The sequence below is a fragment of the Callithrix jacchus genome, chromosome 9 (genome assembly GCF_049354715.1).
Source record: "Callithrix jacchus isolate 240 chromosome 9, calJac240_pri, whole genome shotgun sequence".
NCBI classification, from domain to species: domain Eukaryota; kingdom Metazoa; phylum Chordata; class Mammalia; order Primates; family Cebidae; genus Callithrix; species Callithrix jacchus.
The window spans coordinates 65,175,555-65,316,686 of NC_133510.1; the positions used below are offsets into that span (position 1 = coordinate 65,175,555).

Sequence of the window (141,132 nt, forward strand, 5' to 3'; positions counted from 1 at the left end):
TGGGCATGGGGCTTAATTAGGTCATTGGCTCCCCCATAGAGTCTCTGTCCTCTTTGGCCTCTGCTAAACTCCTCCCCTGGCCCACCCACTTCCCTCTAACCTTCTGCCTTCCTTCTCTCTCCGCCCCATTTCCACTCTCCTCCCTCCAAATCACACACAAGGCCTGGCCCCTACTCTTATCCCATGAGACCTTCCCAAGGGGAGAAGCTACCCCAAACCCAGAACCCAGATGTCCAGCCTCCCAGATTTCCTCCCTCTGAGGCTCCACTGGGACTCTGTGAACTGTGTGTGGGTCTAGAGGGGACTTTGTGGGGTGCAGGCTCTGAGAGCTTTTGGAGAAAAACAGCAGAGCCTCATTCTGCTGAGTAGGGGAAAATAAAAGCATGTTCTGTTTCTCTACCCAGTACACAGAGACACATGCGCACACACACTCTCCATGCTACTGGGCTCTGCACGCCACTACCCTGCCTCTGGGCTGTCAATCTTGTTTTCCTGCCTGTCCACACCTTTTATTTCTGCCCTTGTCTGGGTGACCCTGTGCCTCCAGGATTGTACATTCTTAGCGGGGGTATACATGGGAGTGAAGCAGGGTGGAGAGGAGAAGCCAGGACTAACCCAGCATTAGGCCTCCCCTTCTGCTTGGACCTCAGGCAACCTGCCTATCAGCCCTGGCTCTGCTCACTGGTGGATGGTGGAAGACTGGAAGGGCAGGGAGCCAATAGCGGATAGCCCTTCCCTCTTTTTGCCCTACCCTCCCCTCCCCCATCAAGTGGCTCTGTTTTGACAGCTGTCTCCACTGCTGTCTCTGTCCCCAGAGCTGGGCTTGGGGCCAGGGTCCTCCAGGGTGTCCACAGAGACTTCAGGGAAAATGAGACTCAGGGGCAGTAGTCAGGACAGAGCCCAGACATCAGAGATCCTGGGACGTCCAGCCTCAGGGTGAAAGCAGCCAAGGCTGGATCCTAGGGGCAGAGGACTCGGGCACATAAGCCTTGGGGTCTAACAGGATGCTGGCGGACTGGATTGCTAGGCCTCTCCCAACTAAGAACTCTTCCGAAGGTTTATGGCCCCCTCTCACCACACCAGGACTAGGTGGGAGTCTGAGTCAGCAGCCAGGCCCTGGGCGTGGTGGCAGGGAGGAGTCTGGGCTAGGTGGGGACCTAGGTTCCCAGGGACTCAAGCTTGAGAAGCTAGTCTGAGCCCCAGGAATAACCAGGACTTATTAGCATGGGGCTTTACATCTCACTAGTATACGGAAAAATTCACTGCAGCCTGCTGAGATCACCCCGGGACTTGAGGGAGCTCTGTGGGGAGATGGTCAGATGAAAGGTGATCTCAGATTCCATTTTCTTCCTTCATCCCTAAAGAGCCAGGCTGAGGCGCACTACAAGGGTAATCGCCATGCCCGACGAGTCAAAGGCATTGAGGCTGCAAAGACCAGAGGCAGGGAGCCTGGCGTCCGGGAACCTGGAGACCCAGCTCCCCCAGGCAGCACCCCGACAAATGGAGATGGTGTAGCACCCCGTCCAGGTGTGTCTGAATCCCCCATGTTCTTCAGCTCATCTCTGTCTTCTCTGTTCTCTCCCCATTTCCCAGAACTCTCCTCTGCTTCCATCTCTCTCTTCTTCGGTCCCTATACCTCCACCCCCACCCAAGGTGAGTCCTGGAGCCAAGCACAGTGATGTCAAATTTCCAACCTGTCATCCTCACCCCCACCACAGCTCCTCTCAACAGAGTCCCCACTGTCTGTCCTCCCCACAGCACTGTGACTCAGAAGGGGCTAGGGTGAGGCCATCTGGCAAACATCCCCAAGAAAAAGAGAACTGTCAAATCCAGAGAGAGGCCTTTTCATCTTGGGGAGAGGGACAGGGGAGGAAATCAGAATATCTGAGTTCCTGCTCTACTGGGACTCCCCTCAGGGAAGACAGCGAGTGCAAGAAACCAGGAAATTCCCTGGATGATCTTGGGTAGTAGAACTTTTGACCTCCCTAGTAGTATTTTTTTCTGGGAAATAGGGGATTGAGACTAAGATCTTTGAGGTCTTTTCCAAGTTTGCCAGATTTTTTTTTCCACATGGCTAGTGACCATCCTCAGCCATACTTCCAGCCAAGAAACTGGAAAGCAGGAATATTGAGACAGGAAGATAGGAGCCACCCAAATCCTGGGATTACCACATCAGATGTCAATCATGGCCAATTCCAGAGAGACCTAACATCTCCATCCTTATCCTTGTCTGTCCTTCCTGCCCCACCCTAAGAAGAATGAGAAATAAACATCTGTACTACCAGCTTGGAAACTAGGCCCCCATTCTCTACACACACACACCCCTCAGGGATTCACAGACAGAGTGAGTGGGCAGGTGGGGGAACTGAGTTCTGTTTTTTGGTTTTTGAGATGGAGTCTTACTCTGTTGCCCAGGCTGGAGTGCAGTGGCGTGATCTCAGCTCACTGCAACCTCCGCCTCCTGGGTTCAAGTGATTCTCCTGCCTCAGCCTCCTGAGTAGCTGGGATTACAGGCACTTGCCACCATGCCTGGGTAATTTTTTTTGTATTTTTAGTATAGAAAGGGTTTCACCATGTTTCCCAGGCTGCTCTCAAATTCCTGACCTCAAGTGATCCACCCACTTCGGCCTCCAAAAGTGCTAGGACCACAGGTGTGAGCCACTGCACCCAACCACAGGAAGCTGAGTTCTCTGGCTGCTTCTTAGCCCGATCATCTGGGGTTAGTTTGTTAACATCTCTGTAAAATGGAGATGATGATAATGATGGTGATCGCTAACATTTCTTGAATAGCACTGTTTTTTTGTTTTTTTGAGACAGAGTCTCACTCTGTCACCTAGGCTGGAGTGCCATGACACAACCTTGGCTCACTGCAACCTCTGCCTCCCACGTTCAAGCAATTCTCCTGCCTCAGCCTCCTGAGTAGCTGGCACTACAGTCGCACACCACCACACCCGGCTAATTTTTGTATTTTTAGTAGAGACAGGATTTCACCATATTGGCCAGGCTGGTCTTGAACTCCTGACCTCATGATCTGCCTGACTCAGCCTCCCAAACTGCTGGGATTACAAGTGTGAGCCACTGCACCGGGCTTGAATAGCACGATTCTAAGTGCTTTTCACATATTACCTAATTAAGTTCCTACAGTATCTCTGGGGATATAGGCAGAATAGGGGATATAGGCAGAATAACTATACCTGCCCTGCTTTACAAACCATGAAGTCCTGTCCAGACTGAGATGCGGATGTGCTATCTGGATTGGGATGGAGGAGAATGTCAGAAATGAGTAAGAGAAATAAGGGGAAGGACATAGCGTTCACAAGCAAATGGGTACCTGCAGGGGTGAGGAGTTCCCCTCCCACAAGTTCCCCACCCCCACTGCCAGCCTCGCCATGACCCGGAAACTGGATCGGCTGCTGGAGCAAGAATGGGAGCGCTAGAGTTTCCCCTGTACAGAGGCCAGAACCCAGTACTGAGGCCTAGGGCCTGTGCATCTTTAATCGAGCCATGAATTATAGAGCAGCCTGCATCCCTATTTCTTCCCTCTCTGGTTCTGCTGTTTTTATTTCCCTCTTGCCATGCCTGTGTTTATCTCTCCAGACCTTTCCTCACCCTGCCTCTGCCCCTTCCTAGGGCTCTTTCATGTACTTCCTTGGGGCTGGGCAGGACTGTGGGAAGGGGCTGTGCTGGCAGGAAGCCCAAACTGACTGGCAGGCCACTGAGGGGCATATCCTTGTTCCATGCCTCTCCCCCTGACTGGGCTGGTTGTCAGCTTCACCCTGAAGGTAGACTGGTGTGGCTGGACCCTTTGGCCATTCCCAGCTAATGGAGAATGAGCCAAGCATTGGAGTTTCACACCCAGCCTGCGGCAGCTGGACCACATCTGGCTCTGGACCAGGGCATGAGAGCATGCATGTTGTAACAGGGTGGGGACTCCTGGTCCCTTGCCTTCCAGGAAATGGGGGAGTCTCTTCCACGTGAAGAGTCTTCTCCAAGAGCCATCTAGGTTGATCCCCATGTTTCTTCCCCAACAACAGTTTCCATGGAGAATGGACTGGGGCCAGCCCCAGGATCCCCAGAGAAACAGCCTGGCTCCCCATCCCCTCCCAGCATTCCGGAGACTGGTCAGGGTGTAACCAAGGGTGAAGGGGGGACTCCAGCCCCAGCTGCCTTGCCTGGGGGTAGCAAGGAAGAGGAGGAGAAAGCCAAGCGGCTGCTCTACTGTGCTCTGTGCAAGGTGGCTGTGAACTCCCTGTCCCAGCTGGAGGCACATAACAAAGGTATGGACTCCCCTGCCTCCGCCAGACTCTCCTGTCCTCAGGCCACCCCTGCCTCTACATCCTAATGCTCCTGGCTCCCAACATCCCTAGACCATCTAAGACCTTTTGGCTTATCTGCCTGTGTCCTTCTCCAGGCATCTCTCCTGTGCCTCAGCCCTGTACTTCCTCAGCTCCCCCTCCACCTTACTCCTTTATCTGTGAGGCTCTCCTGATCCACCTAGTGGGAGGGTCTCAAGGAGCTTGGAAAAAACCCAGACTGTGCCCACCCCCTTCCCCTTTATTTTGTAACTGGGAATGTGCATATTTGAGGCCTAGTAAGCCTGGAGAATTTTTCTTCCACCCTTCACCTCCTTCCCTCTGTGGGCTCCAGGTACTAAGCACAAGACAATTCTGGAGGCCCGAAGTGGGCTGGGGCCCATCAAAGCTTACCCTCGTCTGGGGCCTCCCACCCCCGGGGAACCAGAGGCTCCTGCCCAGGACCGAACTTTCCACTGTGAGATCTGCAATGTCAAGGTCAACTCGGAGGTCCAACTGAAACAGGTGGGTCTAAGGCCCCTCCCAGGAATTCTGGGACGCTCCACCAGTGGGGAAGGAGAGCAAGGAGCTTGAGTTAAGGCCGTTCTTCAGGGCTTTCCCCAGGGGGCCAGATGGGGAGGGGTCCGGTGCTTGGAGCTTGATTATACCCCCTCGCTGTTGCTTCTTTCGGGGAGCTCACAGCTCCCTACCCACTGGCCCTCGCAGCACATCTCCAGCCGGCGGCACCGAGACGGCGTGGCCGGGAAGCCCAACCCACTACTGAGCCGTCACAAGAAGTCTAGGGGCGCCGGGGAGCTGGCGGTGAGGCCTGGATGCCGGGGAATTTGGCAGCGGGAGGGTGCGGGCGGCGAGGAGAGAGGGACGCGGGCTTAGCCCTGGAGAGGTGGGGTTTGCAAGACCGAGGGGTGAATTCTTTCTTCCTCCGTCTTTCGCTTCGCTTCAGGGCACGCTGACTTTCTCCAAGGAGCTGCCCAAGTCCCTGGCAGGCGGCCTGCTCCCCAGCCCCCTGGCGGTGGCTGCAGTGATGGCAGCGGCTGCAGGCTCGCCGCTGTCCCTGCGCCCGGCTCCAGCCGCACCTCTTCTCCAGGGACCGCCGATCACGCACCCTCTGCTTCACCCGGCCCCTGGACCCATCCGAACTGCGCACGGACCCATCCTCTTCTCCCCCTACTGACCTCAACCCCGAACCCCTCCTATTCAACTCCCCACCTCCAGCCGGGACCCAGGCCTCCGGGCTCCCAGCCCACCCCTCCTCCCGGCACTCCCTAAATGATCTCTCCTTCCCCCCACCCCGAGGTACGGGGTTCCAGGAAAGGGGAGGGGTAGCGGGGGAGGGGGGCTTCAGAAGGGGGGGAACACCCCAGATCTCAGGGAACCCCGCCCCCTGCCTTTCCCTCTCCCCTAGAAAAGGGGGGGCCGTCTCACCCCCAGCCCCCTTGGAGACACGCCCCCTCCCAAAAGCCATGTCCATCCAGCCCTTCCCCCCCAAACCTAGCACAAAACGGGGTTCACAAGCCATGGTGGGGGTCCGGGGGGGCAGAAATGGATTTTCTTGGCAATAAGCGGACTCTGGGACTCCGGCTCCCTACCCCAAACTGAAGCGCTTCCGTGAACACCCCCGTCCTCCGTAGGGGGAGGGGAGCAGGCGGGATCCTGGGTCCCTCATAAGCACTTTGGTTTTACCGCCTGCAACCTCACTGTGCCCGCCCCGCGCCATGCCCCAGCCCCAGGTCTAGCCGGGCCCATCGCAGGGGGCAGCACTTGGGGGCATCTCCAGCACTTGGGTGGGACCAAGGAGATGCCACCATAGACCTTTCCCTCGCCTTCTTCCTCCCTAGTCCGGGTTCCATTCTTTTCACCAGCACCCATCGCCCAAGGGGTACCGAGGGGGGCAAGGGGTGTCCAGTCCAAGCCCACCCCCGCCTCGCCTTCCGCAAAACTGTGAGCAAAAAGCAATAGAAGCCTCGCCCCCGCCCCTCCCCTTTCCGCAGGATTCGCCGAGTCTGTAGCCTCCCCATCCCAGTTCCTAGACCTCATGGCTGTCCCCTCCCACCAGTCACCTTCACTGCACAAATCGGGCGGGGGCGTGACCCCCCCCCCTCCGTGGTTTCCGTATCGTCAGCCCTTCAGCCGCCGACCCGGGAGGGGTCCGGCCAACACTGGTCTTCCCCTTTCCATCAACTCTTTCTGCTTGACAATGTAGCAACCCCGGCCCCCCACCCACGGTCCTCCCCTTTTTTCTCTCCCTGACAATAAAGTCTGAATTCGTTCTGCCCTCCGCAGATTCTGTCTTTGCCCGCTGTTTTGGGAGCAATTCCATCGGGAAATGTATCTGTATGGGACCGGCAAAGAGAGGAAAGGGAGCGAAGGAGGAGGGAAAGGGAAATGGGGGTTGGGGAAGGCAAGATATGAGGCTTGTGCAAAGTAAGCAGAGACTCCCCATCCCACCCACCCCCATTCTCGTCAAGCTCGGGTAAACTTGGCCTGGGGGATCATTTCGAGTCCAGATCTGGGACTGCAACGGCAGCTGTTGAGAATTTGCCGCAACTCCACAAGGCGGCGCTAACGACCCGGAAAAGGAGTCTCCCCGAGGCTAAGCCGCTCCCGTGATGTGTCTCGAGATTCCACGCAGATGGGTCTAAGGCACAGTCTCAGACAAAGGAAAGAATCCAGGCTTTTGCGCGTCTGGTGGGAAACCCACGCCAGCGAGACTCAAGGCCTAGGAAGAAATGGGGGCAGAGACTGGGGATCTGAGCTCTAGGCTCTGGCTCCACATAAATAGTGGCCTTGAATTAGTTCTTTCCCTCTCTGGACCTCAGTGTCGCAGGCTTCAAAATGAGGAGACTTGAGTCATTGAGATCTCAGGTATCCAAGACTGAAGACCTGGGACTGTGCCATTTACATATATACTAGAATACCTTCTCAGTGGACCCCCTAAATGGTCTGTGGGACAGGGGAATACTGCTCAGCTGTCTCTCAAATGGTGTGTGGGGAAAATGGTCTCTCCGTTATCCCCAAAATCTGGTTCAACCATACACTACCAAGAGCAGCCAATACTCCTGACCCCATCTCTCTAGCCCTACTGAATTGCAGGAAATTCAAACAAAAGAGATCAAACCAAAACCTAGAATCTATGTGAGGTCCTCCTGACTTTCATCTTTGCTCACTTCCCCCTCTCTACCCACTTCCCAGTCTTGCAGAGAAAGGAGGAGGGAAGTTGGGATGATGACTGATAAACAGGAAGGAGAGGGGAATGGGGGCCTCTTGGGTTTGTCAATGTGTAGTTGAAACGTGGGTGTTGACTGTGGGTTCAGAATTGGAACCCAACAAGCAGTGCTTTGGTGTTTGTTTGCTTGTTCGCTTTCAGGTAAATCTAGCTTTAAAGAGGGTGGGAGGATCCAGAAGAATGAGGGACAAGAAAAGCGCTATAGAAGAGTGGGTAGAGAAAAGCAGGGGCTGGGTCACATGTGAAGAGGGAGATAAGGACTGGAAGAAATTGGGGTTAGACAGTCTGGGATACTAGCACACCCCACAAGTGCCTCAAGTCTGCTGGTTTAAAGCTGAATTCATCATTCAGTTTTAACCAGTCTCCTCCTCCTACATTCCCTATCTTATTAAGAGCACCACCATCCCTCTGGAAAACAAAGTCATCCTAGTTCCTCCTTCTTCCTCTTTATCCAGTGAATCATTAAATAAGTCTATATGACATCCTAACAACCTATGGATCCTTATCATTCCTCCATTCCCACACCACTGCCATAACCAGGACTGGCTCCATAATTTGTGGGGCCCAGTGCAAAACAAAAAACCAGGATCCCTTATTCAAAAAGTATTAAGAATTTAAAGACAGTGGGCTGGGTGCAATGGCTCATGCCTGTAATCCCAGCACTTTGGGAGGCCAAGTAGGACGGATCACCTGAGGTCAGGAGTTCAAGCCTAGCCTGGCTAACATGGTGGAACCCCATTTCTACTAAAAATACAAAAAATTAGCTAGGTGTGGTCGTACATGCCTGTAATCCCAGCTACTCGGGAGGCTAAGGCAGGATAATTGCTTGAACCCGGGAGGCAGAGGTTATGTAGTGAGCCAAGATTGCACCATTGCACTTCAGCTTGAACAAGAGTGAAACTTCGTCTCAAAAGAAAAAAAAAAGATAGTGATTGAAGAGCATTGACACCAGGGCCCTACACAGGTGGTCTGGCCCTAACTTAGGCCCTTTCTATCTCTTGTTTGAACTAGTGCCACTTTTTTTTTTTTTTTTGGAGATGGAATCTGGCTTTGTCACCCAGGCTGGAGTGCAATGGCACGGTCTCAGCTCACTGCAACCTCCGCCTCCCAGGTTCACGTGATTCTCAGCCTCCCGAGTAGCTGGGATTACAGGCACCAGCCACCACATCAGGCTAATTTTTATATTTCTAGTAGAGACGGGGTTTCAACATGTTGGCCAGGCTAGTCTCAATCTCCTGACCTCATGATCCTCCTGCCTTGGCCTCCCAAAGTGCTAGGATTAATGACGTGAGCCACCGCGCCTGGCCACTAGTGCCTCTTTACAGACCTCACTCACTCCCAGCCTGCATACCTTCATCCCTTACTCACAGCAGTCTGAGTGCAAATCTTACCAGCTCCTTAGCACAATACACTAGGTCCCTCTTGACCCTGCCGGATCATTTTTCCAGGCTCTTCTCTGTTACTGTCTACCCCATCCCCCTTGTTGGCGTCTACCTAAACTTCTGCACCTCTACACATACTGTCCTCTGTCTAGAATGTCCTTCTACTCATATCCCACAAAACTTTCCTGTTCATGATTCAAAATGCAGCTCAGGTACCTCTCTGTGAACCCTTTCCTCACCTCCTCAGTAGTATGCTCCTTTTCTCTAAGCTCCTGATACACAGTTCTGGGTGTTTGTTTGTTTGTTTGTTTGTTTTTGTTGTTTGAGAGTTTTTGCTCTCTAGCCCAGGCTGGAGTGCAGTGGTACGATCTCAGCTCACTGCAACCTCCACCTCCTGCATTCAAGCAATTCTCCTGCCTCAGCCTCCCGAGTAGCTGGAATTAACAGGCATGAGCCACTGTGCCCGGCTAATGTTTGTATTTTTAGTAGAGGGGTTTGTCCATGTTGGCCAGGCTGGTCTCGAACTCCTGGTCCAAAGTGATCTGCCCACCTCAGCCTTCCAAAATTCTGGGATTACAGCTGTGAGCCTGTAAACTTTTTAGACACAACACCCTGCTGTGTCACCCAGGCTGGAGTGTAGTGGCACGATCTTAGCTCACTGCAGACTTGACTTCCCAGGCTCAAACGACCTTCCCGCCTCAGCCTCCCGAGTAGCTGGGACTACAGGTACACATCACACACCTAGCTGATTTTTTAAATTATTTCTATTGTAAAGACAGGATCTCACTATGTTGCCCAGGCTTGTCTTAAACTCCTGGCCTCAAGCCATCCTCCTATCTCAGCCTCCCAAAGTTGAGATTACAGACGTGAGCCTCTGAGCCAGGCCTTTATTGTACAGTTTTTGTTGTTGTTTTTTGAGATGGAGTCTCTCTCTGTAGCCCAGGCTGGAGTGCAGTGACGCTATCTTGGCTCACTACAATCTCCGCCTCCCGGGTTCAAGTGATTCTCCTGCCTCAGCCTCCCAAGTAACTGGGACTACAGGTGCATGCCACCACGCCCAGGTAATTTTTTGTATTTTTAGTAGAGATGGGGTTTCACCGTGTTAGCCAGGATGGTCTTGATCTCCTGACCTCATGATCTGCCCACCTGGGCCTCCCAAAGTGCTGGGATTGCAGTCATGAGCCACTGTGCCCGGCCCCTATATAGTACTCTAAAGCAAGCCTTAGCAAACTTTTTCTCAAAGGGCCTGATTACAAATATTTTAAACTGTGTTGATCAAGAGATAAAACTGAGGATATTACACAGGTACTTACACAAATATTTAAAATATAACCATTTGATTTTACTGATTTATTTATGTTTTGAGGCAGAGTGTTCCTCTGTTGTCCAGGCTGAAATTCCATGACTCAATCTGATCTCGGCTCACTGCAACCTCCGCCTCCTGGATTCAAGCAATTCTCTTTCCTCAGCCTCCCTAATAGCTAGGGTTACAGGCCTGCTCGCCATGCCTGGCTAATTTTTGTATTTTTAGTAAAGACAGGGTTTCATCATGTTTGCCAGGCTGGTCTCAAACTCTTGACCTCAAGTGATCTGCCTTCCTTGGCCTCCCAAAGTCCTGGGATTATGGGCATGAGCCACAGCACTCAACCTAAAATATAATCTTTTTTTTTTTGAGACGGAGTTTCGCTCTTGTTACCCAGGCTGGAGTGCAATGGCGCGATCTCGGCTCACCGCAACCTCTGCCTCCTGGGTTCAGGCAATTCTCCTGCCTCAGCCTCCTGAGTAGCTGGGATTACAGGCACGTGCCACCATGCCCAGCTAATTTTTTGTATTTTTAGTAGAGATGGGGTTTCACCATGTCGACCAGGATGGTCTCGATCTCTTGACCTCGTGATCCACCCGCCTCGGTCTCCCAAAGTGCTGGGATTACAGGCATGAGCCACCACGCCTGGCCTAATATAATCATTTTTAAATGAAAAAAAAAAACATTATTGGGTCACAGGCTATATGAAAACAGATAGCCAGCTGGATTTGGCCCATAGGGTGAAGTTTATTCACCCTTGCTCTGGGGAACTGATTAAGCGCTTGCATATTTTTGTATCTGTCTCCTCAGTAGACCATGCACAAGGCCATGTATCAGGCATTCCTGTATCCCCAGTGTCTAGGTCAGAGTCTGATGTACAGTAGGCACTCAATACAAAGTTGTTGAGTGAATGGATAAATGAATGATTGAACAGGTCCCTGATCTCTTCAGAGGAATGAAACCAGAATCCTGAATGCCTCATTTCCCACTTTTCTTCATCTAACTCTGTTTCTCAGATGTGCTACGGTGTCACATGGGTCCCTCTGACCTGAACCATGTCCAAGCCCTGCAGAGAAGAAAGGTAGTGCTCCTCTGAAACAAACTCAGGACTTCTGGGGGTACCTAAAGCTGCTACTGGGACTTGGTCTTATCTTTTGGCCCTTTGAGGAGTGGCCCAAATGTTCTGATGCTCTGACTCCATGCCCTAGCAATTCTCAGCAATGATCTCTTTCTTACAGGTGAGATCTGCCACGCAAAAGAGGGGAAGAAAACAGAGCTCAGGTTTCAGGAAGGAGAAAGGAAAGAGTGAAACGACTCTGAGGTAAGTAGCAGGGGAATTTCAAAAGAGAAGCATAGATTTCACTAGCCAAAGCAAAATGAGTAGGACCGGAGGTAGTGAAGGAAGTGGCTGGGATTGAGTAACTGGGGAGTTTCTTATTCTTTCGGCGGAGTATAATAGGACACATAAGAGCAGGATATCTCTTGTTTGAAGCGTGAAGCCTGACTGTCCACCAGAAAGGACGCTCTTTGGGTGAGTTGAACTTCTTCCATCGGAGAAAGAATTGAAAGCTGAGAAACTCAGGTAAGTACTTTGTGATGAGTATACTTTTACCTTCTTGGTCTCCTCATCTCCCAGGTGGTAACAAATAAAAAGACTAAAGCCTATATGTGTGTATAGTGGAGAGGAGCAGAGGGAACTAGATACAGAGAGGATCCTGAATACAGGATGCTGAATAGAGAGAGGGGACTTCTGGGGGTCTTTGGGGATGGAGAAGGAATTAGTAAAGTTGGAGGGTTTACTGAGAGCAACAGGATAGATATTGAAGAGGACTGAGGTTTGTAGCAGAATAAGACTAAGATATTTAGGCAAGATATATTTATATAAAAACTTGGGGAAATATTTGAGAATGGTAAGGACTAAGAACCTAGAGAGAGTTAGGGACCTTGAGATGAAGAGGCCTGGGAATGGCTTAGGAAGATAGTGAATTACGGTGAGGTCCAGGAGCAGTTCAGATGCCCAGGGTCCCAGAGCTGTTCAAGAGATCCAAGTTCAGGCCAGGCGTGGTGGCTTATGCCCGTAATCCCAGCACTTTGGGAGGCCAAGCCAGGGGGATGACGAGGTCAAGAGATCGAGACCATCCTGGCCAAGATGGTGAAACTCCATCTCTACTAAAAATACAAAAACTTAGCTGGATGTCGTGGCAAACGCCTGTAATCCCAGTTACTCAGGAGGCTGAGGCAGGAAAATCGCCTGATCCCGGGAGGTGGAGGTTGCAGTGAGCTGAGATTGTGCCACTGCACTCCAGAGCAAGACTCTGTCTCAAAGGAAAAAGAGATCCAAGTTGAATGCTAGGTTCTGATTCCTTATTCCTCTTCCACCTTCTGCCTCTTTTAGCCTCTATCATGTGGAACACCTCTGATGCCAACTTCTCCTGCTACCATGAGTCTGTGCTGGGCTATCGTTATGTTGCAGTTAGCTGGGGGGTGGTGGTGGCTGTGACAGGCACCGTCGGCAATGTGCTCACCTTACTGGCCTTGGCTATCCAGCCCAAACTCCGTACCCGATTCAACCTGCTCATAGCCAACCTCACACTGGCTGATCTCCTCTACTGCACACTCCTTCAGCCCTTCTCTGTGGACACCTACCTCCACCTGCACTGGCGCACTGGTGCCACCTTCTGCAGGGTGTTTGGGCTCCTTCTTTTTGCCTCCAATTCTGTCTCCATCCTGACCCTCTGCCTCATCGCACTGGGACGCTACCTCCTCATTGCCCACCCTAAGCTTTTTCCTCAAGTGTTCAGTGCCAAGGGGATAGTGCTGGCACTGGTGGGCACCTGGGTTATAGGCGTGGCCAGCTTTGCCCCACTCTGGCCTATTTACATCCTGGTACCCGTAGTCTGCACCTGCAGCTTTGACCGCATCCGAGGCCGGCCTTACACCACCATCCTCATGGGCATCTACTTTGTGCTTGGGCTCAGCAGTGTTGGCATCTTCTATTGCCTCATCCACCGCCAGGTGAAACGAGCAGCACAGGCACTGGACCAATACAAGCTGCGACAAGCAAGCATCCGCTCCAACCACGTGGCCGGGACTGATGAGGCCACGCCTGGTCGTTTCCAGGAGCTGGACAGCAGGTTAGCATCAGGAGGACCCAGTGAGGGGATTTCGTCTGAGCCAGTCAGTGCTGCCACCACTCAGACCCTGGAAGGAGACTCATCAGAAGTGGGGGACCAGATCAACAGCAAGATAGCTAAGCCAATGGCAGAGAAAAGCCCTCCAGAAGCATCTGTCAAAGCCCAGCCAACTAAAGGAGCCCGAAGGGCTCTGGATTCTTCATCAGAATTTGGGAAGGTGACTCGAATGTGTTTTGCTGTGTTCCTCTGCTTTGCCCTGAGCTACATCCCCTTCCTGCTGCTCAACATTCTGGATGCCAGAGTCCAGGCTCCCCGGGTGGTCCACATGCTTGCTGCCAACCTCACCTGGCTCAACGGTTGCATCAACCCGGTGCTCTATGCAGCCATGAACCGCCAATTTCGCCAAGCATATGGCTCCCTTTTAAAACGAGGGCCCGGGAGTTTCCATAGGCTCCATTAGAACTGTGACCCCAGTCGCCAGAATTCAGGACTGTCTCCTCCAGAAGCAAAGTGGCCAGCAGATAGGAGAAAGGGTGAAATAACACCTGTGGGCATTTTCACAACAACCTCTCCCCAGCCTCCCAAATCAAGTTTCTCCATTACTTGATCAATGTTTCAGCCCTAGACTGCTCAAGGAGTATTATTAACTATTAATAAATAAATTCTGTGCTTGTAATGCTCAGGTGTGGTCTCTGGGGAAGGAGGACATGGGTCACAGTTAGGCTAAGGGTCCAGGCTAAGAGGAGAACATCCCATCCCATCCCTCCTGCGTGACCAAATCCTGTCACCATGTGCATGCTCACCCATATCCCTAAAGCACCTGTGGCCACCAGGAGCTGGAACCTAATAGCTAAGGGATCAGGGGCACCTAGGTCAAAGCAGGAGCTGGAACCTAACAGCTAAGGAATCAGGGGCACCTAGGTCAAAGCAGGAGCTGGAACCTAACAGCTAAGGGATCAGGGGCACCTAGGTCAAAGCAGGAGCTGGAACCTAACAGCTAAGGGATCAGGGGCACCTAGGTCAAAGCAGGAGCTGGAACCTAACAGCTAAGGGATCAGGGGCACCTAGGTCAAAGCAGGAGCTGGAACCTAACAGCTAAGGGATCAGGGGTACCTAGGTCAAAGCAGGAGCTGGAACCTAATCGCTAAGGGATCAGGGGCACCTAGGTCAAAGCAGGAGCTGGAACCTCATCACTAAGGAATCAGGGGCACCTAGGTCAAAGCAGGAGCTGGAACCTAACAGCTAAGGGATCAGGGGTACCTAGGTCAAAGCAGGAGCTGGAACCTAAGAGCTAAGGGATCAGGGGTACCTAGGTCAAAGCAGGAGCTGGAAGCAGCTGGCCTGGGACACAGCCTTTAGAAGAGGAGTTTCTAGCTAATGAAACATGGGAGGTGATTTAAAAGGATTAGCCTTTTTGTTTGACTTCCCAGAAATGGCCTCTGCCCCAACCACTGCTGCCAGGATCCACCATCCCTCCAAACAAGTTTATTCAGCTCAAAAAAGTTTTATAATCCGTCTTTGATATCTATTCCAGTGGGTCCAGACCCCAGCCCTTGCTCTGTGCAAAGGTAATGGTCATGAAGGAAGACTCCTTGCTCTGTAGAAATGGAACTGAACTGGCTGGGCGCGGGTGGCTCGCACCTGTAATCCCAGCGCTCTGGGAGGCCGAAGCAGGTGGATTACCTGAGGTCAGGAGTTTGAGACCAGCCGGGCCAACATGGTGAAACCCTGTCTCTACTAAAAATAAAAAAAAAAAAAAGATAGCTGGACAAGGTGGCAGGCACCTGTAATCCCAGCTACTTGGGAGGCTAAGCCTGGAGAATCGCTTGAACCAGGAAGGAGGAGGTTGCAGTGAGCCAAGATTGGCCTCTGCACTCCAGCCTGGGGAACAAAGCGCAAAACTCTGTCAAAAAAAAAGAAAAAAAGAAAGGCCGGGCGCGGTGGCTCACGCCTGTAATCCCAGCACTTTGGGAGGCCGAGGCAGGTGGATCACGAGGTCAAGAAATCGAGACCATCCTGGTCAATATGGTGAAACCCCGTCTCTACTAAAAATACAAAAAATTAGCTGGGCATGGTGGCGCGTGCCTGTAATCCCAGCTACTCAGGAGGTTAAGGCAGGAGAATTGCCTGAACCTAGGAAGCGGATGTTGCTGTGGGCCGAGATCACGCCATTGCACTCCAGCCTGGGTAACAAGAGTGAAACTCCGTCTCAAAAAAAAAAAAAAAAGAAAAAGAAGATAGAAAAGAAAAAGAAAGAAAGAAGGAAAGGAAAGGAAAGAAGGAAGAAAGAAAGAAAGAAGGAAAGGAACTGAACTGAACTGAGGCAAAGGCAGGAAAAGGTTCCAGCTGCCCTGGCAGGGTCTTGCCCATGGGGCTAATTCACCTGAGTCCCAGGCCCTCATTTCCCTTGCACTTGTCATTCTGGCTTATAAAAGCAGAACAGGCTGGGTGCAGTGGCTCATGCCTGTAATCCTAGTACTTTGGGAGGCTGAGGCAGGAAGATCACCTGAGGTTGGGAGTTCAAGACCAGCCTGGTCAACATGGTGAAACCCTGTCTCTACTAAAATACAAAAATTATGGGCCAGGCATGGTGGCTCACACCTGTAATCCCAACACCTTGGGAGGCCAAGGTGGGTGAATCTCTTGAGGTCAGGAGTTCAAGACCAGCCTGACCAACATGGAGAAACCCTGTCTCTACTAAAAATGCAAAAATTAGTGTGGCATGGTGGCGCATGCCTGTAATCCCAGCTACCTGGGAGGCTGAGACAGGAGAATCACTTGAATCTGGGAGGCAGAGGTTGCAGTGAGCCGAGATCACGCCATCGCACTCCAGCCTGGTCAACGAGAGGGAAACTCCATCTCAAAATAAATAAATTAATTAAATTAAATACAAAAATTAGCCAGGCATGATGGCAGGTGCCTGTAATCCCAGCTACTCAGGAGGCTGAGATAGGAGAATCACTTCAACCCAGGAGACGATGGTTACAATGGGCCGAGATCACGCCACTGCACTCCAGGCTGGGCAGGTAAGCAAGAGTCCGAGGAAAGAAGAGGAAAGGAGAAGGAGAAGGAAAAAAGAGAGAACAAAGACTCTAGTTAAAAGGGCTCAGGGGCCAGGCTAGGAGGAAGCCATACCGTAATTCCTTCCCTTCAGCGCAACCAACTCCTGTCACAATGTGTATACTTACACACAGCCTTGAAGCACCTGTGGCCACCAGGTGACGCTGGTTGTCTGCGTTTCTTTTCTGGCTTCCCAGTTGAAGACAGAAGGCAGGACTGGGAATCCAGAGACTCCTGACCAGGGAATAGAGACCCGTGGATCTGCACCCTCACTTTTCCCCAAAGCTTAGGAAGAAAAGTGAAGAATGAGACAGTTACTATTCATGAAATACGATTGTCTACTTAGGGTGGGGCTGGGGGGAGTAGCTGTTGGCCCCTCCATACCTCAAGACCAAGGTTTGAGAGAACAAAGTAGTCTGAAGATATTAAGGGCAGAAAGAATTACAGTTGGGGTGGGAAGATGACACCGTCACATGCAACACACTTCTAGGGTCCAGGAATCCTGACTCCTAAACTGGAACACACATTTCTGGGTGTCCTCCTTCCACAAAAGTCACAGCAGCTAAACCAAATCAAGATGGGGGTACTAAGGCAGGGGTTCAGACAGGTAAACTGTGGGACGAATGAGGAACAATAGATTAGGGGTGCAGAGACAAAGGTTTCAGTCAAGGCTCTCTGATAATTAGCCATGGGAACTTGAGTAGATCTCTGGACCACTGTGGGGCTCAGATTTTATTATCTGTACAAAGCAGGGTGCAGAGTACACTCCTGACACGTGCCCAGTGGAGTTCCTTTTAAATACATTGTTTCATGTAATCCTCACAAAATTATCATAAGTTATCTATTATAATTTCTTACAAATGAGAAAACTGAAGCACAAATAGGTTAATTTGTCCAAGGCCGAAGGACTAGTAAGTTGTATGACCGTGATTTGAGGGCAGAATCTCAGATCTGCCTTTCTAAAACTAGGATGAGTGCCCAGATGATCCCTAACAGTCCTTCCTATTCAGAACTTCTAAGATTCGGAAAGTTGACAACTCTCTGAAGGGTTGTAAAAGGATTTACTTTACATGTTCCTAGAAGGCAATTCACAAAGGTGTCAAGTAGAAAGGTACAGCAATAGGGATTGAGGTTAGACTTCAGAAAGGACTTTCCAATTATCAGTCGTTGGGGGGAAAAAAGTAACTCAGGAGACACAGAAGGAAATCCTGGGGTCTAAGACCATAGAGGGCAGATCTTAGCAAGAAAGCAACCACCCTCCACGGCTCACACAGCCACCCCCACTCCTAACTTCAGTAAGGGCTGAATGTGGGGAAAGAAACGGAAGAAAAGCCAGGCTTTCTTGAGGCGTTCTCTCTCTTGCCGGCGTGCCTGGCGCGTGTGACCATGCACTGAGTCCCTAGTGGTGCGTTGCTCATGCGTGTCTCTGGAATTGTGTGTGTCTGGAGGCCCTGTATGCCCACGAGTGTAAGTCACCGTCTGTCTCCCATTGTCTCTTGATCTCTGTCAGTCTCCCACCCGAGTCCGAGCTCTATCGCTGACTTTCTGACGCTGTCTCTCACGGCCTCTCTCTGTCTCTTTCCATCTGTCCGTCTCTCCTGTAGGCTCTCTTCATCTCCCGTACCTCTGTTATCGCCTTTTTTTCTCCTAAGCTCGTCTCCCCACTCCCCGGCTCCCCCGCTCCCCTCGCCCCCTCCCCAGTCGCCCGCCCCGGCCGTTCTTGCTCATTCGCACGCTCTCTCTCTTTCGCTGTCTCTTACAGGCAGATTTATGGTCAGCCCAGGGCCTTTCATTGGTCAAGCGCTGACAGAACTTGATTTAACGCTGCCTCTGATTGGCTGAGGTTGACAGGCCGATTTACGAGTCACTCTACCATTGGCCAAACCGCCTGGGCCCTGATTTACGGCTCAGCGACCGCGGGGAAGGGGGTGCAGCTGCCGGGCAGTGAGGAGGCCCCTCCCCTCGCTACTGCGTCCCTCTTCCTCGCCCCTGCTCTTTCTCCTCTTTCCCTCCCCTCAAGGAATGGCGCTCCCTCTACCTGTCCCTCAGGCCCCCTCCTCCCTTCTCTTTTGAACACTGGGAGGGGGAACTGGGGTGTGGTGGTGGTGGGCACTGGAGGGATGATGGGGTCTGAGGGGTACACATGGGCGGAGCAGTAGTCTGCGGGGTGCGGCTGGGGGCCGACGGTAAGAGCAGAGGAGACTGAAGAGGGAGAGAGGATTCCGAGCTGAAGAGCGAAGGGGAAACTGAGGGGGCAAAAGGATGGCAGAGAGGACGGCTGAGGAGAGAAGGAAGGCAGGGGAGAGAGAAGGTTGAGGAGATAAATGGGGCGTTGGGTAATTTGTCCAAGATCCGAGGAGAAAGAACGCATTTGAGGGCCACACGGACTGAGGCAGGGAGATCCGCACCGACAGGGGGACTTTTCAAACGTCACTATCCAGACTGAGTAAGAGACGGACATTTCCTGTTCACACAATGGAAAAGGGAAAGCATTAGAGAAGCAAAGGCAGAAAGGGGCGCTATAGGGAGGTGAGAGAGAGGGTGAAGCGGGAAAGGACAGCTGAAAGGTAATAGCAAAGAAAAGAGGGAGGGAGAGCCACAGAGAACTAATGGGGAAGACCAGGAGAAAGGCAGAGTTTTTGTTTGTTTTTAGGGGAGGAAGGAAAGGTGCAGTGAGAGAAGACTACTCCCCAAAGGAAATATTGAGAGAAAGGCTCCTCCTCCTCCTCCCTAAGAAGACCCATTGGCGTCTGCAAAGGGACAGACAAGTCAGGCGCCTCCCCCAGGAGATAGTCTGCTTCCTCGAGACTGCAGTAAGCTCCCCATTCCATGCACCTCACTCCTCCCCTTGCCCACCTCCCCACTTAAATTTATGAGTCCAGGGTGGCCTTCAGGAATTAGGAATATTTATGCTTCTTTGAGGTGAGGTTTGGAAGGTGATAAATAAGGGTCCACTGGGGGGTGCAGCTGGGGGCTCCTATCTTTAACATGGCCATTTTCCCAAGGCCTCCACCCACACATTCCCACTCCTCCTGAGCCAGAGAAGGAAGCACAGAGGGAAGTGAGGAATGGGTTTCAGGTATCAGGAAGTGGGGCTGACTATCCTGGAGAGCCCCTCAGAGGACCGAAGAGCTTTGCAGCAGAAAGGATTGAAGGCAGATAGGGGAGGAACTTTCCAAGCATCCTGGTATTCTTACAGCCCCTAGGGTGCAGTTACTACATTTTTTGCAAAAGGTGGGGAGAAGCCCATTTCCCCCTGCCCCCTTAAGCTCAGTTGCTGAGGAATAGGAGAGAGAAGCCAGAAAATTCAGAGGCAGATTTCTCTGGCCTGTCACCATCCTCACAGGAAAGGAAGATTTGAAATCCCCCACCTCCACAGACCACAGCCTGGATCCCTGGGAAAGGAGGCTAGGAATGTGGGGCTCAGGGCATCTCCTAGGAGTCTTGGCCCCCAACCTGCCCACCCCCACTGCTGGCTGAGAATTAAAACAGCCAGTAGTTCTTGACATCCCTTGCCCTGGGCCTCCAGGAGATGGGGAAGGGGTGGTGGATCTACCTGTGGATCCACATGCCTTCTCCAGCCCTCTGCTTTAGGAGCCATGTGTCTGTGACCCCCAGCCCAGTGAAACGGCTTGTTTTGGGTTTGGGTAGATATCAAAGAAAGATGGAGGTCCATAATATAAGAGAGGCATAAGGAAAACAGAGCTAGGGAAGAGTCACTGCCCCCATCCCCCATGCCCTCCAACCACTATGGCCTTAGCAAGGATGGCCACAGTGCACATGCGCACATATACACCAGACTGCTGCCTGGAGTGGGAGGAGGGAGGAAAGGGTCTAGACTGGCCCTTTAAGAGCCACTTAGGGTCAGAAAGCCTGGGCTACAGAGAGGGGAAGGAGCTGATGTCAGAAGACGGATGGGCAGCAAGATGGGGATTGATGCTAATGGGGGAGTTAAAGCTAAGTACCCAGACACTCAGAGGGCAGAACTGCAGATCTGTCTTCCTTATGCTCAACCCCCTCTCCAAACCAAGGCTGTAAATCTGCCGCTTCAATTGGGGGAAGGGGAACTGGGGAAAAAAGACATGCTCTCTTCTCCGCTTTCCTATTTCTTCCTCACTTGGCGTGCCCACACCAACCCCCTCAGCCCAATTCTTTTGTCCTTTCCCTTTCTCTCGCAATCTACGACCCCTTCCCACTAACATATTTCCAATTTTTGGCTTTCCATCAGAAATTGACAGAATGGTTTCAGCTTGCAGAGGATTTTAAGAGAGGAGAGCACAAGTTTTCCCTCACCAGACCCGGGTAGGAATGGTTAGTGGGACTGTGGTGAGAAACAGAGATTGGTAAACTCCCAGTTCCCTCAGTTCCTCATCCTTCCAACCCTCTTCTTACTTGGAGGTAACTGTAACAGCTGTCTTCCAGGACAAGAGGGTCAAGGCAAGAAGCAGGAATTTGGGTGCCAGGGCCTGGAAGGGGCATGAAAGCTTCTGAGCTGGGTTTGTGGAGGCTTCTGACACACTGAGATTCTAGGGGGGCTGGTGGTGGGCTTCCAAGAGCCTAGGGAAGCTGCGGGAGCTGTCCACTGAAAGATATACAGTCTGGTTTCTCGGAAACTCCTGGAGCATACCGTTCCCTCTCCTCAAGCACACACCCTGTCTGCTGAGTAGAGACAATTTCAGGCCAATAGTCTATTTACTGTAAAGGACCAGCTGCTCCTTGTACCTCTCAGGAGGGAGTTGGGGATCTTAGGGAAGAACACTTTCTCAGAGAGACTAGAGTTAGAAATAACCCTTGATAAATTTCATTTCTTTCTTCACTTTCAGGTGAGACTGTGTCTCCCACCTTTCAGAACCCATAATCACTTTTATTTCCTTTCTTACTGGCAACCAGGGCCTGTTCTTGAGAAGTCCCTCTCTGTATTAGAGGACAGTCTCATCTGTTGCTGTCTATCTGTTGCAGTATTAGACCTGAACTCTTTCTTAGTCCTGGAAACAGTTGGTGCCTGATTGCCTCTAGTTTCCAAGCCTTCAATATCCTTAAGAGAATAACCTTAAGACATCAATCTCATCTCCTCCAGGTTTTCCTCCTCCCAGGTTTTCCTTCAGAGGCCTAAAATCCCCTCAGGGTCATATTCTTCTCTGTCTTCTAAGTCTTCAGAGACAAGGGAGAGAGGAAAGCTGGAGTGGGAAAAGTTGGGGATTGTAAGCAGCAACCACTGGAACCCAGGCTTCCAGCTTCCTGGCATCCGGCTTAGGGCTCCCTCCTATCCTAGGGAGGTGAGCCATTGCCCTCAGCCCTGATCTCTGGCTGCTTCTCAATTCTGGTGATAAATCCTGTCTTTGTTTACCCTCTGACCCAGGCCCCAGGCAGGCTGGGGGTCAGAGCTGGGGGAGGGGTCAGTGTGGAGGACAGGGAGATACAAGGAGAATGGGAGGAAAAGATGGACAGGAGCAGCTGGTGGGCAGGCATGGGGGGTGGACAGCGAGGGGATAGGGCCTCTTGATTCTATGGATCCTGGACATTCCAGCAGGCCTGCATTCCAAGTGAGAAAGCCAGGATTGCTGAGTGGTGGAAATACTTTCGGAATGGTCCCTTGAGCATCCGGAATACTGGGAGAAGGGGGGTTAGTATGGGGTGCCTCAAGGAAAGAGGCTGATGAAAGAAATGGAAAAATATTGTGGAAATCATCCTGTCCCTACCACAGACCCCTATGCAAATGTGCCATGCACACACACACACGCGCGCGCGCGCGCACACACACACACACTCTCTCACATGCACACAACTTATGGCTTGAGGGAGCCCAGGAGAGACAGGCTGCCCTTTGCCGGGCCCCTCCCTCATGGCCTTCTCTTGCTATGACTCTCCTGTTTCCAACTCTATTCTTTTTCTCTCCTCCCAGTCTTGCTCTTCTTCTTTGTAGCTCATTCTCCCAGTTTGTTATTCTCACCATCTCTCAGCCTCTGCCTCAGTCTCTCAATCACTTTTTCTCTCTCATTTTGTTTCTTTCCATCTTCTTGTCTCCCTCTTCCCCCTTCCCCTAATTCCTTGGACGCTGCTCCATCTGTCCTGCGTCTGCCACTTTTCAGCCCAGCCATCCCTCCTACCTCGGTCCCCTCTAGAACCCTGTTCTGGCGCAGAGGGGGCCTTTGGGAGTTAGATTCCAAGAATGGATGGGAAGGAGAAAAGAGGCTTTGAATGAGTCCCTGCTTTAGTGGGAGGTCTGGGAATCATTAGGTTATGATATGGCATGGAAGGGTGGGGTGGACAGGTGACCAGAAAGAAAAGCACAACTAAGGGAGGTGGGGTGAAATGAGAGGGATGAGATTGATAAAGAAAAGACACAGGCTGGGCACAGTGGCTCATACCTGTAATCCCAGCACTCTGGGAGGCAGAGGCGAGCGAATCACCTGAGATCAGAAGTTGGAGAACAGCCTTGCCAACATGGTGAAATCCTGTCTCTACTAAAAATACAAAAAAATAGCTGGGCATGGTGGCACATGCCTATGATCCCAGCTACTCAGGAGGCTGAGGCAGGAGAATCGCTTGAGCCTGGGAGGTGGAGTTTGCGTTGAACCAAGACTGTGCCACTGCACTCCAGCTTAGGCAACAGAGAAAGACTCTGTCTCAAAAAACAAACAAACAAACAAAAAAAACCAGGCCACGGCCAGGCGTGGTGGCCATGCCTGTAATCCAAGCACTTTGAAGGCCAAGGTGGGTGGATCACCTGAGGTCAGGAGTTCAAGACCAGCCTGACCAACATGGTGAAACCCGTCTTTAAAAAAAAAAAACAGGCCAGGTGCACTGGCTCATTCCTGTAATCCCACCACTTTGGGAGGCCAAGGCGAGTAGATCACTTGAGGCGAGGAGTTCAAGACCAGCCTGGGGAATATGGCAAAACCTCATCTCTACAAAAAAATACAAAAAGTTGGCCGGGTATGGTAGCATACGCCTGTAGTCTCAGCTACTCAGGAGGCTGAGGTGGGGGATCACCTGGGTCCAAGGAGGTCGAGGCTGCAGTGAGCTACAATCATGCCATTGCACTCCAGCCTGGGTGACAAAGTGAGACCTTGTCTCAAAAAAAACAAAAGAGATAAAGAAGACACAGAAGGACGAACACTAAAGAGAGAAGGGTAAAGACTTAAAGTTCTCTCTAAGTGTGTGTTTTGGGTCAATGTGAAGGGGAGGAGCTGAGGGACATCTCCTAAGTCATACTGAGATACAGATTTAGAGACAAAGTCTGGAGGCTCAGCCAGAAAGATGTGATGTCCACCAGGCAGCCACAATTCTGGACTCTCTGTCACCTACCTAGGAAGTTCCCAGAGACCTTTTTTTCCTCTCAAGACAGTCTTGGAGTGTTGGTTCCCTCCCCATTCACCTCCTCCACTCTGTCACCTCCCTTCCTCCCCCAGTGAGAATGACATCAGCTCTGGCTGCCCTGTCCTCAGCCTTGTTGCTGATGTACTCTCCCATGGGTGAAACAGAAGGCTAATCACCTTTGCCCCACGCATTCACTCTCTAGTCCAGGAGCTGGAGTTTATATAGCCTAGCAGTCTGGAGTAGGAGTGGGAGGAAGCTGTATCAAGAAGGTAGCTACAGAACATTGTGGGAAAAGAGGGGGAATGGGCACCATGGGGAGAGTGAGGGGGAGGGAGACGAGTGGATGGGGCACTTGAGGAAGAGAGGCAGCAGCAGTAAATCACCCTGTGGGGGGGCTCCCTCTGCCTGAGCTCAGTGGGGTAGGGAAAGAATAGACATAGGGTGGTGGGGGGAAGAATGGGGAATCGCCACATCTGGCAGGCAGGTGTCTGGCACTGTTCAGGCTGTAGTCACTTTCCCAGCCAAAGGGGAGGAAGACAGGAGAGGGGAGGAGGGGCCTCCCAGTGTCCCCTGGGAAAGAGGGAAAGGCTCACAAACAGAAAGACACAGGCTTACAGACAGAAAGAAACCAAGGAAGAGAAATAATCAGACCCTGCTCCCAGGCTCTGCTTCAGTCAGTGTGTGGGGATGTGTTTACTCATAGCCCTGAAGAAAAAGTGCTGGCCAAAAGACTGGGTAGCCCAGGGCACCAAAGTTCCGTTCATGTTGGAAAACAGAAGGCAGGAGTTCAACCCAGGCCAGGCTGGGGAAACTGAAGCTCAGAGAACTCCAAGTTTGACAACTGGATAGAACTCCATGCTCCACACCATGACAGATCACCACCACCCAACTCTGGCACTGACATTGCCCCTCCCCCAGGTCAGTGCTGGGTGGTGAGTAGGAAGATTAGAATGATAAGGCTGAGTATTGCTTTTCCCCAGCTCCAACGGGCAAAGACATAAGTACCTAGTCTTTCTCCAAACTCTTGCATTCCAATTTTCAGTGCAGGACTGTAGGCAGACGTGGTACCCCAGGTATTTTTCTTTTCTTTTCTACCTCCTAAGGGGTATCCAGGCACAGGTGCCCCATAGTTGTTGACCTGAATTGTCAGGTTTCCACAGAAGAGCAGGCAAGACTGGAAAACTCTGAGTTTCATGTTCTGATGCTGGAGAGACTCACCCCATTCCTGTTACCTTCCTTCCCTCATCCTTTCCCATCTGAGATACTAATTTGGTCTCCCTTGCTTAATCCTGGAATTGCAGACCCATTTTATGAGCAGCAGAGGTTACTGAGAAGGAGACCCTTCAAACTGCAGTGGAGAAGAGGCTCCCCACACTCCCCCCTCCTTAAAAATCCTGCAGAGGAAGGGGGAAAGAAAACCAAAGCATTCTGTCGCCGCGGCAACCATAAAACCCCCAGCTAAATCCATCTTGTGAGCTCACCGCCCCATTAAGATGCAGGGCCAGGCGCTGCGCCAGCCCAGCCACATTCATTTGTGCGAATAAAGGTGGAGGAGGGGGAGGGGAGCGGGCTCTGGAGGGACGGGGAAATGGCGAGAAGAGGTTATTTACACCACCGTCCTGACCTTCTGGAGCAGCGCTGGCTCCGATAAATAACCCGCTCAGCGCCGTTTCAGAGCAGGAGTGGGAGGTACAGGAAAGGAGCAAGGGCTGGAGGAGAGCCCCCACGCAGGTGCGCGTCTCTGGGTTACTAATGGCTGAGGCGGGAGCAGGCAGCTGGCTTTGGGGTGGTGGGGGAAGAACTCAGTTCCCTGGGACTCCCACTGAGAAAATACCATCCCCACCCCACCCCTGGCGCCAATTTCCAGGCGAGGGGACGGAGAGATGCCAAGGAAGCAAACAGCCCCGTAAATTAGAGATGGGGGGGGCACTGCTAGAGAGCCTCTGAGGTAGGACGGAAGAAATATTTTAAGATGGGGAGTGGGGGGTGGGTGGCTGGAGGAATAGGAGTAGCTGCCAAAAAGAGAGTAAGAGAAACAGAAACATCACACAAAGGCAGTTTGGAAAAAATGTTTTATTCCTCTTTGCACAGAGCAGTTTATAAAGGTGGCTATCTCCTGGCTCCATGCATCTTTTACACAAAAATGCCCCCTCAAATATGCCCAGCTATCTGCCCCACTTCAGTGTTGGAGAACTGGTGGGGCAGAATGCTTAACTCTCAGGAAGGTTTTTAAAGACATTTTTGTGGGGAGGAAGTTCGGGTCAAGGGGAAAGATTAGACCCAAGAGTGAGTATTCCATTCTCCATCTTCCTGGGGAAATCCAGATGCCAAAAGTTTTATGAGAGTACCTCTCTCAGCGACCTAGAGACAGGGAGAGCACAGACCTACTGCTTGGGTGTAAGGCTGAGACAGAGAGAGGATAGAGTTAAGCAGCGACTGCAAACCCAAGGCAGAGGAGTAAACACACATAGGGGAGCTGAGGGGACAGAGATAGCCTAGAGGACCAAGTCATAAGCTCCACTCCTTCCCCAGTTCTGAGCAGAAACTCTTCTTCCCAAGACTAGAATGGAGCTTTAGTGGCTTTGCTGCAGGACACAGAGAAGACAAACCAGGCAAAGATCCCGCAGGTAGTAAGGGTGGAGAGTTATGGTAGCTAAGAGATGGACACTCACCATAGCAGTTTTGAAGCTATATGCCAGGATCAGAGTAGAGAATACATTTTATATGACCTATTCAATACAATTAAATCACTGTTTCTTCCATGTTGTCCCTTCCCTATGAGCTATTCCTAATGCCATTTCCAAGGCAGAGGACAGGGCAGTAAGAAGGCACAAAAGAAAACACTGAGGTCAGTAAGTGGGGCTAGGGCTTGCATTGGATACATCCCTACCCATCCCCACCCCGACTCATTCTATAGAAAGGAATTCTTTCTCCCTCCCCTTTCTGGGCTGTCGGAATGAGGGCCAGGTAAAAAGGCAAAGGGAGGAAAACACTCAGCACATTCTTTCTCCTACTTTAATCTTAAGTGTAGCTACAGCAAAGGGCACAGAATTTACAAAAATGTCAGGGCAGGGGAGCATGTGAGCATAATCCAGTCTAGATAGAAAGAGGGTACCTCCCCTGCCCTGTATCTAAATATGCTGGGAACTTTACTCCCAGAACTGCAAAAAGAATGAGAAGGAACAGGAAGGGTGTAGGGGAGGCTGGGGGAGCAACCACAAACAGGATGGAGATTTAAGGATCCTATGATCCCCAAGATGACCCTGAAAGTATCAGTTGGGGAACTAGATGAAAATTCACAGTAGACATGCGAATTTTTCGAAGAGGATGAAGAACCAGGAACAGTGGGGTCTTCACCGAAGGAGCGACCACTTGATCTGTTCTTTGGCTGACTGCAGCACCTGCAGAGATAAGAGCAGCATTGAGGAAAGCTTGCTGACAGAGCAGGGTAAGGATGAGGGCTGGGGATCTCCTTCCCTGTCCTTAGGAGAATTGAGAATAGAAAATCTCCAAGGGTAAAGAGATGGGAAGAAGCTCTCTAAGGCCCTAGCAGATTGTTTAGAAAATTCCAAAAAAATTCATATCCATTGGGGGGATGAAGAGAGAAGAGGTATACCTGGTATAAAAGAAAAAAAAAAAACTGGGAGTTACCGGACATATGTTAAAACGGGTGGCGGGCATGGGGTGGGTAACAAATCCAGATGGACTTCTTGGTGAGAATTCCAAGTGGGTAGAAAACAGAATCCCTCCCTTCCCCCTACATCAGGTAGACAATCTATCTGCAGTCAAGGTAGCAAGATGGATCTGCAAAACCTGCATATTCTAGAATATGCATTTCCAGCTTAGCCCTCATTTGAATAATAAGAGAAAGAGAGAGAGTGTGTGCACAAATGCACACAGACCATCTGCTTAAGGCAAGCCTCTGCTGGGGAATAAATCACTGAATGAGGCATCAGGCAGAGAGGGTTTGAAGGGTACAGAGCAAGGCTGACAGCCACTGCTCACAGGAAACTGAGAAAGGAGTTGGAAGTAGGGGTAGGAAGTGGTTAGCTGCACAAATCCCAGTTCTCTGGAGTAAGAGGGAGCCAAGGAAGATGTGTCTTGAGTCTCTAGTCACACTCAGACTTGGGAGATATGGGTGGAATACTATTCTAGCTTCTTTAGTGACCCAGTCCATCTGGAAAGAAGAGGGAAAATGTCATACCTGAGACACGGTCTGCTCCGTAAGGGGGACATCTTCACCCTATGGCACAGAGATATAAGCATTTAGTGTGGGAGAAAGCTGGAGTAAGACCTGATTGGAGTCTGGAATTAGAGAAGAAAAAAGTGATCCTTTAAACTGAAACAAAGGGCAGATGCACTGAACTTCTCAGTCCCTTCTAGGGACTAGCACAGCTAAAATTTTACTTGGCCAGAGGGATTATGAACAAAAAAGGGTCATTTCATCCAGCTTCCATTTTAAGGCAGGACTTCTTTTTTTTTTTTTTTGAGACGGAGTTTCGCTGTTGTTACCCAGGCTGGAGTGCAATGGCGTGATCTCGGCTCACCGCAACCTCCGCCTCCTGGGTTCAGGCAATTCTCCAAGGCAGTAAAAGATTTACTCCATTCCGAGTAACCAGCAGGTTACCTGATCCTCAACTCCCTTAACTTGGACCTGATTCCCTAGTCAGAAAAGGCCTTCTCTGAATATCAATATTGCTAGGGAAAGGATGAGGGGGAGCCAGGAGTAGTTTAATGGATCCCGCAAAGCCTGATGGGTAACGACAGCATGTTAATTTGAAGAAATAAACTGCTGCAACAGCAGCCTGAGAAGAGAAAGGGGGGAGTTGGTGGGGGGACCCTCTCTCTTGCCACATAGAGACATATGTTAGAGGAGAAGATTAAGCTATGCAAATGGAGCCCACAGCAGTTAAGGGAGAAGATTTCCCATTACCAAGCACTGTCAGCCTTCACTCTGTGGAGGTCAGAGCCAGGACATTCTGTGAATGGGGAGATTTGCTTTGCTCAGACATCTTTGTACCCCTACAATTTGCTGGTGGGCTCTCTCTGAATCCACCATTATCTCCCCGGTTGACTTGGGGCCTTCTGTGGTTAAACTCAGAGGCCCCTTTCTGATATCACTAGCACCAAAGAGAACTGAGGTTCTGATAAATAAGTACTTCCTGATGGAGAGGTACCATCCTCAGTCATATAAGACTTTAAAAGACAGGAAAGACACTCCTCTACCTCAGATGATTGGATCCAGCTCCAAGAAGGGAATAACCCAACTTCAAGTTCCTTTATAATTTCAAAACCATAAATATTAAAGTTTCTTTTATTTCATCATTTATTAAATAAGTATGTATTAAATGTTCACTATGTGCAAAGACTGTATGAGATGTTAGGTACTGTATTAAGGGCAGAAATAAATTCTTTCTGCTTCCTTCTTTGGGATAATAAGAAGGGAAGGAAAGAGAAAGGCTCAATGTATTTGAAAGGAAAAGAGAAGGTTGTATGTTTCCTATGAGCCCCAACTATTGGACACATTCAGCAGGTCTGGCTCTGGAGGGTGTCTGTGAATAGACGTGGGGATGCAGAGAAACTCATTCCTGCTTACCCTTAATGCCACCCGGTGTACCACCTGCTGGGGATCACTCTCTAGGATCACCCTGCAAAAACAAAGAAGAGATCATCGTTCACTCTGTCCTGAAGGCCCAACTCACTGTGGGAGGACAGGACCTCTGGCTACTAAGCCTGCTTGATTTAGGAGAGGGGCATTTATCCCACCACCTCACCCAAGATCAAGGCAGATCACAGAACTTACCCTCCATCTACAATTTCATCCACAGCCAAGAACAGCCCCTCCATGTTCTCCAGTAGTGCTCGCTTTTCTACATTTTTCCTGAGTCCCCAAAAGAAGAGAAGAGAAAAACCAACCTGTGTGTGAAAGAAATCCTAGGACCTTGTCTGCATTGAGGAACCTAAACTAGACCAATAAACATTTCCACCAACCACACAGAGATGTAAATAAGGTGAAAAACTTTTTAGCTAGTTCACGCAAAACCCCTTTCTACTCTTAAGTGCTGAATAAGGAATGTCTGGAAAGAGATTCAAATAATACAATCAATTTCTGACTATTCACGGGTTGATTAGCCACAGCTATTATTTCTTTCCTACCTGCCATGATGCTGCTCATAACACTGCTCATAAACACTGACATCAGTGGGTGGGAAAAAAAACAACATAAACAGAGCTAAGACTCAATCCGGAGGTGGCGCGAGGTAGAAGGGGTTGAATGCAAATCCGATTTGCACTCAAGCTCTGACAAAACTCCTCAGACATTCTCTGTTCCCCCTTCTCTCCATCCCTTACCAGCTCTGCTCAGGCCCTGAAAGGCCCAAAGAGCGGGCAGAGTCTGCATGTACCAGCCTCAGATCCAGTGGTTGCTACATGTGGCCTGCCATATCCATCAGTTTGAGTCTTTCACTAGATTACCCGAAATGAAGTCTATTCATTCACCTGGCTAAGAAATAAATCATCCCCTTCCTGAGGAAACCTGAGCCATTCACCCTGCTGATTTTGCAGGGCTGAGAGCACCTGCTGTTCTAGTCTGGATGGTTGTCTATACTGGGTTCACTTGGGAGCTGCTGAGGGAATGAAGTTCAGAGCCCTGGATGTTTTCAGGAAAAGCAACTTATATCTCTTCTATTACCCATCTACATGGGTAATAGAGAACACAGGGCTAATGGGGAGGTGGAAAGGGAGGAGACGGTATATGGCATAAGCTTCCTGGTTTTTTTTTTGTTTTTTGAGACAGAGTTTTGCTATGTCGCCTAGGCTGGAATGCAGTGGTACGATCATAGATCACTGCAGCCTCAACCTCCTGGGCTCAGCTGAGTAGGAATCTTCCTACCTCAGCTTCCCAAGTAGCTGGGACTACAGGTATGTGCCACCACACCTGGCTACTTTTTTTATCTTTTGCAGGGACAGGGTCTCACTATGTTGCCCAGGCTTGTCTTGAACTCAACTCATGTAATCCTCCTGCCTGGGTGCTTCCTGATCTATAGAAGGGAAAAAACAAGAACTAGAAGTAAACTAGAAGTTAAAAAAAAAACTAAACTGGGGGCCAGGCTAGATGGCTTATGCCCATAATCCCAGCACTTTGGAAAGCCAAGGTGGGGAGATCACTTGAGGTCAGGAGTTCAGGGCCAGCTGGGCCAACATGGTAAAACCCCATCTTTACTAAAAATACAAAAATTAGCCAGGCATGGTGGTACACGCCTGTAGTCCCAGTTACTCTACGGAGAAGGCTGAGGCAGGAAAATCGCTTGAACCCGGGAGGCAGAGGTTGCAGTCAGCCGAGATCACGCCACTGCACTCCAGCCTGGGCAACAGAGCGAGACTCCATCTCAAAAAAAAAAAAAAAAAATTGGGACTGTTGCCTTCCATTCCCACAGTACTGACTGATGTTCCATCTGGAACACTTCCTTAGGCTTGGCCTTTCCCCACTTCTAATGTCAAGAATGAGGCCCATGAAAGCCCCTTGAGGATGCTCAGAACTCTGACAGGGCCACAGGGGATTACAAGAGTAAACACAGAGGTAAAGAATCTGCTCCCTCCTAGTCCCCTTCCTTAGTAAGAGAATTATTCCATGGGAAGGACATACTCTCCATCCAGTCCTCCACAGTAGCATGAATTACTATGAATTAATAAGGCCAACCTCTTAAACTAAATCAACTACTGGAGCCTTTGCCAATCCCCTATAATCCCTGGGCCTGATGAATAGTTTATCTCCCAAACAGAAATCAACAATGCCCTGCTCTTTCCATCATAACTTGGGGGGAAAAAAAAAAAAGAAGCCCTGCTCACCTCAGCATCTGGCTCAATGAGTCGAAGAGGCAGTTCAGAACAGCCATAAGCATCAGCTGTTGGGAGACACAGGGGGAAGACGGGTAAGGTTCAAGGCCCTGAAAGCTGCTACCTAAAAACAAAACCTCCTAATTCATTAAACATCAAGAGACACAGGCTTTCACAAAGGACCCAAAACAAGGTAGAAGTGAGAGCACAACAGGAAGAGGACCTGTGGTTTCTCACAGAAATAAATTCTCACAATTCAACATCTATTTTAGTCAAGTTTAAACAGAACTTTCCTGTCACAGTCCTCTACAATGTCTTTACTAACTGTATATGTGTTACCTGATGTGTAGAGAAATCATTAACCAAGCAATAGCTGAGGTCAGAGGAAGGCTGCAGAGTTAGTGTAAAAAGCATGGACTTATTTGGCTGGGCACAGTGGCTCATACCTGTAACAGCTAGACCCTGTCTAAACCCTGTCTCTATCCCAGCACTTTGGGAGGCCAAGAAAGGAAGACTGCTTGAGCTCAGCAGTTGAGACCAGCTTAGGCAACATGGAAAACCCCATCTCTACAAAAAATACAAAAAAAAATTAGCCAGGTATGGTGGTGGGCACCTGCAGTCTCAGCTACTTAGGAGGCTAAGGTGGGAGAATCACTTGAGCCTGGGAGGCAGAGGTTGCGGTAAGCCAAGATTGTACCACTGTCCTCCAGCTTGGAAGACAGAACAAGACTCAGTCTCAAAAACAGTTTTTTTTTTGAGAGTCTCACTCTGTCACCCAGGCTGGAGTGCATTGGCACAATATCAGCTCACTGCAACCTCCACCTCCTAGGTTCAAGCAATTCTGCTTCTGCCTCCCAAGTAGCTGGGATTATAGGCGCCCACCCCCAGCTAGGATTTCAACATGGTAAAATCCTATCTGTACTAAAAATGTTTGTATTCACCAACATGGTGAAATCCCATCTCTACAAAAAATACAAAAATTTTTAGTAGAGATGGGATTTCACCATGTTGGCCAGGCTGGTCTCGAACGCCTCACCTCAAGGAATCCGCCCACCTCAAGGAATCCGCCCACCTCAGCCTCCCAAAGTGCTGGGATTATAGGTGTGAGCCACCTCACTGGGCCTGTCTCAAAATTTTTTTAAAAAGCATGGACTTGGCCGGGCGTGGTGGCTCAGGCCTATAATCCCAGCACTTTAGGAGGCTGAGTCGGGTGGATCACGAGGTCAAGAAATCGAGACCATCCTGGTCAACAAGGTGAAACCCCGTCTCTACTAAAAATACAAAAACAAAATTAGCTGGGCATGGTGGTACGCGCCTGTAGTCCCAGCTACTCGGGAGGCTGAGGCAGAAGAATTGCTTGAAGCCAGAAGGCTGAGGTTGCAGTGAGCCGAGATCGTGCCATTGCAATCCAGTCTGGGTAACAGCAGCAAAACTCCCGTCTCAAAAAAGAAAAAAGCATGGACTTTAAGTTAGACAGATACAGGTTTGAATCCAAGCTGAGCCATTTTCTACATATGTGATCCTGAAACGGTTATTAGGTTGAACCACATCAAACTGCCACTTTTATAGTCTGACAATGGTCACATACAAGTCATTTCATATGGTTCTTCATGGTTTGGTTTCTTCATTTGTAAAACAAAGGCACTAATGCCTACAACTCACAGAAGTACTACAATTTTTAACTAACAACGTACTTTACAAAGAACTTATGCCAATAATAAGAGCTCAGTAAGAGTTGACTTCCTCAAACTTTTACTTTTGCCTCTAATTATCTGGAGGCTTATTTTTACTTATTTATTCTCCTACAAATTGCTACCTGAGGCAAAGAGCTTTTCCTGCATATAGGAAGCAGGTTAGAACTATACCCAAGGTCTTCTCAAGTGACCCATTCAGAATGTATAGGTTCAGCATGACCCAGGTTGTTAGCTAACTGGCTCAAGCTAATTGGTATGGACCCTTCATAGGAAGAGCAAGTATCCCCTGCAGTCTTGACCACACCTCAGAAATCCAACTTAAAAAACACTACTCAGGGAAGGATATTAAAACATATATGTTTCCTAATGGATATAAAAGATCTAGGAAAAATTCCTTCTAGGCAATTCATTCGCTGGGCCATGTTTGTGAGGTTGGTGAGATCTCTGACAACTTCATTTGCTTGGTCAGAAGCCAGAGGAACACGGCTCTACTAGGGTGCTATGTACTGCCTGTGGTTTAGGAAGTAGGATCAGAGATAGCAAAGAGGGGTGGGGATTCTCACCTCATTTTCATAGGAGCTGCCAATCACATAGAAATAGAGATCTATACTGCTTTTGTATACCACTGTCAGGCCTTCCAAGAGTGCAATTTCACCTGGTGGAAGAAAAAAGGTAGAGAGAGTAGGTGGCCTGAGATAAGCAAGTAGGAAAGAAGGAGTTACCAGCCAGGCGTGGTGGCACATGCCTGTAATCCCAACACTTTGGGAGGTTGAGGTGGGCAGATCACCTGAGGTCAGGAGTTCAAGACCAGCCTGGGCAATATGATGAAACCCCATCTCTATTAAAAACACAAAAATTAGCCAGCATGGTGACATGCACCTGTAATCCCTGCTACTTGAGAGGCTGACATGGGAGAATCGACTGAACTTGGGAGGCAGAGGTTGCAGTGAGCCACTGCACTCCAGTCTGGGTGAGAGAGAGAGAGACAGACTCCGTCTCAAAAAAAAAAAAGAGTTCCCATGAATGCCTAGTATCCAGCTGTTTTGGGCTAAGGTGAGGCTGACTGTAATCGACTATAATGACCTCCAAAGATAGATGATCTGCACTTTTTGGGTGATGGCAGGAGAAGAGAAGTATAAACTTGGGGGAGTCTAATGTATCTTCTCTAACCATCATCCTCTGCTCCTGCCCACTATACCTATTTCCCTCCTTGTTGTATGTGAGACAGGATACCAGTCGATCCTTCGGAGGTGAAAATGCAGAGCGGTCACCTTTACAGACTTCCATTTACCTGCCCTAATGGATGCGGTACAATAAGCAGAGCTGCAGTTAAATTTGTCAAGTGAGGCTCATAAATCCAGGAACTAGACAGGTAGCTAACAGCCAACCTTCCAGCACGGTATTCCCGCGTGAGGTACACTCACCTCCCCATTACATTTCTGAAGAGTTTATTATACAAGGGGAGGAAGAAAAAAAAGGAAAAGGAGGCAGAGTCATTTCATCCTTTCTCTGCAGCCCTGCTACCACCCGCTTCCCACCATGGTTCCCCCCAACATGAGGAGTAGTGAAAGGAAAATGACCTACTGTCAGTCCGATGGGTCTTGTTGAAAATGTTCTTCTCAAAGGCCTTTTGCTCCTTGACACTGGGGTAGGTGTCGTCATAGTACTGGTCAGAGGGAAAGGAGACAGGGTTGGGTCACTAGAGCTGGAAGCTCAGAATGATTAGTGACTATATTTTGCCCTGGGATCTTGGATTTCTCTCTTTCAAGGCATGGGGCAAGGGAGAAATACTGACATGGAAAAGGAAGGACTATAGAGGCAGAGAATGGGTAGTGAGTAATCTAAGAAAATACATAAAAGACCCTGCCATAAGCAACCCTCCTCACATGTTTAAGACTGTCTGAGGGCAGAAGCCTACCAGCCCTACGGTGAGGCTCTGTGCCTGTGTGCAGTCTAGAGCTCTCCTAAGGGTATTCTCATCAAGTGTTTCCCAGGAGCTACTGCATGGCAGGGAGCAGTGCCAGAGAACACAAAAAACACCAGAAGCACAGAACACTTCCTTAGACCCTCACTCACTGTATGAAGCTGAGGAATGGAGAAAGGCTACAAAAACCTCCTCCAAAGAAAGGCAAACCTTGCCCTATGGTCTATCTTAGCTTTCTTTTCTGCAAGCTGAAAGAACCATCCAGCATACAACAGAGCCCATTCCCAGGCTCTCCCTGGCAAGGGGGCTGAGATCCAGGCTGCTAAATTGCTAGCTCTTTAGGGGCTAATCCGTCGCAGTCAGCTGAAGACCTATGACAGGTCTGGCATTTAGGAACTGGATAACTGTTTCAAAAGGTGTCCTGCATAGTTACATCCAATTACAGGGAGGAACAGCTGGTGAATTCTAAACTAATCTCTACCTGCTGATTGATTTATGCTATGCTTGCCCAGAGTTAATACACCAGGGACAGAAAGAATGTCTACAGGAGGGGGAGAATATGGAGGGAGAGGAGAGGGGTGTCCTTTCTTCTTCCTTCCAACAGATCCAAAGTTGGAAACATCACTCTGGGAAAGTCAGGAGGTAACAAGCTTGATGGTGACTATAGACCTAGGACTGGAACCTTGGGACTGCAAGAGAATTCTCCGGAAAAACCCAGGCAGGGTGACAAGGTAGAAGGGAAGGGGACAGGAATGATGGACATGAGCAGGCTGCCTCTTAGCATCTACATACTGCTTTGTTAGGAACCAAAGTTTCAAAGCTTTTCCCTAATTTGATGCTGACAACAATGGAGGTCAAAGTCTGAGGACAGCAAGCAGGGGAGCAGTACAACTAAGGGACAAAAGAAAACTCGGGTTTTATCTGGAGTAGGCAAGAAAGGATGGAAGAATTCAGGCCAGGCCCAGTGGCTCAAGCCTGTAATGCCAGCACTTTGAGAGGCTGAGGTGGGCAGGATGGCCTGAGGTCAGGAGTTCGAAACTACCCTGGCCAACATGGTGAAACCCTGTCTCTACTAAAAATAGAAAAATTAGATGGGCATGGTGGCAGGCACCTGTAATCTCAGCTACTCAGGAGGCTGAGGCAGGAGAATCACTTGAACCCGGGAGGCAGAGGTTGCAGTGAGCTGAAATCATGCCATTGCACTCCAGCCTGGGCAATAAGAGCAAAACTCCGTCTCAAAAAAAAAAAAAGGCGGGCACCGTGGCTCTTGCCTGTAATCCCAGCACTTTGGGAGGCTGAGGGGGGCAGACCACAAGGTCAGGAGTTTAAGACCAGCCTGACCAACATGGTGAAACCCGTCTCTACTAAAAATACCAAAAAATTAGCCGGGCATGGTGGCACTCGCCTATAATCCCAGCTACTCAGGAGGCTGAGGTGGGAGAATCGCTTGAACCTGGGAAGCAGAGGTTACAGTAAGTCAAGATGGTAATACTGCACTCCAGTCTGGGTGACAGAGCAAGACTCTGTCTCAAAAAAAAAAGAAAGAATTCTCAAAATTATACTACTGAGGTACATGAATTAATAGGGGATCAGTCCCAAGATTCAAATCTCAGAATAAGACTTTGTGCTGTTCCTAAACTAATTCGAAAGGGAATCTCACCTTGGCAAAAAGTCGATCTCCATCATTGTCCAGAATCAGGATGGCTTTGACAGTATACAGGGAAGGTTCCTGAAGAGATATGAACATACCTTCAGTCCTAAAGGCTCCCACTACCACTGGTAAACCAGATAACTTCCCCTAATCCCACTGGGGCTGCAAGGGGATACAGAGGTACCTCTGTAAGTCCCTTACCTCAACATGGTCAGATTTTGATATTTCCCATTGAGAAAGACCCAGAGTAAGTAAACTGAATTGATAGAGAAAACATTTCAACAAAGGATTCCAAAGTATCATCAGAGAAACAGTTTCTCTGCCTCATAGGGGGCTTAATCAAGAGAGGTCATGCTGTTATTTCCAAATATTATGGTACAGTTATTTTCCAAATTACCCTCTCCCTTCCTGCTCTCCCATGCACAGGTGGCTACAGAATGTGACCAGATTAATTAAAAGGCACTGAACAAGGCCATTTCAAAATAGGGTTGTATGTCCTAGTATACTTGGAAGTTTCTGCAGTCCAAATGCAGTAGCAATGCAGAAGCATAAAGCAAGCCTTCCCTAAACAACCCACACACTGAGCAGAGGGAAAAGAGCATTTACATACACACACACACACACACACACACACACGCAGAGAGGCATACCAGTTCTCAATGCAGCCTAGTAAGACAGCCATCTCCCCAAACTTTCCTATATTCTCCAGTATTTCCACTATACCTTAACCAGGACCACTTAACTTGCAAGGACAAACGCCAACCTCAATTTTGGGGGAGTTAAGAAGCAGTGAGATGATCTATCTGAGAAACACTATGGGGCCTAGAGAGAGTGAGCAAGAGGGGAGTTTTCCACTACCAAGAATCAAACTGAGGATATTGACTATTGTAATGAATCACAGCCTGTCTTAATGGTTCTTCAACTGCAAGTATATCACTTGGAAAAGCTGTGGTGGTCTGGTGTCTCCTCTACTCCTGCAACCTCGAGGGAGGCAGCTAACTAGGAGACAAAAAATCGCAAGAGGCTGAGGCAGGAGAATTGCTTGAGCCCAGTTCAATATCAGCCTGTGAAACACAGGGAGATCCCCATCTCTACAAAAATTTTTAAAAATGAGCATGCATCTATAGTCCCAGCTACTCGGGAGGCTGAGGTGAGAGGATCTCTTGAGCCCAGGAGTTTAAGACCACACTGAGCTATGACTGCATCACTGCAATCCAGGCTGGGTGACAGTGAGACCCCATCTCTAATTGATTGAATAGAAAAACCAAAAGTGAGGGGAGATAGTGATATGTGTATGAAAGGTATCTGCAGCCTCACATTCCTTTTTTTTTTTCCTCTCCGTTTAATCCATCTTATCTTTTTTTTTTTTTTTTTTAAAGAGAAAAGCTCTCACTATATTGCCCAGACTGGTCTCAAATTCCTAGGCTCAAATAATCCTCCCACCTCGGCCTCCCAAAGTGCTGGGATTACAGGTGTGAGCCACTGCACCCAGCCGTCATTCCTTGACTTTCTAATCAACATTACTTACCACGGATATCCCTATGTTGTGAGACAAGGCTGTTGCTTTGCTACCTCTTTCCTGGCCTTAAGAAATCCATAGTCCTCACAGGAGCCAAACACAGAAACATGTGTTTGACAGAGATCCAAGAGTGAGGAGAAAAGAATCATTACCAAGAACCCAGGACCTGCAGCCTCTACAAACATAAATTGTCCTATGAGGCTGCAGGAGGTTTATGGTTCCATGCAAAGAACGAACCCTGTTTGGGGGAGGCGGGGAGGACAGTCAGAATGGGAGTAAAAGGAACCCAGTCTTTTGACAACAAGGTGATGAGGAACATAAGCTTTCCCTACTTGAATTCCTGAGGACTGCAATTTTTGTTTTGTTCACTGGTTTATCCCATTTGTCCAGAACAATGCCTGACACATACTAAACTCCCAATATTTGCTGAATAATTGAGAGAATAAAAGAAGCTTGAGAATAAAGTTAAGATATCTTGACGCAGTGTGCATCTAGGGGACTACTTATAATTAGACTTCCACATATAAATGGATTTTCTGATGTGGTCATTTTGGGTAATATTACTACCAACTTTATCCCTCCTCTGATAAACACTCCGTAGAGATGCCCTTCCTGTATACATAACACACTGGAATAAACAAGGCATGAGTAACTCCTCTCAAACTAAATAACTCTGTTGCCTAGTGGAGGGAAGTCCTCTAGAGTCTAGTCTTAAAAGGTCACAAATAGAAGCAGCCCTCCTAACTCCTGATTCCTCACAGAAAGATCTTCCCATAAAGCAAGCTCAGTTCTATAATAACTTGGGTCCTCAATTCCAAAAGGGAGACAACAATGGGAATGAGTTTCCTTAATGGAAGAGAAGAAGTCCAAAAGGAAGGATATTTAGAAGAAATCATTTTTTCCCACAACCTTTTCCTGGAAAACTTTGGCTCTGTTCCTCTATCCACATTCACAGCAACTTTAGAGAGCTGCCCATTAGTTAAAACTGGGCATTAACCTGGCGTTGGAAACTGGTTCTTGCAGCCATAAAGTTTGGCATCCCTAGAACCCAAAGAAAAGCAAAGCCTAACGGCCACCAGCCATCTGGGAGAGTTGGACAATGTCCTTTGTGGCCAACAGGGTGTGAGTGCCTCCAACAGCCACATCGGCAAAGAAAGAACGTATCCCTGGGTTCTGCTCCTGGCTCTTTTCACTGGCTTCCTAGGAGACATTATCAAAGAAACCCCAAAAATAGAAACATTGGATCTTCCTGGGAAGAATGAAAGGCTAAGGAGGACAAGGATAAAGACTAGATTTGACATAGAGCTTACTGGAGCTCTAAAAAGGGAAAGAAGCCATCACAGAAAAGGCTGGTCATTTCAAACTTCCAAAGGAGGAACCTCACTAAATAAAGCTGAGAATTTAGGCAGGAGCTTAAATGCCGCTTTAATTCGCCATTCTGCTACAGCTGGAGCCGGCAGCTTCTTTACTTCTCCTGCCACCTCCTGACTGCAGCTGGTTCCACTTCAGCCTGGGGCTTTTACCTCTCAGGAATGGGGAGGGCTATGCCATAAAACCAGTCAGTTTAAAGGCCCCAGAAGTCATTACTGATAATGTAATTTCATTTTAAGTTTTTGCAAAGGGCAAGTTTATAAATAACTCCTAGCTACAGAGAAATGGGCTTCCAGGACAATGGACTAGGCTTGACCTTGTAACACATTAAATGCTGACTGTTGAGAAAGACCTTATAAGTTTAGAGCCACATTAAAAGAATGTAAAAGGTCTATTTTTCCCTCCCACTCCCAAAATAGGTAGCTGCTAGAAAGCTTTCGAGACAAAGTTCTGTGATGCACTGACTTTCAGAGAGCCACAGCCTGAGTGTAAAACAGAACTTCACCTCAAATGCTAATAGTGCTTGGAAATGATGTATAGGGAGATTGTTTTGTGGGAGGCTGGGTGACTCAGACAGATTTTCATGTATTTATGTTTTCATTATCAAGAAAACAATGGTCTCCTCAAGACAGGTGAAACAACACTGAACAAGCAACTAGGCTGCTGCAAATGAGTCTTTGATCTCAGTCAGGGGCTTTTTTTTTTTGAGATGGAGTCTTGCTCTATTGCCCAGGCTGCAGTGCAGTGGTGTGATCTCGGCTCACTGCAACGTCTGCCTCCCGGGTTCAAGCGATTCTCTTGCCTCAGCCTCTCGGGTAGCTGGGACTAGAAGCACGCGCCACCACACCCAGCTAATTTTTATATTTTTAGTAGAGATGGGGTTTCACCATATTGGCCAGGCTGGTATCAAACTCCTGACCTTGTGATCTGTCAGCCTCGGCCTCCCAAATGGGATTACAGGCCGAGCCACCAGGACCAGCCTCAGCCAGGGGCTGCCAAAGCCTGGTGAAAAGCATCAACACCTCTAAGAACTCTCTCCCCTAGCACACAGAAGACTAAAGGGGAAGAGTCATTCCTAGTGCTGCCCCCTGTGGGCATTTTGAGTAACCTGCAGCTTCCACAGGATTATAGCCATTAGCAAAAATATTTTTCTTTTTTTTTTTCCTGTCTCTTTTTTTTTCTCCCAAACCACATGGAAAGCAAAAATATTTTTCAAAGGCAGCTCTGGATAAAAGCGCTCTATTTGTGTGTTTAACAGGACAAATTAGTAGAGCTGGGCCCTGAAAAATAACTGAATTAAGTCTGTTCACAATGTATATAGAAAGAGAACACTTTAGGGTAAGATCTTGGTAAGCCACCAAAAGACTGGGGGAATAGTGTTTGGAGAAGGCAGACAGGATACTTGGGAACTATGATTAATTATTTGATTCATTTAGGGGAAAAAAACCCAGAAGCCTTTATGGAGGGAGTTACAGGATGCTATCTACAGAGCTGAAAGAGCACAAATAAGAATCTGGGGGCCAGGCACAAGTGGTTCATCTCTGTAATCCTAGCACTTTCAGAGGCTGAGGCAGCAAGATCACTTGAGCCAGAAGTTCAAGACCAACCTGGGCAACGTAGTGAGACCCTGTCTCTGTAAGGACTTAAAAAAAAAAATTAGCCAACAAAGGCGGCAAGCACCTGTAGTCTCAGCTATTCAAGAGGCTGAGGGAGGAGGATCGCTTAAGCCTGATTTCAAGGCTGTAGTGAGCCACAATTGCACTACTGCATTCCACCCTACATAACACAGTAAGAACATCTCAAAAAAAAAAAAAAAGGCTGGCTAAGCATAGTGGCTAACACCTGTAATCCCAGCACTTTGGGAGGCCGAGGCAGGCAGATCTCGAGGTCAAGAGATGGAGACCATCCTAGCCAACATGGTGAAACCCGTCTGTACTAAAAATACAAAAATTAGCTGGGTGTGGTGGCACGCGCCTATGGTCCCAGCTACTTGGGAGGCTGAAGGAGAAGAATCACTTGAACCCAAGAGGTGGAGGTTGCAATGAGCTGAGATTGTGCCACTGCGCTCCAGCCTGGGGACAAAGTGATATTCCATCTCAAAAATAAAAAAAAAAAAAAAGGAAGCAGATTGAGATCACTAAAAAGTTCTTCATTCTCTACTTAAAAATAAATCCTTCTGGCTTGGCCAACATGGTGCCCTGTCTCTACCAAAAATACAAAACTTAGCGGGGCATGGTGGCAGATGCCTGTAATCCCAGCTACTCAGGAGGCTGAAGCAGGAGCATAGCTTGTAGCTGGGAGGCACAGGTTGCAGTGAGCCAAGATCTCACCACTGCACTCCAGCCGGGACAACAGAACAAGACTCCATCTCAAAAACAAACAAACAAAAAACAATAAACAAAAATCTAGCCGGGCACAGTGGATCACGCCTGTAATCCCAGCACTTTGGGAGGTTGAGGTGGGCATCACGAGGTCAGGAGTTCAAGACCAGCCTGACCAACATGAAACCCCATCTCTACTAAAAATAAAATAGGCTGGGCGCGGTAGCTCACGCCTATAATCCCAGCACTTTGGGAGGCCGAGGCAGGTGGATCACGAGGTCAAGAGATCAAGACCATCCTGGTCAACATGGTGAAACCCCGTCTCTACTAAAAATACAAAAATTAGCTGGGCATGGTGGTGCGTGCATCTGTAGTCCCAGCTACTCGGGAGGCTGAGGCAGGAGAATTGCTTGAACCCAGGAGGCGGAGGTTGCAGTGAGCCAAGATTGCGCCATTGCACACCAGCATGGGTAACAAGAGCGAAACTCCATCTCAAAAAAAAAAAAAAATTAAAAATTAAAAAAATAAAATTAGCTGGGTGTGGTGGCGCATGCCTGTAATCCCAGCTACTTGGGAGGCTGAGGCAGGAGAATCACTTGAACCAGGGAAGCAGAGGTTACAGTAAGCTGAGATGGCGCCAGTGCACTCCAGCCTGGGTGACAGAGCAAGATTCTGTCTCAAAAAAAAAAAAAAAAATATATATATATATATATATCCTTAAAGCCATACCAAAAGGGGTTACCCTGATGTGGCAATGACTCTTGATCAATTAAAAACTGTAACAAGATTCTCTTCTCTCAATCCTGTTTATAAAGTAAAACTAAGACAGTAAAAACTAGGAGAAATTCCTAGATACCACATGGCTTAGTAGGTATACCCCCCGATTCTGTGCCAACTTTCTTTTTTGGGAGACAAAGTTTCACTTTGTTGTCTAGGCTGGGGTATAGTGGCTTGACCTTGGCTCACTGCAACGTCTGCCTCCCAGTTTCAAGCAATTCTCCTGCCTCAGCCTCCTGAGTAGCTGGGATTACAGGTGCCCACCATCACACCCAGCTGATTTTCTGTATTTTAGTAGAGACGAGGTTTCACCATCTTGCCCAGGCTGGTCTTGAACTCCTGAGCTCAGGCAATCCGCCTGTCCTGGCCTCCAAGTGCTAGGATTACAGGTGTGACACCACATCCAGCCTCTGTACCAACTTTTTTTTTTTTTTGAGATGAAGTCTCACTTTGTTGCCCAGGCCAGAGTGCAATGACATGATCTCAGCTCACTGTAACCTCTGCCTCCCGAGTTCAAGTGATTCTTCTGCCTCAGCCTCCCGAGTAACTGGGACTACAGGTGCACGCCACCATGCTCAGCTAATTCTTGTACTTTCAGAAAAGACAGGTTTCACCATATTGGCCAGGCTGGTCTCAAGCTCCTGACTTCATGATCCGCTGGCCTCAGCCTCCCAAAGTGCTGGGATTGCAGGTGTGAGCGACAGTGCCTGGCTATGCCAACTTTTTTAAAATTAAAAGCTCCTCTAGGGTTAAGGGCTCCAATATGCCAGCCACAATCATATGGACTTCAGATTAAAAGAAAAGAAGAAGTAACTAAAGTCTTTGTTAGGGAAGAGCAGTTTTTACATATCAGATTTATTAATATTATTGTTATTTTTTTTAATGCTACTGGCAGAATCAACCAAGTAGATTATTGTTATTATTATTATTATTATTATTGGCTGGGTGTGGTGGCTCATGCCTGTAATCCCAGCACTTTGGGAGGCTGAGGTGGGTGGATCACTTGAGGTCAGGAGTTTGAGACCAGCCTGGCCAACATGGTGAAACCCCATCTCTACTAAAAATACAAAAATTAGCCAGGTATGGTGACGGGTGCCTGTAATCCCAGATACTTGGGAGGGTGAGGCAGGAGAATTGCTTGAGCCTGGGAGGTAGAGGTTGCAGTGACCTTGATGGCACCACTGCACTCCAGCCTAGGTACAAGAACGAGACTCTGTCTCAAAACAATAATAATAATGTTTATTATTTTTTTTTGAGACAGAGTCTCACTCTGTTGCCCAGGATGGAGTGCAGTAGTGCCATCACAGGTCACTGCAGGCTCCACCTCCTAGGGTCAAGCGATCCTCCACCTTCAGACTCCCAAGTAGCTGGGACTACAGGTAGATGCCACCATACCCTACTAATTTTTTCTGTATACAAACAAGATTAGATTCAAAAAGAATCTAATCTCAGGAAAGAGTAGGAGCCACTGGTACCACAGACTATTACCCAGCTGACATGAGACCAAATATTGGTTATAAAGAAAAAACTGAACACATGACTTAGGAAGAAATGATGGCAGGAAGAGATAGCTACAATCGTCCTATCTGACACAGACACAAAATATGTAATGCACAATCACCAAGAGTTATGATGTTACAGGAGAAATGTCTCTAAACTCCTACAATCCATCTCTTAAACAGAGACAGGGTCTTGCTGTGTTGCCCAGGCTGGACCAGAACTCCTTGGCTCAAGGTGTCCTGCCTCAGCCTTCCAAATACCTAGGACTACAGCCATGCACCACTGTACCTGGCTACAATACTTGTATTATAATCAGGATCAGCCATTAACTCACGTTTTCCCTTTCTCTGAGATTCAGCTTCTTCATCAGAGAAATGAGAAGCTTGACCTAGATAAGTTAAGGTTAATGCCTTTTTTGAGTTACAGCAGACCCCTCTGATAAACCAATTAAATCTGTGGACCTTATTTCCAGCAAAATACATATTCACAAATTTTTTTATGATTTCATGGCCAGGCATGGTGGCTCACACCTGTAATCCAAGCACTTTGGGAGGCCAATGCAGGGGCAAATCACTTGAGCTCAAGCGTTTGAGATCAGCCTGGGCAACATGGCGAAACCCTGTCTCTATTAAACATACAAAAACTTAGCTGGGCATGGTGGTGCATCCCTGTAATCCCAGCTATTCAGGAGGCTAAGGCATGAGAACTGCTTAAACCCAGGAGGCAGAGGTTGCAGTGAGCCAAGATCATCATACCACTGCACTCCAGGCTGGGTGACAGAGCAAGACTCTGTCTCAAAAATATATATATAGAAATAGAAATAATTTTTTTATGATTTCAAAGAGTTCATAGAGTCAAGTTTAGAATTAAAATGAGATTTTCTCTAAAGATAATAAGATGGTGTGGAGGGGGCAGGAAAAAGAGGGAAATGAATGATCCTTTTGTAAATCACCCCTTCTACTCTGCACCCAGTAAAGAGTGCATGTATGTATGTAGCCATCATAAATGTGTATGTAACCATCATAAATTAGTAAATATGATTGAGAAAACTAACAGCCAGCAGGGGGAATAAAGGTCATCACCACACCCCTCCATCTTTCTTTTTTTTTTCAGACCGAGTTTTGCTCTTGTCACCCAGGCTGGAGTGCAATGGTACAATCTCAACTCACTGCAACCTCCGCCTCCTGGGTTCAAGCAATTCTCCTGCCTAAGCCTTCCAAGTAGCTGAGATTACAGGTGCCTGCCACTACACCCGGCTAATTTTGTATTTTTAGTAGACAGGGTTTCTCCATGTTGTTCAGGCTGGTCTTAAACTCCTGATCTCAGGTGATCAGCCCACCTCAGCCTCCCAAAGTACTGGGATTACAAGCGTAAGCCACCATGCCCTGCCACCTCTAGCTTTCAATGGCTGAATCTGGTGACTGTGAAATGGGCAGGACAACCATAACCAAACCCCAAGCTCTTTAGGAATGCAAAGTCTCAGGCCCTTTCTCAAAAGTCAGAAAGGCTGTCTGCTGGAGAATTTTTTTACCCAGGGGTCACATAGTCCCTAATTCTTCAACTATCATTGAAGTGAAAGAATCACAGAAATAAGGGACAAAACAGTACTGCTGGGAAGAGAGATGAATGAGAAATCAGACTGTACTTCAGACCTGATGCCTGAGGGCACCATTAGAACATCCTGCCTTCTCAGTTTGGTAATTCAGGAGTACTCACCTAAATATCACTTAGAAAAGGAAAAAATCAAACGGGGCTAGATCCATTCCTGATGAGTCCTTGGTCATGATTTATCCCTCTACTCCCCATCCCAGCCCCCTGCTTTTGCTCATGAAAACAAAAAGCTAGTCTCTGAAAGACTGAATTGACAGCCTCGGTGTTATGTATTATCTTTCAGTCTACTTATGCCCCCAAATCAACCCCTGAGGCAGAACTGCTCTATTCTCCTCTGGTTTTAGTCTCCCTCTAAAACTACACAACAGAAAAGGAATTGCAGAAAATTAGTTGACCGAGCTATCCAGGGCAATTGGGTGTGGATGGGATATCTGCATTAAGAGTGACAAAATAAAACGCCAAATAAAAAAAACAGCCTTCATCTGTAGCATATATGACTTAGGTTACACAACAGGAAAGGACTTCCTGAAGAGATGGGGGTGATCAAACATCAGAAGAGGTGACACAGGCTAGGGAATCTTAGGCCAGGGTAGATCCCTCTAATAATCTGATGTAAGGAAACCTATTCTGCCCAGAAACAGAAAGGACAGAATGTGAGAGGGCCCTTGCCAACACAAGCATCTTACAAGTGCATGGAGTCAGTCTCCCAATCCATCTTCAGTTGTCCCCTGGGCACTCTGCCTTTTCTCTTCCTAATTACTCCAGCACAAAAGTGGGCACACAGGTACTGATTCTTTATCCCTGCTCCATCTGATTTACTCCTCTAGTTTCCCTTTCCACAACCTGTTTTCTTGTCAATATCCAAACTCTAACCAAGTCATGGCAATGGAGAAAAGTAAGAAACAGTAGCAAGTATCTAGATAAAAAAGACCCTAAACCTGCCACTAGCTCCCTCAAATACCTGGATAATTACATACATCCTCTGCCTCCCAAGGCAGACCTGGCTTCTCAAGGGTCTGGTTTTCTTCACATGGAGGCCCCCTCCTCCTCTTCTGACCATGTGACAGCTCCCCTAGATCTTTGATATAATTTATACCTTGCCAGGGACCAACTCTTTCCCACCACTGTGAAGGAGAGGGAAAAAATATATATAAATACGTCGGAAATCTATAACAAGGTCTTCTTGGAGGGCAAGACATGGGGAGAGTTAGAAGCAGCGTCAATTGCTCTTTGGGGGTTTTAGTTCAAGCCGAGGTCTGCTTCCAGCAATCAACCATTAAAACAAGCCGGCCAGAGTAACAGCACAGTTTATTCTGATCATTTAATTTGAAGTGTCAATAAATTAAACTTCAATCAATTAAACTAGGTGTGCAATAACCCAGATGGACACCCCGACACCAACATAATCACAATAAAAATTTTTATTGCTGCCAGGGACCTCACCGGGGGCAGTGCTGGCACTGCTCTCGCCCTAGCTGAGAAATATATCTCCACAGTGCAGGAACAAGGAGATTGCTTCTCCTAACGAAATGGAGGGGCCAGGCACCTGCAAGGACGCAGCTGGGAGAGGGGCACAGGGGACTGCCAGGAACGAGATGGGAGTGCTTTAGGGGCTTAATGTAATTGATACCTTTGCCCAGAGCAGGGGGAGGGGGCATTTAGGCCAAGTACCTCTACTGTTAGTGCCAAAGGAATTTAACAAAAGCCCCATTAAGATGATTCAGGAAGCGAAGGCCAAGGAGCAATATCAACCTTTAAAGGCTTTGACGTATTCTGCATAGCTTCCTCCTCCATATATACTCATATCCTTGTGCACTTTGGATGGCCTGATTTTTGAATGAGGCTTAGAATTTGGGATTTGGTCATGGTTTTAAAATATTAAGGTAAGAGAAGGTATAGAACTAGAAGTCTAGTCTGTAAAGCACTGGAGAAGTACTCTGAAGGTGAATCCAGAGAGGATTAGGAAAAATAAAACCTATGAACAAAGATTTAAAGATCTAAACCGATAGAGTAACTCATTTTTTTTTTTTTTTGAGACAGAGCTTTGCTCTTGTTGCCCATGCTGGAGTGCAACGGCGAAATCTCAGCTCACTGCAACCTCCACCTCTCAGGTTCAAGTGATTCTCTTGCTTCAACCTCCTGTGGAGCTGGGATTACAGGGGCGTCCCACCAGGCCCAGCTAATTTTGTATTTTGTATTTTTAGTAGAGACGGTGTTTCACCATGTTGGTCAGGCTGGCCTTGAACTCCTAACCTCAGGTGATCTGCCCGCCCAAGTGCTGGGATTACAGACCTAAGCCACTGAGCCTGGCCGAGTAATTCAGCTTTAAAGAAAAAAAGTAAAAAGGAAAGGAGGAAAAAAGTGAAAAAGGAAGGGTAAATCCTTATCTTTAAGATTCCATAGGTTATTAATGGAGAGTGGGGACCTACAGAGATCCTCTCCATTCACAACTCAAAAAGGGAGAACAAGCAGAAACAGCAAGAAAGAAGAAGCCAAGTCCAAAGATGCAGGCTGAGATCACTATTATTAAGCACTGGGAACTAAAGGAGATGAAAAGGTCTCTTTCCTTAGAGACTAAGGAGACCCGAGAGAGATTAGACAAATCTGCTTGAAAACTAGAGCTGGATTACTTAATTCAAGAAAGAAATGGAACCCACTGTAAAGTACCTAAATGAAAGGAACTTAACGGTTATTTAAAATTCCAGTCAATGCAAACTTTGATCAACAGTTCTTCTTGACCCCCTGTAGCTTACCCTTCCCTTTTTCTCAACATCCTGCAGCTATGTATGTACTTGTAGAGGAGGTAAGGACAGAAGAATATGCTTTGAACAGATTGCCCCTAACCTCATTATGTAGAGTTTCCTATGAAAAAGAATTCAGTGTAGTTTCAAAAGCAAAGTCCAGGGTTACCTGACCAAGTTAGCAGGAATCTGTGAATGAAGAATATGCTTTGAACAGATTGCCCCTAACCTCATTACACTGGTTTCCCATAACAAAGAATCAGTGTGGTTTTAAAAGCAAAGTCCAGGGTTACCTGACCAAGTTAACCGGATCTGTGAATGCAGCATATTAGGCATAGATTAAAGTAGAAGAATAAGAAAGAGGCAGCCTGAAACAGACTTCACTGAGGAAGCAGAGACAAAGAACTAAGGGAAGAGAAATGTGACAGAGAGACTTTCTTTTTTGAGACGCAGTCTGGCTGTTGCCAGGCTGGAGTGCAGTGGCAAGATCTCGGCTCACTGCAACCTCCACCTCCCGCGTTCAAGTGATTCTCCTGCCTCAGCCTCTCCAGTAGGTGGGATTACAGGCACCCGCCACCATGGCCAGCTAATTTTTGTACTTTTAGTAAAGACGGGGTTTCACCATGTTGACCAGGATGGTCTCGATCTCTTGACCTCATGATCTGCCCACCTAGGCCTCCCAAAGTCCTGGAATTAAAAGCGTGGAATTACACCGTGCCTGGCCCAACAGACGTTCACATATTATACCCACTACACATAGACCCATTGTTAAAAGGGCTCCCCAAGTATTATCTTCCTCATGATCTAAAAAGCTTCTAAAGAAACCAATTCCCTAGAATCTATCCTAGTCTGTTAATTGGGTTTGGGGGGAGGTTTTTTATTTTTATTTTTTTAGAGACAGGGTCTGGCTCTGTCATGCCAGGCTGGAGTGCAGTGGCACAACCATAGTTCACTGCAGCCTCAAACTCCTGGGCTCAAACGATTCTCCTGCCTCAGCCTCTCATAGTGCTGGGATTACAGGCATGAGCCATCGCCCTCAACCTAGTACTTGATTAAAAATACTTGCTGGCCGGGCGTGGTGGCTCACGCCTGTAATCCCAGCACTTTGGGAGGCTGAGGCGGGCAAATTATGACATCAGAAGATTGAGACCATCCTGGCCAACATGGTGAAACCCCGTCTCTACTAAAAAACAAAAAATTATCCAGGTGTGGTGGTACCTGCCTGTAGTCCCATCTACTCGGGAGGCTGAGGCAAGGGAATTGCCTGAACCCAGGATGCAGAGATTGCAGTGAGCTGAGACTGCACCACTGCACTCCAGCCTTGCAGTGGCTCACGCCTGGAATCCTAGCACTCTGGAGGCGGAGGCAGATTGCCTGAGCTCATGAGTTCGAGACCAGCCTTGGCAACAAGGTGAAACCCCGTCTCTACTAAAACACAAAAAAATTAGCTGGGCGTGGAGGCATGCGCCTCTAGACCCAGCTACTTGGGAAGCTGAGGCAGAACTGCTTGAAACCAGGAAGTGGAGGCTTCAGTGAGCTGAGATAGCGCCACTGCCTTCAAGCCTGGGAGACAGAGCAAGACTCGGTCTCAAAAAAAAAAAAAAGGAATTCCTAAGGTCTAAATGGGGAGAGAAAAGGAGAACAGAATAAGGAGTCTAGAATAAATATTCCACAATCCATAGTAATCCATACTAACTTTATCAGGTATCCCAGAGCTTCGATGGAATACTGATTCTTTATCATGACAAACCTATATAGTAAGGATTACCAGGAAACCGAAAAGAAGTTTCCTGAAGGAATGTGGCAGGGAATCAGCAATGGAGAGTATGCACAGTCAAACTTGGAAAACCATCAGGAGGAGCCTGTAATGACAAAACATTTGTATTCTTTTCTTACAACACGGTGCGAGTTTGGTGGTTTGGGTAAATTCAAATCAGGATATCATCCACAATGCTAAAAAATAAGGGGCAACCTGAAGGGTCCTAATCTAGTACGCTTATAGCCTATGCATCCTAAGGAGTCCATGTGCTGCCCTTAACTTTCCACCGACTCTATACCCTCTCCCCGGCAAAGCTTCCTACTCTAAACTAAGGCTTTAGCTCCTATAGTAGGCCACACACTTATTTCAGGGGCCAGCAGAACTTTCAGTCCCCAAGAATTACCCGGAACTCTCCTTCCCCGTCTCCCACTCGGGATGAACCCTGACTCCCGGTCCCTGTGGACACCACAGCATCTCTGCTGCCCCTCCAGCTCCTACCAAAATCAGCGCCTCCATCTTGCCCCGCAGCTGGTGCCGACGTGGAGCCACAAAAGCAACGCCGCCGCTGATTGGCCATACGTCCCCATTAGGCCCCGCCTAGAACAAGGATCATTGGGTAAAGCTAAGCCAGGCATCTCTCTATTGACCAATTACGTAATAGTTTGCTTAGCGGAAGCAAATTGTCCAACCAGAAGGCGCAAATTTTTGATTGACAGCCTCAATACTCAATAAAATGGCAAAACCTCACGACTGATTGGGGAGGGAGGGTCAGTGGGGCGGGGTTGTTTCCATGGGGAACAGAGGAAGCGATTGTTAATTTTCAATTGGTAAGGCCGAGGACACGTGATATTGTCGGCCTGATTTAGCGACTTTTAATCGCACTCTCTTTAGGGGGCGCTGTATCTCCTTAGCCTTTAACACTGGCGCTTCCTAACTGGAATCTTGCCCTAATCCCTATTTTCAGCGCCCCCATTAGGTGCATGATCTGTGTGGCTAGCCTTTCCCTCAGGCTCGCTCAGGTCACTTCAGCATCCTCACAGAGTCTGCACAACCATAGAATATAGCCAAAAAAGGCCCAACATGTTATCTACATAAACCAAGGCTGTCAGGAGTTGATAGGCGCAATGATAAGCTCCCTAAGGTGGAATTCCAGGCTTTGCTGGGCCTGAGGAACATAAGAAGTCGGAGTTTGTAAAAGCCAACTTTGGCCCAGAGTGAAATCAGATGTTACACCTTTGGAGATGGGGTTTGGGGGCAAAGGGGAAACGGGATTAGAATAAGGGAGGGTAGGTGGGGCAAGACTCCGTCTTAAAAAAAAAAGGCCATGCACGGTGGCTCAAGCCTGTAATCCCAGCACTTTAGGAGGCCGAGGCGGGTGGATCACGAGGTCAAGAGACCGAGACCATCCTGGTCAACATGGTGAAACCCCGTCTCTACTAAAAATACAAAAAATTAGCTGGGCATGGTGGCACATGCCTGTAATCCCAGCTACTCAGGAGGCTGAGGCAAGAGAATTGCCTGAACCCAGGAGGCGGAGGTTGCGGTGAGCCGAGATCGCCATTGCACTTCAGCCTGTGTAACAAGAGCGAAACTCCGTCTCAAAAAAAAAAAAAAAAAAAAAAAAAAAATTAAATTAAATTAAAATTAGCTGGGCGTGGTGGCGTGCTCCTGTAGTCCTAGCTACTCCGGAGGCTGAGGCAAGGGAATCGCTTGAACCAGGAGGCGGAAGTTACAGTGAGCCGAGATCAAAGCACTGCCCTCCAGCCTGGAGACAGGGCAAGACTCGGTCTCAAAAAAAAAAAGAATAAGGGAGAGTATAGGAATAGGCTCTGCGATTTTCTTTCCTTTTTTTTTTTTTTCTTTTTTTTTTAATAAAGATGGGGGTTTCATCACATTGGTCAGGCTGGTCTTGAACTCCCGACCTCAGGTGATCCGCCCGCCTTGGCCTCCAAAGCGCTTGGATTACAGGCGTGAGCCACCACGCCCGGCTGGGTCTGTGATTTTCAAGTAGAAACAAGCACTTGTGGCCAGGTGCAGTGGTTCATGCCTATAATCTTAGCACTTTGGGAGGCGGGGACAGGCAGATCACCTGCGGTCGGGAGTTGAAGACCAGCCTGACCAACATGAAGAAACCCTGTCTCTACTAAAAAAAAAAATACAAAATTAAAGAAAAAAAAATTAACCGTTTGTGATGGCATATACCTGTAATCCCAGCTACTTAGGAAGCTGAGGCAGGAGAATCCCTTGAACCCAGGAGGCAGAGGTTGCAATGAGACAAGATAGTGCCATTGCACTCCAGTCTGTGCAACAAGAGGGAAACTCCTTCTCAAAAAAAGAAAAGAAAAGAAAAAAGCGGTTGCAAAATAAGAAAAGAGAAGTTTACTGAATGCAAGGATGTCACAATAAGGAATGGTTTTGATGAAGCTTGGCTTTCTCCTATTCTTCGATTCTCTGGTCCCCGACTCCTCTTAGGGCAGGGGGACCCCTATTGCCTTAATTATCCTAAAAGGATTCCCCACCACACCCAGCTCTGCCACCATCTCTGAAAATTATGTCCTTAGGAGCTCTCCAAGAAGAGATTCCAAACTTACTCAGGAATTTTTCTTTTGTTCTTATTTATTTATTTTTTTTTTTTTTGAGATGGAGTCTCACCCTGTCACCCAGGCTGGAGTGCAATGGCGCAATCTCAGCTCAGTGCAACAGCCTCCGCCTCCCGGTTTCAAGCGACTCTCCTGCCTCGGCCTCCCGAATAGCCGGGATAACAGGCACCCACCACCACGCCCAGCTAATTTTTATTTTTTTATTTTTTTGAGACGGAGTTTTGCTCTTATTACCCAGGCTGGAGTGCAATGGCGCAATCTCGGCTCACCGCAACCTCCACCTTCTGGGTTCAAGCAATTCTCCTACCTCAGCCTCCCGAGTAGATGGGACTACAGGCTGCGCCACCATGCCCAGCTAAGTTTCTTTTAGTATTGTATTTTTAGTAGAGACGGGGTTTCACCATGTCGGCCAGGATGGTCTCGATCTCTTGACTTAGTGATCCACCTGCGTCGGCCTCCCAAAATGCTGGGATTATAGGCGTGAGCCACCGCGCCCGGCCTGCCCAGCTAATTTTTGTACTTTTCGTAGAGACGAGGTTTTGCCATGTTGGCAAGGCTGGTCTCAAACTCCTGACATCAGGTGATTCACCCTCCTCAGCCTCCAGAAGTGTTGGGATTACAGGTGTAAGCCACTGCACCCGGCCACTCAGGAATTTTTCTAATAGAGTAGAATCAGAGAAACATGTAAAAAAATACAAGGGCGCTGTGGCATGTGCCTGTAGTACCAGTTACAACGGGGACTGAGGCAGGAGGATGCTTGAGCTCAGGAGTTCAAGGCTGTAGTGAACAGCGATGGTGCCTGTGCATAGCCACTGCATTCCAGCCTGGATGACACAGCGAGACCCAGTCTATATATAAAAATATAGAAAACAATACAGTCCGGGTGCGGTGGCTCACGCCTATAATCCCAGCACTTTGGGAGGCCAAGGCGGGTGGATCACGAGGTCAAGAGATCGAGACCATCCTGGTCAACAAGGTGAAACCCCGTCTCCACTAAAAATACAAAAAAAAATTAGCTGGGCATGGTGGCGAACGCCCGTAGTCCCAGCTACTCGGGAGGCTGAGGCAGGAGAATTGCTTGAACCCAGGAGGTGGAGGTTTCGGTGAGCCAAGATCGCTCCATTGCATTCCAGTCTGGGTAACAAGAGCGAAACTCCGTCTCGGAAAAAAAAAAAAAAAACAACAATGCAATATGAATTATAGAACTACTGTGTACTGTGAAGGAAGGTGACTTTCTGGTGGAATCCCAGATGTTAAGCCTTATATCGGGAAGAAGTGAAGGCTTGTCCCTTTATTCTTCAAGGAGAGTTGTTCAAACATTTACTATGCCTGGCATCACAGTCAATGGGTCGTCCTTGGCTTGGCAGCTTAATGACAATACTAACATTTACTCACCACCTATTATGTGCCAGGCACGGTGCTAAATCTCTAAATACATTATTTTCAGGCTCACACTTATAATCCCAGCACTTTGGGAGGCCGAGCCAGGCAGATCACCTGAGGTCAGAAGCAAAACTCCATCTCAAAACAAAATTAGCCAGTTGTGGGTGCCTATAGTTCCAGCTACTCAAGAGGCTGAGGCAGGTGAATCACTTGAACCTGGGAGGCGGAGGTTGCAATGAACCAAGATCGCACCACTGCTCTCCAGCCTGGGCAACAGAGTGAGACTTTGTCTCAAAAAAAAAAAAAAAAATCGGGCATGGTGGCTCACGCTTGTAATCCCAGCACTTTGGGAGGCCGAGGTGGGCAGATCACTTGAGATCAGGCGTTCAAGACCAGCCTGGTCAACATTGTGAAACCCTGTCTCTACTAGAAATACAAAAGTTAGCTAGGTTAAAAAAAAAAAAAATTAGCTAAGTATGGTGAAGCATACCTGTAATCTCATCTACTCGGGAGGCTGAGGCAGTAGAATCACTTGAACCTGGAAGGCAGAGGTTGCAGTGAGCCAAGATCAAGCCACTGCACTCCAGCCTGGGTGACACAGTAAGACTCCATCTCCAAAAAAAGAAAACAAAAGAAAAGAAAACACTGAATATCAAACTGGGGTTATGTAAGGATTAAATGAAATAATATGTATGAAAATATATGTGAACTGTTAAATCCTCTACTATTGTTATTTATCATCTTATAAATAATTGAACATCACTGAACACTGACTACAGACACTTACTAGAACACCAAGCTAATTTTTTATTTTTTATTTTGTGTAGAGACAGGGTTTCACGATGTTCCTCAGGCTGGTCTTAAATTCCTGGCTTCAAGTCGTCCTCCTGCCTCAGACTCCCAAAAGCTGGGATTACGGGCATGAGCTACCATGCCTAGCCATTCACAGTGTTGTGCAATTGTATCTTTATCTAGATCCAAAACATTTTTATCATTTCCAAATAAAACCTGATACCCATAAAGCAGTCACTTACCTCCTATCTCCTCATCCCCCAGCTCTGGCAACCACCAATCTACTTTTGTCCCTGTGGATATTTTAAATAAATGGAATCACAATATGTGGCCTTTTGTGTTTGGCTTACTTCACTTAGCATAATGTTTTCAAGTATTTGTAACACATATTTTTCTTTTTCTTTCTTTTTTTTTTTTGAGATGGAGTGTCGTTCTCTCACCCAGACTGGAGTATACTGGTGCAATCTTGGCTCACTGCAACCTCTACCTCCCAGGTTCAAGCAATTCTCCTGCCTCAGCCTCCTGAGTAGCTAAGACTATAGGCATGTGCCACCATGCCCAGCTAATTTTTTGTATTTTTAGTAGAGTTGGGTTTTCACCGTGTTAGCCAGGATGGTCTTGATCTCTTGAACTCATGATCCACCCAAAGTGGTAGGATTATAGGTATGAGCCACTGTGCCTGGCCAACAAATATTTTATTTTTTTCTTTGACCAGGCTGGTCTGGAACTCCTAACCTCATGTGATCCACCCACCTCAACTTTCCAAAGTTCTGGGATTACAGGAGTGAGCCACCGCTCCCGGCCACAAATATTTTCAAGTATTATGGGTATGTATCTAGGAGTGGAATTGCTGGGTTATATGGTAGCTATGTTTTACTTCTTTTTTTTTTTTCTTTTTTTGAGACAGAGTCTCACTCTTACTCAGGTTGGAGTGCAGTGGTGGGATCTTGGCTCACTGCAACTTCTGCCTCCAGGGTTCCAGTGATTTTCCTGCCTCAGCCTCCTGAGAACAGGGATTATAGGCGCATGTCACCATTCCTGGCTAATTTTTGTATTTTTAGCAGAGACAGGTTTTTACCATGTTGGCCAGGCTGGTCTGGAACTCCTGACCTCAGGTGATCCACCCACCTTGGCCTCCCAAAGTTCTGGGATTACAGGTGTGAACCACCACTCCTGGCCTGTTTTACTTCTTTTCTGGGGTTTTGGTTTTTTGTTTTTGTTTTGTTTTGTTTTTGCTTTTTTGGTTTTTGTTTTCCAGGCTGAAGTGCAGTGGCAAGGACACGGCTCACTGCAGCCTCAGCCTCATGGTCTCAAGCAATCCTCAGCCTCCCATGTAGCTAGCACACTTAGCTGAGTTTTTTAAAATTTCTTTTTTGTAGACAGGGTACAATGGCTCAAGCCTGTAATCCCCCCACTTTGGGAGGCCGAGGCAGTTGGATCACCTGAGGTCAGGAGTTCAGGAGCAGCCTGGCCAACAAGGTGAAATCCCGTATCTACAAAAATACAAAAATTGGCCGGGTGCGGTGGCTCACGCCTGTAATCCCAGCACTTTGGGAGGCCGAGGAGGGCGGATCACGAGGTCAAGAAATGGAGACCATCGTGGCCAACATGGTGAAACCCTGTCTATACTAAAAATACAAAAAATAGCCGGGCATGGTAGCATGTGCCTGTGGTCCCAGCTACTCACGAGGCTGAGGCGGAAGAATTGCTTGAATCCAGGAGGTGGAGGCTGTAGTGAGCCGAGTTTGCACCACTGCATTCCAGCCTGGCAATAGAGCAAGACTCCTTCTCAAAAAAAAAAAAAAATTCGCTGGACAGGATGACAAGTGACTGTAATTCCAGCTACTTGGGAGGCTGAGGTAGGAGAACCTCTTGAACCTGGGAGGCAGAGGTTGCAGTGAGCCAAGATTGAGCCATTGCACTCTAGCCTGGGGAAAACAGCAAAACTCCATCTCAAAAAAAATTTTTTGTAGAGATGGCCTCTTGTTTCATTGCCTAGGATGATCTTGAAATTCTGGTCTCAAGCAATCCTCCCTCCTTGCCCTTCCAACCACTGGGAACACAGTGTGAGCCACTGCACCAGGCTCTGTGTTTAACTTCTTGAGGAACTGCCAAATTATTTTCCACAGTGACTACATCATTGTACATTCCCAACAACAACGTTCGAGGGTTCTGAGTTCTCCGCATCCTCACCAACACGTGGTATTTTCTGAGTTTTTTGGTTTTGTGTTTTTTTCACAACCATCCTAGTGGGAATTAAGTGGTGTCTCATGGTTTTGATTTGCATTTCCCTAATGACTAATGATTTGAGCATCTTTCATATGCTTGTCTACTTGCATAATCTTTTTTTGAGAAATGTCTATTCAAGTCCTTTATTCATTTTTAAGTTGGATTGTTTGTTTCTGTTGTAGTTTTAAGAGGTCTTTTTTCTGGCCAGGCGCGGTGGCTCAAGCCTATAATCCCAGTATTTTAGGAGGCCGAGGCGGGTGGATCGCGAGGTCAAGAGATCGAGACCATCCTGGTCAACATGGTGAAACCTCATCTCTACTAAAAATACAAAAAATTAGCTGGGCATGGTGGCGTAAGAGTTCTTTTTTTTTTTTTTTTTTGAGACGGAGTTTCGCTCTTGTTGCGCAGGCTGGAGTACAATGGCGCGATCTCCGCTCACCGAAACCTCCACCTCCTGGGTTCAGGCAATTCTCCTGCCTCAGCCTCCTGAGTAGCTGGGATTACAGGCACGCACCATAGTGCCCAGCTAATTTTTTTTTTTTTTTTATTAGAGACGGGGTTTCACCATGTCGACCAGGATGGTCTAGATCTCTTGACCTCGTGATCCACCTGCCTTGGCCTCCCAAAGTGCTGGGATTACAGGCGTGAGCCACCGCACCCGGCCCATTTTAAGAGTTCTTTTTGGGGGTAGGAGAGTATAAAAAAATAAATAAATAAATAAGAAAAAAAAGAAGAGTTTTTCATATATTCTGACACTGGAACCTTATCAGGTACATAAATTGCAATTATTTTCTTCTATTCTGTAGGTTGATGGAAGTAATTTTTAAATTATTAATTTGACAGCTGTGTGTGCAGAAAGGATGTGAAGAGACAGAAAGCAGAAAGACCAACTAGGAATCTATTGCAGATCTGCAGTTTACAACAGACACAAAACAGTAACGGTAAGAAAATGTCCCCCAAACGATTGTGCACCACAAGTGAAATTAGGAAAGTCAGCTGAGTGTGGTGGTATGTGCCGCAGTCCCAGCTACTTGGGAGGCTGAAGCAGGAGGATCACTTGAGCTCGGGAGTTAGAGGCTGCAGTGAGCCATGATCCTGACACTGCACTACAGCCTGGGCAATAGAGTGAGGTCCTGTCTCAAAAAACCCAAAAAAACAAAATTAGGAAAAGTCAAAGTATAATAGATGAGATCAGCCGTTTGTAGAAGCAGCAAATGATCTGGTGTAGTTTCAGGAAAGCATAATTCTATCAACATATCTAAAGTTCTAGCAAACTAATCACTTAGTAAAATGGCTAGAGGCCTAACACAATCAAATTCTAACCCAATTACAATAAAATGGCTGAAGGGAATATAAACAGAATTAATTATATTAACTCAGCTAGAGCTGAAACCCAATCAACTGGATTGTACCTTGTCTTTATAGAAGGGGAGTAAGGAGGCCAGGCACTTTGGGAGGCCAAGGAGGGCAGATCACAAGGTCAGGAGTTCAAGACCAGCCTGGCCAACATAGTGAAACCCCATCTCTACTAAAAATACATAATAAATTAGCGGGCATGGTGGAGGGCGCCCATAGTCCCAGCTCCTTCGGAGGCTGAGGCAGGAACATCGCATGAGCCCAGGCGGCAGAGGTTGCAGTTAGCTGAGATCTCGCCATTGTACTCCAGCCTGGGTGACACAGCAAGACTCTTGTCTCAAAAAAAAAAAGATAAAGAAGGGGGAGTAAGGAAGTGGTCTGCAAAGAATCCCCTCCCCCTAGATTGTCAGTATTTCTCTAGCGACATTTAGGAAAGATTACCCATTTGTCCAACATGAAAGAATATCATATCTGTATAAAGGAGATGTATGCTGTTCTATTAGTCATTAAAATTATCCAACTAGGCCAGGCGCAGTAGCTCATCCTGTAATCCCAGCACTTTGGGAGGCCAAGGCGGGTGGATCACCAGAGGTCAGGAGTTCGAGACCAGCCTGGCAAACATGGTGAAACCTCATCTCTACTAAAAATACAAAAATTAGCCAGGTGTGGTGGTAGGCGCCTATAATCCCAGCTACTTGGAAGGCTGAGGCAGAAGAATCGCTTGAACCCTAAAGGCAGAGGTTGCAGTGAACCAAAATGGTACCACTGCACTACAGCCTGGGCAACAGTGAAACTTTGTCTCAAAAAAATAAAACTATCTAATTAATTCCACTTGTTCACTAAGCAAGCTTTTAATAATCAAATTTGTCTTCCAAAGTACTCAACTGTTTTGATTAGCCAATAAGATTGTGTAGGCCACTGGAAGTTTTCTTTTTTTTTTTCTTTTTTTGAGATGGAGTCTCACTCTGTCACCCACAATGAAGTCAGTGGCACAATCTAGGCTCACTGCAGCTTCTGCTCCTCAGGTTCAAGCAATTCTCCTGCCTCAGTCTCCCGAATAGCTGGGACTACAGGCACCAGCCACCACACCCAGCTAATTTTTGTGTTTTTAGTAGAGCCAGGGTTTCACTGTGTTAGTTAGGATGGTCTCTATCTCCTGACCTCGTGATTGACCTCCCAAAGTGCTGGGATTACAAGTGTGAGTCACTGCACCCAATCGCTTTCTTTTTTTTTTTAATAACAAAATTTAAAAGTGGTACAGAGAGGTTAAGTCCTTCTTTATTTTCTTCCTTCCTTTCTTTCTTCAAGGGATTCTCCTGCCTCAGCCTCCTGAGTAGCTGGGAATAAGGATGCACCACCATGCCTGGCTAATTTTGTATTTTTAGTAGAGATGGGGTTTCTTCATGTTGGTCAGGCTAGTCTCAAACTCCTGACCTCAGGTGATCTGACCACCTTGGCCTCCCAAAGTGCTGGGATTAAGACATGAGCCACTGCACCCGGCCTTCTTTCTTTCTTACTTTCTTCCTTCTTTCTTGAGACAGAGTCTCTTGTTCTCTGTCACTCAGGCTAGAGTGCAGTTGTATGATCACAAGTCACTGCAACCTCAGCCTCCCAGGTTCAAGTTATAATTCAACTTGAAAATAGATAAATATTTCCTGAGTAGCTAGGACTACAGGTGTGCATCAGCACACCTGGCTAATTTTTGTACTTTACTGAGTAGAGACGGGGTTTTACTATGTTGTCCAGGCTGGTCTCAAACCCCTGGCCTCAAGTGATCTGCCTGCCTTGGCCTCCCAAAGTGCTGGGGAGTACAGGCATGAGCCACCATGCCCTCAGGGCACTGGAAGTTTTATTTAGAAATACGTAAATCAACCATGTGGCTTATATATTATAGTCTTCTAAGGTTCGTCAGCATAAGTGAGTTCTCCCAAGATGAATTAATTAACCAAAATTGACATGGGCATTCAAGCCGAACCTTAAATTTTTTTTTTTTTTTTTTGAGACAAGGTCTTAGTCTTACTCTGTCACCCAGGCTGGAGTACAGTGGTGCAATCTTGGCTCACTGCAACCTCCACTCCACTTCCTGGGTTCAAGCAATTCTCCCACCTCAGCCTCCCTAGTAGCTGGGATGATAGGCACACACACCCACGCTTGGCCAATTTTTATATTTATTGGTAGAGATGAGGTTTTACCATGTTGGCCAGGCTGGTCTCAAACTCCTGACCTCAGGTGATCTGCCCACCTGGGCCTCCCAAGGTGCTGGGATTACAGGTGTGAGCCACTGTGCCCAGCCTGGATGTTCTGTTTATTTTTTGTGTTTTTTTTTTTTTAATCTTTTGGTTTTGTTTTTAATCTTTTTTTTTTTTATGTTCTTAGAAAAAAAATATTAGCAATGTTTCTATCCTTGATACTCTAATCAACCCCGGTGTGGAAGGAGCCTTATTTCATATGCTCAGGAGAGACAGTGAGAGAAATTTTTTGTTTTGTTTTTCCATTCTAGAGTGGAAGCAGACCCAGAAAAGCAATTCATACTGCCTGGGGCCACACAGTTCAATTAGAGGAGGCTCTAGACACTAACTCCCATCCCAGGGCTTGCTTTGACTCTTCTTGCCGTAACAATCATAGCTTCTACTCCAGCCACTGCGGAACAGGAAACAGTACCGTGGTCACGGCAGCAGAGTTGGGGCAGCTACAGCTGTTGACCTGGAGATGCCGGCAAGTCCCCTCCACAAAACGACTGGTTGAGGTCCCTCTGAATCTAGGATTGTCAGTGGGGAATTCTCTGGCACTAATCAGATCTTGGGGAGACAACAGAAGGGTGGCATTTTTTTGTTTTCTTTTGGGTTTGGTAAGACAAAGATAACTCTGTTGTCTAGACTGGAGTGCAGTGGCCTCACTGCAGCCTCGACCTCCTGGGTGCAAGTGATCCTTGCACCTCAACCTCCAAGTATCTGGGACTACAGGTGTGCACTACAACAGCTGGCTAATTTTTAAATTTTTTGTACAGATAAGGTCTCATTATGTTTCCCAGGTCTGTCTCAAACTCTTGGCCTCAAGCAATTCTCCTGCCTCGACCTCCCAAAGTGGTAGGCTTACAGGCATGAGCCACTGCACCCACTGTGGCATGTAACCTATCAACACTCTGGCTTTGTCTCTGAGGTGTAGGTGTCTCCCCAACATATGACTATAATGAAAATTAAGACCACAAAAAGGAAGATTCCTGGGATTATGTAGTTGCAGCTTTCATCCAGTAGGTTGGAGTGCTACCTGGATGAACTCTTTCGACTGCTCCCTTAAGATCCACCCCACCTCTAAATTACTTTATCAGCCTTCCTCAGGACGAGCTCACACATAGTAACCTGTATAGAGAAAAACATTGCTAGGGGGCAGAATTGAATGTTAGCTATGCACGCAGAAGAATTCAGTTTTTTTCATCCTTCACAGAGCTGTGAGGGGATGACTTTTGTTAGGAAGAGAGACATTTTGTTTTTTGTTTTTTTAAGGCAGAGTTTTGCTCTTGTTGCCCAGGCAGGAGTCCAATGGTGCTATCTCAGTTCACGGAAACCTCTGCCTCCTGAGTTCAAGCAATTCTCCTGCCTCAACCTCCCGAATAGCTGGGCTTACAGGTAAGCGCCACCATGTTTGGCTAATTTTGTATTTTTAGTAGAGATGGGGTTTCTCCTTCTTGGTCAGGCTGGTCTTGAACTCCCAACCTCAGTTGATCCGCCCACCTCAGCCGGTGTGAGCCATCTCGCCCAGTTTAGGGGCATAAATTTAAAGTGATGCTAGTTAGCTAGATTCTGATACTGTCTCCATCAATATTTAGCTACCCAGGTATAAATATGGCGAAGCTGAATTGTTGGATTTAACTAGAATTGGATTTTTTTCCAGGAAAGTTCTATGGAGGGAAAGAGGGACGAGGAACTTAACAACATCTGCAAGTTTATAGTTCTGGATGTGAAGGGGAGTGAATGGATCATTTGAAAAAAATTTTTTTCGCCGGGCATGGTGGGTGGCTCACGCCTGTAATCCCAGCACTTTGGGAGGCCGAGGTTGGTGAATCACTTGAGGTCAGGAGTTCGAGACCAGCCTGGCCAACATGATGAAACCCCATCTTTAAAAAAAAAAATTAGCTGGGCATGGTGGCGCGTGCCTGTAATCCCGGCTACTCAGGAAGCTGAGGCAGGAGAATTGCCTGAACCCAGGAGGTGGAGGTTGCGGTGAGCCGAGATCGCGCCATTGCACTCCAGCCTGGGTAACAAGAGCGAAACTCCGTCTCAAAAAAAAAAAAAAAGTTAAAAAAAATTTTTTACACAGCTAACTACAAAAAAAAATTTTTTTTCTTTTTTTTCCCAAATAATCTTGACTCCAAGATTATTTAAAAATTAAAAGGCTGGGCACAGTGACTCACACCTGTTATCCCGACACTTTGGAAGACCAGGGTTGGGGGACTGTTTGAGTCTGGGGATCTGAGGCCAGCCTGGGCATCACAGTGAAGCCTTGTCTCTACAAAAAATTTAAAAATTAGCCTGGTGTGGTGGCACGGACTTGTAGTCTCAGCTGCTTGGGAGGCTGAGGTGGGAAGATCACTTGAGCCCAACGGTTTGAGGCTGCAGTGAGCTATGATGGCACCACTTCACTCCAGCCTGGAAGTCAAACCCTGACTCTAAAAAAATTAAAAACTAAAATAAATAAATAAGAAACAAAAAGATCGGCTGGGCACAATGGCTCATTCCTGTAATCTCAACACTTTAGGAGGCTGAGGCAGGAAGATTGCTTGAGGACAGAGGTTCAATACCAACCCGGACAATGTAGCCAGACCCTGTCTCTAAAACAAACAAATAAATAAATAAATTCCCTGATATCTCAAAGTAAATGTCAGAGCCAAGGTGTTCTTTTGTTCTTGTTTTTTGGTCGGGGGGATGGGGAACTGTAATTAATGTTGTTGTTGTTGTTGTTTTTTTGAGATGGAGTTTTGCTCTTGTTGCTCAGCCTGGAGTGCAGTGGCATGATCTTGGCTCACTACAACCTCCGCCTCCCAGCTTCAAGCGATTCTCCTGCCTCAGCCTCCCGAGTAGCTGGGATTACAGGCATGCACCATCATGCCCAGCTAATTTTGTATTTTTAGTAGAGACAGGGTTTCGCCATGTTGGTCAGGCTGGTTTCGAACTGCTGACCTCAAGTGATCCACCCGCCTTGGCCTCTCAAAGTGCTGGGATTACAGGCGTGAGCCACTGCACCCGGCCATGAACTTTATTTAAAGCTTCTGAAGCAGTTGGCATAATTGATATATTTTTTACTTGGCTAATTGTTCTGTCCTCAAATGATTCTCCTCCCTTAGCTTCCCAAAGTGTTGGGATTGCAGGCCTGTGCCACCACACCTGGTCTTTTATTTATTTTTTTTCATGAGCCCTGCCTAAGCAGGATGTCAAAAAATTCGGTTATAAACTCATAATTGTTCCTCTCCAGTGAAATCTTTAGTAAGAGGCGAAAGATTTATTCGTTATGAAGAGAAACTAGAGCATCACAACTGGCCTTTTAAAAATAATTTCAAATTTAATTTAATTTTTTTTTTTTAGACAGAGTCTCTGTCACCCAGTCTGGAGTGCAGTGGCATGATTACAGCTTACTACATCCTTGACTTCCTAGGTTCAAACAATCCTCCCACCACAGCCTTCTGAGTAGCTAGGACTACAGGTACATGCAGCCATGCCTAGAAACTGCTGAGCTCAAGAGATCCTCCTTCCTTAACCTCTCAAAGTTCTGGGATTACAGGCATGAGCCGCCCCACCTGGCCTCAACTTTTATGTTAAATTCAGAGGGTACACGTGCAGGTTTGTTATATGGATATATTGGATAACACTGAAGTTTGGGGTATGAATGATCCTGTCACTCAGGTAATGAGCATAGTACCTGATAGGTAGTTTTCCACCCCTCCCTGCCATCAGTAGTCCTCGGTGTCTATTGTTCCCATCTTTAGAGCCAAGGTCTGAGTGCAGGCTTTTCTGACTCTGAAACTCATGCTCTTAGCCATCGTACTATGGTGCCTGAAACAAATTTTGTTCAATTCTGTTTTTACCATCACTATTACAGAATGATATAATAAAACATAAAATCATGTGGTCCAAATAGAAAAATATTTAAATGAGGTTATTAATTCTCTTATACATATAATTGCAAAATAAGTTAGAAAAGAGGAATATGGCCAGGTGCAGTGGCTCACGCCTGTAATCCTAGCACTTCAGGAAGCTGAGCCACGCAGATCACCAGAGGTCAGGAGTTGGAGACTAACGTAGCCAACATGGAGAAACCCCATCTCTACTAAAAATACAAAATTAGCTGGGCATGGTGGCAGGCTCCTATAATTTCAGCTACTCGGGAGGCTGAGGCAAGAGAATCGCTTGAACCCGGGAGGTGGAGGTTGCAGTGAGCTGAGATCACGCCATTGCACTCCAGCCTGGGAGACGAGAGAAACGCTGTCTGGAAGAAAAAAAAAAGAAGGGAACCAACATCAATGTATTTCCTGTATAAGCACTGCAAGTGCATTGCTTCATCTGATCCCTTACACAGCCTGTGATGGAAGCTCTGTTCTCCCTAATTACCAAGGGTAAACTGAGGTTCAAGGAGGTTAGATAATTTGCCCAAGTCCACACTGCTAGATGCTGAGCTGAGACTCAAACCCAGATCTCTCATCTACTCTATACTGCCTCAGATTGGTAGGAAGGGTCAAGGAAGGCCCAAGGGTCCAGGTAGAAGGGAGCGGCAGGAGCAAAGATGTAGGTCTGGAATGAGAAGGATGCCTGTGAAGTTAGTAAATGGCCAGGCATCTGGCCTTCCATCCTCTAAGGAGGAGCAGAGGGTGGGACTTCCTAGGCCGCTCCATTCACTTTACAGGGTTGCAACAGTGTGGGGTGGGGCAGAGGTTCTGGGGTTCCTGGAAGGTGACTGAAGTCCATAAGCTTGGCACTGAGCCCAAGGCGTGGCTGGAACTAGCCGTGCCCCCTAGTGCTGGGATGGGAGAGCCATGGCTTGCAGGCTAGTTCCTGGAAGTCTAGCCACCGCCCCTCCCCACCAACACTGGTGCAGCCTAGCCCTGGCTCTTCTCCAGAATCAGGCTCTTTACCGGCTTCAGTTGGTCCCAAGCATCTCTCTACCAGAGTCTAGCCTCCAGATAGGGCATTAAGGCATTCTCAGTTCCTCAAGCCCTTGGGTCACTCTGGCCTCCAGGTATCTAAGCTTTCATCTATAAGAAACAGACTCATTTTTGTATTGACGCCTTTTTTTTTTGAAACTGAGTCTTGCCCGGTTACCCAGGCTGGGATGCAATGGCACGATCTCAGCTCACTGCAACCTCTGTTTCCCGGGTTCAAGTGATTCTCCTGCTTCCCGGGTAGCTGGAATTACAGCTACCATGCCCAGCTCATTTTTTAGTAGAGACAGGGCTTCACCATATTGGCCAAGCTGGTCTTGAATGCCTGACCTCCCACTGTGAGCCACTGTGCTCTGCCGTATTGATCCCATTTTATCTTCCTAACAACTTCACTAAGTGAGCATTCTCATCATTGTCTCTATTTTCAGGTGAGGAAATTAAGCTCAGAAAGGTTGGGTTGGCTAGGTGAGGTGGCTCACGCCTGTAATCCCTACACTTTGGGAGGCCAAGATGGGTGGATCACCTGAATTCAGGAGTTTGAAAGTAGCTTGGCCAACATAATGAAACCCTGTCTCTACTAAGAAAAATAGAAAAAATTAGCTGGGTGTGGTGGTGCGTGCCTGTAATTCCAGCTACTCGGGAGGTTGAGGCGGGAGAATTGCTTGAACCTGGGAGGCGGAGGTTGCAGTGAGCCGAGATTGTGCCACTGCACACCAGCATTGGCAACAAGAGCAAAACCCAATCTCAAAAAAAAAAGAAAAAAAAAGAAAAGTTGTGTTACCCAAGGCTACATAGCCAGTAAATGCCCAGACCCAACCCCATGTTTTTTCGTTTGTTTTTTTAGAAATGGGGTTTTGCTTTCACCCAGGCTAGAGTACAGTGGTTAGAGTATAGCTCTTTGTAACCTCAAACTCCTGGGTTCAAGTGATCCTTCTGCTTTAGCCGCACAAGTAGCTGGAACCTGGCACTACAGGTTTAAGCCACCACACTGGACACCAAGCCCAAGTCTTTTTTTTTTTTTTGAGACTCACTCTGTTGCCCAGTGGCACAACCTCCGCCTCCTGGGTTCAAGTGGTTCTCCTGCCTCAGCCTCACAAGTAGCTGGGACCACAGGCGTGTGGGACCAGAGGCGTATGCCACCACACCCAGCCAACTTTTTTTTTTTTTTTTTTTAAGACAGAATTTTACTCTTGGGCTGGGCGTGGTGGCTCACGCCTGTAATCCTAATACTTTGAGAGGCCGAAGTGGGTGGATCACCTGAGGTCAGGAGTTCAAAACCAGCCTGGCCATCATGGTGAAACCCCATCTTTAAAAAAAAAAATTAAAAAAAAGAATTTCACTCTTATTGTCCAGGCCGGAATGCAACGGCGCTATCTCAGCTCACTGCAACCTACACCTCCCGAGTTCAAGTGATTCCCCTGCTTCAGCCTCCCAAGTAGCTGGGATTTACAGGCATGCACCACCACACACAGCTAATTTTTTTTTGAGATGAGTCTTGCATTGTAGCCTAGGCTGTAGTGCAGTGTCGCTATCTCGGCTTACTGCAATCTCCACTTCCTGGGTTCAAGCAATTCTCATGCCTCAGTCTCTGGAGTAGCTGGGACTACAGCCATGTGCCACCATGCCCAGCTAATTTTTTTGTGTTTTTAGTAGAGACGGGGTTTCCCCATGTTGCCCAGGATGGTCTTGATCTGCCCTCATGATCCGCCCACCTCAGCCTCTCAAAGAGCTGGGATTACAGGCATGAGTTTTGCTCTTGTTGCCCAGGCTGGAGTGCAATGGTGCTATCTTGGCTCACTGCAACCTCTGCCTCCCAGGTTCAAGCGATTCTCCTGCCTCAGCCTCCTGAATAGCTGGAATTACAGGCGTGCACCACCACACCTGGCTAATTTTTGTATTTTTAGTAGAGATGGGGTTTTACCATGTTGGCCAGGCTGGTCTCGAACTTCTGACCTCAGATGATTCTCCCACTTCGGCCTCCCAAAGTGCTGGGATTACAGGCGTGAACCACCATGCCTGGCCCCCAGGTCTTTTAATTTAATTTAATTTTATTATTTATTTATTTATTTTTGAGACAGAGTCTTGCTCTGTCACCAAGGCTGGAGTGCAGTGGCAAGATCTCGGCTCCCTACAACCCCTGTCTTGAAGGTTCAAGCGATTCTCCTGCCTCAGCCTCCCAAGTAGCTGGGATTACAGGCTCATGCCACTACACCCGGCTAACTTTTATGTTTTTAGTGGAGATCAGATTTTACCATGTTGGCCAGACTGGTCTCGAACTCCTGACCTCAAGTGATTCTCCCACCGCAACCTTCCAAAATTCTGGGATTCTAGGCATGAGCCACTGTGCCCAGACGATTTTATTTTTTTGAGACAGGGTTTTGCTCTGTCACCCAGGCTGGAGTGCATTGGCACAGTCACAGCTTACTACGGCCTCAACCTTCTGGGCTCAAGCCATCTTTTTACCTCAGCCTCCTGAGTAGCTAGGACTACAAGTGCATGCCACCATGCCCAGCTAATTTTTTTTACTTTTTTGTAGAAACAGGGTTCCACTATGTTGCCCAGGCTGGTCTGGAACTCCTAGGCTCAAGTGATTCTCCTGCCTCAGCCTCCTAAAGTGCTGGGATTAGAGGTGTGAGTCACAGCACCCAGGCTGAAACCCAAGCCCAAGTGTTAAGAGTCAGATCTTCTATGCACCAGGAAATTACTTCTCTTTCTAGATTTAGAATTAAGCCCCACACCAACATGGTGAAACCCCCCCGTCTCACGTCTCTTAAGGCCTGCGCGGTGGCTCACGCCTGTAATCCCAGCACTTTGGGAGGCTGAGGCAGGTGGATCACGAGGTCAGGAGATCAAGACCATCCTGGCCAACATGGTGCAAGTAGGTCTCTACTAAAAATACAAAAATTAGCTGGGTGTAGTGGCTTGTGCCTGTAATCCCAACTACTTGGGAAGTTGAAGTAGGCGAATCGCTTGAACCTGGGAGGCGGAGGTTGCAGTGAGCCAAGATCAGGCCACTGCACTCCAGCCTGGCGACAGAGCAACACTCCACCTCAAAAATAAAATAAAATAATAAATAAAGTAGAATTAAGCCCCAGGGATGATTTCTTCTGGGCTATGCTAGACTTATCTATCAGCCTTCATCCATTTTGGTGTCAGTACTGGGCTCTGCTAAAGGGCATAACTCTTAGATGCCAGGGTCTGGGAACCGCATTCGTATCCAAATCCCTTGAAAACCCCAAACCCTTTTGGCCTGATAATGGGGTTCAGTCTCCCTTTAACTCCTGAGTCAATCCTCTAAAAATTTTTATCTGAGGAAAGAAACCTCCTCAAAGACTTTTCTTAATCCTATCCTTACCCAAATGGAACACAAGGAACAATGAGTAGATGCCTCAGGAAATCTGGTCCGCCATCTGAGCCTCGGTTTAGACCAGTGCCAGCCCCTACTTTAGTAAGAGGGGCCTCACTATTCCTTGGTCCCAGACCCCTCCACCACCTCCCCCAACCATCGGGGTAACCGCCTGGCTCTGCTGCCTAGGATAACGCCCAGCCCTCCCCTTGCCCCCTGTGGCTGCCTCCCCTTTCCGTCTGTTGAGAGAGGAAGCCAGGGGGTGGTGGGTGCAATCCTGCAGGGCACTGATAAAGGGCCAGCCCTGCCCCCGCCCTCTGGGGCCACTGCGGTCAGACCAGCAGGCAAGCAGGCAAGGCAGCCAGCTCCCTCTGGGACCCATGGCCCTCCCCTGGTTCCACCTCTACCCACCCCGCCCTTCTCGGGAAGCTGGTTGCATAACAGCGGGGTGTTTGGCAACATTGCTTGTGGCTTGACCTGCTGCCTGTGGTGGTGTACGCACACGTTATGGGGGTGAGGGTGGGGTGGGTTGACCAGGTGTGACAAGAAGTCAATCTTTTACGGGGTGGGTTAGCAGCATAGGTGTAGAATGATAAAATAGTAAAGATATGTGGCCATGTTCTTCTCCATATGGTATTCTGTCTCTACTACATTTGATGAAGTGAGAGAATCTTGAGGATAGGAAAATCTTAGACATACCTGCTTCACCAAGTCATAGGCACTATTCAATCCATTCAGGCTGGCTCCTAATGCTTTGCAATTTGTAAATCAAACAAAAGAGACTTCAGGTAGAAGGGTGTTTAGCCTGGATTTCAGGAATCTCAGAATAAGGGGCTAAAGGAACCACCCTTCCTTTGAGGGTTATAAAGGGTGTTCTGGAGCCAGGACACAGCCTGAGAACCACAGTGAAGTCCTCTTTCTCTGTAGGAGAGGAGTGAGGGTGAGATGGGAGAGACACCTCCACCTAGCCAGTCACCTTAGTGAAGGAAGGCTGTCTCTTCACTTAGGTCCCCCTACTTGACGATGTCTGTCCCCTCAAATAAGTAGAGATGACTTCAAACACTTCTATCAGTCCCTATTGTTTACAGGATAAAGTATACTCTCCCTAGAGTATACTCTAGTTGATTCTCAAGACACTGTATAATTTAGCCCTTGTCAAATTTTCCAGGATTATCTTCTACTACTTCCCATCCCATACCCCAACCTAGTAAACCCAAAGTATTCTCTGTATTTTATGCCTCCATGCCTTCACATATTCACTTGGAATACTCTCTTCCCCTTCTCTGCCTGGGAAATTCCTAGTTTTTCTCCACAATCTAGCTTAATTTTCACCTCCTCTGTAAAGCCTTCCTTGGATTTCACCAGGCAGAATTTATTTCCTCTTCTGTTCCACTGCACTTTATATACACCTTATTTTATTTTATTATTTAGATGGAGTCTCACTCTGTCACCCGGGCTGGAGTGCAGTGGCATGATCTTGGCTCACTGCAACCTCTGCCACCTGGGTTCAAGCAATTCTCCAGCCTCAGCCTCCTGAGTAGCTGGAATTACAGGCACATGCCACCACGCCTGGCTAATCATTTTGTATTTTTAGTAAAGAGGAGGTTTCACCGTGTTGATGAGGCTGGTCTCAAACTCCTGACCTCATGATCCACCTGCCTTGGCCTCCCAAAGTGCTGGGATTACAGGCATGAGCCACTGTACCTGGCATATGTATATATATAACACATTTATTAATGTAATTCCCTGACTAGACTTGACTGAAGATATAGACTGTCCGGCTCATCTTTGTGTTCCTGGGATGTATAATATAGTAGATACTCAATAAATATTTGTTGAATGAATGAATGATGAGCCTTGTGTTATCCATAATTGTATATGCAACACCAGTATCCTGAACTGATAATTCTCATTCAATAAATGTTGACTATCTGCAACCTGATATTATATAGTCAGCCACAAGTGAGACTGTTACCATTCTTCATCCCTCTGAGTGGCCCAAATAAGTATGCAAATGAGAGAATTGTATCTGAGAGCCTACATATGTGACCCAGATTCATGCCCGTCTCAAGAGACAGTGAACCCATGTGTAACATGCAGTGAAGTCATTGCATTGCCTGCTGTCCTACCTTGATCATGCATGTGCAGTCATGATTTACTGGAATAGGGATGGAATTCAAAGCATTTAACCATAGGTTTGGCTGGGCGTGGCAACTCATGCCTGTAATCCCAGCACATTGGGAGGCCCTGGTCGGCAGATCACAAGGTCAGGAGATGGAGATCAGCCTGGACAATATGGTGAAATCCCATCTCTACTAAAAATACAAAAAACTGGCTGGGTGCGGTGGCTCACACCTGTAATCCCAGCACTTTGGGAGGCCGAGGCAAGCGGATCATGATGTCAAGAGATCAAGACCATCCCAGCCAACATGGTGAAACCCCATCTCTACTAAAAATACAAAAATTATCTGGGCATGGTGCCACGAGCCTGTAGTCCCAGCTACTCAGGAGGCTGAGGCAGGAGAATTGCTTGAATCCGGGAGGCAGAGGTTGCAGTGAGCGGAGATTGCGCCACTGCACTCCAGCCTGGCTCCTGGTGACAGAGCAAGACTCCATCTCAAAATAATAATAATAATAATAATAATACAAAAAATTAGCCCAGTGTGGTGGTGCATGCCTGTAATCCCAGCTACTTGGGAAGTTGAGGCAGGAGAATCGCTTGAACCCAGGAGGCGGAGGTTGCAGTGAGCCAAGATCACGCATTGCACTCCAGCATATGTGACAAAGCTAAAGTCTGTCTCAAAAAAAATAAAGAAGAAGAAAGAAAAAAATTAGCCAGTTGTGGTACATGCCTGTAATCCCAGCTATTCAGAAGGCTGAGCCAGGAGAATCACTTGAACCTGGGAGGCGGAGGTTGCAGTAAGCTGAGATCTCACCTCTGCACTCCAGTCTGGGCGACAGAGCAAGACTCTGTCTCAAAACAACTACAACAAAAAGCCATAGGTTTGGCATGGGCATTGGCCAATTCCAGCACAAGCAGGCAGCACAGGAGGCTCCTTATGGGACCAGCATTGCCTCTTTACTTGCATGGTTGTGTTGCTGAGTTGCTGGGAATCTTGGAGGAGAACTGGGCTACTGGTGTAGTCGTGGGGGACACATAGAAGGCTCACAGCAACTGCCTTTTATCAACTAGGACAGAACATTCTCATTATTTTAACAGCAAATACAATCCTATTGGAGTGTGCTGGTTGAATGCCAGTCCTGCCCCAGAGTGGCACCTATCTGCTTCCCCAGTCTTCAGATGTTTCTAATTTAATTTGAACACAGTAAGAAGAAAAAATGTAAGCTGCAGATGTCAGAATTGAAGCTAGACATACAGAGCTGAAAGCCATTAAAAACTAGGAGGAAGAAAGACTCTTTTCTCATAGTATCTGGAGAAAGAGCTGTTTGACCTCTGGTTGTGCCGCTTTGGTTGTGTAGCTTGGAGGCAAAAGGATAAACAAGTGGGCTGGGTGAAGTGGCTCATGCCTGTAATCCCAGCACTTTGGGAGGCCAAAGCAGGAGGATTGCTTGAGCCCAGGAATTCAACACCAGCCAACAGAACATAGTGAGACACCACTTCTACCAAAAAGAAAAAGAAAAATTTGCTGGGCATGATGGTGCTGACCTACAGTCCCAGCTACTTGGGAGGCTGAGGTGGGAGGATTGCTTAAGCCTAGGAGGTTGAAATTGTAGTGAAACAAGCTCATGCCACTGCACTCCAGCCTGGGCAACAGAGTGAGCCTCTGGAAAAAAAGAGAGGGAAAAAAAGATGAATAAGGGTACTTACTGGCCTAAGGGAGCTGGATGCCATGTGGCTGGGGTGCTTTGCCTGGAAGAAAGGAGGACAAAGGGCACCTGGGGTCCCCTTTAAGGGAGGTGAATAATCTCCCTGCTGGGTGGCCCCCCACCTAACTCCCCTCACACACTAACAAAAACCTGGCCAAGAAAGAGGCCTTTGTCCTAGGACATCTGAGGCTGAGGGGGGAGGGGAGAAGGCTACAGGTGAAAGGACACATCAAAGCAGCCAGTGGCCCCTCCTCCTCCAAATAGTTCCCCTGCCCTTGTTCCCAGAGCCCAGGTTTTCCTTAAATGAAGGCTATGCCCTAAATGCTCACCTGCTTAGACAGCTGGGAAGCTAGACACCTGGTCCTTACCTCCAACTGCCTTCCACCTTGATATGACTCAGTTTCCCCATGCCTAAGAGAGCCATGGGGACAGCAGGCAACAACAGCCTGTATAAAATGTAAAGGTCATGTTCGAGTGGACCATCAGGTTAGAATTCATCATATGCGTGGAAGAAACGCAGACCTGGCGGGACTCCTGGGAGAGGCCTGGAGCCATGTGTGCCCCCGCTGGCCAGGAGCATGGTGGGGGCGGGGTGTGGGCAGAAACCACATCGGGCTCAAGTTTCCTCTCTTGGCCGAAAGGGGCAGGAGGAGAGGAGAGCCACGGGGAAAGGGGAGGGTTGGAGGCAGGACTGAGAACTCAAGCCGAGGGCTTCAGAGAGAAGGCTGGTGCCCCTGCTTGGGGCTCCCTGTGCTCAGCCTAAGCGTGAGCCTCCACACTCCGTGCTCAGCAATGGCCCGGGGGCGGGGCGCGGCCCTTGCAGATTCTCAAAGGTAGCCGGGATCCTCGTCCAGCAGTGTCAGCTCAGGCTCAGCCTCTCCAGAGACAACACCAGGAGCCTCGTCTTTCTCCTCACCCTGCTGGGACTCTGCCACAGGTGCCTGAAAGGTGGGATGGGTGGGGGGATTCCAGTGGGATTCTAGGGTCAGGCTGGAGGGTGAAGGAGGTGAGGAAGGAAAATCACCAACTTTCAGTATGTTCCTAGGAGACCTCAGACCTTTCTAGATTGCCCCTCGTTTAGCAGTTTGACATCTTTGGGAACTCCTGTAGGAGAAGACCTAAATGGTTTCCCAGGTGTTCTGGGATCCTTGGGGTAGAAGGCTGTGAATGTGGACCAGAGAGTAGTCTCCCGAGGCAAGGCAGCCCTGAGGAGCTGGGGAGTAGCCAGGAAATATCCTTCAACTGGTGGGCTGCCCTGGGGGAACCAACAGATTTCCAGGTATATGATGTCATCCTTTCCCCGACCCCATTCCATTCCTCTGCCCTGTCTAGCTAATTGAGAAGGTTTGGGGAAAGCTAAGGAGTTGGAAACACTGGATATCTGGACCTCTGAGAAGCGTCGCAAGGTTCAGGTGGTTGGATGGGTCGCCCCTGGGTTCTTGCCTGTCGTTGCTCTTTCTCTTCTCTGTGCCCAGGAGCAGTAGGTCAGCGGGACCTGGAGAGGGATGGAAGGCATCCCAACCCCAGCACAGTTGCTTCTAACTGGAACTCTTGGCTGCTTGGGAAATAGGGGCTTGCGAAGCAGTGGAAGAGAAGAGAGGAGATATCAGAACTGCTGGGGCTGGGATTCTCTAGACATTGGTACCAAAGGACTGAAGTTTGGGGTCCAGGGATGGAGTGACAGGATAGCAGAAACTTGTCCCCGTCTCCCTTGTTCTCACACATTTCTTTGAGTCATGCATGTTCCCAGAGCACTGAACTCACGATACTCAAATCTCTCGCCCTCCTTTTTTTCCCCATCATTCTCTGTCTCATCTCTGTGTGTCGCTCTCCCTTTGGGAGTTCTGGGGAGATCTTTCTAAACAGGTTGCTCACCTGCCAACCCAGACTCCAGGTTTTAATAATCCCTCCCTATCCTTTCAGTGCACCTATTGACACCTGGAGAGGTGAGATAGTCAAATAAGCCTTAGAAAAGGGATCCTGAGGCAAGCCTCCTCTCATCGTTCCCCCTTGTCAAGGAAGTGAAGAGCTCTGGGGCAGCGGCCAAGGCCAAATGCCCTCCTCTCTCCATCATCCTCTCCAAATGGTCCCCATTCTGTATTCCTTTTTTTCTTTTACTTCTTCTTCTTTTTCTTTTCTTTTTTTTTTTTTGTATTTTCTTTTCTTTTTTTCTGACTTGGCTCAGCACAGAATTTTTTTTTTTTTTTTGAGATGGAGTTTCGCTTTTGTTGCCCAGGCTGGAGTGCAAAGGCACAATCTCAGCTCACCGCAACCTCCGCCTCCCAGGTTCAAGCTATTTTTCTGCCTCAGCCTCCCGAGTAGCTGGGATTACAGGCATTCACCACCACAACTGGCTAATTTTTGTTTTGTTTGAGACACAGTTTCGCTCTTGTTACCCAGGCTGGAGTGCAATGGCGCGATCTCGGCTCACCGCAACCTCCACCTCCTGGGATCAGCAATTCTCCTGCCTCAGCATCCTGAGTAGCTGGGATTACAGGCACGCGCCACCATGCCCAGCTAATTTTTTTTGTATTTTTAGTAGAGACAGGCTTTCACCATGTTGACCAGGATGGTCTCGATCTCTTGACCTCGTGATCCACCCGCCTCGGCCTCCCAAAGTGCTGGGATTACAGGCTTGAGCCACCGTGCCCGGCCCAAATTTTTGTATTTTTAGTAGAGATGGTGTTTCACCATGTTGGTCAGGCTGGTCTCGAACTTTTGACCTCATGATCAACCCGCCTCAGCCTCCCAAAAGTGCTGGGATTACAGGCTTGAGCCACTGCACCCGGCCCCACTCTGTATTCCTAAGCATGAAGCTCCATATCATTCTGTTAGTACTTAGGCATTATGATAAAACTTTTTCTGGGTAGGACCACCAAGATAAGAGTAAGGAGGAGTGACAACCTCATTTCTACCTGATCCACAATGTTGGGGAGTAAGAGAAGGAACAGACAACCCAGTGGGAGTAAGATAGTCATGTGGCCTCAAAATGCAAGCTAAACTGTAAAGTAGGAGCTTCTTATTTTAAAAGCAAAAAAACACAGGGAAGCCCACTTCACTTTCCTAGTATCTCTCCAGTTTCTATACCTTCTATGGTGTTCTATTTCATCCAATTCTACCTCCCTGATCTGTCCCACTGCTTGCCAGCTCTCATGTCCTCTGAAAGGAAGGCTCTGGAGACCCAGAGGGACCTATGCCTGAGTGTCTTCTCTAGACACCCATCCTTGAGTGTCTAGAGAAAAGCATCCTGCCCCATGTGCCACCTGGTACAAACTTGCTACCGCACCCAAGAGCTTGCTGGTTGGATTGGATCCAGAGGTTCTTCTCCACTCCCTCTCCCCCAGTCTCCTTCTCCTCTTGCTCCTCTTCTTTTTTTTTTTTTTTTTTGTACTCTGTCACCCAGGCTGGAGTGTAGTGGCATTATCTTGAACCCACATCCTGGGTTCAAGCAATTCTCATGCCTCAGCCTCCTAAGGTGCCTGCCACCATACCCAGATAATTTTTGTATTTTCAGTAGAGATGAGGTTTTGCCATGTTGGCCAGGCTGGTCTCAAACTCCTGACCTCAGGTGATCCACCCATCTCAGCCTCCCAAAGTGCTGGGATTACAAGCACGAGCCACTGCACACAGCCACTGGGGCACTTTTAAAATGCTGATTCCTGGGTCTATGGTTTCTATTCAGTAGATTAGAAGTGGCTTTCAGGAATCTGTGTTTTTACATGTAGCTCAGGTGAATGTGGCACACAATGAAGTTTGTGACTCCCTGAGCTAGATGCAACGTAAGGCCTTTCACAGCAATTGGGTTCCTAGTCCTGTCTCCATTTAATAGAAGGGGCTGAGTGTGAAGCAATTTGCCCAAGGTTGTATATCTTTTTGTTTTTGAGACAGAGTTTTGCTCTTGCTCCCCAATGGTGTGATCTTGTAACCTCTGCCTCCCGGGTTCAAGTGATTCTCTTGCCTCAGCCTCCCCAGTAGCTGAGACTACAGGTTCATGTCACCATGCCTGGCTAATTTTGTATTTTTAGTAGAGATGGGGTTTCTCCATGTTGGTTAGGCTGGTCTTGAACTCCTGACCTCAGGTGATCCACCGACCTCAGCCTCATGTATCTTAAGTGCCAGAAAACCTAGGTCTCCTGCCTCCTAGGGCAGGATCTGTGTACTGCACCTTAGTGTCAGATCCAGGAAGATAAAAGGAGAGACAATGGGGGGTTGGGGTGAGTAAAGAACTATGAAGCAAGAGTTATTGTCTCTGCGCCCTAAACCCCTTCTCCATTCACTTTGCCTTTGGGCAATTTCCGCCAGAACCTGGGTGGAGGAGGGTGGAGTTCCGGTGTTGAAATGGCATCCTGGGCAGACATAAACACCCCACCCACTCTGCCCACTGGCAGAGTTGCCTACACCAACTCCCATCTATGGGGATACAATATAACAAGGGGATGGAGGCAAGGGCTAGGGGATACTCTTTCAAAAGGATCATTTGTAGTTCCTACTAATTTTGTAGTAAGTCAAAGAGCAGTTTCCATATTAAATTGCTGTGATGGGCCATCCTTGTGGTGAGCGGTCTAAGGTCATGCAATTTGAGGTCGTACAGTCCTATCCTCCGTTCTTTTTTTTAAAATTTTTTTTGTTTTTTTTGAGACGGAGTTTCGCTCTTGTTACCCAAGCTGGAGTGCAATGGCAAGATCTCAGCTCACCACAACCTCCACCTCCTGGGTTCAGGCAATTCTCCTGCCTCAGCCTCCTGAGTAGCTAGGATTACAGGCACGCGCCACCATGCCCAGCTAATTTTTTGTATTTTTAGTAGAGATGGGGTTTCACCATGTTAGCCAGGGTGGTCTCAAACTCCTGACCTCAGATGATCACCTGCCTCAGCCTCCCAAAGCTCTGGTATTACAGGCGTGAGCTACTGTGCTGCCTGGCCTCTTTTTTTTTTTTCTGAGACAGGGTCTTGCTCTGTCACCCAGGCTCGAATGTGGTGGCACAATCATGGCTCACAGCAGGCTTAATCTTTCAGGTTCAAATGATCCTTCCCCTTCAGTCTCTTGAGTAGCTGGGACCACAGACGTGTGCCACCATGCCTGGCTAATTTTTGCATTTTTAGTGGAGATGGGTTTTCACCATGTTCGCCAGGCTGATCTCAAACTCCTGGGCTTAAGCGATCCTCCCACCTCAGCCTCCCAAAATGCTTCCGCTCTCCTATGTTTCCTTTACCCTAGTCTGCTTCCCTTTACTTATATGTTAGGGTATGTCTGTGTGTGTGCAATATACACACAGTGTCTGACTCCAAGAGATCAGGAAGGCTCTGCCAAATCTACTTGGAATCTCTTGCTGAAGGCAGGGAAAACAGATTCGAGGAAAGTGGTGTTAGGGAATAGGGAGGTAGCATGAGGAGAGGGACTGACAGAGAAGATAAAGGCAGGGGAGAGGGTTTGCTGAGAATTCCAAGCAGAAAGGGACCTCCAAGGTCAACTTGTCCAACTCCCTGGTTTTACAAATGAGGAAACAGAGGCCCAGAGAAGTGAGACGGCTTGCCCAACATCACACTGCTGCTTTGTGGCAGAGCTACAACTAGAACCCAGGTCAAAAGACAAGGGACTGGAGGGGAGAGTGTATTCAAGGCTCTAAAGCGATATTGACAAGAAGGTGAAAGAGAGACTGACACTCCACAGAAAGAACTGACGAATGTAGATTTCCAACAGAGCTTTGGAGTATGGAGATACAGGGGCAGGATGGGAAGTGCCTAGAAGACATTATAGTTGAGTAGAGTCAGGTTCTAGACTTCATCCTGCTTTTATTTATCAGCTTCAGTCTCGGTGTCTGATGCACCTTTAGAATCTTTATGAAAACCAATCTTACAAACTAAGCTTGCAACACCCCAGTACAGTTCTTAACAAGTGCTTACTAAGTCTTTACTAAGGTTGTTATATTACCGCAGAAGAGGAAAGGCTTGTGGTTGTATGGGTTCGGGTGTGGACCAAATGACCCTGTGAGGACACAGGACCGAGGTCCAGTGTCTCCAGAGCCCATTCCTTCTGTGCCTCTCCTGCCTGCAGCTGATAAACCTCTTATCTGGCCTAGGCAGGGGAGCCCAGGGCCAGGATAGGAGGAGAGGGCAGAGCTGCTATCAGCCGCCAGGCCTGGGCCATATCTTGGAGAGGGGGAGGGGTTGTCTGCTTGACTCTTTCCACAACATGCTCTTGGGGATCCCCAAGCATATATTGTCATCATCTTGGAAAGAAAAGGGTGAGAACCTAACACTGAGGACAGAGGAGGAAAGGAGGGCACCCCTGATGCTGCCCTAGAAAATGGAAAAGAAAACATAGCAAAACAGAAAAGCAGAAGACCTGACTCTGCCCCTAGCCAGGAAAACAGTTTTAGGGGCTAAAAAGGAGGGGAAAGAGTGGGCATTTTTCCTGGAAAAAAGGTAAAGACCTCCTGTGCTGCCAAAGGAATTGATTGTGGCCGTAGTCAGCGAAGTGGAGATCACACCCCATTTTAAGGGATTGGTTGATGAGTCCAGCATGAGTGAGGGTGGGGAGGAAGAGGTCTCTCCTTCCAGGGAGAGGGATCCCTTCCAAGGAGGTAGCGCAAACTTGCTGACCCTAGCAGGTGTTGCTCTAGCACCTCTTTTCTTTGACACAGGATTCTAGAGCCATCTGGGCTTTGGGGGAACCTGGACCACACTCTGGCCCAGTAGGATGTCCCCGTGTCCTCCCCAGCAGAGCAGGAACAGAGTGATACAGCTGTGTACTTCAGAACTAGGAGAGATGGAACTGACTTGGCAGGAGATCATGTCCATCACCGAGCTGCAGGTGAGTAAGGAGGGGGAGGCAGGGGAGGGGTGTGTCAGAGAAGAGAGAAGCAGGGAGTTGGCCTGCACTGAAGCTGGGAGCAAGCAGGGATCAGGCTGGTAATGCTCCAGGCACTGGAAAAGGAAGGGCTGGGAAAGATCTGGATGGAAGGCACTGAGGAACATTGAGGAGTGGAAGAGCAGTGGTGAGGAGGGAAGGGTCTGATTGAGAGTGTAGGCTCTCTCAGCAGCCACATCTCTCTCTACACACTCCCACTCCTGCTCTCCCTCCCTTGCTCACCTTCTTCTCTTCTGACCTCTCTCTCTGATCCTGCCATCTTCTTCCCTCATTTCCTCCCCCTGCCCTTAGCAACTAGGCCGCTTTCCCCCAGGTAGCAGAGCAGTAGTTCAGGGGCCTCTGGAAGGGGAGTCGGACTATGCCAGGGTCCTCTCCTCCTGCTACTTGGACAAAGGGGTGTCTGTTGGCCTAACAATGATGCCTTTGTCCCCAGCTGGGCTAGAGCAGGGTTGCTCCCCTATGTGGGTTGGGGGCCTTGTTTCCAGCATGTTCTCTTCTTCTCGCTGCACCTGGGCAGGGACAGAGGGACTAAAGAGGAGAGGGCAGAGCTTGTGCTGGCTCCCCAAGGAGCTTCTTAGCCCCACGCCTGACCCCTTTTTCTGCCCTGCCACCATGCCTAGCACCCTCAGGATCTGCCCTAGGCACTCTTTCCACACAGCAGCTCCCTCTGCTGGGCATCCGGGGCATGGCCAGAATCTGAACTTGACCCTTCAACCCTAGATAACTGCAGCAGGAAAGGGTTCTGAGAGGTCATCTTGGAGAACAAGGCTTTGACTTCCTGAAGGAAATAAAGGAACATGAGCCATTTTAACCCAGTTAGAACTTCTCCAAGAAGGAGTGTTCATAATTGTTCCAATGTTAGTCTTTTCTGCAGTCCAACCTCAGTGACTTCCATTCTTGCCAAAGTTGCATTTTTCTTTTCTTTTCTTTTCTTTTTCTTTTTTTTGAGATGGAGTCTTGCTCTGTTGCCCAGGCTGGAGTACAGTGGCACCATGTTGGCTTACTTCAATCTCCACCTCCCGAGTTCAAGCAATTCTCCTGCCTCAGCCTCCCAAGTAGCTGGGATTACAGGCGTTCATCACCACACCCAGCTAATTTTTGTTTTTTTAGCAGAGACGGGGTTTCACCATGTTGGCCAGGCTGGTCTTGAACTCCTGACCTCAGGTAATCTGCTGCACTGGCCTCCCATAGTGCTAGGATTACAGGTGTGAGCTGCTGCACCCCATCTTAAACTGCATTTTTCTTGGAACAACTGTATCACAACTTTGCAAGTAGCTTCCAAAGATTTGTGGCAACTTTGTTTCCTTGTTACTATCTCACTGGGTCTTTCAGAAGAATTCAACTTGGTCCTTAGAGAGTGTTGGTTTCTCTTCCTTAGTCTATCTCCAAATCTCTTTGTGTCTTTCTTTACAGGGTCTAAATGCTCCAAGTGAGCCATCGTTTGAGCCCCAAGCCCCAGCCCCATACCTTGGACCTCCACCACCCACAGCTTACTGCCCCTGCTCAATCCACCCAGACGCTGGCTTCCCACTTCCTCCACCACCTTATGAACTCCCAGCATCCACATCCCATGTCCCAGATCCCCCATACTCCTATGGCAACATGGCTATACCAGTCTCCAAGCCACTGACCCTCTCAGGCCTGCTCAGTGAGCCGCTCCCAGACCCCTTAGCCCTCCTGGACATTGGGCTGCCAGCGGGACCACCTAAGCCCCAAGAAGACCCAGAATCCGACTCAGGATTATCCCTCAACTATAGCGATGCTGAATCCCTTGAGCTGGAGGGGACAGAGGCTGGTCGGCGGCGCAGCGAATATGTAGAGATGTACCCAGTGGAGTACCCCTACTCACTCATGCCCAACTCCTTGGCCCACTCCAACTATACCTTGCCAGCTGCTGAGACCCCCTCGGCCTTAGAGCCCTCCTCAGGCCCTGTGCGGGCTAAGCCCACTGCACGGGGGGAGGCAGGGAGTCGGGATGAACGTCGGGCCTTGGCCATGAAGATTCCTTTTCCTACAGACAAGATTGTCAACTTGCCGGTAGATGACTTTAATGAGCTATTGGCGAGGTACCCGCTGACAGAGAGCCAGCTGGCGCTAGTCCGGGACATCCGACGACGGGGCAAAAACAAGGTGGCAGCCCAGAACTGCCGCAAGAGGAAGCTGGAAACCATAGTGCAGCTGGAGCGGGAGCTGGAGCGGCTGAGCAATGAGCGGGAGCGGCTTCTCAGGGCCCGCGGGGAGGCCGACCGGACCCTGGAGGTCATGCGCCAACAGCTGACAGAGCTATATCGTGACATTTTCCAGCACCTTCGGGATGAATCAGGCAACAGCTACTCTCCTGAAGAGTATGCGCTGCAACAGGCTGCCGATGGGACCATCTTCCTGGTGCCCCGGGGGACCAAGATGGAGGCCACAGACTGAGCTGGCGCAGAGGGGTGGAACTGGTGATGGGGTTTTCTTCATTCCCTTCTGATAAAGGTACTCCCCAACCCTGAGAGCCAGAAAGAGCTGAGTTCTCTAGACCAGACGAGGATGACAATGGGAATGGGTGTTTAGAAGTTCCAAGGTGTGTTCAAAGAGGCTTGCCTTGAGGGAGGGCTGGAATCTGTCTTCCCTGACTCAGCTTCTCAGGTCTTCAGCCTCCACCTCTTGTCCAAGCTTTGGTCTATAAAGTGCGATACAGAAATAGCCTTTCACTGTGTCTTTCTTCTTGAGGGAGGGTGATGAAGCTGAGATCACTATCTGTTTGGGGTAGGGAGGGAATCTTACCAAGTTCATTTCGTTCCTCCCAGAGCTCTGTATGAGAGGTACACATAACATTTGGGCTTGAGCAGTTTGGGGATCTACCACCTTCATCCCCTTTTCAGAGTGAGGGGTCATGGATGATCGGGAGATCCCTGCACTCCCTGGTGGTGCTCTATTAGCGCTTGGAGAGCTGCCAAAACTGGCTAGACCCCATAGGCAAAGGTTCCTGATATTTAGATCTCTCTTCTCTCAATCCTCCCAGCACAAAAAAGCCCAGAATGCCCACAGGCCTTTCTTTTTTTTTGAGACGGAGTTTCACTGGTTACCCAGGCTGGAGTGCAATGTGCGACCTCGGCTCACCGCAACCTCCACCTCTCGGGTTTAGGCAATTCTCTTGTCTCAGCCTCCTGAGTAGCTGGGATTACAGGCACGCGCCACCATGCCCAATTTTTTGTATTTTTAGTAGAGATGGGGTTTCACCATGTTAACCAGGATGGTCTTGATCTCTTGACCTCGTGATCCACCCGCCTCGGCCTCCCAAAGTGCTGGGATTACAGGCGGCCCTATGGCCTTTCTTTTTTTCTTCCCTCCTGCTTACCTCTCAGCCTGGGTCCTAATGTGCCAGAGTTCTCTCAGAAGACTGAGTGGGCTGTTCTTGACTGGAATTTATACACCAAAATTTCGGATTTCACACCCAAACTTTGGTAAATAAAATCTGCTGCACAGTGGAGTAAAATATTCCTGTGAAACATTTTTTCTCTGGTTATGTTACATAAACACTACCCAATTCCGGTTTGTTTGTTTTTTTGAGACAGAGTTTCGCTCTATCGCCCAGGCTGGAGTGCAATGGTGCTATCTTGACTCACTGCAACCTCTACCTGCCGGGTTCAAGCGATTCTTCTGCCTCAGCCTCCTGAGTAGCTGGGACTATAGGTGCGTGTCACCACAACCAGCTAATTTTTGAATTTTTAGTAGAGACGGGGTTTCACTATTTTGGCCACGCTGGTCTCAAACCTCGTGATCTGCCCAGCTCAGCCTCCCAAAGTGCTGGGCCGCTTTTTTTTTTTTTTTTGATGGAGTCTCGCTCTATTACCCAGGTTGGAGTGCAGTAGCATGATCCTGGCTCACTGCAACCTCTGCCTCCTGGGTTCCAGCAATTCTCCTGCCTCAGCCTCCTGAGTAGCAGGGATTACAGGCACCTGCCACCACACCTGGCTAATATATATATTTTTAGTAGAGACAGGGTTTCACCATGTTAGCCAGGCTAGTCTCGAACTCCTGATCTCAAATGATCTGCCTGCCTTGGCTTCCCAAAGTGTTGGAATTACAGGTGTGAGCCACGCTGTGTGGCCTAGATTATTTTTATTAATTTTTTTCTTCTTGAATATAATTGACTAAGTTTCAGATTTCTTAGCCATATCAGTTAAAATCCAGTCAAACATCCCTGACACCACACAGTCCTCTTGCTTGGAGTTGTGTGGTCTCCAATATTCCCAGTCACTGAGTTACACAGCTTCCCTCTTCAGAATATTTTACTTTTGTTCAATTTTACTAGCTCTACTATGTCCATTCCAACATTAAAACCTTACATCCAGGGCCTGGAAAAAAATAAAAAGACAAAAAAACTTGTATCCAAGTTCTGATATAGACACCACAGGCTTGAGCCCAGGAGCTCAAGACCAGCCTGGACAACATAGGGAGACCCTGTCTCTACAAAAAAAAAAAAAAAAAAAATTAGTGGGTGGGTGCAGTGGCACATGCCTGTGGTCCCAGCTATGTTGGAAGCTGAGGTGAGAGGACTGCTTGAGCCTGGGAGTTCGAGGCTGCAGTGAGCTATGATCATGCCACTGTACTCCAGCCTGAGCGGCAGAGCTAGACTATCAGATACTGAGACCTAAAAGCAGCAGAGTGATAGGGAGATAAAGAACATGGTATCTAGCCCAAGTTTGGGAATGAAAGCAACTTGAAGCCTCCTTTATTGTTTTTTGAGATGGAGTCTTGCTCTGTCGCTCAGGCAGGAGTGCAATGGTGCAATCTTGGCTCACTGCAACCTCCACCTCCTGGGTTCAAGCGATTCTCCTACTTCAGCCTCCCGAGTAGCTGGGACTACAGGTGTATGCCACCACACCTGGCTATTTTTAAATTTTTCAGTAGAAACAGGGTTTCTCCATGTTAGCTAGGATGGTCTTGATTTCCTGACCTCACGATCTGCCTGCCTCAGCCTCCCAAAGTGCTGGGATTACAGGTGTGATCCACTGTGCCCGACCTGAAGCTTATTTTAAAAAGACAGGGTCTTGGCAGGGTATGATGGCTGACACCTGTAATCACAGCACTTTGGAAGGCCGATGTGGGCGGATCGCGAGGTCAGTAGATTAAAACAATCCTGGCCAACATGTTGAAACCCTGTCTCTACTAAAAATACAAAAAAATTACTTGGGCGTGGTGGTGCACGCCTGTAGTCCCAGCTACTCGGGAGGCTGAGGCAGGAGAATTGCTTGAACCCAGGAGGTGGAGACTTTAGTGAGCTGAGATTGCGCCACTGCACTACAGCCTGAGTGACAGTGCAAGACTTGTCTCAAAACAACAACAACAACAAAAAACCAGGGTCTTGTTTTATTGCACTGTCTGAAGTGCAGTGGCACAATCATGGCTCACTGCAACCTTGAAGTCCTGGGCTCAAGTGATCCTCCCACTCCAGCCTCCGGAGTAAGCTATTACTTTTTTTTTTTTTTTTTTGAGATGGAGTTTCGCTTTTGCTGCCCAGGCTGGAGTGCAATGGCTCGATCTGGGCTCACTGCAACCTCTGCCTCCCGGGTTCAAGTGATTCTCTTGCCTCAGCCTCCCAAATAGCTGAGATTACAGGCATGTATGTACCACCATGCCTGGCTTTTTTTTTTTTTTTTTTTTTTTTGTATTTTTAGTAGAGACAGGGTTTTTTCCATGTTGGTCAGGTTGGTCTTGAACTTCCGACCTCAGGTGATTCTCCCATCTCTGCCTCCCAAAGTGCTGTTATAGGCATGAGCCACCACACCCAGTGTAAGCTTCCTATTCCTAACAAATTTGAAAATGTCCAATTTGTCAATTTATGTTCTCACAAAAAGTTAAAGTGTTTCCACATTTAAAAAATAGAGATAGGGCTGGGTGCAGTGGCTCATGCCTCTAATCCCAGCACTTTGGGAGGCTGAGGTGGGTGGCTCACCTGAGGTCAGGAGTTCGAGACCACTCTGGCTAATGTGGTGAAACCCTATCTCTACTAAAAATACAAAAATTAGCCAGGCATGGTTGCTTGCGCCTGCAGTCCCTGCTACTTGGGAGGCTGAAGCAGAATTGCTTGAACCCAGGAGGTCGCAGTGAGCTGAGATCCGAGCCACTGCCCCTGAAACTCCAGCCTGGGTAACGGAGCGAGACTGTCTACAAAAAAAAAAAAAAAAGACATGGGGTCTCACAGTCTCCCAGGTTGGAGTGCAGTGGGGTAATCTTGGCCCACTAAAACCTTAACCTCCCAGGCTCAATCAATCCTCCCATCTCAGCCTCCTGAGTGGCTGGGACTAAAGGGAGATGCCACCATGCCTGGCTAATATATATTTTTTGAGATGGAGTTTTGCTCTTGTTGCCCAGGCTGGAATGCAATGGCGTGATCTTGGCTCACTGCAACCTCTACCTTCTGGGTTCAAGAGTCTCCTGCTTCAACTTCCCAAGTAGCTGGGATTACAGGCATGGGCCAACACGCCCGGCTAATTTTATATTTTTAGCAGAGAGGGGGTTTCTCCATGTTAATCAGACTGGTCTTGAACTCCTGGCCTCAGGTGATCAGCCTGCCTCAGCCTCCCAAAGTGTTAGGATTACAGGAGCCACTGTGCCCAGCCACATTTGTATTTTTAATAGGGACAGGGTTTCACCATGTTGGTCAGGGTGGTCTTGAACTACTGGGCTCAAGTAATCTGCCCATCTCAGCTTTACAAAGTGCTAGGATTGCAGGCATGAGCCATCCAATATTTCCACATTTAAGTTTTTTTTTTTTGAGACAGTGTCTTTCGCTCACTGTCTCCTAGGCTGGAGTGCAGCACCATCTCAGCTTACTGCAACCTCTGCCTCCCGGGTTCAAGAGATTCTCTTGCCAGTCTCCTGAGTAGCTGGGATTACAGGCACCTGCCACCACGCCAGGCTAATTTTTGCATTTTTAGTAGAGTCAGGTTTTCACCATGTTGGCCAGGCTGATTTCAAACTCCTGACCTCAAGTGACCCTCCCACCTTGGCCTCCCAAAGTGCTGGGATTATAGGCATAAGCCACCGTGCCTGGCAATGTTTCCAAATTTCAAGTCGCGAAGGGTAGGGGCTTGAGCTAGCTGTTCAGAAATTTTATTAGTTCACCTAAGGGATGTCAGAATCTCCCACTCATCATTATCACTAGTGAAGAAGACCATCCTATTAACACACGTTTGGTGTATTGACCTCAACAAGGTGGAACAGTTTTGGAAATCAATCAATGGGGTTATTTGATCCACTGGCTGCAGGAATTTGGGACAGGATTTTATCTTGAGCCTATTTCTTCATTTAGGAAACATGGAATTTACTTTTCACAATCCTGTATAATAAAGTATGCAGCAAACTACATGAAATGAAACAATGTTTCTCTTCAATGGGAATGCTTTTAGGAAACTACTATCCTTCCTTGTCCTTTCCCTCCAAGGAAATGTGACTGTTCAAAATGAAACCTCTAGCAAATGCCAAGTCACAAACTAAGACCCCCTGACATTACTTTCCCCAAGTATCACAAGGCTGATGGAACTTAGTTCCACGTAGTTATTTCAAAATAGTATGGGTGTTAAGAGGCAAAATTTCCCCAAGAATTCTACCCCCACTTTAGCTAGGTTCAAAACTGAGGCTGGATCATGTTTCCTTGAAAATAGCATAGAAGAATTTAAGTGGCCAGGTACAGTGGGTCATGCCTGTAATCCAGCACTTTGGGAACCCAAGGTGGGCATATCGGTTAAGGTCAAGAGTTTGAGACCAGGGGTCCAAAGTGGCTCCCGCCGGAGGTCATGGCGCTCGCAAAGGCGAGGTCATCAGTTCAAGGCTAACCTGAGCAACCTCATAAGCTCAAACTGATTGGCAAAAAAAAAAAAAAAAAAAGTTTGAGACTAGCCTGGCTAACACGGTGAAATCCCGTCTCTACTAAAAATACAATTAGCCGCAAGCACCTGTAGTCACACCTATATGGGAGGGAAGGCAGAGGTTGAGCAGAGCACCACCACACTCCAGTCTGGGTGACAGGGAGACTTCCTCTCAAAACAAACCAAGCACACACACAAAAAACCTAAGCATTTGCTAGAAGGTATAATTATTGCTTCCAAATAACCCATACATTTTTTTTGGAGATGGAGTCTTGCTTTGTCACCCAGGCTGGAGTGCAGTGGCACAATCTTGGCTCACTGCAACTTCTGCCTCCCAGGTTGAAGCAATTCTCCTGCCTTAGCTCCTGAGTAACTGGGATTATAGGCATCTACCACCATGCCTGGCTAATTTTTTTGTATTTTAAGAGATGTGGTTATAACTTTTCCCAATAGAACTTTTAAAAAAACCCAAAAAACAGAGATGGTTTCAGTGGTACCTGCGATGGTGTTGAACTCCTGACCTCGTCATCTGCCCACCTCACTCAGCCTCCCAAAGTGCTGGAATTATAGGTGTGAGTTACCACACCTGGCTGCCCATACATTTTTAGGCTATCTTTGAAAGGCTAAGGCTTGTCTCCCATTCAGTTCATTTTCTTACTCCTGGCTTGAGAATTCCACTCAAGTGTGAGATGGCTGGCCAATGAACGCAACTTGTTTGCCAAAGATGAAATCCATTATGTCCTTCTAGAGCAGATGGTAAGCATAGGTCCCAACAGAGACCTACTGAGCTCAATGGCAGTGCTACAACTTCATTTTCCCTTGCCAGGGGAGCTAGAAAAAGGACATGCTCAATTGGATCAATAGTAAAGTTTACTTATACTGAGCCAATAATTAATTACTCCTGCAATGAGAACCCTTTGCTATCTTCATTAAACCATGAAGCTGAATGGAATGAATTTAAATATGGCAATTCACATTAAAACTAAGCATATACAACTGAATCCTCGATAACCTGAATTTTAACATGTAATTTACCATACATATCATGGAGGACAAAACAAGCAGAACTAAGTTAAATAGTTTATTAAAAAACAACAACAACCCATTCACAAAATGGAATTTGAGCTGCAGAACAGCTCATGTTAACTGCATGGCAGTGATAATGAAGTACAGTGGCTCAGACAAAGGTCTTCACAAGGACGTTCCTGCAAAAAGGCAAAAGAACTTATCAAGTATTTGTATAAGCAGAGGGGAATGACTAGTCACTACTGGAATACCTGGTTGTGCTAATAACTATTTTTGCAATTGGAAGAGACTATGAAATATTTTGGTTTGAGACACAGCTTGTCATTCTCCCTTTTTACTACTGGGAAGGCAGGGCATTCTTCTGCTGACTACTAATTTGTAATAACTTACCTTTCTGCCATGAACTTGGACAGATGAGTTTCTGTTTTTAAGAGCTGATAAGACTAGTAGCAGACTCCTTCCCTAGAAAAGTAAACAACCTTTAGAACTAGCTCTAAGACCAAGTCCCAGCTCAAGCTAACCCCCCATACCTCCCATTAATAGCCCACCCATCCTCCCACCATTTGGGGAAGAGTCTACTACTTTGAGCCATTATTTTAAGGAAATGGGTCAAAGGAAGATAAATAAAAGGGCAAAAATTTATATTCACAGTAGAAATAATGTGCTCACTTCCTTCAACTGGGAGCCACCAATGGTAGGGTGTCAATTTAAAACAATTCATCTCCAGAAAAACCTAGTTCAGCTTAACTGGACTAGTTTTGGCTCAATATATTAAGGAAAATATTTAACAGAAAACTGGACTTTAAGTAACTATATGGATGTAAGTAAAATCTGTTCTTACCTACCAGCATAGCAATAAAACCTTTCCTCCTGGTTCTGACTGCTAGTCCTAAGAGTCAGGTGTGCCTTACTCTTGTCTGCCTCCTTCCTTGCGATGATCACTGAAATTTCACTCCCTCCTAGCTTTCATGGAGCGTGCCGTGGCCTGCCCCTGGCTTATCTGTACTCCACATACCACAAGTGTCTACTCTCAGCTGTAGAGTGTCTGAGCTCGGAGCCATTCGCGCTATACTTGCTAGCAGTTCCTAGTAGCTGAACATCTCTCCTGGATCTTTAAAGGCATTGTCACGAATCCTGAGGTATCTGCAAACTCCCTCAACAGTTAGGGTTCCACCTGCTATTGCAAACTCAGCCAGTATCATGGAACTATCACCCATGCTTTCCCACCCACCGCCACCTCCCACCCACCTCCCTCCACCCTCCTTCCCAAAATTTCCAACACACCCATGGGATGGAATACACAGTCCTATTGATAAACAAATCTCTATGCTACTAGATACAATAGCACTGAAATTGAGAGCACCAAAGGCTCAAAATAATCTATGTACAAATAACACATTATTGGATATTAACTGTTAAGGTTGAGAAATCATTTTCTATACAATTAACATTTTAGGAAAGTTGTGTGATCTTGTGCCATATAAAGGGAAACTGCAGTTAACATGAAATTATGTTAAAATATTTAGTTTCTATTGCTATGGTTTTAATCTTCAAATTAGTGTAGTTGACCTATAAAACCTCTGAAGGCCCACCCAACCAGAACCCAGTCAAACTGCAGTTTTCCTTTAATGTAAGCCTGTCTTTATGCTCATTAAAATGATTTCTAATATTGGTCATTTTTATAAGGCCTCCCAAACACTTCAAATCTGTGGATTTATGGAGCGGCATTAGCCAGCAGCTGGTTTCTACTCCCTGGCAGAGCTTTGAACTTGAATTATAATAGAGGCATTCAACATTATCAGGGGCAGTGGGTAGGGAAAAGTCCAAATCTCTGCCAGTCCCAAATCCATACAGTTGTCATTTCATTCAAGAGAATTAAATCGTTTATTGATTACACATGATAATGGATGATACACAAGCTTCATTCCCATCTATAATTTTATCTGGTACCATTATTCAATTTAGATATATTGCATAGGATGTGCCAACAATCATCTTTATAACCAATAATTCCATGATTTTTGCTTGGGTAATTCCTTTTAATCGTGAACTTCAGGTCACAACAGTAACTATTAGTTCAACTACACCAAGGTTTCTGAAGACATTGGCTTCTCCACCCAAGCATGTTGTATATAAATTCCAAATAGAACCTGGCATCACCCTGAAGAAATTCTAACTTCACACTGTTGGGGAAATTTACCAAGATGGCTTCAGAGTAGACTAACTTTACACAGCACATTAAAAAAAAAGACATTTATTCAGCGTCACGATCAGACTATTACATTTAGCAATCAACAGCATGGGTGCAAAAAAAAAAAAAAAAAAAAGAAAAAGAAAAAATCTACATTAAAACCCTTTGTTGGAATGCTTTACACTTTCCACAGAACAGAAACTAAAATAACCTGTTATACAATTAGTCACAAATACAGTCCTCGAGTTTTTTGCCCATACACATGAGTATTTGTCTAAATCATGTCTTCTTTGTAGCAGCTAGGCCCTGCCACCACTGTGCTTGGCTGAGTTCACAAATCTGTTGTAACCTGTAGCTTCCCTGTCACTTCTCTGGCTCTCCTCTCCTGCTAAGCTTTGTTTCCTGTTGAACAATATGGAATAAAGTTGTTAATCTAAACATAATAAGACTCAAGGCTACAATCCAATATCAAGTTTGTTTCCCACAAATTTTGCTGATCTGAATATTAACTTTATATCCACAATTTACTGCAATTATAATGTTAACTATGTTGCACTGCTCAGCTACATTAGGGTTATTGGGTTCATCAGCAATTTAAAAAATTATCTTAACACATAAAAAAGTATGTACTTACCTAATTAAAATCTTCTGCCACTGCCATAGCTACTGCTGCTACTGGAACCGCCATAGCCACCTGAGGAGTACAATTTTTCTTTTAAAGTTTCAAAGTGCTAACAGTAATGGTAACATTTTCACATTCACTGTAAATAATAAGTTCAAGTGCTTGGCCATTTAAAAATGGCCCCTGCTAATGAGAGGCGGTAAAGGTCCCATGATTCTTCTAATTTGTGATCAAATTACTTTTTGAAGGTTGTAAACTGTCAATTATTACTACACAGACAGCAGTTAAAGGGCTTCCTTCCCAGCAGTAGCTACAGACACACAGCTCTTGCTATTATCCCAAATTACAGATACCATACCTTGGTTTCGTGGTTTGGCAAAGTATTGGCCGCCACCACCATAGGGGCCAGAGCTTCTGCCTCCAAAGTTTCCTCCCTTCATGGGTCCAAAATTTGAAGACTGATTGTTGTAACTGCCAAAATCATTGTAGCTTCCACCACCTCCAAAATTGCCTCCTAGGAATGGGAAACAGGGCCTTTGTTACTTGATGATGCTAGTTTCCAATTCTGTTTAGTGGTCAAAATAAAAGTAAGATTGGGTTAACTGCCTTCCTTCCTCCCAAACTATGGTGACTCCATCTTTGCATTTCATTCTCTGGGAAAGGCATTCAGTTGAATAATCCAGTCGTAAGAAAATTGGCCTAACTCCATGACATAGAGAGATTTCCATAGCGGCACAAACACACCCTCCAGCCTTGAAGGCCTTCATGGGAGATCTAGGGCCACAGGCAATCAGAAATTTCTTGGATCCATCAACTAAGCGCCTAAGGTCCCAAAGCATTTAAGATACTAAATCCTTCTATGACACTAATCTAACTCAAAGACACCATTATCCACTTATCTCTACTAATTGGGAGTGAGGCGGCCCCAGCTTAAAGCTAGGAGGAGGTAGCATAGCAAGCCCATTTAATATACCATGCAGTGTACCAGACAATGCTTCAACAGCACCAAGAACCCAAGCTCTAAAAGGCTATTCTAGCTGTCACACCAAGTACTTGGATCACTGGATACCTACCACTACCACCGCCAAAGCCGCCTCCGCCTCCGTTGTTATAGCTGTCATAGCTGCCACTCCCGCCATAGCCACTGCCCTGGTTTCCATAACCCTGTCCACCACTTCCATAGCCTCTGCTTCCTCCAGAGTAACCAGGGCCGCCTCCTCCATAACCACCTACAAGAATACAATTCTTCTCAATAAGACAAAAGTATTTGACAATGAAAACTTGTGCAAGTGTAATGGCTGAAGGCCTGCTCACAGCATGCGTGTTATGGGAAAAGTTGAGCTTGTCATGCACTAGAATTTTAGTCTTGACTAACCTATTCTAAAGACACAGGTTGCCAGGAATTTTTATCTACTTATTCCTAAAAAACTTACCATCATTGCCAAATCCATTATAGCCATCCCCACTGCCACCATAACCACCACCACCACGGCTGCCACCAAAGCCACCTGGAAGAAAACAAAGTTTTAAGTTTTAAGCATGATCTGCATATCAAATGACATTCTGGATGCACTTCCTGTACTGTAAAACCTGCATAGCAAAGATGGTAAGAAGTCAGAACTACAGGTAAATAAGCCGTACATACCACGACCGCTGAAATTTCCTCCACGACCAAAGTTGTCATTCCCACCGAAACCTCCTCCACGACCACCACCAAAGTTTCCAGAACCACTTCGACCTAAAGAGATGAAGTTTAAACGTTAAATCATTCATACTGGAGTAACTGAAAGTTGCTTTTAAGGTTTAATGAAGCAATAAGCATACCTCTTTGGCTGGATGAAGCACTAGCCATCTCTTGCTTTGACAGGGCTTTCCTAACTTCACAGTTGTGGCCATTCACAGTATGGTATTTCTGAACTAAAAAAAAAAAAATGAAGACAGGTACAACATGGTCTCAGGGTTTAGAACGCCACATGGACTGCGGAACCCTTACTAAATACCACTATTTGATACTTACTGACAATCTTATCCACGGAGTCATGGTCGTCAAAGGTTACAAAGGCAAAGCCCCTTTTCTTGCCACTGCCTCTGTCCGTCATGATTTCAATCACTTCAATTTTTCCATACTGTTCAAAATAATCTCTTAGGTGATGTTCTTCAGTGTCTTCTTTAATGCCACCAACGAATATTTTTTTCACAGTTAAGTGGGCACCTGGTCTTTGAGAATCCTAATAGGAGGAAAACCACAGGTTTAGATTAGCCAAACCTACACCCAAATAAAAAAATTTTTAAGTACAAAACTCCTGAATCCAAATACACTAGCAGCACATCGCCAAAAGAATTGAAGGGTAAAAAAACCACTCACTTCTCTTGAGACAGCTCTCTTTGGTTCCACAACTCTTCCATCCACTTTGTGTGGCCTTGCATTCATGGCTGCATCCACCTCCTCCACAGTTGCATACGTGACGAACCCAAAGCCCCTGGAGCGCTTGGTGTTTGGATCTCTCATGACCTGAGAACAGTGTTAATTCATGTAACAAAGTCTGACCCCAAAAACTTTTGTAATTTTAACTTTGAACAAGGGAATAGGAAACTTTATACCAGCCCTGTACAAAAACCCCTCCAGTTTCCCACTATCCTAGGTTTAAGAGGTAACTCTATCAAACAAAGCAGGACTTTCCTTCGTCAACAAGGCTCTAGCTATAATACTACTAACAACCTTCCTAAGTATTCAGAGAGAACCGCCCCAAGATAAACCAAGGAAATCCACTATTTTACTGTTTGGTCCCTTCCAATTCTTACCACACAGTCTGTGAGCGTTCCCCATTGCTCAAAATGGCTCCTGAGGCTCTCATCGGTTGTTTCAAAGCTCAACCCTCCAATGAAGAGCTTCCTCAGCTGTTCCGGCTCTTTAGGAGACTACAGTGGGGGAGGCGGAAGTGTTAAATGAGCTGTAACACCAAACAATTTCCATCGAGGAAAATCAAAACTAGACAACTGTGTATGTAGCACTTATTGTTCGTTCAGATTGCAACAAGCCATGTGCTTCTCTCTAACAGGGGAGAAGGTATGTTGGGGGTTGGGAGTGCTGCGAAATCCAAAGCGCATGCGTCCCTAGTCGCCTTCCGACGCACGCGCAACAAAGGCTTAGGCGGGAGGGGTACATCGCCAAAATGGGACTAATCGCTCTTTTAAAAACTCGCTCACCAAAGCAAGGTTTAGAAAAGGAAAAGCCTTATGTGCGTAAGAATTTTTGCTAAGACTATAGAGTGCTGCATAATAACTCATGATTGGCGCGAGCGGCCTCATGGCGATCAACAGGACAAAATGGCGACTTGAACTTTGGGAGGGGTAGGCCGTGGCAGCAACCTAAAAAACTGTAGAATGGGCTGGTGAAAGGAACGAAACCAAGCCGCATCTTACCAATTCAGGAAAGGAAGAGGAAGAAATTCAAGTTGGAAAGAGCGCCTAACTCACCTCTGACTTAGACATGATCGCGGGGAGAAGAGAGACTTTAACGATGCTGCTTCGGCGGCGTCCACGGGCAGAAAGGAGCAAACTGACGAACGTATCTGCCAGCCTACCTTCGGCCTTTCTTTTTTACCCCGCCTCCTCCCTTTCAGCATTGGTACACTCCGCCCTTGAACAGTTCTGATTGGATGTGTGAAATCTCTTCCCCCTACTATTGGCCTGTGGTGCCACACTGCTGTGTAACGTCATTCCTTTGGGCGGTCTACGCCCTCTCCACCCCTTGGAGTTCATTGGTTCCCGAGTAATATTATTCTTAACCAGTCTGATTGGCCAGCCGATAAATCATTCATATTTGAATATACCTTGGGTGTTTAACGCCTTTTTAATCTTCCCCGCACAAATATTACGCTTGGCAAAGCATGATTAACACTATGTGTCAGAAAAGCAGTTAGCCAGCAGGTCAAAATTTTGACTGCTTGTTGAGCGCACGTGTAGTAAAATGGCGAGTTTTGCGCAGGCGCATTAAGAACTTCCAGCAGCCTCTGGGAACACGTGAAATGGCGGGCAGTACTAGGCAGTGACCCTACGGCGCCTGCGTATTGGCGGGAGTTGGTTCCAGCTTTGCGCATGCGTGGTGGGCGGAGAAAGGGTCCGTTCCCGGATTGGTTGCGCAGGCGCAGGGAAGGATCCGTTTTGGCGGGCGGTTGGCGTTGCGCAGAAGGTGGTGGCGGTGGTGGCTTGCGTTGCGGCCTCACCATACAGCAACAGGGCAGACGTTAGCGTGAGTGATCACTCTCAATCCCGGGTAAGTGGCAGACAGTCTTCTCTACCCATCGTAGGTCTCGAACTGACTCTATTTGGGCCCGTTATTGTGTGAAATGAATGGACCGCGGGGTGGGGGATAGTGAAAGGGCAGCGGTGGGTCGGGCCAACCAATAGAAGAACAGGGGGCGGGATGTTTTAATCCCTGTAGGTTCTTTGGAGCGGTGCAGCTGAAGACTTTGACTGGCTTGCGTATACGCCAATTGGGTCTGCCTTGAGCTGCCGACTGATGGGCCCTTGGGGCCATCGGAATGTGGGAGACGGGTTTCCCCTCCTGAGCTGCGTCTCACTGAGCCAGTAAGCGCGAAGCGCGCGGTAGGTTGGGCTTCTCCAGGAGGCAGCGGTTTGACTCCAATGGGGAATGCGGGAGTCGGGCGGTTAAACTGATGGACCGAATCTGGAGCCAGTAGACGGACAGCCTAAGGAAAGTGCTCGGACCAGTCGTCCAATCGACTCCAGAAGAGGGAGGTCTTCGATTTGGGGTTGTGAGGAAGGGGAGTCGGTGAATGTAATGGCGTGTGAGGGTGAATGTTTTATCCACAGTGACTTCTCTAAGGAAGCCTTTAGGCCTCTGTCCCATAAACCTCCTTGAAAGCGTAAGTTTGCTCCTGGCTGCCTCGACTTGACATTTTCCCCCCCACCTCCTCACCACTTGAGGTTTGGAGAACAGGGGAGGGTTTTGTTGTTGTTAAGTAATACTTTGAGAAGTCGCTTCTTTAGGAAGCTGTTAAAATGTTAGAACGAATAGGAAAAATCACAACATACTGTCATGGAAAGGCGTTCGAGAAATATTTCTTTCCTAATAGTGCATATTTCTGAACTAATATGTTGTAGGTCTAATAAAAAAGTTTCGGAAAGCTACACCCTAAAGTGTGTCAATCCTAGGGACACAGTAGGATCGAGGCAAGTTGGATCTTTAATGTTTAAAACTTTGCAGGGTTAATGATCTGTGATTAAAACTAAATAAAAAATGAAGTCAGTTGTTTTGTGTTTCTAGTCATAATCACATACCACCCCTTTTCTGTTTTATATAATCCATGTACCCAGTGCTTTTATTTTAGTCTCTTTCTCCCGGGAACTTTTCCCGCTCATGTTTCCCCTTTCTTCACACCATTAAAGATATCCTAAAGCCCCTCTTTTTGCTGTTCCTTTGAGAATATCTGACTTTGAAATAAAAAGGAAACTGCTTAAAGAGGGTAATATTTAGAGTTCTAGGGAAAGAAGACTCATCCATCACCTGGATTATTCCTTGCTTTTTTATTAGATTTTCTTCCAAGTGTATTTTGCATGCAGTCTATCTCCTTTTGGTAATACCCACTCTGCTTATTCCAGGATCTTTTGGAGAAATAAATCAATTTTCATAACATTGGCTGTATCAGAGTCTTACTGTTTTATTCACTGATTTATTCAGGATCGAGGGAAAATATTTACTGAAAATCAACTACCTATGAAGTACACTTACGATTAGAGACCTTTCTGACTTTACCAAAGACAAACAATTTTAGTGAAGTTTATGAACATTGGAGAGATTTCCATGTTCTCTGGCAGTAGCAAAAGGACATATTTATAATTTATATCTGACTTTAAACCTATTTGCAGGTATTCTAGTAATGGAGTTATTGAGCTGAGAACTAACTAAAGTGATACAGGTTAAGGATATCTGTCCTGGATTTATTTACGTTTGAAAGTAATACAGTCTTGAATTATAGCAAGGTTTCTCAGCCTTAGCACTGTTGATATTTTGAGGCAGACAATTATTTGTTGAGGAGGCTCAGGGTGTCCTGTGCATAGTGAAATATTTAGCAGCATCCCTGGCCTCTACCCAGTGTATTCTAGTAGCGTCACCCCACTCGCTACATCCGCATTGGTGACAATCAGAATGTCTCCAAACATTGCCAAATGTCCAGGGAGGTAGGGGCGAGGGTAGAATCTCCCAGTTGAAAACCATTGATCTAGAATACTGGAGTATGCGGGGGCACAGTTTTGTGTTCCTGTAGTCCCAGCTACTCTGGAAGCTGACACGGAGGCAGGAGGCTTGAGCTCAGGAAGTCAAGGTGTGAGATGATTATGCCTGTGAATAGCCGCTATACTCCAGTCTGGGCAGTACAGCAACACCCTATTGCTAAAACAGAAATAAAATGCTAGAGTTTATTATCTTTTCAAAATCCATTATTTTAGCAACTGGTAAGTAGGTAAAGGTGGGAGAAGATTGTTGAAGTGTTTTTGTTTTTTAAGACCAAGTTTTGCTCTTGTTGCCCAGGATGCAGTGCAATGTTATGATCTCAGCTCACTGCATCCTCTACCTCACAGGTTCAAGTGATTTTCCTGCCTCAGCCTCCCGAGTAGCTGGGATTACAGGCACGCACTACCACACCTGGCTAATTTTGTATTTTTAGTAGAGATAGGGTTTCTCCATGTTGGTCAGGCTGGTTTTGAACTCCTGACCTCAGGTGGTCCCCCCACCTCAGCTTCCCAAAGTTCTGGGATTATAGACGTGAACCACCATGCCTTGTGGATGGTTGAAGTGTTTAGGGAGTGGCCTTTGGTAAATGGATGACTAAATCCTGATGTTTATCTCCTTAGGACATAGAATTGATTATTGTCCTACTTGATAAAAGAAAAATTTCTTTAAAATTATTACCACTTCTTGGCCTGGCTGCAGTGGCTTACGTCTGTAATCCTGCCACTTTGGGAGGCTGAGGTGGGTGGATCATTTGAGGCCAGGAGTTTGAGACCAGCCTGGACAACATGGTAAAACCTATCTCTCTACTAAAAATATACTAATTAGGTGTGGTGGTGAGTGCCTGTAATCTCAGCTACTCGGGAGGCTGAGACAGGGAAATGGCTTGAACCTGGGAGGCAGAGGTTGCAGTGAGCTGAGATGGTGCCACTGCATTCCAGCCTGGGTGACAAAAAAAAAAAGTTTTTACCACTTATTGCAATTTAAACATAAGATTGATTGTTTCTTGGGCTTCCTAAAATAATGGCAAATTTGTTTTTGAAGAAGGTAGACTTTGCCTTACATGCTTCTTTTTCACTTGATTCTAGCTTCTTTCCTGGTATTCTCTTGGATCCATGTCTCAAACTTTTTTACCTCAGTAAGAAATATATTTCACTAAACAAACAAATGTGGAGTACTCTGATATTTTCTCATCTGCAGTGTACTGTTTCATTGTCTCAAGAAAGCAGATCAATTTCCACTGAACTGATTTCACAGCTGTTTATAGACCCAAAGTTTTGGGGGGTTAAAAAGACTTCTGATCTGAACAGTAGGTCACCAAATCATGCCACCTTTGATTACTCTCTGAGTCAGTTCCTTCCATCTCCAGCCCTAGCCTCTTGTAGATGCTCTTTGACTTGTGATATTTCAGCTTAAGATTGTTCACCTTTACAATGATGTAGAAAGTACTTCAAGTATTCACATAACAATTCTATTTTTCACTTTTGGTACAGTAATAAACCAGTTATATGAGATATTCAATACTTTATTATAAAATAGGCTTTGTGTTAGGTGATTTTGTTCAACTGTAGGCTAATATAAGTGTTCTGAACACATTTAAGGTAGGCTAGGCTAACTATGATGTTTAATTAGTAGATTAGGTATAGGAAATGGGTTTTCAATTTTTAATATTTTCAGCCTAATGGGTTTGGACGTAATGCCATCATAAGTCAAGGAGTATCTCAGTAACCATTTATTTGGTGTTTTTACTCCTGTATTTTACTTTGAAAGATTATAGGAGCTAAACTGAGACTTTCTAGTTTACTGTGGTGTGCAAGTAAAAATTGCTCGTTTTATTGTGAAGTCTCTCAATGCTTAAAGAGGGAAAACAATAAAAATATTGTGAAGAATTCCCTCCCAAAGTGATAGTTCTTTTTTTTTTTTTTTTTGAGATGGAGTTTCGCTCTTGTTGCCCAGTCTGTAGTGCAATGGTGTGCATGATCTCAGCTCACCACAACCTCCACCTCCTGAGTTCATGCAATTCTCCTGCCTCAGCCTACCAGGTAGCTGGGATTACAGGCATGCACTACCACGCCCGGCTAATTTTGTATTATTAGTAGCAATGGGGTTTCCTCATGTTGGTAAGGCTGGTCTCAAACTCCTGACCTCAGGTGATTTGCCTGCCTTGGCCTGCCAAAGTGCTGGGCATGAGCCACTGCGCCTGGCCTCCAATGTGATAGTTAATAGATATGATGAACTTTCTCTCTGGTGGGGAAATTTTAGGCGTAACTTTTCGTTGACATTCTAGGACTATCACATTGGAAATCCTGACTTCCAATGTGATACGTATTGGGCCTTCAATTATAAAAGTTATAGCTCTTGTGCTCAGAACTTAGAGACATATGTAGTATTGTAACCAAATCTAAAAGGGGTGTTTACTAAAGGGGAAAATACATGTTCACTGGTCTGTCTGAAAACTAGTAAGTGGAAAGCTTCTATTTGGGTAGTAGCTAACGAGGATGATAGTTGGGGAAAGAAAGAGTGAAAGAACAAGCATACATTTGAAGTAGATGGATTTGTATGTGGCTAAGGAAATTCTGGAGATTGTCAGAGACCTTAACCATAGTCTGGAAAGGAGAAAGGTTTGGTATCAGGGTACAACGATTTTTGAGGAAGACCAAGTCTTTTTTTGTTTCTGTTGAGGTCTTTTATGTAACCACATACCATGATTTCTATCTTACTGGTATAGCTCATTTAATTAATAACTCTCCTGGTTAAGCCTTTCTAGCCTTTATTTTGTCCTTTTACTTAGATTATTTTTATTTCCATTCATATTACATGAAACTGGGCCTAAAGCTGTGTTGTGGATATTGATTGTAAAAGTAATAAATTACAATGCAAGATACCACTTGACTTAGTATGGCTGTTTACATATCTATTGTTTGTGAACTTGGACTCTGGGCAATCATCTTTTTCTCCTGACATAAACTTTTATTTTTCTTCCTTGCTTATAGAGAATGATTTTAACTGATCATTGTACTAATAGGAAGGAGTCCAGGTCATCCTGAGAAGAGTTCGCTTGTCCAGAGTCCAAGATGCAGATTTGTTGGATTTCTGTAAGCCACTTGAAGCCACATATTCATTTCTGATGACAGCTTTACACTTGTGCTGGAAGAACACCCACAGTGACAACTGCTGCCTATGTTTAGTCTGTCCAGGAGCTCTACCAACTAGCATATTTGCAAAAAAACCTACACTCTTCTTGTTAGCAGCTATGTAAATATTAGATCTTTCTGAGTTTTTCTTCTCAGATCTGCCAGTTTCTTTTGGGCAAATTGTATCCTGCAGTTGCCTCAATTTACCCTTTGAAATGAGGGATTAAAGGTTTTAGACATTCTTTGGGTTACTTGAAGCACAATTCTTTTTGGGTCAGTAATGTTTATATATATCCACTTTATGATTTTTAAACTTTTATTTCCCCTGTGTATTAGTTTCCTGTGGCTGCTATAACAAATTATCACAGACTTGGTGGTTTAAAACAAGAGGAATTTATTCTTCTCACAATTCTGGAGCCTGGAAGTCTGCAATCAAGATATTGAGCCCCCACTGGAGGCTCTAGGAGAGAGAGACCGTTCTTTGCCTCTTCTAGCTTCTGATGGTGGTCAGCAGTACTTGGCATGTCTCTCTGCTCTGTTTTCGCATTGTCTTCTCTTTTGAGTATTTGTCTCAGAACTCTCCCTCTGCCTTTGTATTATAAGGATACATATGATTGCAATTAAGATCCACTTGGATGAACCAGGATACATTTGTCTCATATCTTTTAATTCAACCTGACAGCAGATTTAAAATATATTCCTAAAGTGGCAGGACCCTGAAAAAAATGTAGATTCATCCCCCTTGTTTTGGCTGGGGGGGTGCAGAATCTTATTTTCTTGCCCAGGCTGGAGTGCAATGGTGAGGTCTTGGCTCACTGCAACCTCTGCCTCTGCCTCTATTCTCCTGCCTCAGCCTTCTGAGTAGCTGGGATTACAGGCGTTTGCCACCATGCCCAGCTAAGTTTTATATTTTTAGTAGAGGTGGAATTTCACCATTTTGGCCAGGCTGGTCTCGAACTCCTGACCTCAGGTGATCCACCCGCCTCAGCCTCCCAAAACCCTGGGATTATAGGCATGAGTCACTGCCAGGCCAGACTCACCTTTTTTTTTTTTTTTTTTTTTTGAGACAGAGTCCCTTCTGTTGCCAGGTGCCAGGCTGGAGTGCAGTGGCGCAATCTTGGCTCACTACAGTCTCTGCCTCCTGGGTTCAAGCAGTTCTCCTGCCTCAGCCTCCTGAGTAGCTGGGACTACAGGCACGTGCCACCACGTCCAGCTAATTTTTATGTTTTTTAGTAGAGACAGGGTTTCACCATGTTGGCCAAGATGGTCTCGATCTCTTGACCTCATGATCTGCCCACCTTGGCCTCCCAGAGTGCTGGGATTACAGGCATGAGCCACTGCGCCCAGCTCAGATTTATATTTTGCTATATAAGGTAATATTTACAGGTTCAAGGGATTAAGATGTGAATCTCTTTGGGGGAAGGCCACCATTCAGACCATTACACATTGGTTTCCTAACCTCTACCCAAATAGATGTGACCTAATTCAGAAAAGAAAAGGTTATTTTTAAAGAAAGAGAGACAAGTGAAAAATAAAAGGCTCAGAAACCTGGGTTCTTGTCCTACGTCTGCCATTATCTAGTGGTGTAGCCATGGGTGAACCATTTGCCCTTAGTTCTTCGTCTTATAGGGAAAGAGTTGGATAAGTCGTATTAACAAGCCTTCTAGACGTAAGACTTTATGAACTGACTCCGAAGTCATCTTGGAATTTGTTTTTTAAGTCAGTAATTTTAAATGTGAATCAAACATTACAAATTCTAACATTGAATGTAGTCCTGTTCTTGCCTAGGACTTGAAGGAGGGAAGACTGAGCTCTTGGCTGTCAACTCCTTGAGGTATTAACACAGGTTAATTGACCTGCATTTGTTAGCTGTGTGCTTAAACCTTTTTGAAGAAAATATTTTCTTTTTTCTTTTTTTTCCACTAGCTACAGAACCTTGATTTAGTCCAAGAAGAAAGTATTTTCTACAAGGGATGTAATAGACTAGCTGGGACATTTTCACTGTATTTCTAGTGAGGCTATAAACTGTGTAGCCTGGATTTTCTTTCTAGTAGTAGTAGTTCATCAAAGTTGAACACTGACAGACTTTTTTCTACCTGAAACTAGGTCATGGACAGAGTGAAAATTTTCACATGCAGTCTTATTTTTTCAAACTCACTGAATGCCTGTTCTAGCCTGCTTCATTGCTAGGAGGGACACTAGATAAAGCCATGAGCTTAAGATGGTGTACTTGAAAGGACTGTTTCAAGATCAAGTTTTATAACACACTCGTTATTTATTTCTTCTGTGGAGAAGAGGAACCAAATTGAATTCGAGTATTTTTCTGATTGTAATCTATGTTTCTTAGAATAAAGCAAGTTCATATCTGAGCCAGAGGGCGTAATTATGTCAGAATAAAATATAATTATGTCGGAATAAAATGCCCTGTACTCAAGAGGTCAACTAACAGGCTGGGAAATCTTAAGTTTTGTTTCTAAGGCAAATCCTTGAACTCCGTGTGCCTTGCTTCTCATCCCTAAATCTGTACAACTCACTTACCTCACAGGGAGTTGTGGAGGGTAATACACTGCTAATTTGTTCAGTATTTAACAACAATAAATTATGCTTAAGATCTGATAAAAACATAGCAAACCTCATTTATATGAGTAGTTAGAGACAAGCATAGATGAGACTTACAGATAATAAAGAAAATTAATTAAAGTTTTTTTTACTTCCTTAATTATCATTTTACCTTCTGTTTCCTATATATTTTTCAAAGTATTTTGCTGTTATTTTTCCATAATAGACTTATGAGATAGGTAGGGCAAATAACACCAGGTTATGTAATGAATAAATCCATGAAATGGATATAACAATCCTAAGTGTCCTAAACGCTAATAAAGCTTCAATATATACAAAGGAAAACAAATTAAATACCAGACCGGGTGCGGTGGCTCACACCTGTAATCCCAGCACTTTGGGAAGCTGAAGTGGAGTTCAAGATGTCAGGAGTTCGAGACCAGCCTGGTCAACATGGCAAAACCCTGTCTCTACTGAAAATACAAAAATTAGCTAGGCATGGTGGCATGCACCTGTAATCCCAGCTACTTGGGAGACTGAGGCAGGAGAATCACTTGAACCCAGGAGGCGAAGGTTGTAGTAAGCCGGGATCGCGCCACTGCACTCCAGCCTGGGTGACAGAGCAAGACTGTCTCCAAAAAAAAGGGAAGAAAAATGAAATAACAGACATGAGCAATTATATTTGTATTGTATTTAAATATATAAATCTGCAATTATATTTAAATTTCAGTGCCCCTCAGTAATTGATAAAACGGGTACATGAAATCGGTAAGGAAACAAGACGAACAACACTACCAGATAGGATTGACATTTATAGAATAGTATAAGTAACAACAGAATACACGTGCTTTTCAAGTGCACGTGGAACATTTGCCCAAACAGTTTTATCTTCGGGGTCACTAAGTCTCAAATTCAAAAGGATTCAATCATAAAGTTTTGTTTTTTTTTTAATTTAAACAGAGTCTTTCTCTGTCATGTAAGCCAGAATATAGTGGCACAATCATAACTCAATGCAGCTTCCAACTGTTAGGCTCAAGTGATCCTCCTGCCTCAGCCTTCTGAAAAGCTGGGACTACTGGCATGTGCCACCATGCTCAGACCACTTTTTTTTTTTGTAGAGACAGGGTCTCATTATGTTGCCCAGGTTGGTCTCAAACTCCTGGGCTCAAGTGATCCTCTCATCTCAGCTTCCCAAAGTACTGGGATTACAGACATGAGACACTGTGCTTGGCCAAGGTATGTTTATTTCCTGATCATAGTGCAGTTAATAAAAAATCAGTAACAAAGGCATCAAGAAAAATCCCTAAATATTTTTAAACTACACAACACACTTCAAAGTAAGCCACCTACAAAGAGGAAATTGCAAAGAAAATTAAAAAGTACTTGGAACTGAATGAAAATGAAAACATGATATATCAAAACTAGGATGAGGCTGGGTGCTGTGACTGATTCCTGTAAATCCAACACTTTGGGAAACTGAGGTGAGAGGATCACTTGAGCCCAGGAGTTCAAGGCCAGCCTGGGCAACATAGAAAAAAGTATCCAGGAGTGGTGGCTCACCAGAGGAGTCCCAGCTACTTGGGAGGCTGAGGTGGGAAGCTCACTGGAACCCGGGAGATCAAGGCTGCAGTGAGATGTGATCCTGCCACTGCACTTGAGCCTAAGTGGCAGAGATAATATCTCAACAAAACAAAACAAAACTTGTGGGATGCAGTTAAGACAATGCTTAAAGGGAAATTTATAGCAGTAAATACTTAAACAAAAGCAGGTCAGTGACAGGTTTGCCCCTGTGAACCTAGAAAAAAAACAAACCCAAAATAAACAGAAGAAAATAGTAATGATAAGAGCAGCAATTAATGGGATATAGAACAATAGAGAAAATCAATAAAACAGTTCTTTGAAAAGATCAATAAAACAGAAAAAAATATGCCAATTACCCGTATTAGGAAATAAGGGATATCACTACTGATCCTACATATACAAGAAAAGTAATAAGGGGATATTACGGAAAACATGAATACATTCCATGTCTTAGTTGAAGTTAGTAACTTTCTTGAAGACTACCTCTGAAATCTAGGTGGAAAAAAAAAAAGACTACCAAAACTTGCTTAAATACAGAAGCTTGGCTGGGCTTGGAGGCTTACGCCTATAATGTCAGCATTTTGGGAAGCCACAAGTTCCAGATTAGCCTAGGAAACATGAGACTTCTCTACAGACAAAAACAAGAACAAAACCTCAGAACCTTACTTGCCCTATCTTTATTAAGGAAAAGGCATTTGTAGTTAGAAATCATCCCACAAAGAAAACTCCAGGCCTAGGCATGGCGCAGTGTCTCATACCTATAATCTCAGCACTTTGGGAGGCTGAGGTGGGCAGATCACGATGTCAGGAGTTTGAGACCAGCCTGGCCCTCTTGGTGGCAGCCTTCTGTAGTCCTAGCTACTCAGGAGACTGAGGCAGGAAAAGCGCTTGAAATGGGAAGCAGAGGGTGCAGTGAGCTGAGATTGCGCCATTGCACTCCAGCCTGGGCAACAGAGTGAGACTGTCTCAAAAGAAAAACTCCCAGCCCAGATGGCTTCACTGAAGAATTTTACCAAACGTTTTAGGAAGAGATACCAATTTTATACAAACTCTTCCAGAAAACAGAAGCAGGAACACTTATCAAAAGTTATTTTAACTTCATCTGCTGTCACATTTTACTTCTGTTTGCTTAAGATTTTTCAGAGTATTTTCTTGTTTTCCCCACAGGAGATGTTTAAGTAGGGCTAGTAACTAATACCCATGAGAGTCAATGAACTTTTCCAATTTGACCTCTTGATCTAGTTGGGTTAGGACCCACATGTACTTCTTCCTGTCATGACCTTTCCACTATTGACAAGTTTTAGCTTTTTTATAACAGCCTTTGGAGAAGGTGCTAACTTGACCAAGGAGAAGCTTCAAAAATCCTTAGCCTTAAAATTGAAAACTCTGTACCCAAGTAATGCTTGACACTTTTTAGGCCCTCAATAAATATCCCATAATCAACCAATTTTAGAATAAGGATCAGAATTACTATTATTAATCATGTATTTGGCATAGGATTTGAATTGGGAATGTATGAAACTGGACAAAAAGAGTCAGAAAAATTTTACGTAACACATCAAAACACTCACTTGAAGAGCTGGGTGGTCAGATTGCTCATCCCTTTAGCCATTTATCTGATGCCTTTCTTTGCATTTAACTATCAATAAAGCTGAAGTGTAGAGCACACTTTTATGATACTGTGGCACAGTAACTCAGCTTAAATGTCAATAGAGACACTTGAAAAGACCTGCAAGGTTCAATAACTTCTGGTGTGGGTTTGTTTCTCCTGTCATCACCTATTATGTATTTTTTTTTTTACAGCTTTTAAATTGCCACCGAGAGAAATTGGTCAAGATCATAATACATGGCCCAAGAGCTGCCAAGGATACCCTTGTTATTGTTTTTTTTTTTTTTTTGAGACAAAGTCTTACTCTGTTGCCCAGGCTGGTGTGCAATAGCACCATCTTGGCTCTCTGCAACCTCCACCTCCCTGGTTCAAGCCATTCTCCTACCTCAGCCTGCTGAATAGCTGGAATAAGCTCCCACCACGATGGCTGGCTAATTTTTGTATTTTTAGTAGAGACAGCGTTTTGCCATGTTGGCCACGCTGGTCTCAAACTCCTGGCCTTAAGCCATCTGCCCATCTTGCCCTCCCAAAGTGTTGGGATTACAGGTGTGAGCCACTGCACCCAGCAATACCCTTGTATTGTATGGGATGGAAAAAGTTCAATACTGACTTGATTTTATTCATCTAAATTATAGACTGTGACTTACATATAATTCATGTTGCATATATATCAGGCAGAGTCAGAGCACAAAATTATACCATATGTTGAAGGAATTTCTTCTTTTGCTCCATGAAGTTTTCAGTCTAAGATATTTATTACAATTATATAAAAATTTATTTTTAAAAAATTTATCTAAATTATAGACATGAATTCCATACAATTCATGTTGCATATATATCAGGCAGAAGTAGAGCACAAAATTATACCGTATGTTGAAGGAATTTCTTTTGCTCCATGAAGTTTTCAGTCAAAGGTATTTCTTATTACAATTAAATAAAAAAATTTTTTTTTGTCAGCATGTATTAATCAGATTTTAGTATACTGATTTTTTTTTTGAGACGGAGTTTTGCTCTTGTTTCCCAGGCTGGAGTGCAATGGCGCGATCTCAGCTCACCGCAACCTCCGCCTCCTGGGTTCAAGCAATTCTCCAGCCTCAGCCTCCTGAGTAGCTGGGATTACAGGTGTGCACCACCATGCCCAGCTAATTTTTTGTATTTTTAGTAGAGGCGGGGTTTCACCATGTTGACCAGGATGGTCTCGATCTCTTGACCTCATGATCCACCCACCTCAGCTTCCCAAAGTGTTGGGATTACAGGCGCGAGCCACTGCTCCCGGCTGATTTGTATTTTTGGCTGAGGGTGATGGCTCACGAGTGTGATCCCAGTACTTTGGGAGGCCGAGGCAGGCGGATCACTTGAAGTCAGGAGTTTGAAATCAACCTGGCCAACATGGTGAAATCCCATCTCTACTAAAAATACAGAAATTACTAAGCGTGGTGGCACATGCCTGTGATCCCAGCTACTCGGGAGGCTGAGGTAGGAGAAGTGCTTGAACCTGGGAGGCAGAGGTTACAGTGAACCCAGATCACACTACTGTACTCCGAAGTCCTGACACCTGAGGTGATCCGCCCACCTTAGCCTCCCGAAGTGCTGGGATTACAGGCATGAGCCATCATGCCAGGCCAAATGTCTTCTTTAAACTGACACTAAGAAAACCTAAATTGTCTGACTTAGCACAGGATCTATGTTTAAATGGATGATTTGTTGAAATGACCTGAAGGAGCTTTTGTAACCCTTAAGCTACTGGTGTCTAAAATCTGCAAGCTAGATGATGCCATGATAAGGACTGAATCTTAATTTTATGTCTGATGTTTGGAAAATGCTTTATGACCATAATTTTATTGGGGGGGGATGAGCATTTTCAGTTCTCTCTTAATTTTCATTTCTCGTCCATATTTTGTGAACATGATCTACCAAAGTGGTATGTATAAATCTAAGATTCATGGTAATCCACTCAAATGTTGCTGTTATCCATTTTTTTTAAGATTTATTCATGATGGAATTTCCAGGTTCTTTGTGAAAGGTGACAAGGTCTACAAATTCATGTTTCATTACGCTTGAGAGGAGTGGATGTGAGAGTAACACCCACCTGAGAGTGTAGTGCCTTGAGATGAGTTCAGTACATTTCCAAGGATAGAGTTGTTGGAAAACACCATCTGGAAGGCATTTTCCCATGGTGGTGCCAAGTTCTGCTTTCTCATAAATCTTGAAACAATTTGATAATTAACCTCTTACCCAGTGGTGGGTTTAGGTGTACCCTAAATAAATTTAAAGAAAACTGATACTTTTTTTAAAATTGGGCAATATAGAATGAGTGTTTTCGAAAACTGATAGTTGAGAGAAGAAATTCAGTAGATTTTAATGAGGGTGAAAAAAAAGAAAATCCAATATAAAACAATGAGATAATAAAGCAAGAATTTTTGTGTTACTACTAAATACACCAGTTTACCAGACTGATACCTTCAAGAAAATTGAGTTTGGTAGCTCACATTCATTTATAATTTAATGGTAGTCAGAGCTTGGGGGACATATACCAAATGGAATGTAATTATTATTTTAAATATAGACGAGGTCTCACTATGTTTGTTCTTGCTGGTCTTGAACTCTGGGCTTTAGCCATATTCCTGCCCAAATTGTTGGGATTATAGACATGAGCCATGGCACCCAGCCAAGTATGTTTTTATCTTTTTTTTTTTTTGAGACGGAGTTTTGCTCTTGTTACCCAGGCTGGAGTGCAATGGCATGATCTCGGCTCACTGCAACCTCCGCCTCCTGGGTTCAAGCGATTCTCCTGCCTCAGCCTCCCGAGTAGCAGGGACTACAGGCGCACACCACCATGCCCAGCTAATTTTTGTATTTTTAGTAGAGATGGGGTTTCACCTTGATGACCAGGATGGTCTCAATCTCTTGACCTCGTGATCCACCCGCTTCAGCCTCCCAAAGTGCTGGGATTATAGGCGTGAGCCACTGCGCCTGGCTTATCTTTTTTTATTTTTGAGATGGAGTCTCGCTCTGTTGCCCAGGCTGGTGTGCAGTGGTGTGATATTGACTCACTGCAACCTCTGCCTCCCAGGTCGAAGTCATTCTCTTGCCTCAGCCTCCTGAGAAGCTGGGATTACAGGTGCCCGCTACCATGCCTGGCTAATTTTTGTATTTTTAGTAGAGACATGGTTTGGCCACGTTGGCCAGGTTGGTCTTGAGCTCCTGACCTAAGGTGATCCACCTGCCTCTGCCTCCCAAAGTGTTGGGATTACATGTGTGAGCCACCAGGTTGGCCGTGTTTATCTTAAAGAACAAAAGGCCATTTACTCCCATGGTCACTGTAGCAGGAGGCTTGGCCTAATTTTGTGTGTGTGTGTGTGTGTGTGTGTGTGTGTGTGTGTGTGTGTTTCAAGACAGTCTGTGTTGCCCAGGCTGGAGTGCAGTGGCACCATCTCGGCTCATTGCAACCTCCACCTCCCAGGTTCAAGCGATTCTCCTGCCTAAGCCTCTCTAGTAGCTGGGATTACTAGTTTGCATTGCCATATCTGGGTAATTTTTGTATTTTTAGTGGAGATGGGGTTCCACAATGTTGGCCACGTTGGTCTCGAACTCCTGACATCATGTGATCTGCCTGCCTCAGTCTACCAAAGTGCTGGGATTACAGCTGTGAGCTGTCATGCCCAGCCTCTTGGCCTGATTTTTAAAGGATCGTGAACTAGAGCTGTGCTAGCCAATGGGAGAACATTTCTTTCTTCCACACTCTTCTATTAATAAAGTTTGTGTTGTCTGTATGTGGCTTGTTAATGATAGGGGTGTTAACAACCACAGTTAATCTTTCTCTTCAACTCTTTCCTAATCTAGTCTCTTAAACAGACATTTAAAAACCTTTTAACTCCTCTTGAATTCCGTGCTCATGGGCTTTTGGTGGAGGTGGAGTGATAGTTATCAGCCCATTTAACAAAACCTGAGACAGCCAGGACAGCTGTAATGTGCATCTCTATGCTGTGTTTTTGTTAAAATGCCACATGGCTAATACTTTAGAAATCATAAATCCACTGCAAGAAAACATCTTTATAGGACACATTTTAGTTTTATGCTGTTTTTGTTGCATACCTAAGACCATCAGTACTTCGAGCTCCATAAAGAGCAAGGAACATAGAACAGATTAAAATGTTTCTGTAAGTTTGGTTTGTTTTCCTGTTTTATTTGCTGCAATAAGGCTATATAGAGGATGCCTTGAAGACAGTGCTGTAGCTGACAATTTAATCTCCATGTAAGCCACTCTCTCTCCCTAAGGGCCTTAAGGAAAAATGGGAATTTTGCAAGTCTGGGCCAACTGCAACCACTCATCAATGGCATATTTAATTAATCCATGTGATAGGGAGCTCTGCATATGCACTCTCCTCTGCTCTTTAACCCTGGCTTACTTCCTAAAGGATTTTGCCTAGTTAGAGGGCTTATAGAATTTATTCTGAAACTCTAAAATAGAGAGCTCATTGATTATGCATCTTGACATTTCGTCTGATTACGACCTTTAAATAATTCAATAGGTAGTTCAGTGAGGCAGCTTACCAATTGACTTTCATTCTTAATAAAAAGAAAGCTCAGAGAAAGATCTAGAATTATGTGTACTTTTGTTCATAAGTGGTGATGAAAATAAAATGGCTATACCAAGATCTAAGAAAAGCCACCAGAATGGTTGGCATTGAGAAGTAGTGACTGCTTTGTGGGGTTGAGGGAGGAGGATTCCTTCAGGCCAGGAGTTAGAGACCAGCTTGGGCAACACAGTGAGACTGCATCTCACCAAAAAATAAAAAAATGTAGGCCGCGCGCGGTGGCCTATGCCTATAATCCCATCACTTTGGGAGGCTGAGGCGGGTGGATCATGAGGTCAAGAGATCCAGACCATCCTGGTCAACAAGGTGAAACCCCGTCTCTACTAAAAATACAAAAATTAGTTGGGCATGGTGGTGCATGCCTGTAGTCCCAGCTACTCGGGAGGCTGAGGCAGGAGAATCGCTTGAACCCAGGCGGCGGAGGTTGCGGTGAGCCAAGATCGCGCCATTGCACTCCAGCCTGGGTAACGAGCAAAACTCTGTCTCAAAAAAAATAAGAATAAAATAAAAATTGAAAAATGTAGCTAGGCATGGTGTTGTGCCCCTGTGGTCCCAGCTACTTAGGAAGCTGAGGTGGGAGGATTGCTTGAGCCCAGGAGTTTGAGGCTGCAGTGAACTGTCATTGCGCCACTGCACCACAGCCTGAGCAAGAGAACAAGACTGTCTCAAAAGAAAAGTAATGACTGGAGGGACGAGAGTAGAGCCTGAACTGGACAAAGCAGACAGATAACAGGGACCCCATGTGGGTTGTTCTAGGATTAAATGGTCAATGCCAAGGGCTAACCATTACCTCTTATTTTGTTTTTGTTTTTGAGATGGAGTCTCGCCCTGTCGCCCAGGGTGGACTGCAGTGGTGCCATCTGGGCTGACTGAAGTCTCTGCCTCCTGGGTTCAAGTGATTCTCCTGCCTCAGCCTCCTGTGCAGCTGGGATTACAGGCGTGCATCACCACACCAGACTCATTTTTTTTTTTTTTTGTATTTTTAGTGGATACGGGGTTTCACTATTTTGGCCAGGCTGATCTCAAACTCCTGACCTCATGATCTGCCTGGCTCAACCTCCCAAGTGCTGGAATTAACAGGCATGAGCCACCAGGCCTGGCCTACCTCTTTTTTCTGGGCAGCCCTAGCTTGCTTGTGATGTTCTCTCTGTAATTTCTGGGGACTGATACCTTTTAAACTTTTAATGTAAGGATTTTTTTCTCCTCTTTTAATTTTTTTAATCCCATCCCCTTCTTTCTGCTTTACCTCCTCATCTCTTCCCCGTACCTACTTTTTGGAAGATACGGATCCTACTTTTTGGAAGAAGAGTCTCCTGGCTAGGCACAGTGGCTAAAATACAAAATTAGCTGGGTGTGGTGGCGCATGCTTATAATCCCAGCTACTCAGGAGGCTGAGGCAGTGGAATCATTTGAACCCGGGAGGTGGAGGTTGCCGTGAGCTGAGATTGTACCATCATTGCACTCTAACCTGGGCAACAAGAGTGACCATAAAGTTCTTTGATGGTTTTCCAAGGCTGACTTCTCACCAGATCCCTGGTTTGGGTGCCTTCCCCCAGCAATCAGAGGCCTATATGATAAATTTGCCTTGTGTTGTTGATATGGAGGGTTGTTAGAGTCTGCTCTTTTCTCATCTTTTTTTTTTTTTTTTTTTGAGACGGAGTTTCGCTGTTGTTACCCAGACTGGAGTGCAATGGCACGATCTTGGCTCACCGCAACCTCCACCTTCTGGGTTCAAGCAATTCTCCTGCCTCAGCCTCCCGAGTAGCTGGGATTACAGGCACGCGCCACCATGCCCAGCTAATTTTTGTATTTTTAGTAGAGATGGGGTTTCACCTTGTTGAACAGGATGGTCTCGATCTGTTGACCTCATGATCCACCTGCCTCGGCCTCCCAAAGTGCTGGGATTATAGGCGTGAGCCACCGCGCCAGGCCTTTCTCATCTCTTTATGGACTTTAGTTGCTTTAATCTATCTGTAGTTATTGGTAGTTTTACCAGAGAGTTCCTTTATATTTAAGAGAGGGGGCTGAGAGCTGTTATGTGTGAAAGACTCTGGAAATTTGAGAAGCTGCTCACCCTTTCCCTTGGAGATTTTCACAAGGATAAGGTTGTGTTCAGAGGCTCATGTCTTTTCCTCTGTCATGGTATTGGGATTCTACCTTAATCACTCCATCATCCTGCCTGCCGTGTCTCATTTCTCATGCTGGAAAGCTCCCTCCTCCTAAGCTCACTGTGAAACACCAGTCTTGATGCTTTATCTGGTCCAGGCTCTAGCCCTTAAATTGTTCAAGTGGCTTTGTGTTTCATTTGACCCTAATACTCTGGGTCGCGCTGTCTAAAAGAGAATTATGTCCCCTCCGATGACTGAGTGCATTTCTCATTTCTTACTGCTGCTCCTGAGCAGATCTGTAACTTCAAGGTTAAGATAAGACACATTCCATCAGAACTATGTCGTCATCCTTGCCAGCTTCTGATCTGTGACTGTCCAGGAGATTTACAAGACAATTGCATGCCATTCTTTAAAGAATATTATGGTTGGACTCTGACTCCTGGCATCAGGCCCAATTCGATTTGTCAGCGGTTACAAAACCCATTTCCCTAAAAGAAAGGGACCTCAGCCCATGTGCCATTTAAGTACTTCTTAAGGGTGGAAAGGAGGGAATTGATCTCAATCTTTATTTCCTGATGTTTTGTGGGGAGGGGTGGATACCAGAATATTTTTGTCTCTTTCTTCATTAAATTCACTTTTCTTTCTCTGAAGGGTTTCACCAAAATGTTAGTATTGCTGTCATTCTTTCCTGTTCCTTATTCCTTTACAGAATTACTGTTAGTCTTTTCATTCTGCCATCTTCAAAGTTTGTGGTTTTTTTTTTTTTTTTTTGAGACAGAGTCTCGCTGTCACCCAAGCTGCAGTGCAGTGGCACAATCTTGCCTCACTGCAACCTCTGCCTCCCAGGTTCAAGCGATTCTCCTGCCTCAGCTTCCTAAGTTGCTGGGACTACAGGCATGGGCCACCACGTCTAGCTAATTATTGTATTTTTAGTAGAGACAGGGTTTCACCATGTTGGCCAAGATGGTCTCGATCTCTTGACCTCGTGATCCGCCTGCCTTGGCCTCCTAAAGTGCTGGATTATAGGCATGAGCCACCGCACCTGGCATTTTTCTGAGTTTTAAGGAATAAGTTTTTTTTTTTTTTTTTTTTTAAAGATGGGGTTTCACCATGTTGGTCAGGCTGGTCTTGAACTTCTGACCTCAGGTGATCCTATCACCTCGGCCTCCAAAGTGCTTGAATTACAAGCGTGAGCCACCACACCTGGCCAGGAATAAGTTATTTTACCCTTTGAGAGAGAACATACCTACCCTGTTCTCTGAAGGTTTATTAGTTGTCTAGTGCCTAGTTAACAAACACACTGTTCTCTTTTTCTTGCTATCTACTAACGTGTTGAGCTGCAGGAGTTACCACGTGATAGGGTTTACTAGCTTAGGAATTTGGAAGGTCACATGTTTTCTTCTGCTGTTGTATTAGGCCCTGACATATTTTTACATAAGGTTCTCTTTGGGGGACTTATTACATCTTTGGTTTCAACATAAACTCACTTTTTCCCTAGGAGGTGGGTAGTGGGGATTTATTTGACTCGTTTAAATGATGTTGGGGTTAGATGGGAAATTTATTTACTCAAGGTCAATACATGGCAAGTTAATCAGAGTCAGGATCCTATTTAAATGTCTGGCATTGTTTTCATACCCCTTAATTATGAAATGCTTAAAAAAAGGTAAGAAGAATTGAAAAACAGTTTTTAATTGGAGGTTTGCTTGTGAGCCTTTCAAATTTGAGAAAATCTTTTGTAATTAAAAATTTTCTACTTTGCTTCTGTTTGACAGCCAAAATAGTCACCATTCTCTGCTTCTTCTCAACTGAGTTCTTTGCTTCTGATTGTCCCTTTTTCTTACTCTCCTATGGCAGCCACTTCCAGCTTTGAAGTTCCCACATCTATAAAGCAGAGTAAAGTTTGGAGCCCTCTAAAATGTTCTTTAAAGCCAGAAGAATGGAAAATTTACGGAATTTCAAGTCTCTAACTATCTTTTTTATTTATCCCAGTACTCATCAAGTATTGGGACATACTGGTACAGAGTTGTACATTAATAATGTATCAGGTGATGAATAGTTATTAACAAATCTGTTTCTTAACATTATAGAACAGCCTAGAAGTGGTTTTAATTTAACAACCATTGGGTTGGTAGAACTGCTGTCCTCTTTTTTTTTTTTTTTAACTTAGGAATTTTTTTCTCACCCGTTATTTATTTTATTTTTTTGAGACAGAGTCACACTCTGTCTTCTAGGCTGGAGTGCAGTGGTACCACCTCAGCTCACTGCAACTTCTGCCTCCCAGTTTCAAACAATTCTCCTGCCTCAGCCTCCAGAGTAGGTGGGAGGTAGCGCCTGCCACCACGCCTGGCTAATTTTTTTGTATTTTTAGTAGAGACAGGATTTCACCATATTTATCAGGCTGGTTTCAGACTTCTGACTTCAAATGATCTGCCTGCCTCAGCTTCCCAAAGTTCTGGGATTTACAGGCAGGAGCCACTGTGCCCAGCCCTCCACCTGTAATTTTAATTAAAAGGGTTTTTTTTTTTTTTTTTTTTTTTTTTAGTGTTTCAAGTCTTTGGATTGTCTCTAGTAATCCTACCAAAGAAGGAAAGTTATTATAGTGTCTTTAAAATATTTCCCCTCCCCCGTTTCCTGTTATTTTTCCCCTCAAGCAATTTTAATTAACTGGTGAGTGACAGATGGTAAAATGGTATTGCCCGAAGTGCTTCTGGTGGGCTGGATTAGGGGATGGGTGGTTTGTACTGATCCTGTTGTAGAAGGATCCAGCCTTTCCCCTCCCCCCTTCAGTTGAGCTGTAATCTTGTTAGATGATCTTAAAATGCTATTGATTAATTTACAGAGCTCTTAGAGAAATAAGCATAAATTCTGGGTTTAAAACCTAAGAAGTAATTCCCTTGAGTTCTGAATGCCTTAGCCTTGAGGCCAAGGGAGGTACCTTCCAACTTCTCCACCCAGTCTTCACTGAAAAGGAAAGTTAAGCCTTTTAACTTTTCCATTTGCCTCTCCCCCTTAGTGTAGTACTGCTGCCAGTTGCTATGGCAACGGACTGGGACAGCTGCGCAGTGGCGCCCAGGCAGCTGGGTGGGGGCGGGGGAGCTGCCAGCCCGCCAAGACCCAGACCTGGGAGGGGAGGCCCCTCCTGTTAGCCCAGAGGGAAAGAAAGAACTGGGGCGATCCGGTAGGTAAAGGAGGGAACCCCATTCATCTTCTACCTTTGGGGCTCCTCTTCTGCATGAAGGTATAAAGGGAGATATTCCTTTTCTCTCCCTCAAAATGAAGAACACATGTAAATCCTTGTTTTTCCTGGTGAGGCAGGGGAGGCCATAGCCACAATGCTTAACTGCATGCATCTAACATGGGGCTGGTTTTAACCCCAGCGCTCTGACCTAAACTGCTCAGCTCCCGGAAATTCCAAGGTGAGTGGGGGTGGGGGTGGGGGTGGGGTACTCTCCCTGGAATATGACATTTCCTGCCTCTGGTGAGGTCGGAGGCTGTTTTATTTTAAATAAACCAAATCAGATATTTTCTTGAAGCTTAGGATTCTTCTAAATTCATGGAAAAATTATTTTACCCCCCCCCACCTACATTTTCCTACTACTTCCTCTTTCAAATAGAATATTTTAATAAAAATCAGTGATAGGGCAGTAATGGGTATAGGCAGTTTCTAGGTGGGCAGACCTATTGCTAATAAGTTCTGGAAATAGGGTTTCCAACTATATATTCTTGTAATAATTTTTAATAATTTGAAGTGAATTGATAATTGCCACTTTTTATGTGACTTGAACATAATTCTGAGATGAGTAGTGGGCCCTCCCTATTTCTAGAAGTGGTTTTCTGTCAGGGTGGAAATATTTAGAGGGTGCTGAAAAACATCTTTAAAGATTACAGCAAAATAATAATGGAGTTCAGCTAAGAAAACAGTTTCTGCTACTCTATAATCCAGACAGTAGGCACCATTTAACATGGTTAAAGAAAAATTCTTAAAAATGATTATGGAACAACAACGTGAGAATTCAAAAAACTAGATTCTCTGTTGAGTATCCCCTAGCGTGCATATTTTTGAGCTTAACTCAATTTCCATTTGTGTTTTCTTGCTTCAGCTTTCTTTGGGCCTATGAATGGTTCCTCTGTATTTTGAGGAGGCTTCATGTTGATGCTGAGTCTGGGGCCAGACTTCTTTTTCCTCCTCCTCCTCTTTGGCCCTGAGTCAACTTCAGTTAAGAGGAGAGGTACCTTCTTAACTATTTGGGAATTACTGAACAATCTAGTGAGTAATTTTGAATTTAAGGACTAAAAATTTTTCTCTCCTCCCTGCCTCCCTCCCATCCCCAAACTAGCTTGCTAAAAAGGAAGCTTAGTGTGTTTGAGATGTCAACCTTGCTTTTATGAGCTGATGGCTCTGAAGGGACAAGCTCAATTTGTTTAAGGGAAATGTACCGAGTCACTGAAAATGTGGTGAAAGATGCCTGAGCAAGCCTTTTTTTGTGCTTCTAAGAGACTGGGCAAGATGCTCAGAGCACAGAAAACTTATATTTTAGTGGCTTTCGTTTTTTTCACTTTTATAAAGACCCTTATTCATCTTGGAGGGGAAGGTTTAATTCTGTCTTGCTTCATTTAAGTGAAGATTTCCCACATTTCTGTTTGAGTTCTTGGCCAGGCATAACATACCACACTACTTGTCTTTTGGAATCTGAAATAAAAGAGTTAGACAGTTATGCATTCTAATAATTTTGGTCTCTTTAGTCGTTGAGGAAGTGAAGACTGATAGATTTCTAAATTAAATTCTTAGTACTCATCTGTAGAATGATTTGAGACTCAAGAGCAGGGCACATGGCAACTTGGTGTTATCCCCTTTTCATCCCATCAAGAAGAGACAGAAAGTTTTTAACTCCTCACATGGATTCTAACCATTTTGTCCTTTGCCATTGCAGGAGCCCGGTGGCCTTAGTCTTTCAGGTGGAACGGTGTGCGACATGGGAAAGAAAACCAAGCGGACAGCTGACAGTTCTTCTTCAGAGGATGAGGAGGAGTATGTTGTGGAGAAGGTGCTAGACAGACGCGTGGTTAAGGGACAAGTGGAATATCTACTGAAGTGGAAAGGCTTTTCTGAGTAAGTTCCTTTTTTTTTCCAGCCTTTGGGAAAAAAAAGACACAGACACCTTTTCGTTTACTTCCTTAGGAATCACAACCGTCTTTGTTTTTTTCTTCCCACTCCTGCACTCTTCCTGAATTAGAAGACACAGCAATAAACAAAATCTCCCCCTTGTGGAGCTTCTGTTCTAATGATACTGCTTTTGAAAGGCAGTATAGTGAATTGGTTAGGAACACAGATTCGGGAGCCAGATTGCCTGGGTCTAGATTCTAACTCTACCACTTATGATACAAACTGGATAGCCTTGGCTAATTTCCTTAATCATTTTATCTCCTCAGTGAAGTAAGGACAAGTAGTAATGCTTATAAGGCCAGACGCAGTGGCTCACACTCCAATCCCAGCACTTTGGGAGGTTGAGCTGGGGGGATCACCTGAGGTCAGTAGTTCGATAACAGCTTGGCCAACATAGCAAAACCCCATCTAACTAAAAATACAAAAAATGAGCTAGGCTGAGGCAGGAGAAAGGCTTGAACCCAGGAGGTGGAGGTTCCAGTGAGCCAAGATTGCACCACTGCACTCCAGCCTGGGTGACCGTTTTTAGTAGAGGCAGGGTGTCGCCATGTTGCCCAGGTTGGTCTTGAACTTCCAGGCTCAAGCGAGTCACCTGCCTCTCGGCCTCCCAGAGTGCTGAGATTACAGGTGTGAGATACCGCGCCCAGCCGTGAAAATACTATTTCAACATTAATACAGAAGTTATTAATGAGGGGTGTGTGTGTGTGTGTGTGTGTGTGCTAACACTTGAAAATCTGGGATATATTTTACACTTCATAGTGCCTTTCCATTTAAACTAGCTGCATTTCAAATAGGCACATGTGGCTAGTGGTTCCCATATTGGATGGCACAGCTCTGTAGTATAGGAACTAAATACACTAAAAGATACGGTGGTTTGCCAATACTTTTGGATAAAGGTTATTTGTCAGGAACCTTTGAAACACACTGGAGGTTATTTTATTACAGGAATCAAGGCTTCTTATCTCGAGAATTAATGGTATTGTAGGTGGGATCATTCATGCATTGTAGGATCCTTAGCGTCTCTAGCACCCAGAATGCAAGTATGGGTAACACAGCAATCAGAAGATGCCCTCCTTGTTTCTAGAGAGGAGTGGTATCACAGCTTCCACTAGAGATGAGAACTGTTGAATTTGAGAGACCCCTAGAGCACTAACAGATGGGAACTAAAGTAACACCTGAAGATTTTGAAGATGTTTATTGGGCCTATTGAATCACCACTGGAAATAGTTGGATGTTTGAAAGATACTTGAAACTCTTTCTCTGCCATTGAGCTACTGGTACCTTACCATAGATAAAAGGGGGAAAGACAAGGTTTGGGGTAGACAAGTTAACATAGGTCCTTTTTCAGAAATGCTCTGGATTTCATAACAGACTGGAACAAATCAGCATTGTCTATAACTAAATGTGCTACACAGTGATCAGATTCTACCTCTTGTGCTCTCTTGGATTCTCATAAAAGCATTCAGAGTCCAGGCATGGTGGTGTATACCTGTAGTGCCAGCTACTAGGGAGACTGAGGTGGGAGGATTGCTTGAGTCCAGGAGTTCTGGGCTGTGGTGCATTAAGTCAATCAGTTGTCTGCATTAAGTTTGCCATCAATACGGTGACCTCCCAGGAGTAAGGGATCACCAGGTTGCCTAAGGAGGAGTGAACCAGAGCAGGTCAAAACTCCTGACCATTAGTGGGATCATGCCTGTGAATAGCCACTGCACTCCAGCCTGGTTAACATAGCAACACCTTGCCTCTTCAAAAACTGTAATTATTTTTTAAATTTATCACACATTTTTAGTTTTAAAATAGAGATGGGGTCTCACTGTGTTACTCAGGCTGGTCTTGGACTCTTGGGCTCAAGTGATCTGCCTGCCTCAGCCTCTCGAAGTGCTGGGATTATAGGCATGAATCATTGTGACTGGCCAGCCCAGGCCCTTTTAAAATCATACCATGTTGTCTTCTGGGTGAAACTGGTTGAAGTAGAAGCAGCAGTAGCAAAGTGTTTAGGAAAAGGGATAATCCCATTATAGAACTGGCTTTCCTTGCTATCAACGTAAAAAAGGAAATTAAATAATAGCAATAATAGTAAAAACAAAACCTTATAATTTGTAGTTGCCATATAATAAATTTTGCTGTGTTGTGTGCTGTTTAATATAAAACCTAACCCCAGCTCTGCTTAAAATTAACTAACTCTCTATAAAACCTACCTTATCTATTCTCCCCACATTCTCAGCAAAGTTCCCAGGCATCCCAAAACTTCTGTTTCTCCTGCTGGCCAGCTGCAAGGTCACAGGGCAAGATAACTGTACATTTTGTACAGTGAGTTTCTCAAAATGCTGTTTTCAAATGTAACGTACATCACAAAACATGTTGCAAATTAATTAACTGTTCTTTGTTCTAACTTCTGTAAATCTGTTAGCTGCTATGTCATCCTAAATGTATAAAAATACCCCATTTTCTTTCTCTGGGGTTCAAACTTAAAATGCTAATCCTCTAATCTGGTAGCCAACTTAATAAAATCCTCCTGTTTAACCCATTCATCTCTCCAGTCTCCTATATATACTGTAACAAATAGACCCTTCCCAACCCCAACTCTATTTGGCTTGTGTAATAGTCTTGATACACCTTTTGATACTGCTATGTTAATTTCCCTGGGATTGTAAACGATATGGTCTGTGGGTTTTGGGGAAGGTTACTGTGTGAAGAATTTTTTCTCTTTTTTTTTTGAGACGGAGTCTTGCTCTGTTGCCCAGGCTAGAGTGCAGTAGCGTGATCTTGGCTCACTGCAACCTCTGCCTCTTGGATTCAATCAATTCTCCTGCCTCGGCCTCCCAAGTCGCTGGGATTATAGATGTCTGCTACTGCACCCAACTAATTTTTTTGTGATTTTTAGTAGAGACGGAGTTTCACCATCTTGGCCAGGCTGATCTTGAACTCCTGACCTCATGATCTGCCCATCTTGGCCTCCCAAAGTGCCGGGATTACAGGCGTGAGCCACCGCACCCAGCCGATTCTTTATTTTATTTATTTTTTTATTTTTTTTTTTTTTCTAGAGACGGGATTTCACCATACTGGTCAGGCTGGTCTTGAACTCCTGACCTTGTGATCCGCCCGCCTCGGCCTCCCAGAGTGCTGGGATTACAGGCATGAGCCACCGTGCCTCTTTTTCTTTTTTTGAGACAAGGGTTTCACACTTGTCGGCCAGGTTGCTGTGTAGTGGCAAGATCTCGGCTCACTGCAACCTCCCCCCTCCCGGGTTCAAACGATTCTCCCACCTCAGCCTCCAGAGTAGATGGGATTACAGGTGCTCACCACCACACCTGTCTAATTTTTGTATTTTTAGTAGAGGCAGGGTTTCACCCTGTAGGCCAGGCTGGTCTTGAACTCCTGACCTCAGGTGATCCAACTGCCTCCACCTCCCAAAGTGCTGGGATGAGAGGAGTAAGATGAGGATTTTTTTTTCTGCTGAGAGAAGGGATATAAAGGAGAAACTTTCCCATATTAGGTCAAATGATTTAGAAATAAATTTTATCTCAATACTCCTTTTGTAGAAAGTTGTTTAGGTCGAGAGTAAATAGCTCAGATTTTTCCATTATTCTGCTTCCTGTTTAAGTCAGGTTATTATGGGGTGTGTTCAGATCATTTCCATCTAAAGAAAACTTATTTAAAACAAACAAAGGCTGGGTGTGGTGGCTCACACCTGTAATCCCAGCAATTCAGAAGGCTGAGGCTGGTGGATCACTTGAAGTCAGGAGTTCGAGACCAGCCTGGCCAACATAGTGAAACCCCATCTCTAGTAAAAGTACAAAAATCAGCTGGGCGGTGGTGGCAGGTGCCTGTAATCCCGGCTACCCAGGAGGCTGAGGCAGGAGAATCACTTGAACCCAGGAGGTGGAGGTTGTAGAAAGCCAAAATCGCGCCATTGCACTCAAGCCTGGGCAGCAAGAGCAAAGCTCTGTCTCTAAATAAATAAATAAAAAGAATAAAATTCCCAAAACGGGACGGGTGTGGTAGCTCATTCCTGTAACACCAGCACTTTGGGAGGCCAAGGCAGGAGGATCGCCTGAGCCCAGGAGTTTGAGATCAGCCTAGGCAACATAATGAGATCCATCTCTACAAAAAAAAAAAGGTAGCCAGGTGTGGTGGTGCACTCCTGTAGTCCCAGCTACTTGGGAGGCTGAGGCAGGAGGATCACTTGAGCCTGGGAGGTCAAGGCTGCAGTGAGTCATGATCATGCCACTGCATTCCAGACTGGGTGATAAGGTGAGACCTTGTTTCCAAAAAAAAATAAAAAATAAAAGTAACATATTTAAGATAATATAAACTGGGGGTCCATAATTTATTATTAAATTGTTCTTTTCAGGAGTTGCACAGATGATTTTATATGCGAAATCATGCTGTTTTTGCCACTCCGAAACCAAAATTCAATTTTTTTTTTTTTATGAGATGGAGTCTTGCTCTGTTGCCCAGGTTGGAGTGCAATGGCGAGATCTTGGCTCACTGCAACCTCCACCTCCTGGGTTCAAGCAGTTCTCCTGCCTCAGCCTCCTGAGTAGCTGGGACTACAGATGCCCTCCACAATGTCTGGCTAACTTCTGTTTTTTAGTAGAGATTGGGTTTTACCATATTGGTCAGGCTGGTCTCAAACTCCTGACCTTGTGATCCACCTGCCTCGGGCTCCCAAAGTCCTGGGATTACAAGTGTGAGCCACCTCAGCTGGCCAACATTTGGGTTATTTAAAAAAAATTTTTTTTGTATTTTTAATTATTTAATTATTTTTTATTTGAGACAGAGTCTTTCTCTGTTGCCCAGGCTGGTACAATCTCTGCTTGCTGCAACCTCTGCCTCCTGAGTTCAAGTGATTCTCCTGCCTCAGCCTTCCAAGTAGCTGGGACTATAGGCACAGGCCACCACCCCCTGCTAATTTTTTATATTTTTAGTAGAGATGGGGTTTCACCATGTTAGCCAGGATGGTCTCCATTTCCTGATCTCATGATCTGCCCATCTTGGCTCCCAAAGTGCTGGGATTACAGGCGTGAGCCACCATGCCTGCCCTTTTTTTATTTTTTGAGACAGAGTCTTGCTTTGTCACCCAGGATGGAGTGCTGGTGTGATCTGATCTTAGCTCACTGCAACCTCTGCCTCTTGGGTTCAAGTGAGTCTCCTGCCTCAGCCTCCTGAATAGCTGGGACTACAGGTGCACACCACCAGTCCTGGATGATTTTTTTTTTTTGAGATGGAGTTTCGCTCTTGTTACCCAGGCTGGAGTGCAATGGCGCATTCTCGGCTCACTGCAACCTCCACCTCCTGGGTTCAGGCAATTCTCCTGCCTCAGCCTCCCGAGTAGCTGGGATTACAGGCATGCACCACCATGCCCAGCTAATTTTTATATTTTTAGTAGAGACGGGGTTTCACCATGTTGACCAGGATGGTCTCAATCTCTTGACCTTGTGATCCACCCGCCTTGGCCTCTCAAAGTGCTGGGATTACAGGCATGACCACCACACCCGGCCTGATTTTTGTATTTTTAGGAGAAATGGGGTTTCATTATGTTGGCCAGGCTGGTCTCAAACTCCTGACCTCAGGTGATCTGCCCACCTTGGTCTCCCAAAGTGCTGGGATTACAGGCATGAGCCACCTTGCCTAGCCAGCAAATTTGTTTTGTTTGAGACCCGCTTTGAGTCTTGCTCTGTCACCCAGACTGGAGTGCAGTGGTGCAATCTTAGTTCGCTACATCCTCTGCCTCCCAAGTTCAGGCGATTCTCCTGCCTTGGCCTCTCTGGTAGCTGGGATTACAGGTGTACACCACCACACCTAGATAATTTTGGTATTTTTAGTAGAGACAGGGTTCATCACATTGGCCAGGCTGGTCTGGAACTCATGACCTCAGGTGATTCACCTGCTTCAGCCTCCCAAAGTGCTGGGATTACAGGCATTAGCCACTGTGCCCAGCTAAAATTTGGGTTTTTAAACAGCTTATTTGAGGTTTAATTTAGACACCATAAAATTCACCCACTGAAATTGTACAATTCAAGCTGGGTATATTGGCTCACATCTATAATCCCAGCACGTTGGGTGGCTGAGGTAGGCAGATCACTTGAGCTTGGCCAATATGGTGAAACCCCATCTCTACTAAAAATACAAAAATTGGTGGCACATGCCTATAATCCCAATTACCTGGGAGGCTGAGGCCAAAGAATCGCTTGAACCCTGGAGATGGAGGTTGCAGTGAGCCCATTAGCACGCCACTGCACTCCAGCCTGGCAACAGAGTCAGACTCCGTCTCAAAAACAAAAAAATTGTACAATTCAGTTTTTGTTTTTTTTTTTTGAGGCAGTGTCTCACTCTGTTACCAGGAGTGCTGTGGTACAATCATGGTTCACTGCAGCCTCAACCTCCTGGGCTCAAGAGATCTTCTCATTTTAGCCTCCCAAGTAGCTGGGACTACAGGTACAAGCCACCACACCTGAGTAATTTAAAATTTTTTTTTTTTTTTTTTTGAGACAGAGTTTCGCTCTTGTTACCCAGGCTGGAGTGCAATGGCGCGATCTCAGTTCACCGCAACCTCTGCCTCCTGGGTTCAGGCAATTCTCCTGCCTCAGCCTCCCGAGTAGCTGGGATTATAGGCACGCGCCACCATGTCCAGCTAATTTTTTTGTATTTTTAGTAGAGACGGGGTTTCACCACGTTGACCAGGATGGTGTCGATCTCTTGACCTCGTGATCCACCTGCCTCGGCCTCCCAAAGTGTTGGGATTACAGGCGTGAGCCACTGCGCCCGGCCATTTAAAATTTTTTGTGGAGACAGAGTCTTGCTATGTTGCTTAAGCTGGTCTTGAACTTGTAAACTCAAATGATCTGTTCACCTTGGCCTCCCAAAGTGCTGAGATTACAGGCGTGAGCCACTGTGCCCAGCCCAGTTAAATGATTTTTTTTTTTTTTTGAGATGGAGTCTCACTCTGTTGCCCAGACTGGAATGCAGTGGCGCAATCCTGGCTCACTACAACCAACCTCAGCCTCCCAGATTCAAGCAGTTTTCATGCCCTAGTCTCCTAGTCTCCCAAGTAGCTCAGACTGCAGGCGTGTGCCACCAAGCCCAGCTAGTTTTTGTATTTTTAGTGGAAGGTTTTCCCTTATTGGCCAGGCTGGTCTCAAACTCCCAAGTGCCTCCCAAAGTGCTGGGATTACAGGCATTAGGCACTGTGCCTGGCCCCAGTTAAATAATTTTTAGTAAATATATAGAGCTGTGCAGCCATCACTGTGATCCAGTTTTAGAACATTCTCATGTCCCCCAAAATTTTCTTGATTTATTACAACACCCACCCTCAGCCCCAGGCAATCACTGATCTGCATTTTTTTTTTTTGAGACAGAGCCTGGCTTTTTCACCCAGGCTGGAGTGCAGTGGTGCAATCTCAGTTCACTGCAACCTCCCCTTCCCAGGCTCAAGTGATTCTCCTGCCTCAGGATCCTGAGTAGCTGGGACTATAGCTGTGCACTACCATACCCAGCTAATTTTTGTATTTTTAGTACAGATGAGGTTTCTCTGTGTTAGCCAGGCTGGTCTCGAACTCCTGACCTCAAGTGATCTGCCTCCCTTTGCCTCTCAGAGTGTTGGGATTGTAGGCATGAGCCACCACGCTTGGCTAATCTGCTTTCTCTCTCTCTAAATTTCTTTCCCAGACATTTCATATAAATGGAATTAGACAATATATAGTGTCTGTGTCTTGTTTCTTTCACTTAGTATAATGTTTTTGGGGTTCTTCCAAGTTGTAGCATGTTTTAAGTATTTTGTTTTTTTGTTGAATAATATTCCTTTGTATGGATATACCACATTTTGTTTTTCCGTGTCACCATTTGTTGATGAATATTTGAATTTGTTTTCTGTTTTTGGCTATTAAAAAGCGGCTGTAAACAATTGCGTATAAGTCTTTGTGTGAGCATTTTCTTTTTAATTTTTCTAGAAATCTAGGATCAAATTTGTTATCTTCTTTAATGCATAAGGTTTCTCTGTCCTTTTTGTCTGAATGTCCTCTTTGAAATAAGGCATTGGATTTTTTCCTTATTCTTTACCCCTTTTTTTATTTTCCCATTTTTCTTGCCCAGAGAGCACAATACCTGGGAACCTGAGAAAAACTTGGATTGCCCTGAGCTAATTTCTGAGTTTATGAAAAAGTATAAGAAGATGAAGGAGGGTGAAAATAACAAACCCAGGGAAAAGTCAGAAAGTAATAAAAGGAAATCCAATTTCTCTAACAGTGCTGATGATATCAAATCTAAAAAAAAGAGAGAGGTAAGCTTCCTTTCCTTTTTCCCCCACAAACTATCCTTTTGTCACCAAAATCATAATAATAAATAAAAGTATCGTATTTTGGTTATTTCTGTTACAAGGATGGACCTATAAGGTAAATTGTTGAACAAAAGAGCTTGCAGGGAGGTATGTTGATTATAGCTCCCTCTCCTGGCTGAGTGAGAAATGTAATTTGTGGCCACTGAATTGTATTAAGGTGGCAAAATTAAGTATTTGTAAAACATTAAATCACTCTTCTGCCTTCTCCATAAATAGAAGACTTAGTCATTTTAGAGAATAAGTATCATCGGTGAATTTTTTAAGAATAGAAAGGGGCTTTGAAATGTTTGCTACTTTCTTTTTTCTTGTTCCAATAATAGTCCTTGTTTGTAATCCTTGATAATCTTTTTTTGCAGTGAAAATCATAATGTACTATTAACGATTTTATTTATTTATTTTGAGACAGAGTCTCAGTCTGTCACCCATGCTAGAGTGCAGTGGTGTGATCTCGACTCACTGCAACCTCCACCTCCCGGGTTCAAGCAATTCTCCTGCCTCAGCCTCCCAGGTAGCTGGGACGGACTACAGGCGCACGCCACCATGGCCAGCTAATTTTTTTTTATATTTTTAGTAGAGACGAGGTTTCACCATGTTGGCCAGGATGGTCTGATCCGCCCGCCTCGGCTTCCCAAAGTGCTGGGATTACAGGCTTGAGCCACCGTGCCTGCCCTTTGTTTGTATTTTTTGGTAGAGACAGGGTTTTATCATGTCAGCCAGGATGGTCTTGATCTCCTGCCTCCCAAAGTGCTGGGATTACAGGCATGAGCCACCACGCCTGGCTGATTCTATTTATTTTTCTTTATTTATGTTTTGAGATGGAGTCTGTCATTCAGGCTGGAGTGCAGTGGCACAATCAGGACTTACTGTAACCTCTGCCTCCTGGGTTGAAATGATTCTCTTGTCTGAGCCTTCTGAGTAGTTGAGATTACAGGCTTGTGCCACCACACCCAGCTGATTTTTGTATTTGTATTTTTATTATTTATTTATTTGAGATGGAATTTCATTCTCGTTGCCCAGGCTGGGGTGCAATGGCGCGATCTCAGCTCACCACAGCCTCCGCCTCCCGGCTTTAAGCAGTTCTCCTGCCTCAGCCTTCCTGAGTAGCTGGGATTATAGGCATGTCCCATCATGCCTAACTAATTTTGTATTTTTAGTAGAGATGGGCTCCATGTTGGTCAGGGTGATCTCAAACTCCCGACCTCAGGTGATCCTTCCACCTGAGCCTCCCAAAGTGCTGGGATTACAGGTTTGAGCCAGTACACCGGGCTCAATTAATAATTTTAAAGTGTACAGTTCAATAGCATTTATATTCTCTTGATCTATTATTTCTACATACTTGGAATATAAAATTAATTTTTGTCTTTTGAATCTTCTTCAGTTTGGGAAGTATATTTACAACATTTTGGTTTGATTTAATTGCTTTAATCCTTCTGCTCTTTAGCTCTCAAGCAACTAGCATTATGAGCACTGTTATTGTTTGTCTTTTTTCAACTGTGTGTGGGTGCATAAATATACACACTCTACCACCTCCTCCTGCCCCCCGCCCAGCTTCTATTCCTTTCATTTATTTCAAGGTTATCAAGCATTTTGTGGTGAAGGCTGTATCATACACTTTACGATTAATAAAAGCATAAGTCTACTTCTGAATCTTCCAGCATCTCTGTCACAAGCATCCCTATTATCTTCATTCTACTTAGATATCTAACTTTCTAGAGCATTAGTTCTCAATCCTGGCTACACATTATACTCACCTGGACAGTGCTTTAAAAAAAAAAAAATTATCCAGTGCCTAAGATGCACCCCAGACCAGTAAAATTACAATTAAATTAAATTTATTTATTTATTTATTTATTTTGACAGAGTCTCACTCTGTCGCTCAGGCTGGAGTGCAGTGGTGTGATCTCTGCTCACTGCAGCCTCCACCTCCTGGGTTCAAGTGATTCTCCTGCCTCAGCCTCCCAAGTAGTGGGGACTACAGGTGTGTGCCACCATGCCCGGCTAATTTTTTATATTTTTAGTAGAGATGGGATTTCCCCATGTTAGTCAGGATGGTCTTGATCTCCTGACCTTGTGATCTGCCTGCCTTGGCCTCCCAAAGTGCTGGAATTACAGTCGTGAGCCATCGTGACCAACCTCTGTCCTTTTTAAAAATGAGCAGCCTGAATTATCTGGCTTAGAGACACTGGTCAGTGCAGAGAGTTTTGTTCCTAGGCCAGGTTCTGAAGCTGCCGACCTTGAAAACAACCCCTACGTGTCCCTTAGATCATAATGTTCATCTGGGGCCCCTGATAGCATTCTAGCAGTACTGGTTGCTGTCAGGTAGACAGTTGGGAAAATAGGTGATTATATGTTTTAAAGGTACAGAGGAGGGGATTGCATTTTTTTCTTAAGACCACTGCAGAAGAAATTTGTTAGTCTGCATTATGCCTGATTTAAGATTACTGCCTGTATGATGATTTTAGCGTTTTCTTCGCTTCGGCTCCTTTTCAGCAGCTTGAACATTTTTCTTCCATTTGCCCACCCCTTCCCCCCTCTATATAGCAAACTGTTTTCAGCTGTCAGCTATGATTTACAACTTAGTCCATGTGCCAGCATTCCAGCTGTGAGCAGCTGTGTGCACATCTGGGAACTTCTTCCCCTTAAGCACCCCCCAAAGAGGCTATGTTTTTAAAAGTCAGTATCTTTCAATGATTCATGCATGGAATTTCCTTCCTATTGAGGATTTTGGTATCTTTGGGGACCACCAAGACCCCAAATGCTTTCTGTGTCTGAGGAAAGCAAGGTGAACATAATCAGATCAAAAAGATTTTACTATAAGAATCATCAGTAGAGATTTAGCTCATTTGGGCATCTCTGAATCTTTTTTTGTGTTGCCACTGGAGAGGCTAACATTATCTTCCATAATAAAGTTTTTAAAAATTACCTAGCTTGGGCTGGGTACGGAGGCTCACACCTATAATCCCAGCTCTGTGGGAGGCAAAGGTGGGTGGATCATTTGAGGCCAGGAGTTTGAGACTAGCCTAGTCAACATGGTGAAACCCTGTCTCTACTAAAAATACAAAAATTATCCAGGCATGGCCAGGTGCAGTGGCTCACACCTGTAATTTCAGCACTTTAGGAGGCCAAGGCAGGCAGACCACCTGAGGAGTTTGAGACCAGCCTGGCCAACATGGTTAGCCCCCCGTCTCTATTAAAGATGCAATAACTAGCCAGGCCCAGTAGCGCACGCCTGTAATTCCAGCTACTTGGGAGGCTGAGAAAGAAGAATCACTTGAATCTAGGAGGCGGAGGTTGCAGTGAGCTCAGATTATGCTGTTGCACTCCAGTCTGGGCAACAGAGGGAGACTCTTGTCTCAAAAAAAAAAAAATTACCTGGCTCGAATAAAATTTTGCTTTTTAGCTCTCATCGGTGTTCCTACACCTGGATTAGAACCTGTGCTCCTTGTCTAGATTGTATTACTGAATTTAGACCAAGTTTCAGTACTCATCTCAGGAATTACCAGATTTTTTTTCTGGCTGGGTGCCGTGGCTCATGCTTATAATCCCAGCACTTTGGGAGGCCAAGGCAGGCGGATCACGAGGTCAAGAGATCAGGACCATCCTGCCCCACATGGTAAAACCCTGTCTCTGCTAAAATTACAAAAATTAGCTGGGTGCGGTGGTGCATGCTTGTAATCCCAGCTACTTGGGAGGCTGATGGAGGAGAACCACTTGAACCCAGGAGACAGAGTTTGCTGTGAGCTGAGCTGAGATTGTGCCATTGTACTCCAGCCTTGGCAACAGAGTGAGACTCTGTCTCAAAAAAAAAAAAAAAAAAGATTTTTTTCTTTCTTACTTTAAGAGACAGGTTCTCACTATGTTGCCCACCATGAAGCATAGTGACATGATGTAGCTCACTGCAGCCTTGAACTCCTGGACCCAGGGGATCCTCCCACTTCAGCCTCTTGAGTAGAGGTAGCACACTTCAGGTGTACACCACTGGGCCCAGCTAATTTTTACAATTTTTTTTGTAGAGATAGTTGTCCATGCTGGTCTCCAACTCCTAGTCTCAAGCAATCCTCCTACCTCAGCCTCCCAAAGTTCTGGGATTACAGGCCTGAGGCACTGCACCAGGGCAGGTTTTTGTTTTTGTTTTTGTTTGTGTTTGTTTTCAATTACAGTCCAGTTCTGCCCAGTTCTAACAGTCATCAACATCCAGAGGGGATAGGCACTGACCAGGGCCTTCTCTGTAACCAAGCACGTAGGTATTGGTGTTTGTGATCTCTGAAATTTGCCATTTAATAGTATTGGCTTTGCATGATTCTTATCTCTGTTCTTTCATAAATATAGGTGACTGTGAAATGTATTAAAATTATTGGTTAGTGTTAAGGCAAACTAAAAGTCTAAAAAAATAAAGATTGAGAGAGGTAAAATATTTAAAGTTTGTAAAATGAAAAGGTTTAGTTAGGGTAAACATGGTCTTTATCATTTCAGGAGCTTATTTAACAATATTAAGGATATTTTGAGTGAGTGGGATTAGAGGAATTCCTAGATGTTGACTTCAGAGTATCTTACGGAATACTGGAGACTTTTAGGGTTCACCTCCAGTCTTCTGAAGGAAATCCAGGAAAGATAACATCTTCCAAAAATATCTCTTGGCATCACTGTCACTTCATTGTCACTGTCAGTACTTAGTACTGTTATTAAGTTCTAAAAATTTTTCCAAATTGGTGACAGAAATGGTATCAGGTGATATTAACTTATATTGTGTTTTGTTGAGCCTAGAAATAGGGAGTTTCTCTACTCTTTCCACAAGCTATAACCTTTCTTCATCTTCTGTTTATAGCAGAGCAATGATATAGCTCGGGGCTTTGAGAGAGGACTGGAACCAGAAAAGATCATTGGGGCGACAGATTCCTGTGGTGATTTAATGTTCCTAATGAAATGGTGAGAAAGATTTGGCTTCACTTTACAATTGTGTTTCTTTGCCAGTCACTTGAATTCATGTGGAAAATAAAGTAGCAAGACTGCGTATTCCCAGACCATGAATTTTGAATGTCAGAGATCCTTAACTGATACCAATTATTGGTATTAAATGGGAATTATGGTTCAGAATGGATTTAAGACATTCTCAAGCTTTGTTATTAAGCCAAATTATAGTAGCCTACATATCAGGAAAAAGGTAAATTTGAGGTAGGAAATATATAAAGGCCAGGCAAAGTGGCTTATGCCTGTAATCCCAACACTTTGGGGGCCAAGGCAGGCAGATCACTTGAGGTTAGGAGCCTGGCCAATATGGTGAACCCCCATTTCTAATAAAAATACAAAAATTAGCTGGGCGTGGTGGCTCATGCCTGTAGTCCCAGCTACTTAGGAGGCTGAGGAAGAATTGCTTGAACCTGGTAGGCAGAGGTTGCAGTGAGCTGAGATCGAGCCATTACACTCCCACATGGGCACAGAGTGAGACTCCATCTCAAAAAAAAGAAAACATAAGCATGACATAACCATTTGTTTACACAGTTCTGAATTATTTACTGTAAGACCATGGGCCTGTGACCCTGAACTAGGAATCAAAGGAGACTTTGTGCCATCACTGAGGGCCAGACCTGCTGAATAATGTCTAAAAGAGAAAAATAATCTCAACAAAAAGCATTAAGGCTAATACTTGGCCAAATAACTTGGCCAAAGCACAAGTTATTTCATCCAGTATAGACCGAATGGCTCTTAGATGAAAGGGTAAGTAGTTCCTCTCAATTTGATTTATTTTTTTTTTTTTTGAGACGGAATCTCATTCTATTGCCTGGAGTGCAGTGGCATGATCTTGGTTCACTGCAACTTCCTCCTTCCAGGTTCAAGTGATTGTCTTGCCTCAGCCTCCCAGGTAGCTGGGATTACAGGTGCCTGCCACCATGCCCGGCTAATTTTTATATTTTTAGTAGAGAGGGGGTTTTGCCATGTTGGTCAGGCTGCTCTTGAACTCCTGACCTCAAGCAGTCTGCCCGCCTTGGCCTCCCAAAGTGCTAGGATTATAGGCGTGAGCCACTGCACCCAGCCCTCAATTTGATTACTTAAAAACGCTCAATTTGGCAGGGCACGTGGCTCACTCCTATAATCCCAGCACTTTGGGAGGCCAAGGCGGGTGGATCACGAGGTCAACAGATCAAGACCATCCTGGTCAACAAGGTGAAACCCCGTCTCTACTAAAAATACAAAAATTAGCTGGGCATGGTGGTATGCGCCTGTAGTCCCAGCTACTCGGGAGGCTGAGGCAGGAGAATTGCTTGAACCCAGGAGGCGGAGGTTGCAGTGAGCCGAGATCGCGCCATTGCACTCCAGCCTGGGTAACAAGAACGAAACTCCATCTCAAAACAGAAAAAGACCCTCAATTTGATTTCTTAAAAACAGAGTGATTTATGGTGTGGCCCTCACTGTTTCCAGGTATTCTGGGTTTATGATACATAGAGGGTTTGTGCTGCATTGCCACTAAAGAAACATGTTACCTTAAAAGTTGTGTAGTCAGCCGGGTGCAGTGGCTCCCGCCTGTAATCTCAGCACTTTGGGAAGCTGAGGCAGGCAGATCACCTGAGGTCAGGAGTTCTAGACCAGGCTGAGCAATATGGTGAAACCCTGTCTCTACTAAAAATACAAAAATTAGCCTGGTGTGGTGGTGGGTGCCTGTAGTTCTGCTACTTGGGAGGTTGAGACAGGAGAATTGCTTGAACCCAGGAGGCGAGGATTGCAGTGAGCCGAGATGGTGCCACTGTACTTTTAAAAAAAAAAAGCTGTATAATCAAAAGCTTATTTTATCTGATGATAGTGCTGCTGGTAAATTACCCAGAAGCCTGTGTTTGAAGAATTGTTATATTTTGTCAGAAATAAGGAGCTGTATGGACTGCTTGTTTTGTTTTGTTTTTGAGACAGTCTTGCTCTATGACCTAGGCTGGAGTGCAGTGGCACCATCTTGGCTCACTACAGCCTTCACCTCCCAAGTTCAAGTGGTTCTCATCCCTCAGCCACCCAAGTAGCTGGGATTATAGGCATGTGCCACGACATCTGGCTAATTTTTTAGTAGAGATGGGGTTTTACCATCTTGGCCAGGCTGGTTTTAAACTCCTGATCTCAAGCAGTCCTCCTGCCTCGGCATCCCAAAGTGCTGGGATTACAGGTCTGGACTGCTTTTTAAAAATTTTATTTTAGACAGGGTCTCACTCTGGCACCCGGGCTGGAGTACAGTGGTGTGATCACAGCTCACTGCACCTTTGACTTCCGGAATTCAAGTTATCCTCCTTCTCCAGTCTCCTGAGTAGCTGGGACTACAGGTCCTGCTAATTTTTTGAAAAAATTGGACACCATGGCCTGCTAATTTTTTGAAAAAATTTTTGAAGACATTAGGTCTTCCTTTGTTGCCCTGGGCTCAAGTGTTTCTCCCACCTCAGCCTCCCAAAGTGCTGGGATTATAGGTATGAGGCACTGTGTCTAGGCTGGACTGCTTTTTCTTACTCAGCCATACGTGTACTTATGATTTACATTTCATTAATTGGCTTTTTCCACCATAGTTTGAATTTGAGTGTCTGCTCCAACAAGGTGGTAATTTCCCTTGTCCTCATATCAGGATAATTTAATTTATTATTATTTATTTATTTATTTTGAGACTGGGTGTTGCTCTGTTGCCCAGGCTGGAGTTCAGTGGTTCAATCTTAGCTCACTGCAAACTCCACCTCCCAAGCCCAAGTGATCCTCCCATTTCAGCCTCCCAAGCAGCTGGGACCACAAGCGTGCACTACCATGCCTAGCTGATTTTTGTATTTTTTGTGGAGATGGGTTTCGCCATGTTGCCTAGGCTTGTCTTGAACTCCTGGGCTCATGCAATCCACTTGCCTCAGCCTCCCAAAGTGCTGGGATTACAGGCATGAGCTACTGTACGTGGCCTTCTCAGGATAATTTAATTTAATTTTTTTCTTGATTTGTAATCATGCCTAAGGGACCATGTGGCTAGATTTTTTTTTGTTATACTTGGTAGTAGAGGCTGTAACTGAGATAATTGAAATTTGTAGCTAAAGTTTTATTTGCTTGTTGTTCCAATCTATGGTTCTGACCAGAGGTGTAATGAGTATTTAAAAGGCCACAAAGTGAGGAGGGTTAAGACCTCTTCACTTAGACGATCTGGAAACTGGATTGACCAACCTGTGCATAATTGACTTAGGTGTAATCAATACAGCTGAATGTAGGTTTGATTGGGTTCACTCACATGCTCCTATTCACAAATAAAAATTATGGAAGCAGATTAATATCATTTATTATTCAGCTTTTTAAACTGAGCCTACCATGTTTTACATCTAAATTCTACCTGCAGACATCTGTTTCTGTATAATAGGATTAATATATTAATCCATTTACATAAATTTCTTCTTGAAAATATTAAAAGGGTCCTTTTCACCTTGAAATCAAAGTGAGGAGGAAATCAAGACAACTCAATCCATATAATGACATAAACTTATATCTGGACAGCTTCTTTCATTCTTACTTCCTCTCCTTTTAAGTAGCATATTCTTTCTTTCCAGGAAAGACACAGATGAAGCTGACCTGGTTCTTGCAAAAGAAGCTAATGTGAAATGTCCACAAATTGTGATAGCATTTTATGAAGAGAGACTGACATGGCATGCATATCCTGAGGACGCGGAAAACAAAGAGAAAGAAACGGCAAAGAGCTAAAGGAGGGGGTTTTCTCTGTCATTTCTCTTTGTACATAATACATTCACCTCCCTGCCTCCTCTCCCTTCTTCCCACCCCTTTCTATCCTAAACACATCCATAAAAAATGTGCTTATCACTGTGCTCCACAGGAGAAATGTTGGTATTGGTTTTCTTGTAACATAACTGATGGTCTGATTAATGATAAGTGTCTCTCTGTGAAGACCAGGCATTTACATACTGTGTGTAATACCCACAGTCTTTTTTTCCTTTGCCCTGATCTCTTCCTTCTGCTCCCCTATGACCTCAAGATGAGTTTGAACTTTTTCACCTTAGAGTCTTGATCTTTTCAGGGTTGGTCGCTTTTTAGATTGGGGGATTTTGTTACAATAATGTTGAATTTTGGTTTCTTTCTTGCTTTGGTTCTTAGAACATGTTGCTGACTAGCTGGCCTTTGTTTTGACATGTTGAGATGGAAAGGATGTTGCCCATCTTTTAAAAAGCCAATAGCAACTGCCTACCTGTTGGGGCTTTCCCAACCTTGTTCAGCTCTACCCAGGAGAATACAGGGTTTCTGATGTGGTCTTCTGGGCCACCCTCTGTTCATCCTCACTCATCCTCCCAGAATTACTCCATCCTTTGGAAGATTTGAAATTTTACACTGAAATTTGTTAAGGCACTCTTTTTAGCCCCAGGACTTTTGGTCTTGCTTTTAGCACTTCCTGCTTCTGCTTCTGTAAAGTGATGTCAATTTGTGAAAAAATGACAAGATTATTAACCGTGGAGATTTTTAGCTATAGTACATGAGGATGATGGGGTAGGGTACAATTGTCTTCATTATCACATATGGTATGTATGTATTATTTCTTTCCATTCCTCATATTTAGACTGTATATTTATGTAGGTGTGAGTGATTGCCTGGTGCTTGCTTGTGCCAAGGTGCTAGGCACCCTCCAACCCTGCCAACTTTTGTGGCCTCCCAAAGCATTCCCGTTACCAAAGAGGCTTCAAACCTGACCCTCACTTCTCAGTGGACCTGAGTTTCCCTTCTATGCCATTATTTTCAGTGGGGAAGTTTTGGAGGTGAGCTGTTGGCTACAAATCAGTTTTAAATATTCATAGCAGTTATAAGTCTCCTACTTTCTTGGCTGCTGGATTTACCACCAAGAGTCCCCAAAATGTTAATGCTCTTCCCTTCTTCTCAAACATACAGTTGTATCTTATTTTTTTAAATGCATTTTCATGGCCAGGCACAGTGGCTCCCACCTGTAATCCCAGCACTTTGGGAGGCTGAGGCAGGAGAATTGCTTGAAGCAGGAGTTTGAGACCAGCCTGGGCAATGTAGTGAGACCCTGTCTCTAAAAAATATAAATAAATAAAAATAATGACATGTTCATGAAAGACTATCACCTTGGAAAGTGACAGGCCCTGGCGTTAGCATGTTGACTCAACCTTCTCTCCTTACTCAGCGAAATATTTCCCTTTGGTTTCTTCCTGTGTTGCTATTACATTGAGAAATTTTTCTGATTATATTCTTTTGCCTTTGTCCCCCAAGAAATGTCCTACTTTATCCTTTTCTTGTTATAGTTGAGGACAGCTAGAGAATCACAAGTAAAAGTAGGGAAATAGCAGGGTTTTGAGGATCCTTGTCCCAGCCCCAAAGCTGAGGAAATAAGAATAAATGCTCAAAATAGCCTTAATTCTAGAGTTCACCAGCCATGAGGCTGCTTTTCTTGTTGCTTTTGATTTTTAAAACATACAGCTGTCTGGCCAGGAGCATCCACCATTTCTGGATTATTCAGAGTAATGAGGGGAATGGATGGATAGCTTCAGTCCACAGATGAACCAAATAATATGCAAATCATATGCCCATTTATGGCATTTGTTAACATTGCTTCCCTGCTCAGCTGCTGATTAAATTCTGTATGCTTATATAAATTATGTCAAAAATTATACTGCACAATTGAGATGCCAGCTGTTGCTGCAGTGACATGACAGACTGGAACAATGAAGCTTTTGGTTTAAGTCAGCCAGGAAAATCCTTCTGAATGGTAATGTGATTGGGCAAGAGCTCATAAACCATACCTCAAGTGGGTGGGAGTTTTATCTCTATATTCCTTCACTCTCTGAAGGAATTAAAGACCTAGGTCAAGTGCTGGATAATTGACAATTGTACTTAATTTCATCAGCATCTGAAAGAAGGAAAGGATGGTCAGGAAACAGATTTATCATAAATGCAGCCAAGGATATCAATTAGGGTAGACAGGAATAGGACAAAAATAGGCCAGAGCTTCTGAGGAGGTGATTTGGGTCTCTAGATTTGCAGAAAATGACAGCCTATCCAAGTGGCCCACTGTATGCCTTGCAGGAGCAGTGCGCATGTAAACTGCAGCAACTATGTTTTTAAAACCAAAAATCTAGTATGTGGACAAAGAACATGACAATATTTGGTGCTGAGATTGGTTCTGAGAAACGTGGGGCACAAGGCTGCTGCGGTTATAGGTGATATTTAAGACATTCATACAAATCCGATACTTTTACCAACATGTCCCCAGTGTCATCTACTACTTATCTCTTTAATAGACTTCACCGTTTTTGTTTTTGGTTTATGTACTGAGTGCAGCCAAAACAATCTCTTCCTGTCTACCTGCAGCTGGTTCTATAGGAATGTAGGGAGCCAGAGGCTGATAGTGATTTCAGTCCTTAGCACAAAGGAAGTCAGATGCCTGCTTCCAGCATTTGTTAGTGTTTAGTAGATATTCTTGCCCTAGGAGAATTTCAGCCTCAAACAGAAACCTGTTTTTTGGAACTTTCTCCCCACAGAAGAGTTAAGAGCTAAGCACTTAAACACCTAGGTCTCACATGCTAAAAGTATATTTTTCCTGTGTTTAGTCCTCTTTCAAGACATCTTTCTAATCCTTTCAGTAATCAACATTAAAAGATCTCCCTTCAGAGTTTATAGCATAGCTTTGCCCAGTCGAGTCTACCAACGAACTGCTTAGCAGCTCTTTGATCCCTGGGCTGGGCAGATGGCTTTCAAGTTAAGATCAAATGCTGGGAAAATCAGCCTAGATGGGAGCACCCATTTTAAACCTGGAGAGAACCATAATGTTTTCTTTTTTAGATAACAATTCAGTTTCCTCCCCAGTACTAAAATTTTATTGTCTTTCAGACAATATAATTTTTATTTAAAATTGGAAAATACTATCTTCATGCCTTTTTTTTTTTTCTTTGATACAGAGTCTCACTCTTGCCCAGGCTGGAGTGCAGTGGTGCGATCTCTCCCTCCCAGGGGTTCAAGCAATTCTCCTGCCTCAGCCTCCTGAATAGCTGGGATTACAGGTGCATGCCACCACACCTGACTACTTTTTCTATTTTTAGTAGAAAGGGGGTTTCACCATGTTGATCAGACTGGTCTCAAATTCCTGACCTTGTGATCTGCCCACCTTGGCCTCCCAAAGTTCTGGGATTATAGGTGTGAGCCACAGCGCCCAGCCTTATCTTCATGCTTTCTAAGCTAAATCTTGATTTATATTTCACTCCTCAGTAGATCCTACAGGAGAAGCTATATAGGATCCAGATTCAAATGTAACAGTGTTATCTTCTACTTTTTTAGTTATGTTTTCTATCAACTCCTGCTGCCTCTTCAAATAAGGATATTTCTCAGGAGACTCTTGGACTTGTCCATTTACTGTATATTTTCCTTTTTGAGCTGTAGCCCCAGTTAAATGGCTGACATCTTTCTGTTGTTGATTCTTGGAGGTACTTTCAGAATCCCAAGGTGATTCTCTGTCTTCCTCTCGTCTTGATCTTAATGCAGACATCATCTCTATTGATTTTTTGGTGAGACAGAGTCTCACTCTGTCACCAGGCCTGGAGTACAGTGGCGCAATCTCAGGTCACTGCACCCTCTGCCTCCCAGGTTGAAGTGATTTTCCTGCCTTAGTCTACCAAGTAGCTGGGACTACAGGTGCACACTACCACACCCAGCTAATTTTTGTATTTTTGGTAGAGATGGGGTTTCACCATGTTGGCCAGGATGGTCTCGATCTCCTGACCTCGTGATCCACCCGCCTTGGCCTCCCAAAGTGATGGGATGACAGGTGTGACCCACTGCACCTGGCCACCTCTTAATTTTTGGGCACAAAAATAAAATTGTCATGATTTGTTTGCTGTCATGGAGCACTTTCAGTAATAAGATTTTTTTTTTATTCCACTTGCCAGCTTTGCTGTTCCCTCCTTTGTAAGACCAGACATTGCTAAAGACATGAGGGATGGTTTCAGAGGAGGGTCAGGTGATGGAAAGGCAGGATGAGAAAAGCCTTGAACTTGTATGTTTGAGAAGGCTTTCAACCACATCTTCACACTATCAGAATTCCTGTCCTCAAAACAAGGTTCTGTTTTTTGTTCTCACAATGCCATATTTGCTTCTAAATTTTTCCTGAATTGCTGAGAAGCAGTCGTTAGCTCTGGTAAGCTTGGTTTGGGGACATCGTTGATAATCAAAATCGAAGTCTTCATTTGATGTAGGCCATGAATCATCAATAACTGGTTGCTGGAAAGCTTGATTAACTCCCATCCACTGAGTTGCTATTTGGAGAAGGATTTTGGGGTATCTTTTCTTCTTTATGTTCTGCAGTTAGTTGATGATTGCTTTCTAGTTTATCAACTGCATTTATATTTGCTTTTCTCTTTACTAAAAATCCGTTTGCTGTTTTGTTTTCCCCACTTACAGCAAGTAACAGTGGTCTGAGGTTATCCTTGTTTTTCTTTGAGGTTTGCCATGTGTGAAAGCAGTTTTCCTGCTGTTGATATATTCTCATTGTAGGCAGAATAGTGGAGAACAGTGTTGCCATGGACAACAATCCGGTTTTAGTCTGCTCTGGGGAGCATTTGGACCTGTGGTGCTCCTAACACTTAAAAGTCTCGATGGTCCTTGACTGTCCCCCAGCCACACTGTGTACTGCTTTGTGCATTCTACTTTGTGTCGTTAATTTGTTTGGTAACTTAGGCAGTTATTATTCTTAACTCTTTGTTCTTGTTATGTAGCCACGCTGCAGTCCATTTTCCCTATGTTCAGGCCAAATCACAGGGCATTGGGGAAGGTTTTTGGGATTTTCATATTGAGATTTTATTGAATCTGTAGTTTACCCCAGCTTTCCTAAGGTATAGTGAAGAGTTAGAGGGATCTGTGTTAGGCCTGGGGAGCAATTGTCTCTACCTTAAAGGTTCATTTTGAGGGCATAAAATGCTACTCTGCAATGTCATGAGAACCCCATTAGATTTAAAATGAGGAAATAGTTTCTCACAGTTTCCTCATTTCCTCATAAAAGAAAAACTCACTTTGCACCTAATGATCACATCCTTTTGGTTGAGATCTGTACTTTTATAATCAGACCACCAAGCATGCCTGTGGCAGGGCAGAG

At 45.9% G+C, this 141,132-nt stretch overlaps 6 protein-coding genes, 1 long non-coding RNA gene and 1 other non-coding gene across 21 annotated transcripts in view; 5 read left to right on the plus strand and 3 right to left on the minus strand.

Annotated features, from left to right (window-relative positions):
* Positions 1–6,595, plus strand: part of ZNF385A (zinc finger protein 385A) — a 22,156-nt gene extending 15,561 nt beyond the window's left edge. For all 4 annotated transcript variants that reach the window (XM_002752556.6, XM_078336498.1, XM_009003907.5 and 1 more), the window contains 5 exons: positions 1,365–1,527; positions 4,035–4,277; positions 4,648–4,817; positions 5,019–5,114; positions 5,257–6,595. In XM_002752556.6, coding sequence (XP_002752602.1) covers positions 1,365–1,527; positions 4,035–4,277; positions 4,648–4,817; positions 5,019–5,114; positions 5,257–5,487 — 903 coding nt within the window. In that variant the 3' untranslated portion in view covers positions 5,488–6,595. The remainder of the gene's footprint in view (positions 1–1,364; positions 1,528–4,034; positions 4,278–4,647; positions 4,818–5,018; positions 5,115–5,256) is intronic.
* A 5,111-nt stretch (positions 6,596–11,706) lies between these two features.
* Positions 11,707–14,034, plus strand: GPR84 (G protein-coupled receptor 84). The gene is made up of 2 exons (XM_002752554.7): positions 11,707–11,806; positions 12,620–14,034. The coding sequence occupies exon 2, from the start codon at positions 12,628–12,630 to the stop codon at positions 13,816–13,818; it is 1,191 nt and encodes a 396-aa protein (XP_002752600.1). The 5' UTR covers positions 11,707–11,806; positions 12,620–12,627; the 3' UTR covers positions 13,819–14,034.
* A 4,281-nt stretch (positions 14,035–18,315) lies between these two features.
* On the plus strand, positions 18,316–23,510 carry LOC128928562 (uncharacterized). The gene is made up of 2 exons (XR_013521847.1): positions 18,316–19,231; positions 20,647–23,510. It is a non-coding gene; the product is annotated as an uncharacterized LOC128928562 (long non-coding RNA).
* Positions 23,511–25,796: 2,286 nt separating this feature from the next.
* COPZ1 (coat protein complex I subunit zeta 1) lies at positions 25,797–50,991 on the minus strand. Its single transcript, XM_035256552.3, has 9 exons — positions 50,941–50,991; positions 36,853–36,921; positions 34,853–34,934; positions 33,832–33,923; positions 31,587–31,642; positions 29,542–29,619; positions 29,335–29,386; positions 27,943–27,981; positions 25,797–27,139 (listed from the first exon to the last, which is right to left on the minus strand). Exons 1-9 carry the CDS (start codon positions 50,956–50,958, stop codon positions 27,092–27,094), a joined length of 534 nt encoding a protein of 177 aa, XP_035112443.1. The 5' UTR covers positions 50,959–50,991; the 3' UTR covers positions 25,797–27,091.
* Positions 50,992–64,210: 13,219 nt separating this feature from the next.
* LOC118144550 (U5 spliceosomal RNA) lies at positions 64,211–64,327 on the minus strand. Its single transcript, XR_004729319.3, has one exon. It is a non-coding gene; the product is annotated as a U5 spliceosomal RNA (small nuclear RNA).
* Positions 64,328–73,821: 9,494 nt separating this feature from the next.
* On the plus strand, positions 73,822–82,681 carry NFE2 (nuclear factor, erythroid 2). Its single transcript, XM_035256553.3, has 3 exons — positions 73,822–74,063; positions 79,769–79,938; positions 81,409–82,681. Exons 2-3 carry the CDS (start codon positions 79,825–79,827, stop codon positions 82,414–82,416), a joined length of 1,122 nt encoding a protein of 373 aa, XP_035112444.1. The 5' UTR covers positions 73,822–74,063; positions 79,769–79,824; the 3' UTR covers positions 82,417–82,681.
* Positions 82,682–88,922: 6,241 nt separating this feature from the next.
* On the minus strand, positions 88,923–95,246 carry HNRNPA1 (heterogeneous nuclear ribonucleoprotein A1). Of its 4 annotated transcripts, XR_008473827.2 has the most exons (12): positions 95,171–95,246; positions 94,496–94,612; positions 94,059–94,205; positions 93,711–93,921; positions 93,518–93,610; positions 93,339–93,431; positions 93,127–93,201; positions 92,767–92,922; positions 92,052–92,207; positions 91,706–91,765; positions 89,271–89,342; positions 88,923–89,059 (listed from the first exon to the last, which is right to left on the minus strand). XR_008473827.2 is itself a non-coding variant. In XM_035256555.3 (11 exons), the coding sequence occupies exons 1-10, from the start codon at positions 95,183–95,185 to the stop codon at positions 91,710–91,712; spliced, it is 1,119 nt and encodes a 372-aa protein (XP_035112446.2). In that variant the 5' UTR covers positions 95,186–95,246; the 3' UTR covers positions 90,746–91,473; positions 91,706–91,709. The 4 variants fall into 4 exon arrangements, 2 of the variants coding, with proteins under 2 accessions (XP_035112446.2, XP_054094444.1); XR_013521848.1 differs by lacking the exon at positions 92,767–92,922; XM_035256555.3 differs by lacking the exons at positions 88,923–89,059; positions 89,271–89,342 and adding an exon at positions 90,746–91,473.
* A 608-nt stretch (positions 95,247–95,854) lies between these two features.
* The window catches only part of CBX5 (chromobox 5), a 50,340-nt gene continuing 5,062 nt past the window's right edge, over positions 95,855–141,132 (plus strand). Inside the window, exons 1-5 of one of the 8 annotated variants that reach the window (XM_002752549.7) lie at positions 95,855–95,969; positions 118,467–118,645; positions 126,794–126,980; positions 131,863–131,963; positions 135,578–141,132. The exon at positions 135,578–141,132 is cut by the window's right edge and continues 5,062 nt beyond it. In XM_002752549.7, the coding sequence (XP_002752595.1) occupies positions 118,509–118,645; positions 126,794–126,980; positions 131,863–131,963; positions 135,578–135,728 (576 nt within the window). In that variant the 5' untranslated portion in view covers positions 95,855–95,969; positions 118,467–118,508 and the 3' untranslated portion in view covers positions 135,729–141,132. Of the gene's footprint in view, positions 95,970–116,618; positions 116,952–117,739; positions 117,803–118,466; positions 118,646–126,793; positions 126,981–131,862; positions 131,964–135,577 lie in introns of those variants that run through there. The other 7 variants (XM_009003901.5, XM_009003900.5, XM_078336501.1 and 4 more) reach the window with 7 other exon arrangements.

What these genes read in the sequence shown, in the direction of transcription:
- GPR84 (XM_002752554.7), top strand. Translation starts at nt 12,628, where the DNA reads ATGTGGAACACCTCTGATGCCAACTTCTCCTGCTACCATGAGTCTGTG.
- COPZ1 (XM_035256552.3), bottom strand. An exon ending in GAGATCGACTTTTTGCCAAG is followed by an intron (nt 34,935 to 36,852) that starts GTGAGATTCCCT and finishes CCCTCTGACCAG; the next exon opens with TACTATGACGACACCTACCC. An exon ending in TCATTGAGCCAGATGCTGAG is followed by an intron (nt 29,620 to 31,586) that starts GTGAGCAGGGCT and finishes TTGGGGACTCAG; the next exon opens with GAAAAATGTAGAAAAGCGAG.
- NFE2 (XM_035256553.3), top strand. Translation starts at nt 79,825, where the DNA reads ATGTCCCCGTGTCCTCCCCAGCAGAGCAGGAACAGAGTGATACAGCTG. An exon ending in TGTCCATCACCGAGCTGCAG is followed by an intron (nt 79,939 to 81,408) that starts GTGAGTAAGGAG and finishes CTTTCTTTACAG; the next exon opens with GGTCTAAATGCTCCAAGTGA.
- HNRNPA1 (XM_035256555.3), bottom strand. An exon ending in GAACGCTCACAGACTGTGTG is followed by an intron (nt 94,206 to 94,495) that starts GTAAGAATTGGA and finishes CACTGTTCTCAG; the next exon opens with GTCATGAGAGATCCAAACAC. An exon ending in TGCCAAACCACGAAACCAAG is followed by an intron (nt 91,766 to 92,051) that starts GTATGGTATCTG and finishes TGTACTCCTCAG; the next exon opens with GTGGCTATGGCGGTTCCAGT.